The 144,179-nt window shown below is 32.2% G+C and overlaps 11 protein-coding genes, 1 long non-coding RNA gene and 1 pseudogene across 25 annotated transcripts; 9 read left to right on the forward strand and 4 right to left on the reverse strand.

The window, feature by feature from the left end:
* The first annotated feature begins 25,472 nt into the window (after positions 1–25,472).
* LOC107410066 (3-ketoacyl-CoA synthase 17) lies at positions 25,473–27,190 on the forward strand. Its single transcript, XM_016017477.3, has one exon. It carries the CDS (start codon positions 25,573–25,575, stop codon positions 26,992–26,994), a length of 1,422 nt encoding a protein of 473 aa, XP_015872963.3. The 5' UTR covers positions 25,473–25,572; the 3' UTR covers positions 26,995–27,190.
* A 15,455-nt stretch (positions 27,191–42,645) lies between these two features.
* Positions 42,646–48,610, forward strand: LOC125423036 (protein PIGMENT DEFECTIVE 338, chloroplastic). Its single transcript, XM_048476107.2, has 8 exons — positions 42,646–43,838; positions 43,998–44,072; positions 44,146–44,217; positions 45,021–45,101; positions 45,235–45,332; positions 47,164–47,289; positions 47,844–47,892; positions 48,002–48,610. Exons 1-8 carry the CDS (start codon positions 42,915–42,917, stop codon positions 48,176–48,178), a joined length of 1,602 nt encoding a protein of 533 aa, XP_048332064.1. The 5' UTR covers positions 42,646–42,914; the 3' UTR covers positions 48,179–48,610.
* Positions 48,611–55,496: 6,886 nt separating this feature from the next.
* LOC107421572 (LRR receptor-like serine/threonine-protein kinase RGI5) lies at positions 55,497–59,915 on the forward strand. The gene is made up of 2 exons (XM_016030833.4): positions 55,497–59,068; positions 59,320–59,915. Exons 1-2 carry the CDS (start codon positions 56,164–56,166, stop codon positions 59,700–59,702), a joined length of 3,288 nt encoding a protein of 1,095 aa, XP_015886319.3. The 5' UTR covers positions 55,497–56,163; the 3' UTR covers positions 59,703–59,915.
* On the reverse strand, positions 59,505–65,867 carry LOC107421573 (embryogenesis-like protein). Of its 3 annotated transcripts, none has more exons than XM_016030834.4 (2): positions 65,152–65,867; positions 59,505–59,643 (listed from the first exon to the last, which is right to left on the reverse strand). In XM_016030834.4, the coding sequence occupies exon 1, from the start codon at positions 65,741–65,743 to the stop codon at positions 65,156–65,158; it is 588 nt and encodes a 195-aa protein (XP_015886320.2). In that variant the 5' UTR covers positions 65,744–65,867; the 3' UTR covers positions 59,505–59,643; positions 65,152–65,155. The 3 variants fall into 3 exon arrangements, with proteins under 3 accessions (XP_015886320.2, XP_060673766.1, XP_048332539.2); XM_060817783.1 differs by having other exon boundaries at positions 59,580–59,595; XM_048476582.2 differs by lacking the exon at positions 59,505–59,643 and adding an exon at positions 64,820–64,835.
* A 2,140-nt stretch (positions 65,868–68,007) lies between these two features.
* LOC107421518 (uncharacterized) lies at positions 68,008–68,376 on the forward strand. Its single transcript, XM_016030769.3, has one exon. It carries the CDS (start codon positions 68,008–68,010, stop codon positions 68,374–68,376), a length of 369 nt encoding a protein of 122 aa, XP_015886255.3.
* A 161-nt stretch (positions 68,377–68,537) lies between these two features.
* LOC107421530 (DEAD-box ATP-dependent RNA helicase 39) lies at positions 68,538–74,650 on the reverse strand. Its single transcript, XM_016030779.4, has 9 exons — positions 73,998–74,650; positions 73,492–73,587; positions 73,215–73,403; positions 72,866–73,006; positions 72,030–72,170; positions 71,234–71,376; positions 70,176–70,305; positions 69,983–70,031; positions 68,538–69,337 (listed from the first exon to the last, which is right to left on the reverse strand). The coding sequence occupies exons 1-9, from the start codon at positions 74,553–74,555 to the stop codon at positions 68,859–68,861; spliced, it is 1,926 nt and encodes a 641-aa protein (XP_015886265.2). The 5' UTR covers positions 74,556–74,650; the 3' UTR covers positions 68,538–68,858.
* A 1,955-nt stretch (positions 74,651–76,605) lies between these two features.
* LOC107421532 (RHOMBOID-like protein 10, chloroplastic) lies at positions 76,606–80,964 on the reverse strand. Of its 8 annotated transcripts, XM_016030787.4 has the most exons (10): positions 80,765–80,957; positions 79,574–79,984; positions 79,211–79,413; positions 79,071–79,125; positions 78,910–78,990; positions 78,712–78,808; positions 78,561–78,628; positions 77,769–77,867; positions 77,563–77,604; positions 76,606–76,983 (listed from the first exon to the last, which is right to left on the reverse strand). In XM_016030787.4, exons 2-10 carry the CDS (start codon positions 79,739–79,741, stop codon positions 76,840–76,842), a joined length of 957 nt encoding a protein of 318 aa, XP_015886273.2. In that variant the 5' UTR covers positions 79,742–79,984; positions 80,765–80,957; the 3' UTR covers positions 76,606–76,839. The 8 variants fall into 8 exon arrangements, with proteins under 8 accessions (XP_015886273.2, XP_060673405.1, XP_015886270.2 ...); XM_060817422.1 differs by lacking the exon at positions 77,563–77,604 and having other exon boundaries at positions 80,765–80,961; XM_016030784.4 differs by lacking the exon at positions 76,606–76,983 and having other exon boundaries at positions 77,016–77,604; positions 79,574–79,935; positions 80,765–80,964.
* Positions 80,965–81,190: 226 nt separating this feature from the next.
* On the forward strand, positions 81,191–82,565 carry LOC107421554 (uncharacterized). Its single transcript, XM_016030812.4, has 4 exons — positions 81,191–81,358; positions 81,461–81,767; positions 81,884–81,967; positions 82,112–82,565. Exons 1-4 carry the CDS (start codon positions 81,302–81,304, stop codon positions 82,387–82,389), a joined length of 726 nt encoding a protein of 241 aa, XP_015886298.3. The 5' UTR covers positions 81,191–81,301; the 3' UTR covers positions 82,390–82,565.
* A 261-nt stretch (positions 82,566–82,826) lies between these two features.
* On the reverse strand, positions 82,827–87,902 carry LOC107421570 (polyadenylate-binding protein 3). The gene is made up of 7 exons (XM_016030829.4): positions 87,391–87,902; positions 85,575–86,350; positions 85,389–85,466; positions 85,173–85,262; positions 83,998–84,300; positions 83,431–83,655; positions 82,827–83,308 (listed from the first exon to the last, which is right to left on the reverse strand). Exons 1-7 carry the CDS (start codon positions 87,674–87,676, stop codon positions 83,084–83,086), a joined length of 1,983 nt encoding a protein of 660 aa, XP_015886315.2. The 5' UTR covers positions 87,677–87,902; the 3' UTR covers positions 82,827–83,083.
* Positions 87,903–114,436: 26,534 nt separating this feature from the next.
* On the forward strand, positions 114,437–121,503 carry LOC107421571 (uncharacterized). 4 transcript variants are annotated; one of them, XR_007241530.2, is made up of 9 exons: positions 114,437–114,676; positions 114,779–114,830; positions 116,600–116,673; positions 117,555–117,656; positions 118,189–118,332; positions 119,348–119,399; positions 120,028–120,101; positions 120,314–120,398; positions 120,806–120,984. XR_007241530.2 is itself a non-coding variant. In XM_016030830.4 (9 exons), the coding sequence occupies exons 1-9, from the start codon at positions 114,552–114,554 to the stop codon at positions 121,268–121,270; spliced, it is 747 nt and encodes a 248-aa protein (XP_015886316.3). In that variant the 5' UTR covers positions 114,439–114,551; the 3' UTR covers positions 121,271–121,503. The 4 variants fall into 4 exon arrangements, 2 of the variants coding, with proteins under 2 accessions (XP_024930651.3, XP_015886316.3); XR_007241529.2 differs by lacking the exon at positions 120,806–120,984 and adding an exon at positions 120,674–120,769; XM_016030830.4 differs by lacking the exons at positions 120,314–120,398; positions 120,806–120,984 and adding exons at positions 120,674–120,763; positions 121,237–121,503 and having other exon boundaries at positions 114,439–114,676.
* A 1,755-nt stretch (positions 121,504–123,258) lies between these two features.
* LOC107421519 (probable leucine-rich repeat receptor-like protein kinase At1g35710) lies at positions 123,259–126,219 on the forward strand (annotated as a pseudogene).
* Positions 126,220–135,887: 9,668 nt separating this feature from the next.
* On the forward strand, positions 135,888–137,726 carry LOC125423013 (uncharacterized). The gene is made up of 3 exons (XR_007241532.2): positions 135,888–136,006; positions 136,137–136,210; positions 136,790–137,726. It is a non-coding gene; the product is annotated as an uncharacterized LOC125423013 (long non-coding RNA).
* A 1,815-nt stretch (positions 137,727–139,541) lies between these two features.
* LOC132803693 (MDIS1-interacting receptor like kinase 2-like) lies at positions 139,542–142,246 on the forward strand. Of its 2 annotated transcripts, XM_060817057.1 has the most exons (3): positions 139,546–140,062; positions 140,744–141,406; positions 141,690–142,246. In XM_060817057.1, exons 1-3 carry the CDS (start codon positions 139,630–139,632, stop codon positions 142,043–142,045), a joined length of 1,452 nt encoding a protein of 483 aa, XP_060673040.1. In that variant the 5' UTR covers positions 139,546–139,629; the 3' UTR covers positions 142,046–142,246. The 2 variants fall into 2 exon arrangements, with proteins under 2 accessions (XP_060673039.1, XP_060673040.1); XM_060817056.1 differs by having other exon boundaries at positions 139,542–141,406.
* The last annotated feature ends 1,933 nt before the right edge of the window (positions 142,247–144,179 follow it).

Genomic DNA, 144,179 nt, shown 5'->3' on the forward strand with positions numbered 1-144,179 from the left:
AGACGATTATGTGATTCAACCTAGAGGCAAGAGACAACAAGCTGATGACCATGCCATCAAGGAATTGGGTCACAACTTTGCATCATCTTCACCAACTGCAGGTTGGTCGTTGCCACTGGTGGAAGCACGCCGGTCTTCTCCGACGTGGGCTAGAACCTATTCTAAATCGCTGTGCAATGAATTGGTGGTGGCTTCGTTGGTGTGAGCCAAATCCCTCCAAATCTTATTCTCAACCCATAGACTTCTGACTCGCTCTTGGAGAACTCGGTTGAGCTTTTCCATGCTCTATATCTCATCGTCTTTCTCTTTGAGTTTTTTGGTGATCCCTTGTTGAATCGCCAACACCAGCATTCTCGATTGCCTTTTTCTTTGCTCTTCCAGTTTCAATTTTTGTTCCTCACAGAAAAAGAAAAATAAGAACCGAAAAACATTGATTTCAAAACCATTAAAATGGCAATTATTAAAGAAAATAAAAATTTACATGTTGGATGATGAAGCAGTAGATCTCGGATTGCTGAAGTTGGATCTGGGAGACAATGTCGTTGTCAAGCAACGGTAAAAAGCTGCTAGAGAGTTTGGTTTTCTAAGATGGTATGAAATCGGTGTTGAATTCGTGATGATGATGAGGATCACTCATCATCATCATCATCGAATCCCGTTGGCATTTCCGAGGAGCAGCAGAAGAAGGAGGAATGTTGTTGCTGGTGAGACCACTATCGAAATTGTTCCGCAATGAAGGTTTCGGATCCAAGCAAACACGGGAGGAGGATTGATAAAAAGGTAAGAGAGTTTCAGTCAAAGGTGGAGTAGTAGAAGAATCCATCTGGGTAACCAGTGTATTTCCATTTTCTCGATTGATTTTCATGGGAATATCAAGGATAAGATTCTGAGTTTTTTTTTTTTTTCTTTTTTTTAATATTGGAAACACCAAAGTCCACGCTATTAGGCTTTCTCCATCATTTTTTATTTTTTTTGGCCTTTTTCTTTGTAAGAAAAATAAAATTTCTTTTTTTGTGTTTTTTTTTAATAAATTTGAAAGCATCAAAGCCGACACTTTTATTGTTTGAAAGCTTTGGCTTTCCCTATCATTTTTTTTTTTTGTCTTTTTCTTTGTAAGGAAAATGAGTTTTTTTTTTTTTAATTTTTAAACTACATCAAAATTTTAAAAGTTTTATTTTTTTATTTTTTTATTTTTTCTACAAAGAAAAAAACTAAAAAAATGATGGAAAGAAGTCAACACTTTTATGCAATAAAAACGTCGATTTTGATGCTTTCAATATTAAAAAAAAAAAAATCAGAATCTTATCCTTATGTTTTATTTATTTATTTATTTTTTTGGGTTCCTACTGCCAAAATGCTTTATTTTTTTATTTTTTTTATTTATTTTATTTTTTTTGGGAAAATCGAAGAATTTAATTTGATGTTTCCATAAAATAAACTATGGCATTTTTTCGTGAATAATAATAAGCTATGAGCTATAAGAACACATAATAAGCCATGACATTTCCATCTCCACCCCACCCCCCATTTTTTTTTTTTCTTGTGGAGTTCCTTTTCAGTTTCTGTTGTGTCCTAGTCAATCTGGTATTCCTCGGCTATTTCTTTCATGATTTTCAATTTCACTTCGCCACTAGGGGATCTAATAGACAGCTTGTCAATAAGCTATAAGAACAAATAAACACCGAATAATTATTCAAAGAAACTGTAATATGACCAAGAAAATAATAAATTTCGATAAGTTCATGCAGTATATATATTGAGGAGTGATACAGAATGATCTCAAGGAAAGAAGGTCAACTGAATTTTTCAACTCTAGAGGGAAAACCTTCGACAATTACTGATATATCTTACCATACGGTTCACACAACAATTGGGTCTTAGATCAGCAGCTGCAGATACAAAATCTCTTCCGTATTTCTTCTCAAAGATGTCCCTAAGTGCTACTAGTTCTGGAATTTCTGAGCACCTTGGGGCTGCAAATATTAAACTAGAAATCCCTTCTTTTATATCAGTTGGGCATTCTCTGCAACAAATTGGGTAACAAATACACATCAGATTTGTAGCACAAGGTAATGTAATAAAAGCCAACACTTGCCTCTAGCTCCATCTCAGAATTGTGGAGCTTTTGTTTTTTTTTTTTTTTAAATGCTTTACTTTTGCTGGGAATTCTTTAATTGATGGAGTGAGCAGGAGCTGTGGCATGGAACAGGAAGGAAATTTTGATAATTTTTCTCACGTGAGGGAATTTTAAATCTAAACCGTCTGTGTTTATGGTTTTAAATTCAATAGCTGTAATTTTTAGCATATTTTTGGTCTGCATTAGTTTTGATCAGGTTGATCCTGATTATAGAAAAACTCTATATATATATATATATATATTATAAACACAAAAATAGTTTTTTAAAATTATGTATATCTTTATTATATTCCATATATATATATATATATATATTTAATATATATGTAGATATAAACGTCCATCCACTTTTTTTAAAAAGGAAAAAAAAAATAATTACAACAATATTATCCTTGAGCACTGCAATTTTAAATAATAAGGAAAAAAATAAAAGAGGAAAATTCAAAATAAGAAGGAAAATATGTAATTAATTTTTTGGTCAAAAATAAAAATAGTTCATTTCTTTGGAAATTCATATCTAATTTTATATATATATATATATATATATATATAAATTCAAATTCAACTTGTATATAAGTAATATGTATAATTTTTTAATTTTCAGTAATCTTTTTTTACATATATTACATCACATTTAATACTTATCAAATACAATTTACCTTTTTTCGGAAAATATTTTCAAATATTTCATCAAATATGTTTTTAAATTGTAAAATATAAAATTCATTTTACCATTTTTTACATAAATATCGTAACAAAAATGAAAAAATATATATAATAGATATTATTAGACAACATTTATAGTGGAATAAATCAGAAAAATTTGCACGTATTTAGAATTCAAGAGAGTTAATAGAGCATTAAATGCTTCAAAATAACAGCATATATATCATTGATTTTTTAATAAAAAATAGATAATTTTTTAGTAAAAAGCACAAAAATAGATCATTTTTCTGAAATTTCATATATCTATTATACATAAAAGAATTCAAATTAAGTATTATTTATGAAATTCAAATTCAAACATATTTATCTATCTAAAGATAATTAATTCCATATAGACACATTTGAATATGTAGAGATATATAAAAACTTTCAAAAAAAAACAACTTATGTAAAGTTTAAAAAAGAAAAAAATAACAATTGCAACAATAAATAAAGATATAGATAACAAAAAAAAAGGAAAAACCAAAATAAGAAGGGAAAATGTATATTTAAACAATTGGTCAAAATAAAAGTAGTCAATTTTTTTTTTTAATTTCATATTTATACTATACAAGAAAGAATTCAAATTCAATAAATTATCTATTCAAATTCAATAAATTATCTTTTATTTAATTAATATTATAATTTTTTGATTTTTAGTAATTTTTTTCATGGATGAAATTTCATTTAATACCTATCAAATACAAGGGAAAAAACAAATATATATATATATATATATATATATATTTAAATTTTTGGTCAAAAATAGAAATAGTTATTATTATTATTATTTTTGTTTTTTGGAATTTCATATCTATATTATACAAGAAAGAATTCAAATTCAATAATATATCTCTTATTTAACTAATATGTATATTTTTTTCAATCGTTAGTAATATTTTTTTCCCATATATGACATCACATTTAATACTTATCAAACCCAATTTTAATATTTTTTTCTGAATATTATCAAACATTTCGCCAAATATATTTTTAAATTCTAAAATATAAAATTTATTTTACTATTTTTCTTTTATATGAATGTAGTAGCAAATTTTTTTTTTTTTTAAAAAAAGGAGAATAAATAAGGAGAGGCAGAAACACATTTGTTTCATGGATGATTTGTGTTTTTTTTTTTTTTTTTGATGGCTTGGGAAAATGTTTTTTTTTAAAAAAAAAAAAATAGCCACCCTAGTAATCCATTTTTGGAAAATAGCAAATTTTTTTTTTTTAAATCTAGCCAACTGTGGACAGAAAAGCCCTTGGCTAAATTGAAAATTACGAAATAATTTTTTCCTTACTCTTTTCTTTTTCCTACCTTCTCAAACAACCCGTTCATCTAAAAAAGAAAAAAATATTCCCGCATCTCATCTGATCTCACTCTTTTTTTCTTGTATTTTCTCACTTTTGAAGCTGAACTCACGTAAAAAAAATTTATCTTTTTTCTTATTAGATAACACATTCTCACATTTCATCTCATCTCTTTTTTCTTATTAGATGACACATTCTCACATTTCATCTCATCTCTTTTTTCTTATTCTTGAATTTTTTCACTTTTGTATTTTTTAAAAGTTTTTTAATATGGGTATGTAATAAATTGGTTTATGAGCTGTTATATTTGAGTTTAAAGATACTTAGGTGGCATATGATGTGAAAATGGGAGAAAATTTGTGTAGAACTGAAAAATCACGAAAACCAATAAAATGGAGGAAAATTGGCGAAAAAGATGAACTTCCACCATTTTCCGGTCGTTCGTTAGTTCTCGCTAATTCTCCGTTAACTTTTCGCCAGTAGGAAAACATAATATTTGCCCCAAAAAAAAAAATAACAGAAACAGTTTTTGTTGGGACAGTTAATATGTTTTTTCAGTATTATTTATATTTTTATATATTTATTAATTTAGTTTAATGTTATTCATTTAATTTTGTAGTAAAATGGAAGATGATATTGTAATTACGGTTTTATACAATGGAGAAATATTTTTTGTGAGAATTTTTGATAATATACACAGTTGCTTGTTAGATATCGTGCACCAAGAACATAAGTAAGCGAGTAGCCGAGTTATCGGCAATGAATCAAATCTAAATATGAAGATATTGCACATGTTTACAAAACAAAATTGTTGGCAAAAATATAAAATTCATTGCCAAAACATTTGCCAACGAAAATAAATTCATCGTCAACTTCGTCACCTATGCCTCCTCTGTAATAGTTTTTACCGAGGAATTTTTAACTTTTCCCGCCTAAAACTTTTACCTACGAAAATATAATTTTCTCACCAAAAAGTATTTCCCACAAAGCTAAAATTGTTGGTAAAATATTTTGACGACAAAATCAAGCATCTGAAAATTTATTTTTATATTGGTGAAAATTAAATTAGCGCCAAAATAATTTTGTCGGCAATAGTAATTTGCCATCAAACTCAAAATTTGTCGGTAAAGGTTTCTTTTAGCGACGAACGCACTTTTTATCGGTGATGTTATTTTTGCCAAAAAAACTAAACTTTTGTCTCCAAAGATGTTTCCAAATTTTTTTTATTTTTCAAAAATATTGCAAATAATTTATTTTTGTAAATTTTATTTTAGTTTCCCTATAATTTTTTTCAATTGTTTTTACTAACACAAATATTATAAAAATATTCATATTGTATAAGAATAATTAACCAAAAGAGATAGTTTATAGCATTAATAGTAAATATGAACATACATACATGTTACTAAACTTTATAAATCTACTACAATAAAATAAAAATAAATATGTCAACAAGTAGCTGATGGAGGAGGTGGAGGGTGGTGGAGGAAAACAAAACCAACTAAAAGATGTACCATCACCAAAGCAAGAGTTATGTGCCATAAATTGTTGTATAAACATTCTCATTTGGCTTATACCTTCTTCATACTTTGACATCCATTCTTGACTTTGTTGCCTATACGAGTCATATACTTCTTTCAAACTTGACATCTGTTCTTCTGTTTGTTGCTTGTATGAGTCATACTCTTCTTTCAAACTCGACATTCACTCATGCAAAGCAATTGTATCTAGTGCGGTTGTCTTTTATGAGAAGATGAGATGAGAAGATGAGGAAAATAATAATAATACTTGTAAGAACATTAAGCAAGGAGGAAAAATTCTTTAGACTAAGAAGAGGAAAATAATAATCATAATAAAAATAATAACAATAATAATAATAAAGAAGTCAATTCCAGATGGCTTAGAAGAATCAAAGAATGATGTGCATCCAATTACCTAGGCCAACCTAGCTAAAAGATACGAAGCAAGTGTACACCTTTTGTTTGAATCATCCAATGCTAAAATCGACAAACCAACAACTGAACATGCTAAATTTCTGCTTCATCATCCCATTAAAAATGGTCATAAAAAAGGAATATGCTATATCATTTCTCAACAACTTGAAACCATAGAACAGTAGTAAAAAAGAAATGGAACTTCCAATTGGAAACCAAAAGGCAGTGGTAAATGATAATAAAAAACAGCAGCACGCACAAGTGCAAGGACATCAATATAGCATGACTTAATATTAAATGGTGTCTCTTTCTTTCTCAACTTTCTCAACAAGCATCTTAGCGCATGATAAGATCCAGCAAAACCATCAAAAAGTAAACCAATACACAAAATCCAGGAAAGTCCTCTATATACCACATGGTTAGAATAGCAGCATGATCATGCATCCCTCCAAAGACCCACTAAAATCTAAACTGAAGTAAAACAAAGTAATACTACTTTGCTAGCAGTAGAACATAGATACAACAAGTTGATTACATGCTTGTTTACCAAAAATGCAATACGATGTCTAATTTTACCTCTCCCAAAACTTCTTTATCCCCAAAATTTAAATAAGAAAAGAGATTCATTTTGATTGCCTTGATTTTCTATTTAAGATAAAATTCCTAAATCCACCCCAAAATCTTACAAATTTAAACTATTTTCATATTCTTACAAGAAAGTCACATTCCCCAACCCCCCACAGAAATTCATTTATTACTTAATCAACAGTACACTACGGTACAAGCAGCACAATCATACCACTAAATCCAGAATTGCCAATGTTCCAATAAAGAATTTTAAGCTCCAGTATAAGTAATTACATGAACTATAAATTTCTATCCTAAAAATTTATATGGAGCAGTCAACCATAGTACCCTCTTGCTGTCTCCCCCGTTTCTCTATGACAAGAGCATGTGATTGATCATTGGCAATGTCCTTTCTCCTAGCCTCATTAAATAAGGCATCCGTTACCATAATCATGGTAAGTTTTCCATTTAGAGCCGAATTGCTGAGAGAGATGACTAGTGTCTCCTAACTATCTGGAAGAGAGCTAAGAAGTAAAAGTACATGTTCCTAATCCACTAATTGTAACTCCACAGCAGACAATTGGTTTACCAAGTTTTGAAACATACTTGTGTGCTCGGCTATAGAAGTTCCATTCTTCAACTTCAAATTCGCCAAACGCATCATCAATAAGGCTTTATTTTGAGCAGTCTTGGCTTGGTACATCTCCTCTAACTTCTTACAAAGGGTGTATGCATCTGTCTCCTATACAACATGATGGAAGACACTATGGTCGATCCATTGTTGAATTTGACCGATTGTTTTCCTGTTCATTTTCTTCCATTCTGCTTTCTTGGTGAGATCAGGATTCCTTCATTCGGCATCTAAAAGGTCAAACAAGTCCTTGCAATTTAGAACATCTTCCATACGAGGTCTCTAAAGTGCATAGTTGGTGGCAGTAAGCTTCATCATAGCTCTTGAATATGACCCGTCCATTGATATCTAATCCTACAAAAATTAAAGCTAAATTCGAAAAAATAGAGTCCACCAATGCATCTGAAACTGTCAAAAAATTAGGTTTGACTCCTCTCAGGTCAAAATCTAAATCTCCAAAATTTGGGGTCAATGTGCAATTTCCACAAGTTTTGGGCCAAACAGCAAATATCAAACCTTCTAGGAAAACCTGCAAATACCAAAAGTGCGGGGGTATTTCTGCAATTTCAAAATAGTTTGGGACCGGTGCTGATGTGGCAGATGATGTGGTAGGATGATGTGTCATGGCTCAGCTCAATAGCTAGTCTCTCAGCTTGGCTTGCGACTGGCGGCTCGACTCTATGGCCCATGGGTTGGGCATAAAACCTGTAAAAAAAGACTTTGACCGATGAGTGAAAATCTGCAGAAATGTTTGACCGGTGTTTGTGGGCACATGCAGCGTCGGATGGTGGTCGAGTAGGGCTCGTTCTCTTTGTTTCGGCGAGATCTACCTCCTCGTATGCTCAAATCGTTTTTTTTGAGCTTTTGGACTACGAACCCTATATCTGGATTTTGGCTCTGATACCACTTGTTGTGATCTTTTGATCACAAAAAACACACAAAACCAACACAAAAACAAAGAGAGACAAAAAGCATGAAAATTGAAAGGAAAAAGATGTATTATTTACTATGAAATTTATACACAAGAAACTTCTCTAAAACTCTCTCTCAAAACCAGTGTTGTCTCTAAAATATGTTATAATACAAGACAGAAAATAAGCATCTATTTATAATGCTCTCTAGGGTTGAAAACCTTAATAGGCCAGGCTTTAGGAGAAAAGGCTAGAACCCTACAACTAGCAGGCCACCAGGTGTCCATTCCCACATCACTTGAGCATACATTAAGGGATGGTTTAAATGTAATGGCAGTCACTTTCATAACAATGAGGCTTTTTTAGAGCAATTGACTTCAGGGTTCAAAAAAACTACAAAGTTAAGCATACTCATATAAGAGCAATCTTAGGATAGATAAGCTCCTGAGAAACTTTGAACAAAAAACTCCATACTAACTACGATAGTTAAATTGGGGACAATATCGGCAGAAAGCGACCAATCTGCTCATACCGACTGTGGTGGCTAAATTGGAGACAATATCGGTTGAGAGTGACAAGTCCACCAGTGAAAGTGGCATGCTACAAATGGTATCAAAGCTTGTATCAGGTCAGAAGTGTGTGAGAGAGGACATTGGTCCCCAAAGGGGCAAATTGTGACAACTAGTGTGGGTGGGTGTGGCATACTAACAGGCTACTTGGTGTCTAATCCCACATTGTTTAGGTTTAGATCAGGGGATGGTGAAATGTAGTGATAGTTATTCTCATAATGCCGAAAACTTCTTAGAACTTTTAGCTTCAGGTTTAAAAGAACTTTTAACTTAAACGTGTTCAAGCAAGAACAATCATAGGATAGGTGACTTCTTGGAAAACTTTGAACAAAAAAATTCATACTGACCATGATGACTGAATTGAGGATAATATTAGTAGTGAATGATAGGTCCACTAACGAAGGCAGAGTGTGACATTATTGTTTGGAATAAATTAGTTGTCTTTCAATCAATAAAGGAGTAGGTGTGGATGAAATTGTAGCAAAGGAAGGAGAAATTGCATACCCTAGTCTAATAAAGTCTACTACCTAAGCAATTCCACTGTTTACTATGAGTTATAAAGGAGTGGTGTGGAGGTAATTGTAGGGATGGAGGGAGAAATTGCATTCATGAGTCTAATAAAGTCTGCTACCTAAACAATTTCATTGTTTCCTATGAGTTGTTTTAAATTACCCAAACGTTTAGGTTGATGAGCTGAATAGCATGGTGGCACAATTTTGGTAGGGCTCTTCTAGTGACAAAAGGTGTATTTCATGGATGATTTGGATGAAAATGTCTCAACCGAAATCTTTTATTGGCTTGGGTTTTAGATCTCTTGAAGATTTAATATGGCTTTACTTGTTAAACAATGTTGTAAAACACCCTAATAATTTGGCAAGTAAAGTTCTTAAATCTAAATACTATTATATTGTTCTTTTAGGATGCTAAATTTGGCCACAAACCTTCTTATCTTTGGAAGAGTTTGTATTAGGAAGAGGAGTTCTTAACAATTGAGGGATTTGGAAGAATGGTAATGGTCATCGAGTTCGAATTTATCGACATTCATGGCTCCCTTGCATGGGTCACTAAAAACTCTTTCCCCAAGTTTGTTTGGACATGATGATAGATTTCAAAATTTTTTACTGCATCGAAATGGTGGAATACGCCTTTAATTCATTCTGTTTTTACTCCAAAAGAAGCTGCCATTATTGAGCGCAAACTAGTAGGTGGAACAAGGGGTGAAGATCGATTTACATGGCATTTTAATGAGAGTAGAATTTATAATGTAAAATCTGGGCATTGGGTGGTATGTAAAAGCTTGAGGCTGGTGCTTGGATAAGAGGATCAAGTGATCAAAGTGAGTGTGGTTGGTGGCAGAACATTTGGAGATTGAATGTGACAAACAAGATCGAATTTTTTCTTTGGTGTGCTTGTCATTCTGCTTTGCCATGTGCTAGTGAGTTGATCAAAATGCATATTTACATGAATCAAAGCGTGTTCATTGTTCCATAGGTGAAGAAACTGTTTTACATACTCTTTGCGGATGTTGTAGAGCTGAGCTTTTATAGGGAAAAAAAAAAGGATTTTTATATGCTATTGAGAAGAGGATGTTATAATTCCTTTTATGCTTTCTCTTTTTCTTAATGACAGTCAAAAGGATCGTTTTGCAATTCTGGCCTGATTTATATGGAACAGAAGAAACTCAATTGTGCATGGTTCCCTTGTACTGGATGAAAAGTGGATTTTGGATTGTGCAATGAGGATGGATGTTGATTTTACAGAGGCTAATAATCAGACAGATCAAGTTCGAGTGGTGAGGGTTAGTGCTCATTATATTCCATCAACTGCTAATGCTATGAAAATCAATTTTAATGCTGTTGTGAGGAGATGTGGTGGAAAATGTGATAATCGCAGCACTTGCTCGTCCTGTATTATATCGGGGTAATTCATTTGCTGTTGAACTCTAGCAATTCAAGAGGTTATGATTTTTGCATCCATGTGGGTTTCTATAGTGGACAAATAATTTAAGAATCTTAGGTTGCAGTTAAGTTGCTGAATGGCTTTGTTTCTGTTTTACATGCTAACTATTATTTGGTGGAGGAAATTAAGGCGTCATTGTCCATGTATTCAGGTTTCTTTGTTCATTTGCTTGTAGAGAAGCAAATGAAGTTGCTCATCCAATAGTTCAACATATTGTTGATTTTGAAACATACAAAACTTGGATAGAGGAATGTCCTTGACTTATTCGTGCTATTCAGGATGATGTATCTTCTTCTTCTAAGTAATGCAAGTTTTCTGCTCTATTAAAAAAAAAATAAAAAAAATAAAAAAAAACACAAAAACCGAAACAAAACAAAAAACAAAAATCAAAAAATGATAAAATGTATCCACCCACGTGGGCCTTGGTCTATGTTTCAAGCCCAACCATTGTGGGCTCGTAATTTTTTTTAATCCAATTAGTTTTGAAAATTCTATACTCATTGCATTATAATTTTGTTTTTACACTATCAAATTGTTTGTTCGTTTAAGTATATCATCAAAAAAAAAAAAAAAATGTTCATTTGACTATGATCGGTAACTTATGACCAAATATTTTACATATGTTCAATCATAAAGTACATGCTTGGTAGTCTATAGCCAAACATATTTTAAGTTTATTCGATAATATAACTCTGAATAATTTAAAATTGATTGTTCGACCAACCAAAATGGAATAAAAATTTGGTTGTGTAAAGAGACATTTTAGTCATGCAAAGAGAACTACTCATTAGAATTCTTTATAGAAGTTTCTTTCACTCCTAAAAAGTTACAATGAAATACATCCAACAAGAGGAAGGTATGGGGCCCATCAACAGTCATATCACATTAGTTTGGCAATGGTTAAAGATTTATATGTGGACGCTAAATTTAATAAAAAGGTTTAGCGAGCAGAATTTCCTTTCATTTTAGTCCAGTACAGCCTTGGTCTACTTTGTCATCCATTTTTTTTATTTTTTATTTTTTATTTTTGTTGGTAGTATACGGTGTTTTCGATTTGATGCGTCAAGTAGCAACATGAGTTAAATGACATTAATTGTTTGTATTTCTTAACAAACCAATCATGTCTCCGTGTTTGTGGAATTTCTAGATCAGTCAGACTTGGATTTATTAATTAAGATTTTGACTTCCAAGTTTTAGCAGGTGGAATTACTTGGGCTTGATCAAGTACTAGTAGCTTTTTGATATATTTATGCATAACCAATATATATATATATATATATATAGAGAGAGAGAGAGAGAGAACATATACTGATAAATATTTTTATACCTAATGCATAAAATTCAAATAGGGGAGAGAAACCTATAACTATGAAATTTACATGGGACCAACCAATAATTATTATCAGTAGCAATTGAATAAACAATAATTTTCCCCCTATATAGCAACTAATAGCAACTTAAATGTTGATCTAGATTTCGATAAAATAACATATATCATATAAACAGTATGGATATTATTTTAAAAAATTATTTTTAAATAATAATGTAAAGAATGAATGTGAAACTAATGTTACATAAACATTATCAAAGTGAATATTTAGTTTTAAAAATTTTGTGAAGCATTTACGTTTTCCTTATAATTAATATTTTTTCTTTTTAAAATCAATTGTTTCAAAAAAATATAATTAATTAACGGCCTTTTTAGCTTTATTGCATGGTAACAATAGAGAATAAATTTTGAATTGGCTATCACTGCAGTACCATTCTTGTCATGTAGCTATCAAGATTGTTAATTTCTATACCACAGTACTGCAAATTTACACCTTGCATTGGAGACGCTCTCTTAAAGTCTTCACGAAGTTGTCACCGTACATTGATCCAAAAGTGTTATAGTTTTCTCTTTAAAATATAAAGTAGAAAGATTTTTTTTTTTTCTTTTTTTCTGTCAAACACAAAGTATTACAAGCCTCCTCATATATATGATGGTGCAAAATATTCAGGTAAACATAATTCTTGGATATTATCATTGTCAGAAACTCAAGAGATAGGATATATATATATATATATATATAATTCAATGCAGCATGTGACTCAAGTTTGAAATCCGAGTGCTCGATACTACTTTGTGCATGTGAATATATATGGACAGCAAAAAAGATGTTTTTGAAGGAGATTCAAAGGAACATATTGATTGTGGCATTAAATATTCGTCTCCTTGCATAATATGCCATGGAATTACCTTTTTATTGTGCCCAGGGAGGCAAACCCAAGCTGCTGACTGGTTCGCCTAATCATCCAGGATAAGGAAGCTATCCCCCAGCTTGGAAGTAATTAATGTACATGTTTCTTCCTTTAAAAAAAAAATAATAATAATAAAAATAAAAAATAAAAATAAAAAATATAAAAAATAAAAAATAAAAAATTCTCATTTTACTCTTTAAAATGAAGACAGCCCAATTCATTTTCAATTTCAATAACTATTTTTCTTTCATATAACAAAATACCACTTATTAAAAAAAAAAAAAAAACAAAATACCATTTCTGATGCAGTCCCACTAGTTTTTTTTTTTTTTTTTTTTGGATAAATTCCCACAAGTTAAATATACATTTATAATAAGAACAGATGAAGAACATTTTCCTTTTTTGATTTAAAATATTTTTACGAAAGGCTTTTGAATGCTTTCTAAAATACTAATTGGGTTTTAAGGCTCAATACCAATTTTTGAATATATTTTTAAATTTTTCTGAAAACGCCTCAGGCTTTATAAAGAGCTTCCAATTAAAGTTAAAAGAGGGTTTTTTTTTGTTTTTTTTTGTTTTTTTTTTGTTTTTTAAGTTCTCTTTTGAAGAAGCTGAAGTTTTAAAAAGCAAAAGCAAAGTTGTACCAAATAAGAGCTTAAACCATTAATCTTATTAAAGATTTTTGCATTCGAATCATGTACATTAGCATTTATGCAGCATATTGTCTAGGGTTTACTGAAAAAGAAATTAAGAACTAATTAAGGAAATGATTTCTGAACCTTTATTAGCCGTGATATAAAAAAAATAAAAAAAGACTTTATTAGCCGTTTGTAAGTCAACTAATGGCTAATTAATAATTAAGATATCTAGTAATGAATTCCGTAGAGACAGTCAATAGTCAACAAAAGAAAAGCCAAGAAAATTTTAGAAGCATATGCATGCATGGAATTGCTACTTGGGTGGATGGGAAGCGGGTTAGTGGGAAGAGGGTGGGTGGCTGTTATTACTGAGGAAAGAAATTGACTAAAAACAATGTCAACGAGGAAGCAACAAGAAAAATTATTTAATTATCACCAAATTTGATTATAAATTAGAACGTTTCTATTGAAATTAGGGAGAGGAAAGTTAAAATAAAAAATTATCTTAATTTTGATGTAATTCAATGATCATCAAGGGTAAACTTTACTTTATTAAGATATGTCCATATTGAAAATTTTCAAAAATATATATCCATGATATTTGTAAAAATTGGCAACAAGGAATGCTTGTTTTCTGCAATCTTTGCTATACTTATAATAAATTAAGGAAGGAAAAAGAATTAAAGAAAAGAAAAAAAAAATCTCAAAATTTCAAGGTAATAGAAAATTGATATCTAAAAGAGAGTTTGTAGGATTTAAAAACATATTTTTTATTTTATTTTTTAATCTGCCGGTATTTTTAATATTTATTTCACTTTAGAAATTTGTATGACAATTCTCATATAACTATCTATTATCTACATATTTTAAGATTTTCTTCTTAGATTATGACAAAGTTCAGTGAAAATTAAGAAAAACATTTCTCATCTCCAAATGTAATGGAACAACATAACTAAGACACAAACTAAGATAGCAAGATTTATAAATGAAATATATATATATATATATATATATATATAAATATATGTGTACTCTTTTATAATAGTTATATGTCTAATTTCATTAATTTAGTTGATAAAAGCCTCTCTATCTACTTTTATAAGGACATGGTTTTTGAGTGATCATTTTTTAATTATCTAACAAAGATAACAATTTTTAATTGGTTTAAAAGAATAAAAATTATTAAATCATACTTTCTTTCTTTTTTGGGATGAATGCTTTTCTAATCTAATCTTTTCATGACTAGGAAGGATTTCTATTATATATGACCCTTACGATTTGCTCAAGTGAGATAAGTTTTATCTTTTAAAAATTATCATAAAAAGCTTTCAATTTAAAAGTCTTAGGTCCTCCTCAATTGAGACTTGAGAGGCTTACAACTCACTACATCTAAGACAAATAACAAGAAAATCCGCGGCGATTTATGTCTACGTGTGTACTATATCTCCAAGATGGCGTTAACAGTTGCCCATCTATTGGAGTTACAGACACCGACTTCTAGTAGCTAGCTGTCATACTCTGCCATACTCTCACATGCATCCTAAAACGGTTATCATGCTCACGAAAATTATATTTTACTATACATCCACCCAAAACTGTATCACTCGGTTATTTGCTTTTATGTATGTATGCACAATTCTATACTTGCAATCGAGTTATAATCAAGTAGTTTTTTTTAATAAAAAAAAAACAAAAAACAAAAGCAAATATGTTTATACATATATATATATATATATATATATATATATATATTATATATTAGTATGGATGATGAATGTAAGAAGGATGAGAGATGATTAAAAGAAGGAAAAAAAAAAAAACAAAAAAAAAAGTGTACTGTACTTTTTTTTTTTTTTTTAAATGCATTGTACTCATATATATATATATGTATGTATGTATATATGGTAGAAATTGGCGTATTATTGTTTGATTTAATGGTTGACGGGGTATTATGCCTCCTACTTTATATAGTTCTTAGTTCAGTAGGTTGATTCCTTTATTGTTGAACCACTAGATCACGATTTTCGGTGGTCTAAACGAGTAAGATTTTTATCGCTGTCCTATCGTAATATTGTTGATAAGACTTTGTTGTCTTGAAAATTAAAAAAGTCAATGCGTCATTTTCCATGAATAAGTGCCTTGGGCCCATGGTCGTGAGAAACAGTAAAATAAAAAAATAAAAAATAAGAAAAAATAAAAGAAAGAAAGAAATAAAAAAAGAGAGGCATGTTCGTGAGAAATATATATACACACACATATCTATATAGTCCGCATATAGTATATATTTTCAGACGTTTTTATTATATGAACCTCCACAAAAATGATGATTTTTAAAAAATTATCGTTAATAATGTTATACTAAAAAAAGTTATCGTTAATAATGTTATATTAGTATAACATTATTAACGATAATTTTTTAAAAAATCATTATTTTTGTAGATATTCATATCATAGAATATTTATATATATTTATAGAGTGTTTTACGGTGAGGTCGTTTGTATTTTTTTATCGTGTAGACGTTCTCATATATGTATGCATATGAAAATTCTACGATTCGGACGGTTTTCATACGGACACACTAAAGCATACAGCAAAATCGATACTTTCATTTAAAAAATATCTGCTTTGAATGTGTCCATATACGGACCATCCACACCGTAAACATCCTCTATATGCATATATCCATACATGTTCGAACATTTTCAATACAGATGGATTATAAAAATAGATAATTTCATACAAGTAATATGAATAATATTTTTAAAAATTAATTCTTTTATAGCAGTTTTCAAAATAAATATTCAATTGATATTGTGTAGAGATGTTATCAATGTAAATGTTAAACTCTGTTAAATTTTGTGAAAATTTTATTTAAAAACAAAATTTTAATTAAGAAATTAATTTTTTTTAAAAGGGAAAAGTACTTAATAAAATATATATAATTAATTAATTATTATAAATAGTTTTCTATGCATTAGAATTAGACAATAATTTTAAAATTAATTATATATATATATATATATATTATTTAAATTTAGACAATATTAATTTACATACTATATAGAACGCAACCTACATTTACATTTGAAAATGTTCTAAGTAACCCATTATATTTATAATTCAATTAGGAACGAAAGAAATAGTGCAAATTCTTAGAACAAAAATAATAATAATAAATAAAAAGAAAAAGAAATAATGATTGATCAATCATCACAATCAAAAATCTTGATAAAATAATATAGAAATCCTTTACAACAAAGCAACCGGCCCGGCTCAACCTATGTAAGGTTCTAAGGCAATAATTGAGAAGGCCCAATTTTTTAAAATAAATTATATATTCAATTTATATATTTTTTTTCACATGAAAATTACCAGTTAAAATTTTAGAATACCTTTTTTTTTTTTTTTTTGAAAGAAAACTTTTTTATCATATGTAGAAAGAACGATTTATTGTAGGAGTGCCTATTGTATATTATTGAACATGAGAGAATAAAATCAAATTAATTAACTTGGCTATTTACCCAAAAAAACTAATTAGAAATATTTATAGATATAAATACTTTATTGATTCTAATATACAAATTTAGAAAATTAATAAGTCTAAAAAAAGGTTTCTACGTTTCCAAAAAACGAAAGTTACTATATTTTATAAAAATGAATAAAAGAAAAATGCAAACAATAGATAATTTTTGGGGAGGCCTTTCTCTCATCTTAAGTAATAGAGTATTTAAAAGTTTGAGACGAATCCCAAGGAGATTGGTGATTTTAAAAGTAGTTTTTCTATTTAACCAAATGCTATAGATTTTCACCAATTAATTTTATCTAATAAATTAACAACAAAACAATTCAAATTAATAATAAACTAAATTAACAACTAGAAATTATGCAAAATAAAACCAACACTACATAAATTGCAGTTGAATTCTATGAATAAAAAGCTTTAGGACCATGATTTTACTTGAACTAAACAAATGATTTCTTAATTTGGTTATTAATGATTAATTCCATGTCTAACTATCAACAAAGGGTTTCTAAATGTATTCTCTCTCTCTCTCTCTCTCTCTCTCTCTCTCTCTCTCTCTCTCTCTCTCTCTCTCTCTTATGGTAAGTAAAATATATACAAAATTTACTCAAATTGGAATTTTTCCTAATTCTACCAATTAACCATGCATTTAATGTCCCTTCCAATTATCCAAGCTAGTTAGTAAAAACTCAATTAAAGCTAAGATTAAGGTTTCCAAGATCAAAATAGGTTTTTTCAAGCTTAGAATAGCTCTTATATTGTATTTTCTCCTCTCAATCTAACAAACTAGGTTTATCCAACCACTAATTTTTCAATTTAAGCAACATCCGATCAATCTCTCCTTCTAATTAGGTATGATCTTGAATTAAGTCAAAGAAAATACAAAAAGTGGATAAAAATTAACTATTAATAAACGAAATATCCATTCATAATATAAGATCAGTTGGTAAAAAAAAAATTTGCATTGTTTATTTTAGTTTCTTTTTTCTTTTTCTTTTTTTCTTTTTTGGTGGATAAGAGATCTAAATTATTTCACCATTAGATATGCATTATTTTGGCTAGGGAGTATTTTACTCACTAATCTATCTATCTAAGCTTGATTATTTGTTTGACTTCTCAAGCTTTTGGTTGTTTTTTATAATTTTTGTTATGTTTTTTTAAGGAAAGTTTCAATTATGGTTTTTAAAGATTATTTGCAAATTATTAAAGTTTTTGAACTTATTTGAAGTGAATTCTTAATAGTTAAACTAGAGGCATGAAGACATAGCTCTAAAGAAGCTAGCTTGGCATACCCACTCAATTTGAGAAGGTGTACATACCAAAATTAAGCCTCTAAGATGGAAAATTCAACAAGCATGGTGTGCCCACTCATTCTAGTAGGTGTACACGCCATCTTTGTCAAGGAAAGGAGAAGGAAATGGTGTGTCCATTCATTTCATTTGGTGCACACGACAAGTATGGTTGAGGAATAGAAGAATGCATAGTGTGCCAGTCAGGACCCGTATAAAATTTCTCACCGGAACCCTAGACAAGCCCTGATCCCAAGAAAACCCTACCAGACCTTTCAATGGAAAATCCGGCAAAACCTCCCCTAAGGGTTGGACTTACCACAAATTTTCTGCACTGAAAACACACTCCTCTATACATCCCTTATTCCTCCCACATTACTACAATTTAATTCCACAAATTTACAGCACTCCAAAATAATAATAGGGAATTAATGCAGTATTTAATAAAATGTGTCCAATACAGTATACAGAGCATTATACAAATAAATATGGAATTAATTCAATGTCAGATAAAGAAGCAATACAAGATGAAGAGGAAAAAAAAGGAAGGAAATGCTTTTTGGACTTTCAGCAATAAACTGAGACGTCGAGTTCGCTCCCGGATAATTTACGTCGACTAACCTGGACCTAAGGAAACGGAATTTAAAAAAGATACTAATCATCTCGGTGAGTAACCCTATCTATATACACAATTATGGTAATAATAACAATTATAGTATACTTGATTAGTTAAGAATAATCAATGAATAAATAAATAATAATTAATTGAAAAATAATATTTTCCCTCAAAACTCTTACCATTCACTCTATTGGAAAAGTTTTCCTTTTAAAACATTTTTGCAAAATCCAATATTTTATGCCCTAAAAAATCAAGGAATAATTAATTCAATAAAAAATTATAATAATCCAGATTTATAATGAAATAAATTGAAATAAAATAACTTATAACAATTATTAAATAATTAATGCATGTCACAGCAATTAATACCGAAATATTAATAAAACTCACATTAAAACAATTCATAGAATAATTAAGTAATTAAAATAAATCAATTTATTGAACAATTAAGTAAAGGAAAAATTAAATCAAATTAAAACCTCCATTTGAAATAAATAATAAAAATAACATTAAATATATTCTTAATTTAAATATAATTTCAAAATATTTATTTTGAAATCCATGTTCTAAAAACCACTTGATGCACCCACTATATACCAATGGCGCCAACGGTACCCAACGTCCCAAGGTACCGCCAGACAGGAGGTTAAAGAGAGAAATCAGCATACGGTCGCGTGGTGTCCCACCGCGCCGCTGCTAACAGGCGTCCTCGCCATGGAGGGGCAGCCTACCCTCATCTGATTGCAACCACAGGACAACCTCATAATCACCTACGCGCTACTCACACCCACCTACGCACTAATCATATCCATGTGCCCACTAATCACATCCATATACACAGAACACCAGTACGTGTATGATGCATCTAAAAATCATAAAATCAATTTATTTATTTTCAATCTCAAAATCTCATAAATATCATAGGGTTTATTCCATCCAATTAAATCCGTAATTTTTCCACATTCTCTTTTAAATCATCATTATAAATCCATTAAGTTCAAATCCATCAATTGGAATATACAAATTTTTCAATGGCATAAGATCAAGCCATTAATATTTCAATGCATAAATATTTTTGAGACATAATAATTTAAATTCATATTTTTCTCAAAGTCTCAAAAATCAATTTAAATCAATAATATGAAAACCATATAAATTCCATATATAATTAATTCATATAATTGTGCACAATAATTGAATAATAACCATAGCAATAATTAAAATAAATCAAAACCACAATTTCTTTAAATTCCCAAATATATTCTTTTGGCACCAAAACATATATTAAAAACATTATAAATTGGCAATACAATTCTAGATAGAAATTCTCATAATATCGAACACATAAACATATTTTTGAAATATCCAATTATGAAATATTCCAACAAATTAATTTAATAATTAATAATTTCAATTTAAATTTCATAAAATTCTTTAAATCAAAATATTTATAATATTTTGATTCACTCAATTGGGCATCAAATTTCCACATATAAATCCACTAATATTTGACACATAAAAAATAAATTTCAAATATTCAATTCACACAAAATATTCACAAATTAAATTCCTGAAATTAATTTGAAGGTGGGTCACTCATCTCGAGCACGCAATTAACCCAAGATCTTCCATGGGATAAATTCCACGATGCACACGTGCTCCTAGAACAACAATATTGCACAACTCAAATAAATTAATATTTTATTCGGGTAAATAATACCCGGTACCCGGGGGGGTTTAACACAAACGTTAACCAAAATTTACGAGTAATATACCAAATCGAAGGTTCTGGAACGAGGATTACGAATCTGATCTCACTTCTAGGAGATTGAACCCGATGTGGTCGGAATCTAGCCTGAAAGCTCTTGGATTTTAGGCCTTCGATTCTCACAATACGTTAAGAATTAGGAAAATGGACACCGGATTTGGGTTCAGAGGGTCGGAATTAGTAGAAAAAGATGGGGGGTGCAGCTGAAAACTCGCCCAAAAGGCAATTTCCCAGCAAGCCGCCATGGTCACTGGAACCCGTCACCGCCGACGACGCGTCTGGTGGCCACTGGCCGTGATTTTTGGTGAGAAGGTAGATCGGGGGCTGGGTGACTCAACGGGACTGGTGGTAAGGCAAACAAAGGTCAAAATGGAGAGAAATTTGGGTTTGAAGTAATCGGCCCCGCCGCCGGAAAAAGTCTCGATCCGGGTGCATCGGCGGTCGGTTGGCCGTGATTTTTGGCTGGTCGGTCGGCCGGTTTTCAGATGGGCTTCAAGCTAGGGTGGTGCGTGTACTATTCTGGTGGCCGAAAATGGGTGAACGGTGGTTGGCCGGTTGGGTTTCTCTTTCTAGCTCTCTCTCTCTCTCTCTCCCTTCCCCTCTTTCTCTCTCTTCCCCCTCCGGCTCACATGTTTTTGCCAAAATAAAAGCCACCCGTGGGTGACACTGTTCACTCACGAGATTGGCTGAAAATATGACACGTGGCACACACTATTCACTCAAGTCAAAATATATTCAAATATTACGGTATTCGAAAAACTTTGCATGTCCATAACTTTTTAACCAGATGTCCAATTTAAGCGTGCCGCTAGTCTATAAATTCGTATCGACGAGTACTTCACAACCATACATAAGTCAAAACTCAACTTTGCATGAACAAAAAGTCAACTTTGGCACTCCTTGGACAGTTTGGACCTTAACTTGTAACGGTACCTCGGTCAATGTGAAATTCCATCAGGAGAAAAAAGTCAATATTTGACCCCTTCTCGGTCAATGACGGTCAAACCCGATCAACCTTGGTCAAATTTGAAAAATTTTCGATGTACTTTGGGACAGGATGTTACAGTGCCTACGCTAATTCAAGTTGTCTCTCACACAAGGAACCTTTGCAGATTCAATGTTGACTTTGGTCAAGGCTAGATCATTAAGCGATCTTATAACTAATTTTGGAGATAACCTTGTGATAAGAATCAAAGGGTGGATATTTAGCTATTTAAGATAAAAATTAAAGAAAGCTCTTGAGAATTGAATGTTAGTTTGCTTAAAAAGACGAGACTTGATATCTAGAGGAAGGAGGTAGGAAGGGAAAGATAGACACTACAATTTACAGGGAAAAAAATGTTTTTATAGATAGAAAAGCTTTAGGATTTGAAGTATTTGAAGAGCTCAAGGTTTTGGGTTTACTTGGAGAAGTCATCATCAATTAAGAATCTTTTAATCTTTTCTTTAATTTTCTTAATATTTTGTAATCAAATTTTTGTTTTGTGTTGAAACGATGTTTAAATCTATGAAGTTCTATTTTGTTTTTGTTTTTTATTGTAATAAGAAAATGTTCCTAATAGGTCAGCATATATATTTATATATAAAAGAGTACTGTCTTTTGAGAACATATTCTCTATATAAGATAAACCTTGTTGATGTGCCAAGTGCTAATGTTGTAATCCTAAATTGTACAAGTATGATATACGTAAGTATATATTTTTGAAAAAAATTTTCATATTTCGTATCAATTTCAAATATACAAAAAAAGCCACATTTTTTTTGAAGGAAAAAGTTTAGAACTTATATTTAAAGTATTGCCGTGTTATCAAGTGAAAAAAAAAAAATATATATATATATATATTAAAAAAATAGATAATTTTAATTATTTTTTTTCTTTTAAAAAATATAAAATGTGTATAGTTTTTTTTTTTTTAATTTTATTCTTTCATTATTTTAATTATTTACTATTTTTTAATTTTTTTTAGTAGATTAAACTATTGTAATGTTAGTAATAGTCATATTTTTACCACATATATAAAAAAACTATTTTTGATATATAATTAATATCCATATTTTTATCCTATATTTTTATATTTTTTCATTTATAGTGCATTATATGCATATATACTGAATTTAGAATTTATGTTTATATTTTTTGGCCTTTTTTTAATAAATTTTTAAATAAATAAAACGATGTTATATATGTATATATATTGCTTATATATTTTTGTTGTCTTGTATTTACTTAACTATAGTTGTCATCTTAGTTATTAATTTAAAATCCTATATTGGACCATATGGAAAACTCTTAGTGCCTGTTGAATAAGCATATCTCATCTCATATGATAAAATGAGGGATTTACTAAAGAATAAAATGAGGTGTATATATATAGTGCTACTACTATATAAGACTAGTGAATTCTAAAGGATGCGAGGTAAAAAGGGATAAAATCAATGAACAATACTAGATGGATTGTGACGATCAACGATGAGTTGGTGTGAGGCTGCCAAGATAAGTGTGGAGCAAATGTGAGCCACTGACACGTTACCTTATTAGCAAAGACTAATTGGTGTCCAATCCCATATCGTCTGAGTATAGAATGATAATTATTTAATTACTCTCTTAGCAACAAAAATCCTTTCTAAATTGAAAACAATCTCAGTAGACCAAGAGAGCAGTGGGGTGTTACATGGTTCATATAGCTTAAGTTATTAGAAAATAGATCATTATTTCTTTATATTTTTGTTAAGTTTTGAACTTTGAACCTAAAAGACCTTTAATTTTGATACCAAGTTGAACTTCTATTTTTCTAAAAAATGGTGGGAATTATATATAATTCATGGGGTGTGGATTTTTTTTTATAATTATCGATATTACCATCTTGCCGCAATTTCGAACTTGAGCAGGAGAAGATAAAGAAGCATGGTACTTGCCAATTCCGCTGTGACCTCGGCCGCTATGGGGTGTGGACTTGATCCACAAAAGAAGAAACACTTTGAATGTGACAATCGACAAAACTAATATGAAAAGAAAAAATATCCAAATCCATAATTACCTTTAAATGTTTTTGTTATTTTTGGTCAACATTAATTGTATAATGCTAGCTAGGACTTGATTGTTTTCTCACAGAGTATTGTTAGCTTTAGCATGAAAGCAGTAATATTACAATAAATGAATCTGCTAACTGCCTAGTAAGATAGGAGAAGAAAGTTGATGTTTCGGTTTAATACATCCAGCTTTTCTCAACCTGGTTTTTCTTAAAACCCATTTGCTTCTTTCCTGTGGGATAAATGTACGGGAACTACTATCTTTAATTGAGGTAATATAAATACCCTTTTTTTCTTTTCTTTTTTTTCTGTGGATCATAATAATTTTGTTTTCCATTTCTTTTTCTGGTGATCATAATATTTTTGTTTTCCATTTCAATTAATAAATGTCCATACATTTTGCGTGTATAACAGCTTAAATTGAAGAACAAATTAAACATTTTGTCCGTGTAGGTAATATATACCTCATTAATTATAATAATGAGTGAAAAAACATAATATCGTAACTGTTATGAGGTAGTTTAATATACATTATAAGACATGATCAACTAGGCTTATTCATCAAAATAAAAAATAAAAAGTTAACCAGGTTCGTTAATTAAAACACTCGATCAAGTTTACACGTTTATATCATTATTATTTTTATTATCAAATATAGAACAAAATAAGATATATTCGTATCTTAGAGAGAAGTAAAAACAAACAAACCACTTTGAACAAAAAGAGAAAAAAAAAAAATTCTTTTTCTGTGACAGATCATAATTTCTTTTATGATATAATATAGATTAATTGCAAATAGAAAAACACCATCACTTTTTTTTTGGTGGATCAGAAAAACGCACCAACATTGTGTGAATTGTTTGTTGAAACCAACTTTTTTCCAACAAAAACAAACTCCATGCCCAAGAAGGAAGGTTTCCTATCCTGATTTCATTAATACTCAAAAAGTAGTTCTACTTTCACATCATATCTGGCATACTAACAAGGACAAATTCTGAGCCCACAATATTTTTTTTTTCCGCTGCTTATCCAAAACCAGCTCCATTTTCATTTCATCACAGCCTTTACAATTTTGCATTGAAAGTCAGGATTTCGACATTCAAACTTTATACTGTACACATACAGAGGAAAAAATAAATAAATAAAAAAAGATTATGAGAACAGTGACCTTTTAGAAATCTGTGTTCAATACAGGTCATAATAATTCATAAGTTTTTGCTGTCCAGTTGGGCTACTCCTATTTGTGTTGTGTTACGTGTATATCACTTTTGTCAACTTGGGATGCAAAGATATCCAACATTAAAGACTTTATTATAGACAAAAATAAAATAAAATAAAATAGATACGATTGTTTATACAGAATACAGGTAACGTGATGCAACATACATTTATTATCGATCATATACGTTATTTCGGTATTATACATTATAAAAAATAACTGGATTACATACTGAATCATTTATTGATCATTATAGTGGTTTGGAACTTGGTAATTCCAAGTCTTGCAACTTGGTAAGCCTTAGTCTTTATCATGGTATTAAAAGCATAAATAAATATTAAATAAAAAATAGTAACTTTTGCTACTTTTGACAAAAGCCTCTCTCTCAACAACGCCTATATAAAGCCAACACTTTTCATATCATTTCTTAACAAGCTATTGGACTTCCTTAGCCCACAACTAGTCAAATATTCAATAGCCAACTTTGGTTTTTTTAACAAACTAAAAACGAAGCAAAAACATGGAAGCTTCAACATATATTATCCATTTGAAACACTCTTTTGCAATCCTCTTTTCCATTGTCCTCCTCCTCCATACTCTCTTAGCTGGCACCCTTTTCACCCATCTCCTCCGCCTCCTCACCATCAACCCCATCATCTCACTATCATGCGCCTGGTGCGCCCTTATTTCTTTCATTTACTACTACTCCTCTCGTCCCTATCCCATTTTACTCCTAAACTATTCCTGCTACAAACCAGACACTTCTCAGAAAGGAAATTACAAAGCCTCCATCGACTTCGTTCGCCGAACGAAGCGATTCACCCATGAAAGCGAACAATTCATGCACAGAATCTATCTCAACTCCGGTCTTGGAGACGAAACTTATGTTCCCAAATTCGTTTTCGAACCCAAATTCGAACCGAAGCTGGAATCCTCCATGGATGAAGCTCGACACGGCATGTTTTCTGCTGTCGAATCACTTCTTTCCAAAACCAAGATCGACCCGGATCGTATCGACTCGTTGATCATCACCTGCGGTAGCTTCTCCCCTGTTCCTTCCCTGTCATCCTTGGTTGTGAACCGGTTCAAGCTCAAACCCACCATTAAGGCCTATAACTTGAACGGAATGGGATGCAGTTCCGGCGTGCTCGCCATCGACATGGCTTCGAAGCTGCTCAAAAGCAGCAAACAGATTGGTTACGCTCTCGTCGTCATTATAGAGACTATCAGTTCCAGCTGGTACTTCGGGGAAAACCGCTCCATGCTTGTCACCAACTGTATATTCCGCATCGGCTGCGCCGCCGCATTGATCACCAACGACCCCAGCCGCCGGAGATTCGCCAAAATGGAGCTGGTCGACTCCCTCAGAACTCACCACGGTGCCGACGACAGGTCGTACCGAGCCGCATTCCAAGAAGAAGACGAGAAGGGCACCCTTGGGATTTCACTCAACAAAGATTTGGTCAGGGTTGCAGGAGCAAACCTACGTGAGCATATCAGAATTCTGGGGCCCAGAGTTCTTCCGCTGAGTCAACTCGTTTTGTACCTTTACTCGGAGGTGGTTTCTGTGTTGTCCCGGGGCGAGTCGAAGCCGAGAGTTCCGGATTTCACGACGGCTTTCGACCATTTCTGTGTTCATACCGGAGGGAAGGCGGTGATAGAGCAGGTTGGAAAGGTTTTGGGGCTCGGAGATGAGAAGACTGAACCGGCGAAAATGACATTGCACCGGTTTGGGAACACGTCGTCAAGTTTGGTATTCTATGAGTTGGCCTATTTGGAGGCTAAAAGGATGGTTAGAGAAGGGGATAGGATGTGGGTGGTTGCATTTGGAACTGGTTTTAAGATTGGGAGTTTGGTTTGGAAATCACTCACTGATTTGGATCAAGATTTTGATAATCCTTGGAATGATTGTATCCACAGGTACCCATTAAAAACTTGGTAATTGTTTTTACCTTAAAAAATAAAATTTATGGTAGATTAAAATGGCGATTTTGGAAAACTAAGAAAAGTTTATAAATAGATCTTACTTAGTCATAGTGCCATTTATTTGGTCTTGGAAGAGGGCTGGTTTACTTGAGTTTCCGAAATATGGTACTATTAAGTTAGTTATTAAATTTAGAATAATATTGTATCCAATATTCTATATGTGTACAATATTTTATAGAATAAGGCTCGAATAATTAGTAGTAATAACAAAAGTTGAGAATAATATTGTTAAGCGAAAGATTGCCCTAGGGGTTGAATAAGCACTACGCGAAAATTGATATCTAGCGACACTCACTTAACGACGCTACAAAACAAATGCGTCTAAAAAAATAAAACCGCAACTTTGAGTTTAATGCGTCAGTAAAAATTCAATAAATATACGATGCATCAAAAAACTGTCGACCTCAAAAGGTCGCTAAAAACAAAAAACATGCAACACATTTGTTAAGGGTCGCTGAATATGAAGCTAAACAGAGTCGTCATTAATACTACGTGTATATTTTATCTGAATTGTATTGTACGTTTAAATGCTACTCATGAAAAATGAATACTAACCACTAATCTATGTTTACATAATAATAAAATTTAATTATATAAGATTGTTGTTCAATTATATAATTTTTCTTGTATAGCTTATTCTTGCAAATCTCTTAAATAGTATTTTTTTATTTCAACTACAAATAACCAGTAAAAATATTAGAGCAATATAATTGAGCTGATTTTTTTTTTTTTTTGCTTTTTTGTTTTTTTTAATAGAGGTAACAAGCGACGCACTATTTAGATTGTGCGTCACCTGTTACCTTCCCTTTACTTTTTAATTTTTTTAAGTTTTTTTAAACAATCTAATTTTATTTTAACAATAAATAACCAATAAAAATATTAGAGTAACATAACTGGGTTTTTTTTTTTTAATATATACTTAACAGGCGACGCACTATTTAGATTGTGCGTCGCCTGTTCACTCCTATCTTTTTTTTTTTACTTGTTTTAATCAATCAAATTTTATTTTAACAACAAATAAGCAGTAAAAATATTATAGTAACATAACCGAGCTGTTTTTTTATTTATTTTTTATTATATATGTTACAGGAGACGCACTAATTAGATTGTACGTCGCCTGTTCTCTTCCTTTTACTTTCTAATTTTTTTAGTTTTTTTAAACAATCTAATTTTATTTCAACAAAAAATAACCAGTAAAAATATTAGACCGACAAAACGAGCTCTTTTATATATATATATATATAGTTAACAGGCGACGCACTATATAGATTGTGCGTTGCCTGTTCTCTCTTTCCCTTTTTTTATAGTTCTTTTAATTAATCTAATTTTAATTCAACAACAAACAACCCATAAAAATATTAGAGCAATATAACTAAGCTGTTTTTTTTTTTTTTTTTTTTGGTGGTTATGTGTAATAGGCGATGCACCAATAAGATTGTGTGTCGCCTGTTCTCTCTTCATTTTTTTTTTCTTTTAGATCTTTTAATCAATCTAATTTTATTTCAATAATAAATAACCAGTAAAAATATTAGTACACCATAATTGAGCTATTTTTTTTTTAATTTTTTATATATAGTTAACAGGCGATGCACCAATAAAATTGTGCATCATCTATTCTCTCTTCACTTTTTTTTTTTTTTTAGATCTTTTAATCAATCTAATTTTATTTCAATAATAAATAACCAGTAAAAATACTAGTGCACCAAAACTGAGCTGTTTTATATATATATATATATATAGTTAACAGGCGACGCACTATTTAGATTGTGCGTCGTCTGTTCTCTTCTTACTTTTTTTTTTAGTTCTTTTAATAAATCTAATTTTATTTCAACAATAAATAACTAGTAAAAATATTAAAGCACCAAAACTGAGCTTTTTTTTTTTTAATATAGTTAACAGGCACCGCACTATTTAGATTGTGCGTCGCCTGTTCTCTTTTTAAGTTTTTTTTTTAGTTCTTTTTTTTTATATATAGTTAACAGGCGACGTATTATTTAGAATTTGCATCACCTCTTCTCTCCTCACTTTTTTTTTAGTTCTTTTAATAAATCTGATTTTATTTCAACGACAAATAACCAGCAAAAATATTAGAGCACCAAAACTGAGCTTTTTTTTTTTTTATATATAGTTAACAGGCGACACACCATTCTTCAACAAATGCGTCGTCTTTTTTTTTTTTTTTCAATTTTTTTGTTTAAACATTGAGAAGCCCATAAAAAAAATAATATCAAAATAGGGTCATAACAAGAATTTAACCCAGGATCTCCTACACTCTCAAGAAATTACCACACCACCAAGCCAAATGACTTATATGTACTAATACAACAAAAACTAGTTAATATAGTGTTAGGCAACGCATTATTTAAAGAATGCATCGCCAAATAGATGAAAAGGCGATGCATTCTTTAACAAATGCATCACCTTTTCTTTTCTTTTTTTCAATTTTTTTGTTTAAACATTTAGAAACCCATAAATAAAAAAAAATCAAAATAGGACCATGACAAAAATCGAACCCAAGATCTCCTACACAATCAAGAAATCACCACACCACCAGGCCAAATGACTTGCATGTAATAATACAACAAAAACTATCTAATATAGTGTTAGGTGACGCATTATTTTTTTTTTTCAATTTTTTTGTTTAAACATTTAGAAACCCATAAAAAAAATAAAATCAAAATAGGGCTATGACAAGAATTGAACCCGGACATCTACACTGTCAAAAAATCATCATACCACCAGGCCAAATGACTCGTACGTACTAATACAAAAAAAACTAGCTAATATAGTATTAGTCGATACATTATTTAAAGAATGCGTAGCCAAATGGATGAAAAGGCGACACATTCTTCTACAAATGTGTCGCCTTTTCTTTTTCTTTTTTCAATTTTTTTATTTAAACATTTAGAAACCCATAAAAAAAAATAAAATCAAAATAGGGCAATAATAAGAATTGAACCCAAGACCTCCTACACTCTCAAGAAATCACCACACCATCAAGCTAAATTACTTGGATGTAATAATACAATAAGAACTAGCTAATATAGTTTTAGGCGACGCAGTCTTTTAAAAAAAAAAGTCGCTAAATAGACTAAAAGATGACGCATTTGTGTACAACTGCATCGTCTTTTCACCCAACCAATTTGTAACTTCTTTTTTTCAATTTGAAATTTGTTTTTAGTAATTTTTTAATTTTGCAAATATGCTTTTTTTAAAAAAAAAATTTAGATAAGAAATCAACAAAACTAATTAAAGATTAAAAAAAACATGGAATAGGCGATGCATTTTAACGGAATTAGGTCGCCTGTTCCTTCAATTATTTTTTATTTTTATTTTTTTTAAAAAAAAAAGCAATTTAATAGACTTTCAATTTTTAAAAACAAGTAAATTATCATTGACCACAAACACATGAAAGTTAAGCTCATTTAACATACTTATGTAGATAAATTGGTCAATAAATGCTTGTTGAATTAGAATTCTATATTCGATATCCTATTTCAAATTAGGTCTTGAGATATTTTGTGTCTCGTCTATACGCATATATGTGAACATCTGAGAAGAACATTGACAAAACTATTTTCTATTTTTAGATCAATGGAATTTATGTTCATTGGATTGCTACATGAATATATTTGTAGATGAACAATTAAAATTTTTTTTAAAGATTATAAAGAAAATATAAAAAATGAAACAGGCGACGCTTTTCGACCATAATGCGTCGCTTGATCCTAAAATTCAAGAACAGGCGACCCTTCTTGAAGAGAATGCGTCGCGTGTTCTGTCAATTAAAAAAAACAAAATTTTGAAAGACATGCAAATTTTATAAAGAATAAAAGGGTACTTAAAAAATAGAAAAATAAACAGCAATCTTCGATATTTTGTTCGTATTTTTAAGAAATATTTTCAGTTTTTATTTGTAGATGAAAAATAAAAAATTAATCAAAGAAAAAAAAATGCAATTGGGAGAAAAGGCGCATTTTTGCCATTTTTGAAAATTTTTGGCGCATTTTAAAATTTTTACGCGGTCCTTTGAAGCCTTTTTTTTTTTTTTTAAATTACATCAAGTACACTACCTAATAAATATTAGATTTGGAAGCAATCTAAGAGAGACTTGAAGAGTGAGATATTTCGGGTTTGATTTTTCATTTGCCTACGTTGTTGTCGACTGGGAAGCTGGATTTCTCTATGTCACCCTCGTGATTTTCTGAGTTTCTTCTTTCTTTGTCTCCATCATTTAGGTGATTTTTTTTTATTTGTGGTTGACAGACATGAGGTGGGTCGTCTTTTTTGTTTTTTTTTTTTTTTTTTTTTATATTGTAACTATAGGTTAAGTTCATTGGGTTTTATTAATCTTGCTTTTGTAGAAATTTTGTTTGTGATATTGCTTGACATTGTTTTGCTAAGTTCAACAAGTATTTTATGTTGAAAATTAACTTGATTCAAGATGGTCTATTGTTTTAACTTCATCACAACATCGTACTTTTGTTGAAGAAGATGTTCTTGGAGATACTACGATGGCTCACAATCCATTTATCATATAATTGACAAGTAACGATGGAAATGATAATGAGGATGAATGTGAGAGTGACTATATTTTTAATGACTGTGAGGGGAGAAATGTGCTTCGTCAAATCTTAAGAACAATGGTAATATTCTTTAAATTTTCATTTACTAAATTACAAATTTAATAATGATTAATATTTTATTCATTTTGCATAAGTGTTAATAACTTTTTTAATTTTTCCATATGTAGTATAAGGGTGTAATATCGTCAACTTCCATCTCAATGAGTATGCATTCATGGAAGTTTAATTAATATTAAATTTGTTATGAAAAATATAATAGCTTACAAATTATGTAAAAATATGTCAATGAGATGATATTTAATTTATTTGATAATTAATTTGTTATGACAAAATATTTATTTTAAATTTTTGTATTCTAATTATTTTGGATGAAGCTAGTTTTCATTTTTTTGTATTTTAATTATTTTTATATTTTTACTATTTTAATCACTTTTCACAAAATTTAAAAAAATTAAAAAAAAAAAGAGCAACACATCAACAAATAATGCATCGCTAAAAGTGTCGATGCGTCACTAAATAGGCGACTTTATTAATGCGTCGCTAAATAGGCGACTCTATTAATGCGTTGCTAAATAGGCGACTCATTAGCGACTAATATATTTAACGACGCTATATAAAATAGTCGCTAATATATTTTTAGCGACATTGTTGTGAAACTTCGCTAAATAATGCGTCGCTATAAGTGGATTGATAGAATGCGTCGCTAAAAACTAAAAGATAGACGACTCTCATACTGCGTCACTTGTTATCTTATGGATTTAGCGACAGGACATTAAGCGATACCGTGCGATATGTCATTGTTATTTTGTACGACGCATTTATAGCGTCATTTATCAATGTAATTCTAGTAATGAAGGTATATTCAAAACTTTTAGCTTTAATTTTCTAACCCTAAGGTGCCCCAAATTTTGTAAAGTCAGTATGTTTTCTTCTAAAAAGCGTGCTCCAATCATATATATTTTACTTGCTTCTTCTCATTTTTTTTTTTTTTTGGGAAGTTAGTATGTATTTTACTTGGTCTTTCCCTTATGTGATAAACGAATAAAAAATTATGATATGTCAAAATACTATTCCTAAAGAACAATATTAGAAACATTATCTAGTCTACCAATATAAGTACCAAGAATATACGTGTCATTATTTGATTGGTTTATATTGAGTAATACTTATCTTTTCAAGTGTTCACTTAATCATTTTTAAATTATATAATTATGTTAACAAATCAGATATTGACACTTGTATTTTTAATAAATATATTGGTAGACTAATTGATGGCTGTAGCATTTCTCACTCTTAAATTCTAAAGTATTTTTCTGAACAAAGAAAAAAAAATTCTTAAGTATTTTGCTAATTGCTATCTTGTAGGTTTTTCTTTATATGCTACATACCAATTTTCCGCAATTGTGATCATTAAGAGTGATGCTTTTTCTTTGCTTTTCTTTTCTTCTCTCTCTCTCTCTCTCTCTCTCTTGAATGGTTTAAAAGATTTATGTTTATTAATTATATTTCACACTTGTTAATGTAATAATCTAAACCACCACCACATGACAAAGGTGAGACCAAACTTAAGAACCTATAAAACAAAAAGAACATTAATATCTTAGGACACTAGTGTGGTACCGACCAAAGACACTCCAACGCTCAAATTAGATGGTATACTTTAAATGCCAAAGACATGATCAGCTTCTAAGAAAAATATTATGTGTACTTGGTCAACAAAGAGTAAAAGTATATTTATAAAATACTGGCATTGGGTTTCCTTATTCCTCAAGAAAACCTACTTATCAACCCTAATGGGTTGAACTATAAAGCCTAAAATTAAGAAAACAATGTGAGAGAATTATACCTTTAATAACTTGAATTTCACTCTCAAACGTCTACCTCAATCAGTTGAAGGCATAAGCTAAATTGTTATACTTCCAATCTTATCTCATCTCTACCTCCCATTCATCCTTGGATTCAATAAAATTTCCTCTCAGATAGTACTTTTTGTTAGTGTGTGACACCAGCAAAACCATCATATTTCTCGATCTTGCCAAGACGTACCACCTCTAATGTGTCTCATGAAACGCCGTCATTGATATTACTCGAGATGTAATTGAATTGGAGGAGTATTTATTGCTCAAAATAAATCCTACTTACACAGATAGTCCTCCATTCCTTCAGTAACTTAAAGGAGTAAAAGCAGTTTCAATAGAAAATCATACACTATTTTCGAGATAGGAATGAATAATATTTTGATAGGGACAAACCTATGACTTCTCGAATGGTCTTAGGCAAAACTTATCCTTAATCACTCAATGCATACTACAAACTTAAACCTAGACATTGCTCTTTGCATATCTGACACCCACTTAATAGCCATGTCGTTTTGCTATAATTTAGAAGACAAACATAAGGAATTATCAGATACTATCTCATATACTCATCGTCGAAACTTTTTGAGGTATCTTTTTCTTTTTAAAATAAAAATGCTCCTAGTCTGAGATGAAACTTGCACTTCTATCAAGCAAATTGAATCATTTTGATCATGCACATCATTAAAACATTAAATCTAACACATTTGACACATGGTATTTAAAGCATTCCACTCCTCGAGGACAGCCATTAAGTTTAATCTTTCACATCAAAAGTCTCTCACTCTTAACCGTTGATCTGGATTTTTAGATGTAAACCATAGCCAACCATTGCAAAGTACTTAAACCCCATTTTCCTTCTTCTTCACCATTTTCACTCTAGGTTTCAATTTCTTCATCTTTTCTAAAAGACTTAGAAAAACAAAGAAGTTTCTTGAAAATGCTACTTTCACATTCCTAGCAAGAACTTAGTACGAAACTTCTTTTTCATTGCATTCTTTTGTAGTTGATGACTACTGAATGCCTTCTAAAGCATCTGGATTCATCCCAAGAACCCAAAATCGATTCCCATTTATTTGAAACTCAAAAATGCTTGCTTCTAAGCTCCACTGTTGTTGGCATTCTTCATTGATTCCAGGTTAGTTCCCTACCCTTTTCTAGCTAAAATTTTGTTTAAATTCTAAGAGTATTTTTTTTTAAGTCTTTTCATTTCTCGCTTTAGAATTTCTCAAAGCCCTAGAATGAGAAACATTTGAATTTTTAGCTAAGCATTTCTCTTTGATGCAACTTATCCCAGACATAGCTAGTATTAGACTAGCATGTCTTCCATAAATTCACAAGATTTATCTAGGCAAATAGATTAGTACCAAAGGTCTAAAATCAGACATATATATAGGTGATTTTGAATCTGAGATTAATTTCTCAAATTCATTCGTGAATAATACCTTTCCTCCACCTACTCATAATACTAACAATAATGAAACTCAAAATGTTCATTCCAAGGAGGGTGCAACTCATTTCAATGACCAAAGAAATATAGATGTAGTTGAGGATGAAGAGGAAGTAGCCTCAACTTCTCTTGCTTGTTCAAGAAACCTTACTCACTGAAAGAAAGGTGAGCCAAAGCAAAACCTAGCTCGATATAGATCTAAGATATCCGATAAAGACTTGGAATTAATAGAACAAAAATAACAATTAGGTGATTACGACCTCGATCAAGCTTTGAAAGAAGAAAACACCATCTCTCCTCACAGCATATTCGCTTGCTTCTGTGAGGTTGCCTTCAAGTTTGAACTTCAATTACCACTGCAATCTTTCATCCAAGACTTCTTGTCTTACTTTAACTTGGCCCTTGGGCAACTTATGCCAAATTGTGGGTTATTCTAAGAATGGAAGTCTTTGCATGTACGTATTACCTAAAAATTGATCCATGGGTTCTCCTCAAGTACTACACCTTGAAGAAGAGCAATGATGAAAAACATAGATACCAGCTTCACACCAACAAAGGGATGAAGCTACTCCTTGGAACCATTTCATGCAACAAGTATTGGCAAAGCTAGTACTTTTTGGTCGATGGTGATCGAGGCCAGGAAGACCCAACATTGCTCTCCATATCTGTGAGGAGTACTTGGAAACTTAATTTTGGTGAGTGAGCTGAGAGAAAAAAATTGCATTACAATAAATAATTGTTTATTCATGAAGTCACTTATATGTTTTGCTTTCAGGTCGCCACTTAAATAAAGCTCCAGACAGTTTACTTGAAAACCAACATAAAGCAATCAAAAAGCTATGTGAACTTGGAAAGTTAAATCTCAAAGACATCCTTACCAAGGACAATTGATTGCTCGTGGACTTATTCAACAAAAGTCTTCAATTCTTGTAGGTATTCCTCATGGACATTCCCTTGCTTTTAAGGCCCCACCCTTATTTTAGCTAAGGCATTGTGTTTATGACATATTTGGCTCAGTTCCTCCTAATTTAACAAATTTGTGGGCTAATTTATCCCCAAAATTACAAAATATGACAAAAGGAAAAGATGTCATGGCTGCAAAACCAACAACGTCCAAAGCTAGATAAGATGTCAAGCAACTCAAGCTCGCTAAAGATAAAAAGGAAGAAATAAAAAGTAGAGCTAAGCAAATCTGCCCATGTTATCACTCCCACAACCAAGCCAATTGTAGTTTTATCCATCCAACCTTATCCGGACATTGCCCTACTCAAGGCTAAGAAGAAAAATTCCACCTAACCAATTGTCAAGCCTCTAACGAAGAAGAGTTTAGGGGAGGAAGTACCAGAAGGAAATTGAAAAAAGTCGCATTACTTTCCCAAAGGATACCTCCTTCAGGCACTCTCAAAACGACTATAAAAAGATGATCAAGCCTAATCACCGAAAAAAACAAAGAAAATATTAATAAGAAAACTGCAGTTGACCTTTTCCAAGACTTTGTTTCCATGGACTTAATGGTAACCCACTAATCCTCTATCAATGTTAAGTATCATCCTTTATAATTAAACTTGCTTCCTTTCATCATGCAGATTGCCTAAGAGGTTGCCTCAACTGTGGATAGAGAAAAGAACACAGCTGACAAGAAAAAAAAAATGAAGAGAGACTTTTTATCCGCTATTGACAAGTATAAACTATGCACTAGCTCTGTGGAAGAAAACAAAAGATGAAAGGAAGAGACTTCATGATAAAAATAAAAAAATCTTGGTAAAGAAAAAAATAGCTTTATCTTGCCCTTTTGTGATGCCAAAAAGAAGGAAAAATCTTTACCAATTTGATCTTGTTGCTGATCCAGGCAACAAACATGCATAAACCATTTCATGAAGTATGTAAAGTATCCAAAAAGGACCTACAGCAACTAACCAACATAGAGAGGCTCAAAAATCTACTCAAGGCTGCTAAGAAGAAAATATTAAAATCCAAAAAAGCCTCCAAGAAGGACTTCAATCTTGCAATCACAATTGGATACCGTGATGCGAAGAAGAGGCATGTGAAGTATCCAAAAGCCAAGTGGTCTAATGTAATTGAGTTTTAAGAAGAAGAAACCTTTTCTACATCAATTGTATTGTCTGAGGTTGTTGGTCCTGAGCGAACTCTGACGAAATCGAAGCTTGATGATCCTCCACCATACGGAATAGGCAAAGAACTCGCAATGCTACGTGAGAACAACAAAAAACAAAATAGAGTAACCGTCAAGGGCATCGTTATGACTTAGGTCACATGATTTACTTTACTTTATGCTTTTTTCTCAGAAAACGCTCTTTATGAGCATCTCTAGTTTCTTTATATTTTGCCATAGTTATGGGCTTTTAAAATTCATTAGGTTTGTAAATTTTATGCTTTTTTTGAATTTTAGTTTGAGCCGCAAGATCCAAAAATGATACTCAGAATTATCGTGCTTTGAAAACCAGGTTTGATCATCATATATTTTGAAATACTATAGTACTTTTTAGTTAGCTATTAAAACGAAGTGTGTGCTAATCCAAGGGAGAATACTTCGAATTACTTTCAAGAATCAGTTGCTAATTTGTCTACGAGTCTAAGGGGCTGTTTTGAAATTTACTAGCAGAGAGAAATTATGAGATTTTTTCCAAGAAAAGGACTCGATTTAAAGACGTGACAAAGATATTATATGTTTCCAAGAGTATTAATTTGCACATCCCCTCATTGATGAGATAGTTAACTGCAAAATATGTCAAATCTATAGCAATTCCAATGGGAAGCATTTCAAAATCCGATAATTCTATTCATTTTAAAGACATTTTCAAGTAATTCTAAGTAAATACATTTAGAATTTGATGAGATTAAGACGTTATTCATACGACACATAAGAGATTAAGGTGTTATGATTTGAATAGGTGTGGGCGTCAATTCAATTCAGTTCTTTTGTCCCCTGTTTTTTTTTTTTTTTTCTTTTTGGCAAAAGTGAACCATGGAGGAAAACCAAACCAAACCAAAGCAACCATTTTTGATTTGATTCGATTCGATTCGATTTAGTCAGATTGAATATTTTATTATTTTCTTATTTTTAATATATTTTAATATTTTAATAATTTTAAAAATATTATTATTTTTTAATGATTTGAATCCAACAATATTAATATATTTAATTAAATAATCTAAAAACATAAAAATATATTAAAAATATAACTAATTATAATAAACATTAAAAAATTATATAATATTAATGTTTGGTTCAGTTTGGGTTTTCTGAATCAATTATAGGCAAAATATCAAACCAAACAGAACTAGATTCGTGTCCACCCTATTTTTCCAAGCGAAAACATTTAATCATCCATACAGAGGCAGTTTACAAAAGACAATAGTGACTTTGAGAGAACTAATGATGATTGTAAGTCGAATTTAACTTAGTATTTCCTAAAGAAATACTTAGAAGATTTTTACAAAATAATTAAGAGTGAATAGAAAGGTAGAGTGATGGTGGCAAGCATCATATAAGAGTTGTATTTTAGAGGTGTGCAGTGTCCTTTATAAACTTTTGAATATTGAAGGAATTCCAAAGACGTATTTACCAAGGCTAATAAATAATGATTTCGAAAGATATACTTAGGTACTTTCGGTTTACGAGATTCCATATAGAGTTCAAATTCGTTACTGGCTGTTAGTTTTCTCTTTTTATCCACAATCTATTTGTTTTGGTTAAAGCTTATACAAGGTCGTTAGACCAATCAGTCATTGATGACCCTATAAACTACGTGTGGTTCATCACCATTACTAGCCCAATACTAGTTTGCAGCTTTCTCTAGTTGGAAAGGTTTATACCTATCCTCCTGCTCTTAGTTCTTCTAATCTATAACTGGCTTGTAGTTATTTCAATCCAAAAGCTTGTCATTTTACTATACTAAGATGGTTTGTAGCTATATTAGATTAAGCCAGACTAGACTGTGCCATGCTGAATCATTTTTGTTTGAAGGTTATGCATTAAGGTAAATAAGCACATACAAAATATGAAATATATGAATGAAAATAATGATATTTTATTAATTGAAAAATGTGATATAAAGGACTAGTGTCCCTTTATGAAACAACACAAACAACGAAAACAGCAACTTAATATTCATGTCTACGTAATGCTAAAACATTATTTTAAAAAAAATAAAAAAAGAATTGGCATTAGAGATTTAGAGGTTCTCATAGTTCCAACCGCAGGGTACTTCGGGTAACTCCTCTTCCCATTTTCCCTTTGACTACTCAAGGTTTTGCTTGGTCAAGTTCTAGACCTTCCATTTAAGTTGGCAACAATCTTGAGTCGTATGTCTAATATCATAATCAAAAGCACAAAAACAGGTGTTATCTCTCATCCTTAAGTCGGTACACATCTTTGGCGACCATCCCATATAATTCTTGTCTTTCAAATACCTTACCATATGTCCAAGAGTTATGCTAAGAAAACAGTACTTGAAACGATGAATGCTACTCTCTACCATTCGGCCGATTCTACCATAATTACTCAGATAGAGCTGTGGGCCTCCATTGTGCTTGTGGCTTAGAATTTTGTGTCTTAGACACTTCCACAGCTAAGGGAATCCTTATAGCTTCTCGTCCTTTCTCTCTTTGATCTTCCCTCTTATCCTTTTTCAGTTTGATGAACTCATTGTCACGTTTGTTTAATTTAAGGAATAGTGTTTCTTAAAGTTAGGGTGGATAAAAATCTAATGCTTTGGAATGGGAGAACTTTTTTCTTCAAATGGGTCTATGAAGGGTAGACATCATAACGGGGAAAAAAACCAAAAATGCCCATGCCTCTCCCAAAAAAAAAGAAAAATATCCACCTTACTCATGAATTACCACTTATATCCCTCTGAATTAAAAATTAATATCTTTTAATATTTGTTTTTAATTTCACCCCACCCTCCCCATTCTCATTGGTGCAAGAATTCTTTCATTGACTCTTCGAAACCCCTTGATTCCAAGTTGACCTGGTAGGCTTAATTAAAAATGTGATGAGTTTCCGGCTGCATATGTTATTCAAAGGTGTGTTGAAGAAAAGGAGTTCCAATTACATGGGAAACAAGCCACTGCCACCACCTCCTCAGCAAAAACCCTGCTGTTGCATCTAAAGTTGGTGGTCTTTGGGGATGAAGGTTGGTGGTGCGTTGGAGCTGTTAGATAAAAAGGAAATGCTGAGCATAAATAAATATAGTAATTAAAAATATGGCCACAAAAAATAATAAAAATTATTTAGTATTTAATGGTTTTGTTGAGAAAAGAGAGCCCCATAATATGATTTCAAAGCTTGTAACGAAAGGAATTAGTGCAGACAAAAAAAGGGAGGCTAAAGAAAAGAAGCCGAGAACTAAACTCTGTACCCAACAGTTGCTCTTTGATACCGGGTCATAGACTACTGGGCAGGGTACTCTTTTATTTTTTATTGGTACCCCGCTTTAACCCCACTTATATGGGGCAAGGGCTTGACTTTTGGATGGGATGAACACTCATTAATTAAGATACAATAGCATGGATAACTCCTATAATCAAACAATCATGCATATATACGAGTCAAGCATCTAATATTGGAAAATACTTAATATGTTTTGAAGCTTTTCTTTTTTTGAAAATTTTGTACAGCATTTTTACCTTTTATACTTTCTCTAATTCTATATAAATTCTATTATACTTTTTTAAATAAAATATGATATTAAATTGGTGTTTGGCAAAAGTCAACAAACATTTATTGACAAAAAAAAATAATTTTTTTAAATTATTTTAGAGAAGTCCAATTTTTATACTTCTCTAAAAAAATTTTTTTTTTTAATTTATATGAAAACTTAATAAGTATTTAATGTAGCTTTTTTAGTATATATATAGAAATTCATTGAGCATTAAATGCAGTTTTATGATTTACAACCAAACACTTATTAACTTTTTAATAAAAAAAAATTTTAAAAAAATCTATTATATAAATTTTTACATATTAAATCTCTACTTTCATCAGTTATACCAAACAGATCCTAGTCTATAATATATCAAGCTAAACAAGAAAGGTTAAAGGGAATCATCTCTAGCAGGGAGAACTCCTATATCAACCGATCATGCATACAAGTCAAGCACCCAATATTGGAAAATACTTGTAATGTGTTTTAAAGTTTTTTTTTTTTTAAATGAAAATTTCGTACAGCATTATTACCTTTTATACTTCCTCCAATTCTATATAAATTGTATCAAACTCGTTTGAATAAAATCTGGTATCAAGCCAAGATTATCAAATTTTCCATGATGACAAGCAAATCAAGCTAAACAATGAAGGTGCAAAAATACGAATAATATAATTCTTAATAAAACTCGTAGTTTTTTTACCTAATACTATTTTACATGTTATTCATTTATAATTTACTCTCATAGAGATAAATTTGCTTGAATCGATGTTTAACCATGAGATAGAATGACGATCACTTATTTTTTAGAATAAAACAAAAGTGTTTTGTTTATAGTAAACGTTAGAGTATCAATAAATAGAGTCAACGAGCAAGCTACCAGATCTGAAACGCTCACCTCCTTCCTCTCTGCAACAGCAAACCATCATCAATGGCCAACCTCAAAACCCTACCACCGCTCCACCTCTTGTATGATAGTAGGATTGCATATGAATTTCATAAAAAGACTTGCTTTTCACACAACTTAAAACTCTACCTAGAATGCAATTTAATTTAAAATTACCAAAATACCCTTCTACTTTTATATTTTTTCCATCTGAGTTTTTAAAAACAAAAAATTATTTTCGTTTCCATCATTCTCCAATGCCACTCACTTACATGCAACCATCCATGGGAAGACTACTAGACCTACGAATCCATATGGTGGTTTGACGTAGAAACATATTGGGCTTCCGTTTCATGCTATGTGGATAAACGTTTATTTCTTCAGTAGCATCCATGGCTGAAGGATACCACCGGCAACCATCAATGACTGTAGCTTTGATTTTTATTTTTTTTTTCTCTTTTTCTTTTATAGCTTGTGTCTCTCTCTGTCAATGAAGTAAATATTTTGTTGGTAAGTAATTTGACTTAAAGTCACCAGTGTACTCTTATTGTCGGTGGCCAACCGTGAAGGTTGCCCAAGGTCAATGAATCTTAGGGATGTAGTAGCTGTACGAGTATCATTGCTTAAAAAATCCAAAGGAAAAAAAGAAAATCCAAAGGGTTTTTGGTAATTTTATTTATTAATGTCGTGTAAGGAGCAATTTTAACCTAGTAAAAAGCAGCAGTCTCTCATAAAGGATGAATTTTTATGGTTGGAATTAACTCTTTTTAAGAAAGTGATTATGCAAGTTTAAGCCCAATCCATCTGACATAGTAAGCAGTGAAAATAAGGGAAAATGCTAGTTAAATTACTCTTGAAAGTATCGGAGAATCAAGTGGAGAAGCGAATTTCATTCATTCATCAAAGAAGCTTAAGCTTCAAGAAAGTTCTCTAATAACAAAACAATGAGGTCTGCCTTTCTCAGGGAAAGATGACAAGCCTTATACAAAAACAAAAGGACGCTACTATCTAAATAGCACTCAAAATAAATAAATGATAAAATAAAGGACTTGAATGAAACGGTGTGTTTAAGCTCATGGGTGATAGAACTAAACGACACAGCTAAAGAGCTAAACGACACCAAGCAAAGCTTTTTGTCTCCACCACCATCCTATGTTCTTTTCCATTTTTGAAATGAACAGACAACCCAATCCACGCTTTGCTAGGTCCATGAGGCCTTGAGGGCTTAAACCCCCCACGTACTTTGTCCCTCCGGCGAGCAAAACTCCGCGAAATAACGAAGACCAAACGGATAGAAGAACCTGGTAAAGCTCAATAAGCCACTCCAGCAGCCCAAACAAAAAAACCCAGTTCCTAACTTGCCAAAGAGTCTTTGTGATGCAGAGCAGCTGATGAGGTGCTCAACATAAAGAAGAAGAAGAAGAAGAAGATGACTATCCTTCTTCACCCCTGTAAGTCTTTCGGCTTTCCAAACTCATTACTTACGCTTAACAATTTCAATATCGTTCACAACAGACTTCAAAGTTCAACTTTTTCTAGCATCCCCAAACGCTCAGTTTCAAAACCCTCTCCTTTTAGTCCATTTTCCTCTTCTGGGTCGTCTTCAAGCTTCAATTTTGCTTCGAATTTGCCAACTTTGGGAAGTACTCTGTCTACCTTTTGCTCTAGGAACGAGGCTTTTGATGGTTTTTCGAGTGCCCATTTGTCTTATAAGTCTGAAGAGGATGGAATTGTAGAGAATGAAGAGCTTGGATTGCTAAATAAGCCATCTCCCTTACCTTTTGAAAACGGGTCTGTTTCAGAAGTAGATAGTGAAGAACTTGATAAAGACAAGGCTTTGGAGCCTTTTTTGAAGTTTTTTAAGCCTAGAGATTCTGTGGAGGATGTGGAAGAGGAAAAGGAGGAAAGTGAATTAGAAATTCCCGAGGGAAAAAGTGATATGGATGACAAGAACGAGGAAGCTAAGAAGGTTCATGTAGAGTATTATGAGCCGAAACCGGGTGATTTTGTGGTAGGTGTTGTTGTTTCTGGGAATGAGAATAAACTTGATGTGAATGTTGGGGCTGACTTATTGGGTACAATGTTAACTAAGGAGGTTCTACCTTTGTATGGCAAAGAATTGGAATTCATATTATGTGATATGAATAAGAATGCTGAGGAATTTCTGGTTCCGGGAAAAATGGGAATTGTGAAAAATGATGAAGCTCTAACTGGGGTACCATTGCCAGGGAGGCCTGTAGTGGAGACTGGAACCGTTTTATTTGCTGAGGTTCTTGGTAGGACACTTAGTGGCCGACCATTGCTTTCTACAAGACGGCTCTTCCGGAGGATTGCTTGGCATCGAGTGAGGCAGGTTCTTTTCTAGCTTCTATGTTATTTTTCTTTTCTGTGTTTTTTTGCCTTTCTTTTTGTTCCCTTCTAAGTGTAGAAGGTTACTTGATAGTGGTGTTGCCTTATATTAGTTGTGGACAGACTGTTGATTTAATCTGTTGAAGCTTTTCATCTTGGGCAGATAAAACAACTTAATGAACCAATTGAGGTTAGAATTACAGAGTGGAATACTGGGGGCCTTCTCACAAGAATTGAGGTTTGTGCATCTGATCTGAATGTATATACATTCACTTTGTGTGTGCTTACATAGTTTTAATTTGGATTTTCAGGGCTTGCGAGCTTTTCTTCCAAAAGCTGAATTATTGAATAGAGTGAACAACTTTACTGAGTTGAAGGAAAATGTAAGTTATAAGTATTCAGGTAGTTTTGTGTAATACTTTGTACCTTAATGTTTATAAAAGCAGAAGTCTTGTGTAGCTGGATAATAAGTAGAAAGTTCTATACATAACACACACATATATATATATATATATATATATATTGGAGGTATTTGTTCCAAAGTTCTAAACAATTGTGACAAATGCAAGAAATTCTGTTGATATACTGGCAATATAGAACTTGTCTCGATACATTAGAAGATATAATTGACAGAATGTTTGTGATATGGATGATACAACATTCCACATAAAGCCCAGTTTGGTATTGGCTTGGATTTATTTATTTATTATCACTTTTCAACTCATTTACATGTATCTGAGTTCCTAATTTGAAGTGAATTCAATCCATCAAGACAAACACCCTCAAGGCTGCCTTTTATCTTTTAAAACATTGACTGGGTGATGTTATATGGTAATGGCTGTGATTAATTTACCCATTTTAGGAAGTTTGATAGGATAACAGATGTTACACTGAGATGGATATAGAAAATTCCAGCAAAAAAAGAGATGGATATAGAAGAACTGGATTTGCATAATTTGAAAACGTAATTGCTGCCAACTTGCAATTTTGAGAGTTAAGTAGGGAATCCCATGCCAATGACAGGCACCCGACAATGTTTTCATGTCCACAGATCATCAAAATTGTCATCCTACTTATGCCTAGACCACATGACAATTTAGATCAAACTTCTGGCTAATTTCTTTGTGACTTTATATGTGTATGCTTATGTGGTACTGATTTGGGTGTTTCTGTTTTGATGAGACAGGTGGGGCGCAAGATGTATGTGCAGATTACACGAATAGATGAAACTAAGAATGATTTGATACTGAGTGAGAAGGAAGCTTGGGTCAGTTTTCAAATGCAATTATAAATCTCTTTCCGTCTTTTGCTTGCCATATTCTTTTATTGTTTTTCCTGTTTGAATATTCTGTTCCTATTTTTTATGAAAAGACCCCTGAGTTCTTATTTTAACGTTTTAGGAAATGTTACATCTTAGAGAAGGAACACTTTTAGATGGAACGGTTAAGAGAATTTTTCCATATGGAGCACAGATAAGGATAGCTGACACAAACAGAAGGTAAGGAAATTGTAAGATTATTTTCAAATCATATTGGCTACACCTAGATTTCTTACCAATATATTATGTTATTCAAGCCAGTAATTACATTGCTGATAACTTATGTTCCATGAGCTTACAAAGCATAAAGGAGTAGATTGTTTTTCCATACAGAATGTAACTAATGAAAAGTGTAGTAACTCTTATGATCGATGTGAAATCAATTTTGTCAGTAATGATTGTCATGGTTCAGCTTTCAAAGCGGAATTGTTAAATGTTTCCACGCCTTACCCCTTATGAGGGAGAGTGAAAGTGCCATGGGACAATTAGACATTCATAGCCTTTCAATCAGTTCTGCATGCGATTTTATTTGTTATGATTATTATTATTATTATTTTATATGTAACCTGATGGGTAGGCTGTTAGATTGAGTTGAAAGCCTATCACACGTTAAGGTTCCAGTCAGTATAATACTCCCTTGGTTGAGAATAAGACTCTGTAGAGTTAAACTCTCATGGTACAGTTGAAATCATCATCATGAAGCAATAGTAGAAACTTTATAAGAACACTTTCAGGTGTTTCCATTGATGCATGACAAAGAGTCATAAATAAAGCTAGAAGGAAACAAATTGTAAATTGTTCTGCAAAACTTGGAGTCCCCAATACTGCCATCAAACCTGGATTTCTCTGAAGTCAAAACTAATTCATCCTAGCTTCTTGCCATTGGTGAACCAAAATGACTTGCATCTTCTTCATCCAGTCAATAGATAGACTCCACTTCTAGGACATTTGCGCTCCAATTTATCAATCTTTCAACTAATTTCAGCACCAAACCACCTATGAACTCCTCCTTTGAAACTTTACTTTGTTTTTCCTATGCCAATTTTCTCAAAACACTTTAGCTGTAGGTGCAACTCGCTGTAGTTGTATCATGGCAACATGGAACTTGGTCTACATGGCTGAGTTCATTGCTGACTTGATACAGGAAGCATCCACAGAAACTTGCTTTACTCAAGAGTCCAAGTTCCGACTCCTCCTGTTTCGTATGTATATTTCGTCCTCTATCAAAGTTTTACTTCATCCTAGTTAAGTTCTTCTAGCATAGCAGAACAGTGAAGATCAGATGGAAGTATTCAATTAGGTTTTCTTATTCTAGTTTATGTTTTGATATGAGATGTCATATAAGATGCCTAGTAGCTGCACGCTTGTCAGCATCTAAAATATTGGTTGAGAGTATGATGCGGTGAAGTGACAAGCTTGTGCTCATCAAATTACCAAAGCTGTGTCTGGTCATTTAGGGAAGATATCGATTCCCTTCCAACTCCTTGATTTATTTTTAGCCGTTATTTTGGAGTGTAGACCTGGACTTGGATATTGTTAAATAATGTCAAATGGAGGATCAATCCAATTATCCACGTGTTAGATGTGACAGTTTCTCAGAGGCTTTCCATTTATTCTGGGTGCCAGGTGGCTTTGCTGTTACTTGTGTGATCTTTCCATAGACAGATATGGCAGGGATAAGTGAAGACTTCATGTCACGTAGCTTTAGATAACAATGGATCTGGCAATTAAAATATTTGATTCACCTGTATAATAGATAGAAAAGAATAAAGCAAAAATACAAATTCCATACATATAAAATGCATGTGTGCTTTTTCCTGGTTTCTCATCCTTAGTGCCATATTGTTGGTAAAAAGCATAAATATGCTGCAGCTTCTGTGCTCTGTTCTTTTGCTTCATTTTCCTCTGACGATTCCTTGATTGTACGAAATAAGCTATATGCTTGTTTATTGATATCTTCTTCTGTTTATCACTGATTGAGAATTGTCTAAACCATTTTCATATTTCTCAGTGGCCTGGTGCATATTTCAAACATCACACGAGCCCGAATTACTTCTGTCAGTGACATGCTTGCGGTTGATGAGAAGGTTAAGGTTCTAGTTGTGAAGTCAATGTTTCCGGACAAAATCTCTCTCAGGTATAAAGGACTGGACTCTATTTTTTCTGTTTCATGTGTTTTATTATGCATCAATCTCCTTGATAGGTTTGCTTAGCTATATCACACTGAATACTCGCTTTAGATGCTTAAGTATTGCTGTTTTGTGGCCTTGAATTGTATGTGTGTCTGTGTGTGTCTGTGTGTGCTGGACCCAACCTTCTTTCAGCCATCTCCAACTCATACCTGTCACCTCGGACTTGAGGTAAATGTTGGGATGCCTCCTTTGCAACAGTTCTTTGGCCATCAGCACTTGTGCTTGTATTATTTTGTCTTTAGGTTCATAGTTTTGTTTACATTTCTTTTGTAGTTGTCTTGGTCACCAAGGTTTATCTACAACCCCGCAATACATGAACATACATTTAAGTTTTAAAGATTTGATGTAGTTGCACTACCGGAAGGAAGTTTGATTCTTTCTGGTCTGATTCATTATGTATTTTTATTGAGCATTTTGTTGCCTGTGTAAACGAATCCTGTTATATGGAGAAATATCTAGCCTCTAATAATTCCATTTGCAAATTTTCTTTTGTTTGCAGTATTGCAGACCTGGAAAGTGAGCCTGGCCTCTTTATATCAGACAAGGAGGTCTTAATATTATATTTCTGTTATTCATAGTAGTAATAATCATATCTGATTTGTGAATACTTCCATTTTCAAGTTTCAGATTAATTTTAAAATTTCTTTCTCTTTTCAGAGAGTATTTTCTGAGGCTGAAATGATGGCAAAGAAATACAGGCAAAAGCTACCTGCTATTTTAGGCACTCGCAGGTCAGAACCCTCTCCAGGCAATGCTCTAAATTTTGATAATGAGGCAACCATGTATGCAAATTGGAGGTGGTTCAAATTTGAAAGAGAAAGTGAACCAAACTGATCTTGAGGCTGCTATATAGTAAATTTAGGAAAGGGGGGACATAAAGCCTTTGCATCCTCCCCATAGCCACATGCCTTGTGAAGAAAGAGGAAAGGTCATTTCTTTTCATATGTTGCATTTAGTTCATTGGGTCATTTTAAAATCCATAAAAACTGAGAGCATGAGAGAATATAAGATGATCATACACAGAAGAAAACTTGACACCCCTAGTTTTAATATTAAACCGAAATGCAAAACCATATTTTCTTCTTTTAGCAGATTTAACAGTCACATATTTATGATGGAAATGTCCTAATCCTTTAGTTTTGTTTTAGGCTTCTTTTCTCTTCTTGTAATGTTTTGTTTACACCGTTAGCTTGTTGCACATGGACGAAATGGTAGCTATATGACCACCATCTTGATTTTTATTTAAAAACTCAGAATGAATTATCATGATTGAAGTCTTCTTATCTGAGATTTAATTTAATTTCATAGAGAATACTTTTGATGTCATATTGATTTTGCTTTGGAATATATATATATATATATATTTGTTTTTTTTCCTTTTTGCTTTTCTGGGAATATGTTATTTAGCCAAAATGTTAGATAAAGAACCTCTGTGATTCAACTCTTTGCAAAACGGCTCAACCTCTTAAGTTATGGTTGAAATCTGCAAGGCCAGACCAGTTGCTGTGTCCTGAAGACAATATACTATTTTTCCATCAACATTGATAACATAATAGTAGTAATTAACACTATAATTGTATGAGTTGAGGATAGGATGATTTAGAGCATCTCCAATGGAATGCTAAAAGGATGCCAATGCTAAAATCTAGCATTGGCTTGCCTTTTGCATCTCTAGTGGAGGTGCCATTTAATGTACTATATTTGGCACTTTGAAAACAGTCAATTTTGAGGGGAAAAAAATTTCAGATACGCTCGGCTCTCAATTTTGAGATAGAATGAACTATGGTAGCAAAAAAATTGTAATAACAATAATAATAAGGTTTGAAATCTTGGCATTTGCTATTTTTGACATTTCTCATTAGGGTGTTATAATAATAATAATAATAAGTTGAAATAGAGTGATGTCTTGCTTTAAAAAATATTATTTTTTGCTTGGTATTTAAATATGCCATGGGAAAGAATAAAAGCATTTTTTTTCTTTTCTTTTTTTTTGGTTTTTTTGGTGGTGGGAAAATTTTAAGTGTGATTGGAAAAGGCCTCCATCTTGCTGGCCAAAGAAAGCAGCATTTCAGTAAGATTTTTCATGAATTTGAAGCTTTTTGTTTCAGTAGAAAGTCATCTTAATAACTGTAGCCCACATAATCAATTACTTTGCTATAATACTACTTGTGTGTATATATATATATATATGTAATTTATACTTGGATAATAATGAAGCTGTGGGTTATCTTTTGGGACATCTCTTTTTGTCCTCTTCATGTTCTCCACTATTGGATAGAAATGCTCTCTTTTTTTTTTTTTTTCTTTTTTGTTCCTTTATATTTTATAAACTTCTACATATAATATATATAGAAGTCCAATTTAAGTATGCTAGTTTGACAACCTAATTAAATAGGGTTTGGGGCTCCATGAATTAATATTTGATGACCACTAAAAGCCAAAATAGGTAGTACCCTAAAGTCAGCCTGACTGTGGCTAGGTTGTTCACTTCGAACATTAGGAGATACTAGTGTGATAATTTTATATGCTTTCATACATATATTTATTATGATAATAATATAAATTACATGGTCCCTAATCCTTTTTAACTGTTGAAATTTATTTTATTTTCTACTACAAAATTGTTATTATTCAACATACCATTCTAATCATCAGAGACTACTTGGTAGTTGTATATAACTTAGATATTTTTTTTTTTTGGGGAAAAGTATAACAATAAATTTCTACTTATGCAAATTTTCCATAAATGCTTTTGTATTTTTTTGAACTTACACAACTCTCTTACCACTCACTTTTGTGACTTTGTTCCAGTTCCATGTGTTTAGCGGGTAATTCTTTTCGAAATTTTCACATGTGACTCAATAAATCATTATTATTAGCACATGAACATTTAAATAACTTTATCTTTGTCACCAAAAAAACATAATAATGCTACAGTGTCAAGTATAAATATGTTCATCAACTTATTTACTAAATAATATAGTAGAATACCATATTATTGTTTTTTTAAACTAATATTAATATTGATTAGATAGGATAAATAAATTTTTTTAAAAGATAAATGAAATTCAGTACAATCCAATAAAATAGTTATATGTCATTTTACCATATTTATAGTAGATAATTTGATATTAATAATCTTATTGTAAAAATATAGATGTAAGCCATAAATGCTTATTGTCTACATGGATGTATTATTGTATTAAAAATGCAATACATAATAAATCATTCATAATCAAACACAATCAATTATCAAGTTGGAAAGCATTATATAATAATCACATTAAACTTTGAAATCCTACATATGTCAGTGGACTATTTTGACATAAATCAAGTATCCAAAATTCCTCAAAGTTAAGAGTAAGTGGAATCCACTATTAACAACTCAAAGATTTGTTTTAGAGTATGCAATTATATGAAAGATATAACGTAGACTTTAAGCCCCTTTTTATGCGTGTCTTGCTTCTTATTTAGGAGTTTGGACAGGGTAGCTACTTCTTCCTGCCTTCCCTCTCATCGATTTATTTATTTTTTTTAAACCTTAGCTTTTGCAAATATGCAATCAAAACAAGCCGAATTAAAATATATATATGCATGATGTTAATGAGAATTTCTTGCTTGACAATCAAACTTGTTGTCTTTTACATAGCTAAGAAAGTTATTTATTTCGACATTAATGCCATGTTATTGGTACGTCAAATTCAAGAAATGGATTTGCAAATCCATATGCATTTTGCAAAGCCACCCAATAATTTGTATGATTTCCAGATCTATATGATCAAAGTTTAAGTTTACATACATATATATTGTCGCAGAGAGAGAGGGATGCGGATGAATTTTCAATATCCATTAGACCCATAAGGTTTAGATTTGGTTGAAATTTTTTTTTTTTTTAACACCCTACGATAAAGTATTTGGTTGATGTTGAGTAAGAATGTGGGCCTTCAAGTCATTTTTTGAGTAAGCCCGAATGATTGTATAAGATAAAGGATAAAATACACTGTTTTTTTACTTTGTATCATAATCGTTACGCTGTAAATTATTATTTTAATCCTGGTTTGATACAATTGTTTACATCATCCAAAATTTGACTGAAAAAAGCCACATGTGCAAATCACATATCCTTTAATAAGAGACATTTACGAAAGCAAATAAAAATGGACGAGGTTTCCAAATTTTGGATGATGTTTACGATTGAACTAAAGTGGAAATAAAATGTTAGTTTATGGTGCATTATTAGAGTTTTTAAAGATTAAAATGGGTTACAAATTGAAAACTATTATATAATTTAAAGACACAAAGTGTATTTAATCCTAAAATAAAAATAATTAAAATAAGCCAAATAATAAAGGTTTATTCCATCACCCTTTTTTTACTTAATATTTCTAGTTACAATGATCTCGGGTGCATAGTGTCGTTAATCCAAAAAGAAAAACAATATTATTGTTTTAAAAAAATAGAAACTAAAAATAATTAGCATTTGATGAACGAGGTTTTTGAGTGGATTTGATGTATAAAAATGTCATTTATCATTATGAATTATTAATCTTTGAACATGTACGCTTATGTGTTTTGGATTGGCTTATCATTATTTAGATTTTTAGTTTTTAAATTTTCCTGTTCTAAAGAACATCTTAAAGAAATTTTATAAATAAAGAATTGAACTAATAAAATCCACTCAAACAATATGCTTTAAATTTGTTTTTATTTTGTATAGAAAAACACATATAAAAAAAAATTATAATAGTGCATAGAAAAATATAATATAATAAATGAAATTATTAAAATTTTAACTTTAGAAAGTAAAAACCTTTCTAACATATTCTCTAAATCTATCAGGTTATATATTTTAACTTGTTAATATAAAGAGTGAAATTTGATTTTACAATTATAGAGAGTCAAATTTATTCTTTATCTTAATATTATCTCAATTTAATTTAATGTATCACATATTTCAATATCACTATTATAATATTTAATATATAATTTGTAAGAAAAAAAAATTAAAAGTGAAACAATAAATATTTATAGAGAAAATAAAAATAACGAGTAAAGATATAGAGCACTATTCAAGTATATTTCAAAACTTTATTATCTATTTCAATGTTTTTCATTACAAAAAAATATACCTTTTATTTTAAAGGTTTATTTGGAGATATTTTGAGTTTGGCTGGAGTGTCAAACTAATTCTCTATTTTAATTTTTAAATACAAAAAGTTGTGGGAGATTTTAATTTAAATTAATTCTCTATTTTAGTAAAAATGAAATTAATTAAAAACCCATTAGAGATGCTATAAGTTTATCATTATTACTCACGATGAAAGTATTAATACTCTTTCAAATATGATATATCAAAAATTGGAGTTATTGGGTTTGTTTTTTGCTGAAGGAATTACAAAATTACTAATAATAATATTCGAAAATAAAAACTAAAGTTTCAAGAATTTCATAGCAGATGTTTTCGATGGGGTAACTTTTACGGTAGGAAAATTTTGTTTTACATATTTATCTTCTCAACTTCAATATCAATGGCAATATAAAAAATTAAAAAATTAAAAATCAGCTTGAACATTAACAGGTGAGGGATTTAAATTTTTATCTTTCACAAAAAACATAGTAAATTTATCGTTAAACTCTTCCTATAAGTGTTAAGATTATAGCTGAGGGTAATAAAAATTGCAATTAACACTTTATGTTACATATCAATTAAAGAAATAAAAAAAGAAAAACACAAAATTTAAATAGAAATTTCTGACATTAATTGTGTTGGAAAAATTAGTAGGGGTTGTAATGGGTGTTCGAGCTCAATTATTAAGCATTTTGACTTGAGAAACCCAAGCAATATGTACTGCAACTAGGATTTTGCGCACTCAATTAATACCATGGTTATTCACCCCAAAAAAAAAAATTTAATACCATTGTCAATTTCCATAATACATTAAGATTTTTTTTAAGAGCGCTTCATGAACTTAGAGGACAACCATAACTTTTTATGCTAATCGTAATCCAAACTTTTTTAAGGAAAAATTAATGATTATGTAATATATATGTATATATATATATATATAGTAGTTCTATAATGTAGATTGGTCTGTATGTATGTAGACCATATTAAAATTGATATTTTTTGGAAAAAAAAAAATCATTTTTTGTTGTGTATGTGTACATAGCATATACAACAAAACCAATGCTTTTTGATTATTTTTTTAAAAAGTATTGATTTTGGTGTGATGTGCATGTAGACTGTCCACATAATAAAATTTTCCTATATATATAGAGTGCACTTGAATGATGATTTTTCTTTTTAGTGAAACTAGAATGAGAATTTGATTTTGGCAAAAAAAGAAACTAGAATGAGGATTTGATTTCCATATATATATATATATATATATATATATATATATTTTTTGTTGGCTCTCATGTTAAAGTCTAAGATATTTAAATTCAAAATCATTATTTGAAAAACCAGTAATTTGCCACTAATCATTCTTGCAAAGATTAGAATTGAAGATATTGTGTGTATAAAAAAAAAAAAAAAGTAGTGTATGTTGTAACCAATGATTAAAAACAAAGTTCTATTTTGTATAAAAATATACATTGGATGTGACTTCTAATTTTTTGAAACTAGTATTATGGTGTAATTGTTGTATAAAAAGCTTTGAGAACATTTTAAAAGGTAAATATGAATTACTATTTAAATAGTATAAAAATTGACATTTTAAATCTAAGTGATATAAATATATAGTAAATTTTAAAATTGTTTTCCAATAATATACAATGTTATTTATGCTTATTAATTAATTATATCTATATATATATATATATTATACTTTTTTTCTTTTTTTAAAGTAATTAACTTTTTATGAAAAATTTTGCCTTTAAATAAAATTTTACAATGTAACAGTATTTTTTTCTATTAAAATATTTTTATTAATATCTATATTTATCTTTTCAATGCAGTAAAAAAAAAAAAAAGACAAAACTATTAAAATTGCTTTTAAATGTATATACTATTTTTTAAACTTAACAAAATTCAAACGAAAGATTTCATATTTGATCAAAATATGCATGGGCGCCCAAATTTTATTATTCAAACGTAATATTAAAGAGAGTTTACATATGGTGCGGCTAAATTGTTAGAATAAGGTCAAAAGCTAAAGCCCTAATAAAACCCTAAATCGTTAGGCGTGCCATAAATCCCTAATATATTCCAAGACCCCCTCTCTTTCATGTGACTCTCTCTCTACATATATATTTTGTTTAAGCCCCACTCCCAAAGCAAACCCACCACCTCTACCTCGGTAACCAAATCACTCTGCCTTCCCCTTCTAAATATTCACCTTTACCAAGCAGTAATTAAACAGTAAAACATACAATAATTTACTCACTTTTTAATTCCAATTTTATCCTCACAGCCAAGAAACTCCAATACAATATACAAGTTCCTCTATTCCCACGCCACCCTTTAAAACCCTAATAACTCTTTATTATTATTGGTTTTTGTTTTTTTTTTTAATGAAAAACTCTTTATTAATTATAACACATAGAGACCACGTTTTGGGGGTCCATAATTTATGTAAGTAAAAGACATTGAAATTGGTTTGCTTACTCCAACCTACCCCTTTTACCTTTCACAATCTCCCAAGCTTTTAAGCTTGCCTCACTTCCTATATTATCATCAAAGCCTTCCTTTTCCCAAGACAAACCCCTCTCTCTCTCTCTCTCTCTCGCCTTGCCCATGGACTCTGAAACTTTTGATTCTGTCCTGGTTCCATTAATCTATCGCATATAGTGAAATTACCTTAATACCCTCTCGTTGGATGTCGGCAGTTTAACTTTTGTTAAGTTGTTTTTGTCATTTTGAAGGCCAGTCTCTCATGGTGTGCTTTGGAGTTTAAGCCATGATAGATGATATTATATCAATCCACCTTCAAAGTAACCCTGGCCATTGGATTACATATCATGCTAAGCACACGAGTTTCACCATTCAGAATTTGACATTTCGGCATTTGGGTCCTACAATGAAGTGTATCTAATCTGACTAGGCAAATATAGCAGATTTTGCTTCTTTACTTTCTTTAATAGATTATTGGTAGATACTATCATTAAGGGCCAATTTGGGTTAATAAATTCAAGAAGTAGCCGCCCAAAAACCACTGTGCTAAAATGGCATTAATTTAAAATGCTAAAAAAAGAATCATTTTTAAACTTAAAATCTTTGCAAAAACATAACAAACAAAGCAAACCAAATAGCTCTTCTTCTTGCTGCCATTTGCACTTCAACCTCAAAAGCTTTCCACCACTCTTTCTACTTCAACCACATAGATACATCATGACCACCATTAATGGAGCTTAGCTACAGTTCAAATATTTAACTTAAACCTTGTTGTAGAATCTCACATCGCTCACTCACCGACTATCATCGGGCGGCTTGGTACCACCGGTTAGCCGACGGCCGATCATCATCTTATCACACGCACACAATGATGAAGCTGTAAGTTTGACTTGGTTTTCAAAACACTATTTTTACACTAAAAGAAGCATATCTGAAATCCATCTTTTTTGGTGTAGTGGTATCACATGCATGGTTTCAAAACATTGGTGTGAAATTTAAGTATCCTCCACCATTTCCACAGAAACCTCCTTCTTCACATGCATGTTGTCTCCTAGTTTTGGACTTTCACCACCACCACAACAACAAGAACCAGAGAAAGATTCTCCATTTTCAATCCTCATTTCTTAACAACAAACCAGTTTTCACCATCAGCAAAACTCGACATTGACTATTTTTCATTTTTGTTTCCCCATAAACACCAAACATGGAAAAACTCACCCATTTCCATACCACCACCGCTTCTTCTTATTCTTCTCTGTTTAATATCTTTTCCTTGTTCTTGTTCTGTTTAATAACTCTCTGTCTTTCTTCTTCTTCTTCTTCTTCTTCATCTCTGTCTTCTGATGGAGAAGCTCTTCTTTCCCTTCTTTCTTCTGTTGATCCTTCTGTTAAAGAAACCTCCTCTGTTCTTTCCTCATGGAACCCATCAAGCTCAACACCATGTTCATGGCAAGGGATTACTTGCTCTCCACAAAACAGAGTCATTTCCCTTTCTCTGCCAAACATTTTCCTCAACCTTTCCTCTCTTCCTTCTCAGCTCTCTTCCCTCTCATCTCTGCAACTTCTTAACCTCTCATCCACCAATGTCTCTGGTGCTATTCCACCATCTTTTGGCCAACTCACTAATCTTCGTGTTCTCGACCTCTCTTCCAATTCCCTTTTCGGTTCCATTCCTTCAGAGCTCGGGAATCTCGTCTCTCTTCAGTTCCTTTTCTTGGACTCCAACAGATTGTCTGGTAGGATACCTCCGCAGCTCTCAAACCTCACTTCATTGCAAGTTCTTTGTCTGCAAGACAATCTCATAAACGGTTCAATACCATCGCAATTAGGCTCTTTGCTTTCTCTCCAACAGTTTCGTGTCGGTGGCAATCCATATCTAACCGGAGAGATTCCATCACAGTTAGGATCGCTGACTAATCTTACTACATTTGGCGCTGCTGCAACTGGACTTTCCGGTGTGATTCCAGCAACATTTGGGAAGTTGATCAATCTCCAAACATTGGCTCTTTATGATACCGACGTTTTCGGTTCGATACCGCCTGAGCTTGGACTGTGTTTGGAGATGAGGAATTTGTATTTGCATATGAACAAGCTCACTGGTTCAATACCTTCTCAACTGGGTAAGTTGCAGAAATTAACCAGCTTGCTTCTTTGGGGGAATTCATTGTCTGGTAAAATACCTCCAGAGATTTCGAACATTTCTTCACTTGTTGTTCTCGATGTCTCTGCTAATGATCTTTCTGGTGAGATTCCTGGTGATTTGGGAAAGCTAGTTGTTCTTGAACAGCTTCATCTTTCAGACAATTTGCTTACAGGAAGTATTCCATGGCAGTTGAGTAACTGTACAAGCTTGACCGCTCTTCAGCTTGATAAGAATCAATTAACAGGTACAATTCCATGGCAGGTTGGTGAATTGAAGTACCTGCAGAATTTCTTTTTGTGGGGGAATTCTGTTTCTGGTACCATACCATCATCGTTTGGAAACTGCTCTGAGCTCTATGCGCTTGATCTTTCAAGGAACAAGCTTACCGGATCAATCCCGGAAGAGATTTTCGGTTTGAAGAAGCTGAGCAAGCTTCTTCTTCTTGGGAATTCATTATCCGGAGAATTACCAAAAAGTGTCTCAAATTGTCAATCACTAGTCAGGTTGAGGCTAGGAGAGAATCAACTTTCTGGTCAAATCCCAAAAGAGATTGGTCAACTAGAAAATCTTGTTTTCCTTGATTTGTACATGAATCGTTTCTCTGGTGGACTTCCTCCTGAGATTGCCAACATCACAGTTCTTGAGCTATTGGATGTTCATAACAACTATATAAGTGGAGAAATTCCTTCACAGCTTGGAGAGCTTGTGAATTTGGAGCAGCTTGATCTTAGCAGGAACAGCTTCAGTGGTAGCATTCCATGGAGCTTTGGAAATTTCAGTTACTTGAACAAGCTCATCCTCAACAATAACTTACTCACGGGTTCAATACCAAAATCTATTCGAAGCTTGCAGAAGCTTACTCTGCTTGATTTGAGCTTCAATAACCTTTCTGGTGAAATCCCACCTGAGATTGGTTATGTGACAAGCTTGACAATCAGTTTGGATTTGAGCTCAAATGGATTTACTGGTGAAATCCCCGAGACATTTTCTGATTTGAAGCAATTACAGTCCCTTGATCTTTCTCATAACATTTTATTTGGAAGAATCAAGGTTCTTGGTTCCTTAACTAGTCTCACTTCTCTTAATATCTCCTACAACAATTTCTCGGGTCCTATTCCGGTTACACCATTTTTCAGAACCATATCTTCCGATTCATATCTGCAGAACCCAAAACTTTGTCAATCTGTTGATGGTTCTACTTGTTCTTCAAGTCTAACGCAAAAGAATGGATTGAAATCTGCAAAAACCGTGGCAATAATATCTGTGATTCTGACTTCAGTTACCATAGCGGTTCTTGCTTCATGGATTCTTGTTGTGAGGAATCATAGGTATATGGTAGAGAAATCTTCAACAAACGCAGCTTCTTCACCAGGAGCTGAGGATTTCTCTTATCCTTGGACTTTCATACCATTTCAAAAGCTCAGTTTCTCCATTGATAACATCCTGGATTGCTTGAAAGACGAAAACGTGATTGGGAAAGGTTGTTCTGGAGTAGTCTACAAGGCAGAAATGCCTAATGGTGAATTGATTGCTGTTAAAAAGCTGTGGAAGACGAAACAAGATGAAGAACCCATCGATTCATTTACAGCAGAGATTCAAATTCTTGGTCACATCCGCCATAGGAACATTGTTAAGCTCATAGGGTATTGTTCAAATAAAAGCATCAAGCTTCTTCTCTACAACTACATTTCAAATGGTAACCTACAACAGCTATTGCAAGGGAATAGAAACTTGGATTGGGAAACAAGGTATAAAATTGCAGTTGGTTCAGCTCAAGGTCTAGCTTATCTTCATCATGATTGTGTCCCAGCTATTCTTCATAGAGATGTCAAATGCAATAACATACTTCTAGATTCCAAGTATGAAGCTTATCTTGCAGATTTTGGCCTTGCAAAGTTGATGAATTCTCCAAATTACCATCATGCAATGTCCAGAGTAGCTGGCTCCTACGGTTATATTGCCCCAGGTAAAATTCTTTTTTCACATACATATATATATATATATATTTATATAAACATGTATTTCTTTTATAGTTTACATTGGTTATGAAAATTTTATAAAGAAAATGATTGTCAATCATATTTTTTACTCAATGCAGAATATGGCTATATATATATATATATATTTATATAAACATGTATTTCTTTTATAGTTTACATTGTTTATGAAAATTTTATAAAGAAAATGATTGTCAATCATATTTTTTACTCAATGCAGAATATGGCTACACAATGAACATAACAGAGAAGAGTGATGTCTACAGTTATGGTGTGGTGTTGCTGGAGATACTAAGCGGTCGAAGCGCAGTTGAGTCTCAATTAGGAGATGGTCTGCATATTGTTGAATGGGTGAAGAAAAAGATGGGAAGTTTTGAACCAGCTGTATCGATACTCGATACGAAACTCCAAGGTTTGCCTGATCAAATGGTGCAAGAGATGCTTCAGACGCTTGGAATAGCTATGTTTTGTGTAAACTCTTCACCCACCGAACGGCCTACCATGAAGGAAGTTGTGGCATTGTTAATGGAGGTTAAGAGTCCACCTGAGGAATGGGGAAAAACTTCACAACCACTAATAAAACAGTCCTCAAATCAAGGTTGATTTTCTATCATTGAGATAATAAAGAAAAAAAAGAATAGAAAAGAAGACTTTAGTAGTGATTGATTTTCTATCTTTGATAAAAGGGGGAAAAAAATGGTATTATCATGGAAAATGTGGAGAAGTTTTAGTAATTTCTTGAGTTGGGATGATGATGGTGATGGTAGGTTTGTTTGTACAGTTCTAAGCATCAATGTAGTTCATCTTCTTCATGTTCATACTATGATTTTCCCCTTAAATATGAGCAAAACCTTAGCTTTTTAACAACAAGAATGCAATCTAAGAGATTATTAATTAGCCATGAATTAGAAAACCAAAAAATAATAATAATAATAATAATAATAATAATTAGAAAAACAACAAACTATTGAAACCCACAAAATGTACTTTTTAGAACCGGAAAAAAAGTTCATTAGTTTATGGCCAAGCAAGCTCTAAACTTTCATGGTTTTTGTGTTTGTTTCAATTTACTGTCTTTTTTACGCTTCCGCGTGATGCATCACTTTTGAAGACAAGAAAAGAAAGAAGAGAAAACAAATCCAAGCCAATGATAATATTAATGCGAAGCCATGTTGTAAGATAAAAAGCAGACACGCAGAAAGAAGGCCATGCCTTTCCCTCCCACTCCCCCACATGCATTGCCTGACTATAAAATTTGTCTCCCATTTCTCCAAAATCTTTCACATTCTTTTGTCCACACTTCATTTTTTATTTTTTATTTTTCATTTTTTTATATTTATATTTTCAGAAACGGTGCTTAAAGAGAATATCCTCTAGGATACCCCATAACCAACTTCATCATTGTAATTTCTTTACCTATTAAGAAATTGATTAAACAAAACCATAAAAGAAAAATGTGTCTGCATATTTTAGAAATTGCAATATATTGGAGCAATGATTAATTTAATATATGTGTCTGTCTCTGTGTGTGTGTGTGTGTGCGCGCGCGTGTGTGGAGGGGGGGTGGGTTGGTTTGTGGGTGTGCCTTTCTTTTAGTTTTCCCCAATGGTCTCTTGTTAATGTTAGACATCAAGGAAAGGGAATTTACAAGGAAATGCAAAAAAGTAGAAGACAGACCACTTTGCACCAAGAAAATCTGTCTTGTTTTCAGCAATAGTTCTTGTCCTTATTTTCTTGAAAACCCAGTTTGCTTTTTTCGCCGTCTAAAACAAATAAAATAAAATCAAACAGCTGGAGCGTCTTGTTTTAGCTGGCTAAGTTGGTGGGTTGCTCTATTAGGTGTATGGTGGAAACTTGAGTTTCAGAAATTGTACAATCCTAGGGTGTACTAATAGCATCTATTATCTGTTAAAACATCAATCAATCTTTAATGGTTTAGATTATGTTTGATAGGAAGGAAAGAAATTAGGATGAATCGATAAGGTATACGACGGACGGAGAGTGGAAAAGAAGGAAACAAAATATTTAAATCCACATTTTATTTGATATAATGGTAAGGAAAATATAAAGCACATTTCACTTTTGCTTGTTTGGTGAAGGGAATGGATAATATGAAGAAAGCAATGGAGGGAGGTAGATTGGAGAGTGAATTTCTTGTTTGGCAGGAGGACGTGACAATACAAGGTTTGTCCACCATCCAAATTTATTGAAATTAACCTTTCAAAAGGTTTAAAAATATTCACTAAACAAACTATACCTAATTATCAAATAAGCTTGATTCAGGTGGTAAGCATTTACATTTATAATTGTAAAATCACAAATTAAAAACATTTGACAAAAAGGAAAAATTTATTGTAAATAAAGGTGGAATAAAAATACTCATAGTTTCTTTCTTTTCTTTTTTTTAAAAAAAAAAAAAAAACCTTTATCTGTTAGATTAAATTTCATATGATAATTATTTATAAACATTAAGAAATGATAAAATATGATAATTTCTTCATGTGATAATTATTTGTAAGCATTATGAAATGATAAAATATGATAATTTATCAATTAAAAGAATATAATTTGTTATTATTGGTAAACGATCACCTATAAAATCTATATGTCAAATGGCAATTTAAATAGTTATTATTAAAAAAATTAGTTTCAAAAAATAATAAAATTAAACACTCTAATCAAAATTTTCGACATAATCTAATATTTTTTGGTGACAAAAAGCAAGATTCAAAACCCCAAAAAAAAAAAAAAAAATTACTTACTTCCATTTTTACTTTCTCTTTTCCTTTGCTTCATCACCACTGCATTACCCATACTACCCTCCTCTATACCTTTATCCTTCCTATGATATCTCACTCTCATAAGGTATTCTCATGGGCTTCCAATTCCTATTACAAGTAATCACTAAACAGTACCTTATATATATATATATATATATATTGGAAATTATCCCATTAAAAGGCCAAGAGAAACATCCTTGTGCATCTCATTAACCAACTTCCATAAGGATGACCAAGCAGATCACGAGGATGTTTTGTTTTCATGGCAGTTAAAAAACCAAAGCAGTGCATGAACCTTACTTTCCTCATTTAACATAGCATAAGCATAACTACCACCACTTCAGTACATCAGTCTTCAATAAACAGGAATTTATATATGACATCACGTAGAAATGGATCTATGAATTCATCAAAATTCTTATTAAAAAAAAAAAAAGGAAAAAGAAAAAGAAGTTACTTTCTCTAGATTTATAGAGTGATTCTACAAGGGAACTAAAAATTTTTACAAAGTAAAATAATTTTATTCTTGGATCCAAACTTAGCCTTATCATTCATTATTTCTGTATTTCTACCACCAATCAGAGAACTGAGAGAAGAAAAACCTATAAAATGAACATCAAAATAAAATTGAAGCATTCAACAATTTTATTTTTGTAATATTCTGATTCACAAATTCACTAGTGAAACCAGAAGCAGATATAGGATTTCCGATTAGTGGGCATAAATTAACTAAAATTTAAGAAATTAAAAAAAAAAATTGATTTAAACATACAATAATAAAAATTTGGTTTAAATTCAAATTAAATGTAGATAATTGTAATAAAATACCTTTAAACATTTATTTTGAGTGATGAAGCTTTTTTTTTCTCAATTTTTTTTTTTTTTAAAGAAGAAAATTTTATTACTAAGAAACATCACTTTGGATAGACTGGCCCTACCCCGTCCAACTTTCATAAGAAATTTTTTTGTTGCATTTTCTTCCCTTTTAATAAAAAAACAAACAATAAAGAGATTTTTTTTTACTATTTTAACATTAAACATAAAAGAAAAATAACAAAATAAGCGGCCTAGTCTTTTAATAACATCAATTATTTATAGTAAATATTATTATTATTTTTTTTACATTAAATATACGTTGTTCATTGTGAATATGAAATTTGGTTTAAAAACAAAAATTTAAAAAATTTAAAAAATTTAAAAAATTTAAAAAAAAAAAAAAAGAGAGAAATTAATGACTAGATTTTACTTTCCCTAAAAGGACTCATTAATGAAATGATTTAAATTCTTAAAGTTATTGACACTATTACCCCTTTTTTAAACTAGATTACCTTTGTAGTGGGTTTTTGACATAAATATAACTGCTTTTTCGTTGGATAATTAATGGTTATTAACATAAACAAGATTTAACATGGGACAATTGCCCCCACAATCCGCAACTTGAGTGAAACACTGCCTCTACCATCTTAATAAAGAAAAATAAAGAAATAAGTTTCTTTCCTGGATTCCTACTAAGCAACGGTAAGCAAGTACAAGGAATAGATAAGGATTCTCTCCATTTTTCTTGAAATGGATTTCCTATCCATAGCCAATCAATAAAAAAAGGGCACAAAACCAAAGGCTAACCACCTAAGCAACCAAATAACTCTGCCAAAAAAAGTCATGCCCTATAGCTAAGAGTATCATCAATTCAAATGAAGATATAAGGACGAAAGTAGAAAGCAGCCAAAAATCAGTTTTGAGATAATGTTCTATCAGTACAGACCTCTGAATCAACGGTTGGCATAAAAATTTGGAGCACTTCCATCATAATTTATAAGAATAAAGTTTAACCATTTGATTTATGAGCACCCTCTCCCTCAAACCTCAACCTCAATTTTTTCTTTCCCTATTTATACTTTACTTTTTCCTAATAAAACGCATAGCAATATAGTACAATCTTAAAAAAAGCAATGAAACACAATTTTTTTAATAGTACAGTCCTTTACAAAATTTAAGTCAGTCAACCTTTCTATACATAATGGTAGAATGCAATCCAAAAGGAAAAAGGTCTAGGCAGGGTAAATTCATCTTATTCTGGTGTGACCACCATGGGGAAGCCACAAAATGGTAGGTCCACTGAATCATATAAACGACCCATGACAACCATGTAACTAACCATGTCCTATTTACAAACCAACATTTAGACTTTATCCTACTTCTTTGGTCTACTCAAGTTTACACCAGCAGTCTCAATTTCTGAAAGCTAATAATTGCATATTAAAGAAAATTTACTACTTATCCATTATAATCAATTTATTCACTGTTTTTCTTGTGCCCTGGGGCCATTAATGAGGAAGGGGATAAGAAGAGCATAGAAGGGAAAAGAAAAAGGGGAATAGATAACAAGGAAGAGAGGAAGAAGAACAATAGGGAGGTCAGGCTTCTATCAGCATTATGCACGGTCAAGTCTGAAAAACTATTACAACTTAGCCCATGTAGATATATACAGTCCACAAATAATAAGCAGACTATTAACACTTGAATAAATAAGGACGAAGGTTGGATCCATAGATTTGGGACATTATAATAGATCTTTTCCTAAAAATGTACAGTAATCGTATACATAAAGTATCATTAGATGTCATAACAGGGCATCTGGCCATTTAGGGACAAAATTTGTGTAATGACTATTCTCTCTGTTTTGAAACTAAAAGAAAATAGCATTCTTAATTTGTGTCATGATAAGGTATTTAGTTTTCCATCTTTTTTATTTTCTCCTATGTAAGAGGTTAATCTATTCCACAGGTTGCCACAGTTGGTAAAATTAGTTTGACCGGTACTTTATTGCTTATCTGTAGATTACCATCTTCAGGTTTCACTTCACAGATATAAGACACTAAAATTTTTCCAACCATTCCATAAACAACTAGAAACCAGATCCAAGATGTATATCAGCAGTCATCATACTGGGTTTCATCTGCTATAGGAAAATAAGAAATTATAACAAAGTAGAGATCATATTCAGAAACTAAAAATTTGTAAACAATAACAATAATAACCAATTCTATTAGTTTTCAATTTGGGTTGCAATATAGTACCTCAGTTTACACAATAGGAGCATCTAAATTTCCTATTCCTCAAAAACAAACAACAACAATTATTCAAAAAGTCATCTTCGGTTAACTTACCTTCAACTAAAAATTTTTCCTTTAGATTAAATATATAAATACAGCATGAAACTGTAAAAGAACCGGTTCAAAATCAAATTTTGTGAACGACCCAAATCAACCAACCTCATTAATCGTTGAGCTGTTGAAGCTCTGCCTTCAACTGCTCAATCTTGAGCCCCATCGACCTCTGCAATGCCGCTTTATTGCTCTCTGGCAACTTAGCCAATAGCCCCTCAAACATATCCAGCACTTCCTTAACAGCAGCACGGGCACACTCAGCTTCTTCATCAAAGTAGACAGTCTCTTTCGACTCCATAGCCATCTCTATCTCCTCCCTTGCCTCTGCAAACTTGAGGTTGATCATATCCACCTCTTTGTTCTCGTCAAACTCAGCAACTGAATCACCACCCGGTTCGCTACTGTATTCTCTCGTATTAGGGAGAGATACGAACTGGGTCGGTGAAATTGAGATATTTGGGTGAAGAAAACGTTGGTTAATACAGGTTAGAATATCGGAAATCCCGGGTTTGGGCAATGGAGCCGAGTTTGCAAATCGCCGAGTTGAAGTGGTTGTGAGCGAGTTGAGGGTAGAAATGGAAGTGGGTTTTGGGAGTCGATTCAAAGGGTGTCTGAATAACAATTTACGGATCGAAATTTGTGAAAGTTGATGCATATTTTTGGTTGGTTGGCCAATCGAGCAAAGAACGCAGAGCATAGCAGAGCAGTCCTTGTGAAACCACGGCAAGTTTTTGCTATCTTAAGGGTTTTTTTTGGTTTCCACCAATGGCCATGTCCACGCAGACTGTTACTCTGTTTTACCAAATGACATTAAGGAAACCCACGCTTAACTTACCCGTTTTTAGTATTAATTTTTGGACCAAACCTATAATTATATTTTAGGCCAATATTTTTTAAGAATGTTATTTATTAAAACCTTTATATCTTAGATAATAATTTCAATAGTTATAATTAAAAAGTTCATTTTAAAGTTTAAATATAAAAAAATATAAAATGAAATATCTCAACAAAATTTGCCACATAAGCTTATATTCAATATCAAAAATAATAAATAGGAAAGGATCTTTTGCATTTTATAAGCTTGTAAATAGTGCCATTAGTTCAAAATAAAGATTTCTTTTCAATTGAAATAAATAAATATATATATATATATATATTTTTTTTTTGAACTGATGGTTCACTGCTTATAAATTTCATGGTATGTTTGATTTTAATTTGATATTACAAAAGTAAAGTCCAAAAATACTATAGCTAATATAAATAGGATATTAACACCAAATTATATATACTTTGACACTTCAAATCCTAAACCTTTTATTGGCATTATTCATCCTGATTTTTATTTTTACTTTTTTTGCTTCAGCACTTTATTTTTTATTAACTTTTAAAAATATTTATCACATGATTGGCATATGGACAAAAATAACTTTACTTTTTATTAACTTTTAAAATATTTATCACATGATTGGCATATGGACAAAAATAAATATATAAAAGTGCAATTTTATGACTTAAAAAAAAAGTGCATTTTTATGTAGTTTTATGATACAAAATGCAAAAATTTTTAAATGAAAAATTAATAAACTTTTTCATTAAAAAATTATTATTCTTCTAATAAATTAGTAAAATTTTATAGGAATATGAATATAATTTTTGAATAAATAAATAATAATAATAATATGTAAATATTATAGAGATTAAAAAAAGAAAGACTTATAATAAAAGGCAATCTAAATATTATAAAATCTAGAAGAAAACTTTGGAAGATTGCTTTTTTTAAAATATTTTATTTTATTTATTTCATGTATATTTTTATATTTATTTTTTTAAAAATACTTTTAATATGTATTTTTTATTAAATTTTTAGTTTTCCAAAAAAATATTATTATTCTTTATTGTTTTTTTTAGGAAATCTATTATATGTAAAAAGATTTGTATTTTTATTTTGGAAAAATCACATCTTGAATTTTTTTTTTAAAGTTTTTTTTTACAAATTTCTTTAAAATATAATAATATTATTTAATAATTTTTTGTATTTATTTAATTTTCTTATTTGAAAATTTTTACATTTTGCACCCTAAACTATACAGAATTGCACTTTACACTTTTATTTTTTCTTTTTCTCATATGCTACCAATGTAACAAGTCCGTTAAAACGTTGACAGAAAAAAAGTGTGCAAAGTGCACCAAAAAAAAAAAAAAAAAGTGAAGTTCAGGGTACACATAAAAAAAATAAATAAAATTAAACCCAAAGTGCCAATATTCCCAGATAAATATCACATCATTTCACAATAAAATTAATAAATAACTAACATTTTATTGGTTTATATAAATTTTTTTACTAGTCAAATAATATAATGTCATTTTGTCCCATAAGAAGTAAATAACTTGTTGGTAACAACATTACTCTTTGTTTTTATATTTTTAATATATAAGTTTTTAACAAAGAGAGGCTAGAATAGAGTTTTTTTTTTTCTTGTTTTATTTACGAAAGTAATAATTTATTATTATTATTATTCGTTAAATTTGAAATGGGCATGGAGATTTTTTTAGCTAGCTATTTAACCAGAACATGTGGGTCGCGCACTATACTCCAAAAATTGGTACCTTAACATTATTCATAAATTGGTACCTTAACATTATTCATTTATTTGAACAAGTTGTATTATGTCAGGAACAGTTAATGGCAAAGTTCAAACAGAAAATCTAAGTTCAAATTCCCCATCCCAAGGGAAATTGATTATTGAGAAACTAAGATCACCGAATCAAGGAAAAAGGCTAATTGTAATGGAACAGCTACAATGGAGGTCAAACATCACCAAAACCACAACTGTGAACCCATTAATTTTGTAATTTGAACAAATCCTCCAAATTCAACAACTCCATTGGCAAACTTAAGATCTATATAAACTTTGTCACCATATCAAAGCATATCCCAACCTTCATAGCCTAACCATATTCATGGCTCGTCAGCTTCTTCTTTTGGCACACGATCTAGACAGCACATTTCAAGTTGGTCTTGCTGCAATGACCCTCTTCTTGTGTGCTATTGCATTATTCATGTGTGCTTCTCATTCAAGAAAATGGCATAACTGGCGTGCTTGCTATGAACCCGACTATGTCTACGACAATACCACCATACAACACATACAACATGCCAACAATGAAGGAACATGCAGCGAGGAGCAAGAAGTCTCGGTCTGGCAGAAGAACATACTCATGGGAGGGAAATGTCAGCTTCCTGATTTTTCTGGCATCATAATTTACGACTCCGATGGGAACGTAGTCACACCGGCAAAAAAGTCTCGAGCTTTACAAACCTTTAAGTAGCGAGCAAATCCAATAATAATTGCAAGTTCCAAATGTTGCTTTTATTTTTGATGTTGTTTTAGAAGCTTTAGTGTCCTTAAAAAAAGAATTACTATTATTTTCGAAACATTCATACCTGTCACTGTATTATCTTGGAAGTATCCATCTCAGGGAAGTGAAAATGGTTCAAAAGTCCAAATAAATAAAAAGATAATTGGTGTACCTGTTGTACAAAAGATGAACTTAGTATCAAGAGATTGATATCCTGTAAAACTATTGAATAAATGTTTCCCCACTTTACATTCTGCAGCCAAAAACCCCAAAGAGAGTACCAAGCATTGGACTCAGTATTATTGACCCACCTCCAAATTGAATAAAATACTAGTAGGACTTAAACATCGCAAAACTGTAAATATTACAATATAATTTCGCATGCCAAACTTATATGAAAATGAACATTTAGGCATGGCTTTCAAACTTCAAACAACACAAAGTTATTACAATCATCTGGACATCATTTTCTCTTTCTTATCTGACCAAGAACTCCGTCCCCTAAACCCAACAACGTTTAATTTTGAATCAGTTGATTTATCTACACTGAACCTCTTGCCATCTAGTTTCTTCTTCCTGCTTAAAGAAGGTTTTCCTGAGCTGCGTGCACTGGATAGCTTTACTGGTTTTGATGCATGAATACCACCACCCTTGGTGGTTTTTGCTGAAACAGATGATTTTCTAGGCTTCACTCCCACGGCCTTGTGAACTCGAGATGATTTTACTGAATCACCTTTGGTCTTTTTATTATTCTTTGCAACTTTAATTAATTTTGCATCCCTCCCCTTCTGATCTGTTATTTTAGCACGGGCAATGTCTCTCCTGACACTATCCACAGTGAGCGATTCCAAACTCTCATTCTTCCTTATTGCTTCCTCAATTCGAGTGGCTAAAACATGGTCTTTCTTTGCAACCAAACTTGTCACTTTCCCTTAAAAAAAAAAAAAAAACAAAACAAAACAAAAAGAGGTCTTTTGTTTTAAAACTCCTCTGATAAAATGACAAAAGTTACAATTCACACTCGACAATGAAATTAGCCATGTAGGAAAAGAAAAGCAGAAAAAAAAAAGGAAAAAAAAAAAATGAAGCATGTCACCAGATTACAAGAATACTACATAAATGATAAAATCATCCTCACTTATCGTTTGTTCTGTCATGTTTCGCTTATCTTTTGTTCAAAAACAGATAATAAAAACAGTTGGCATACAAGTTATTTTTGTTTGTTCTTCAGAAAACCAAAATTAGTTTTCAGTTTCTAATTTCGATAAACCAAACTAAAAAAGTCACCGAATAAGCACTAAACTAGTAAACTGGCTTGAAACATCATGCAAGAAAACATCCAATTAATTTACAGAGCAATATCTGCAGTCATGTTATTTTCTTGTTTTCTATCTTTTTCTGCAGACAAGGTCAAACTTGACCTTTCTATGGTTACTATCAACACTTCCCACACCTTTTTTAACACATAATTAACATTAAAGAATGCCTTCTTGTCATAATGCCTTTCTTGTAAATTTCAATACACACACAAACACACAATGACAGAAAAGCAAAATAAAAAGAATTTAGTGCACACCTTTTGCACCCATTCGAGCAGTTCTTCCCGTGCGATGAAGGTAATCAATCTGATTAAAGATAAGTAATTTAAGCTTCCAAAGCAGAAATAAAAGAGGAAAACAAAAAGGAGAAAGGAAAAAAACACAACAGCAAAAGCATTAACACATAAAAATACACTAGAAAGCTGAGAATGGATCTGAGCTGATACTTACGGAGTTCAATGGGAAGTCAAACATGATAACGTGATCTACATGCAAGTCCAGTCCCCTTGCAGCCAAGTCTGTGCAAACCAATGTGGGGCAATCTCCATCCTCACTCTTAAACTTGTTGAGGTTCTCAACCCTGAAAGTCAAATAATAGTAGTTGAAGTTTCAATAAAAATACATGAAAAGTAGTTGGGCTTTCGATCAAAATATATAAGTAATAGTTGGGCTTTATGTCAAAATACATCAACAGCAGTTGGATTAAGTAGAAAAGCATTTACCTTGAAATTTTTCACATTTTCAATGACTCAGTTTTGCATGAAACAAGTATGAAATTTTCAGTTTAAATTCAAAACGGACCATTTCATCACGTTAAAAGTAAACCATGCATTGCTTCTCCAAGTGAGTTAGAAAAAGCTTATGCCAAAGAGAAATAGACACATCTTCCACCATCCAAAAACCATTAGAGAATCTATTTGGTCACTTGGGAAAAAATCAAGTGGCAATGCCCTCTTGGTTATATGGTCAGGTCATTGGTTCAACTGAGGACCAGTGCCTTTTTAAAAAAAAAAAATTCCAAAAAATGACTAAAAGATTTAAGGTTTATAGCTCAGACAACATAACATAAGGGACTGTTACAAATAGTCATTAAGAATAATAAGGCTTGGCTGCTTGTATGTCATCTCTTCATGGTAGATGACATTCATAATTATATAAATTACAAACCAAAAAAGACAAAACTGTCATCTCATCTAGCAGATAGGAGAACTAAACAGAATTGGACCGAAAGTGATGATACTGTCATCTAATCTAGCTGTATATTTTCTAATAATAATATCATTTAAAAACACATACAAGCAATCTTTATAAAAGGATGGCTCATAATTTCAAATTCAATAGCATCCCCCACAGAACTTTTAATACATGTTTTGGTGAATTATAGCCATTTTAGCAGCAGAATCAGAGACAAACTAAATTATGGACCACATAAATAGCAAATGTAAATGCATTTAGACTGGGTAGGAAAGCAAGGGGAACAGGGGAAGGGGAGAGAAAGAGTCACTTGCCTTTGTTCTGCTGGTACCTCACCATGATAATTGACTGTAGAGATCTGACTCTCATTGAGAAAGTGATCCACAGCACGGCTGGAATTTAGTGTGTTACAGAATACCATCACTCTGTTTCCCTTTGCCAAACTTGGTTCAAGAACCTGAAAACCACAACAACATGAGTTTCCTTCTTTCAACGTAGACACAATAAAAAGTTATTGTGTTCTTTATAAAGCATGGTTTTATAAAACCACAGAGAACTCATGTTGCCTAAAGCATGGTTTTATAAAGAACAATTTGATAAGCTTAACCAAAATAAGACCAAGCAAATGAAAGCTATTGGCTTCATCACCTACCAAAATTCATAGGAGGTACGTTAAGTCATGGGAATCAAAATATTAACTTGGATAAACTCATAGAAACTTCTATATATATATATATATATATTATTAAAAAAAAAAAAAAAAAAAAAAAAGGGGAAAGAAAGAAAGAAAAGATTCAATGAATCATCCAGAATTCTTTAAAATTTTCATCTCATGAGCATAACTGCACATTTTAATTTCCACTGCATTGTAAAAATCATATAATTGATCCTTCAATTGGAAATTTTCATATCTACCATAGAAAATTTTGTTCACAACTATCTATGCATCAATCTCATAACAAGCAAGGATCTATTTTCAATAAAATTTAACCATTAAATGAAGATGATCTTCATGAGTTTAAGTATAAATTAATTACAGTGACAACCATAAATCAGTAATTTTTAATTAAATGAACAAAAAATAAATCATAGAGCGTTAAACAAGTAGACCTGTAACAATGCTTCCAGCTTGTTTTCAGAACCTGAAAGCTTAATGAAATCATGGCGAGCAGATGCAATTTTTTTATGCAGTGTTGATGTTCGCAAATGTTCTATTCCTTGGAACTCCTCGTCAATTAGCTTTTGCACTGCCTGTAAACCTCCAAAGATCAACTACTCAACTTTGTTGACAAGCTAAAAATGTGCAGAAAACAGTTTATTAAATTATTATTGATATAGGTAGGTGCCATGATTTATATTGTTGTAACTAATGATACATCAGGAATTCCTTATTATTAACTGACCTTTCATTGTAGTATTTTCACATCAAGTGAATAATAATGTAATACCAGTAACCTTTTATATCTAACATTTCCAATCTCTGCTACAACACACTATTAAAGTTGAGATAAGCCTCTTTTGCAAGATTTATCCATGTATTCTAATCTAATTCTAAATGAAGAATAAAAAACCTTTTTATGATTTAAGTACACAGTTGTAAGAGAAATGCTTGAGTAACTTTATTCACTAACTAAGCATAGTACACCAAATAGATGAAAATACCGTCTTCTTTCCATTTAGACTTGCGGTTAATGAAAAAAGGACTATTCCAAAAGATATAAAAAAATTTATTTTTATTGAGAAAATATCATCAATATTTATACACCAATATAGCCACGACGGTTTTAAGTGTGAGGCAACAAGAAAAAAGCTATATGATCCAGGAAACCAGACAGGGCTCATTTTAAGATATCCAAGTTCCATATTTGACAATGGAATGAAAAAAATTTCCTTTATAGAACTAGCTTTTCACATATTTAGGAAGGTGAAGACACAAGTCAACGTACCTTTGTCATTGTTGCACTGACCAAAACAGTCTGGAATCCTTCACCATCAGGCTTTGACGCACGATGTTTTAGGGGGCCGAGAAACTTGCGGATCTCTGGTCCAAAGCCTCGATCAAACATGGTATCTGCCTCATCCAACACCTACGAAATGATTTGCCACAACAATGAAGTACACTTGAGTTGCTGCCCAATGAGTTGCTACAGTACACCACTTTTTGAAGGTTGTAAGGCACAAGAGAGAATATTAATAATTTAAAATAAATAAATAAATAAAGCCAAGAAAAAAATAATGGTATGATTTTATGTACTACCAAAATGTGTGCACAAATTAATATACTAGGAAACTTACCAAATACTTTATGTCACCATAAACCATGTTCCCGTCCTCAATATGCTGAAGAATCCTGCCCGGGGTCCCAACAACCATATCAATTGGGTTATTCAGTGAATCCTCCTGTGGTCTTGAACGACCACCACCACTTACCATAGTTGACCTGAATCGTGCATGATGGCTAATAGACTTGGCAACACGGAACACCTAAAAAGCCCATCTAATGTTAATGACAATCCAAGAGTCAACATATTCTATAATATGATCTCAAAATTATAACGTTATAAAGAAATACCTGCTCAGCTAGCTCCCTTGTGGGGGATAGCACAACAGCACGGGGACGCCTTGGCTTCATTTGCATGCCTAATAATGCCTCATCCCGTCTCAGCAACTAGACAACAAAAAATATCAACAGCATTTCTGTGATTATGAAGACAACCGACGGGTAATTGAGAATTATTTTTGGAGATTCCGATAATTAGAAAAACCATAAGCAAACAGAGAAAGGTCATCTTCAAAATCTACGTAGATAAAGCTGCCAAAATTTGAAGAAATCTATTCTGGTCAATACAAGCAAAGACACAACAGAATAATGGATTTTAAACAAACATAAATAGCAACTAAATGAAGAAACCAAAAAAAGTCTCAGCAATCATAAAGGCTACAAGTTTAAACGAAATTAGAGTCCGAATTATCAAGCAGACACCAATACCCAAAATTATACAAACCCACCTGACAAAAACTATTCTATATCCTCAGAAAGACAGTAATTCGGCAAGAAATTGAAGAAAAAAGAAGTACCTGAACCAGAGGCAGCAAGTAAGCCAGAGTCTTGCCAGACCCAGTATGGGAACCCAAAACCACACTCTTCCCTTCCAACACAGCTGGGATACCAATACATTGAATCTCAGTAGGGACCTCAATATCCATTTCCCTGACAGCCCCCATTACCTCCTCACTCAGACCCAATTCTTCAAACCTCTCAACCAACTTCTTCTTCTTCTTATGGAGCCCATTTTCACTCTCTCTCTCAGCAGAACTAACTGATTGACGTGGGGTGGTTTTGGTTTCAGGGGATTGTTGTGCTGACGAGTCTTTGAGGTGCCTGAGTCTCAGCCTCTCAAGAAGGATTGAATGCTTCAATGGTTGAAGTGGATGGTCTGTTTCAGTATCAGGGGTAGAAGTTGAGGTTGTTGTTGTGGTGGTGGTGCAGAGGGGCCTAAACCCTACAAAAACCCTGGGGGTTTTGGGGAGTTTGAGAAGAGGGAAGCGTGTGGAGGCAGAAAGACGAGAAAGAGAGGAAAGGTTGGAAGACAGAGAGACAGTAAGAAGGGTCTTTGCAGCCCCTGCTCCTCCCATGGCTCTCTACTTTCGCAGTGCAGCGAGAACTGAGAAAGAGTCTTTGCTGCTTCGCTTTTGTGTGTTATGTTTGGTTTTCTTGCAGGGTTTGAAAATGACATGTGGATAACAGGGATGATAAAATGGCTATTTCGTTATTTTGGGCTTTTCTTCAAGTTGTTGTTGTTTGGTTTTTTCTTTTTACAATTCAAAGATATGTCCATGAAGTTTTATAAATATTTAAATTATTAAAATGGCTATATTTGATTTTTTTTTTTTAATTTTCAATTTTCAAAATTGAATTATATTTAAATTTAAGTTTTTTTTATTTTTTAATTATTTTTTAATTTTTCTTAAATTTTCAAGATAGGAATTGACTGAACGCAGATTACACTGTAGAATATATTCAATACAACATCATCCATGCCGACGACATCAACAAGAAGCTCTTCCAGTTGATTGATGTGAGGCACCTCTTCCATCATCCATGCCATGATCCCAAATGCTCCAAAGCTCCGCCATATTTGTCCCGAAGAAGAAAATAATTAAGCCCTTCAAGATATTGTATTGCATTACAAATTTGACAGAGCATTTGTTTGTAACAGATTTATCATCAAAAGAAATTTCTATATTACATATGTTCTTATACAATTTTTTTTTCAATTTAAGTCCATAATAAATAAATATGTGTTTTTTATGTCCTTTCAAATGGCATTGAATCCAAGATATTAGAGTTGTATTCAGAAACTCAATTTAATAATGAATTTATTCCAAAAAGCCAAAACAAAAAAATGTAAATGAGAAACAGAAGTTGATCTTCTAGGGCTTGAATGCATGTATCTTACTGAGACATAAGTTATATTCCTTTACTCAAGTCCAAAGCTTTGAGAAATCAAATCCAAAGAAAATAAAATTACAAAATAAATTTTAAAATTTGACTTTTTAAAAGCAAAAATAAAAAAAAATAAAAATTGAATAGGAGTATTATGGAAATTTAGAATTTTGAAAATATATAAAATTTATTTGAAAGAACAACTAGTACTTTTTTTATTTATTTTTTTGACATTTTTTTTTAATTTTTTCTTTTTAGTGTTTGATGAAAATTTATAATCATATATAATTACAATAAAATAAAAAATCAACCAAATAAGTAATTGGGATTTTTAAGTTTTTTATTTTTCCCGAATACCTAAATTTTGTGACTTAGAATATCACAGTCAAATTTTCTTTTAGGAAAAAAGTAAATAGAGATCTAACGCATTAATATGTTTTTTTATTCTGAAATTGGAACTTGCAAGTGTTTCTTTTCTTTTTTTTTTTTTTTTTTTTTTTTTTTTTTTTTAACATGGAATTGAAAGATTTAAAGTCAGTACTCAGGTTCATTATTTTATACAACAATCTTTCAGTATGAACTGTCCCAAAAAAATACTAGAATTAGCAACGTCAATACATTTTTTTTTTTTTTTTTTTCGTTGGATGTGGATTGAAAATGGTTTATATAATGGGCAAAAGGTGCAAAACCAATGTGAGGTGGAGGAATTTACCTCTTTTTTTTTTTTTTTTTTTTTTTTTTTTTTTTTTTTCTATTTTGGGTGCGAATAATATTTTAACAAAAACAATCATACCAGACAAGAAGGAACCAAGTTATGCTTTGCTATTTGTATTTTTTTATAGCAATGCTTTGATATTGTGTGAGCCTTGCATATAAAAATAAATGCTTAAATTGACTTATTACACTCTACTATTAATTTTAAAGTTGGGCAATTTAAACCCTCTCATTCAAAATCCACCATATTAAACCTTTAATTTTGGATATAGAAGTACAATCAACTTTGAATTTTTAACATGTATTATAATTTCCTTCAAACTTACACTTAAGATGATTTTTTTTTTTTTTAACCCAATTCTTTTCGATCATAAAAATTCATTTCCTTTTCAAACTTAGCATGGACTCGACAATTACTCTAAGCCTATTATGATTTAACTTCCCAATACTACCTCACTTTGGCATTGGTTAAGAAACTTTTTCATTTTATTTATTATATTGAAGAAACAATTACTGACAAAAGGATACAAGACATGTGATATCGCCTACTGATAAATATTGGTTAACCATGTGGAGAAATTCAAACTGTTAATCCATTACATATATAATTTTTTTTCTTAAAAATAAAAAACAAAAAACAAAAAACAAAAGCAAACATGTATGTAACTATCCCCTCCTAGCTAAATTTTTTTCAAAGCTTTGTCATTTCTACTTTCCAGGTAGGTAAACTATGCAGCTGATCCAATATGAAGAAAGTATCTAGGATATCTTTCTTCTGTTGATGACGTAGAAAATAGGAGCTCTATCAACAAAGAATTTTCTACCATCTTTGGAATTAGACTCATACTTCCAGGAGGGTCCAAGAAGCCATGACATAGCAGCGCCACCAAGAAAGCCTCCCAACTGAAAAGTAGATGTCACAACAACGACAATGATGACAACAAATAACCGAGCAGATAATATCATTGACATGCAAATATAATCTTAATCTACTAAAAACTCTACAACGGTTCTTTTGTTTTGATTCCCTCTAATATATCAGAATAGCTATACCAAGGATTCTAATACAGTCCACAGCCATCAATATAAAAGAACTTTGGAACTGCAAATTTACAACGATATTTTGCATCCAACTTTACATTATGGCATATGTTCTATGTATATAACTTCAACATTAACTATGCAAAAGTAACAAACATCAAAGTTTTACCTTGGGACTTCAATTAATCTCAGAAAGTGAATAAAAGAAAAATGTTATGAAAAGTAATAGTAGAAAGAAGGGGAAAAGACGCATTCATTTAGTTCAACAATCTTTGGTTCACATTGTAAGTTATTGCACACTTGCAATTGGCTATTACTCTTCCCCTCCCTCACTCTCTCTTGAAATTTTTTTCGGTGTGATATTCCAGTCAATTTTGTACTTACATATGAACTATGATTGTCCCGTGATAAATGAAAATTTAGTATTGCTTTTATACTTACATGTCCCCAGTTATCAATCCCTCTGGATAATAGCCCAATAACCTGTAAAAGAATACTTATAGCCATTAATGTAGCTGATAGTAGAAATTAGAAAACATATGACCAGGGCATTTTAATTAAGCGCATATTTTAACTGAGCCATTCCTTGCCTTCTGACAATATACTACAAATCTTTAAGCAGCTCTTACACATAGGCGAGGACATACCATGTTTATGGCAACTATACGAACTATGTGCTGTAGCTCTTCTTTCCCACCTCCAACCAAGCCTCTATGCCTAATCACAAAGACAGCAAAAGATCCAACCTGACTCGAAGATTACATGTCAAAGATTGAAAAGCGAGAAAAAGATCAATATCAAAAGGCATCCTCAAAGAAATTTAACTTTCTATATACTAAAAAAATAAATGACAGTATATGGATAGATACAACTTAAGACTCGAACTTAAAATATGATATATTCTTACTTTCCTTAAGGAAGCATACATTGTTAAAGTAATATTTTTATTGTTGTGGTTTTGGCCCTTTGGGGTTCTTTAATGGAAATATATAAGTTCATAAATTTTGGCAAACTGGAAATATATTTAACTTCCCAAGTATCACATTGTGGTCATCCATTTTCTCTGCTTTTATCTCGTTTACAAAGTTTAACACATTCAGACTGGTCAAAATTTAGATTCTGATGAAAAGATAAGATTATGTGACTAGGCAAAAATATTGTAATTTCAAGAGATGATAAAAACCTTAATTTAATCCTTCCAGAAAGGGGAATAATAAAACAAAAAAAGACAAAGAAAATAGTGTTGTTGTGAAATTTGGTTCTAAGTTTCTCAAAGGATAGCAAATCTATAACTTCAAACATATACATATATCATCTCTTTAATGCATTTGTTTCTCTCCAAAACTGTAATTTAATACAAGCTTCTATGGCTAGTGACATTATGCACTAAAACATGCAGAGAAAAATTGTGGCTTATTTACAAAGTACGGGTGACTTACCAATCCAAAAATTGCTCCTGAAGCACCAACGGCAGGTGCCTTGCATAACCAATAACTCATTGCTGAACCTGATTTTCTTGAAATTATTGAATCAGAATACTAGATGGTAAGCAATTACATTTGCTATTGCAGAGAGATCATGAGCTGTTACTTGCAATTGCAGAGGAAATGTATATTCCAAGATATCTCCTAGGACCACTGATCTTTTCCACAGCAGGGCCAATTGAGTTCAAAGAATAACAATTAACCTGTGATTTCATATTTCATTTTCAGAGAAAAATGAAGCAAATCAATTATGATTTGAGAATCATGACATGAAAACTTTAAGCAGTATGATTCAAAAGCAAACCATGAGGTGTCCAATATTTGCATGCAAAAAGGCAGACGTGGCCAGCCTCCAGAGTTGCCCTTTATCCACCAGACTATTTATCTGTATTAAATTGTTTATCAATAGCCCGTTTACCCAAGGGAAATTTTGACAAAAACATTAATTTCATTAACAGCTCTTACCTTGGCTCCCCATAACAGTAGCTTTCCTTGTGTTGCAATCTGTGCCACATAAATTCTGCACATACAAATTACAATTTCAAGTAAACAAATTGATTAATCTGAGTTGCATTACCAAGAAAAGAGAGAGGTAGAAAACTCACACAACATTTAAAGCAAGAAGTATATTGGTCCACGGCCTCCCACTGAAAGGAGTTATAGTATTAGATTTGCTGGCGTAAGACATCCCAAGGTTTCCTGAGTCCTTTCTCTTTCTTCCTCCATCAAAGAAGTCAAACCAATGCCAACGCCATGTTTGTGATAAAGTATCCTTTAATTTATGCACATTATTGAGATCACCCAGTTTCTGTTCAATTTGCAAGACAAGCAACAATAAAGATCCTTAAATGCAGCATATTCACATAAAGTTAAGTTGCCAAAACTGCCTATTCAATCATCACCAGATAAACTTCAGCATCCTTTATCCAGAACATTTATAATTTAATTTTTATAACAAAAGTAAATACCTGAAAGTAGGAAACAACAAGAGGTTCAAGGCGGAAATGAAGCATATGGCCCAAGCGCAGAGAAGTGGCAGAGACGATCAAATTCATGGGACTGGGACCCAACTTCTGAGCCGAAAACCCAAGCCCAAATGGACCAGGTAGCCATGATTGTGACCCAGATACAACCATGCTCTCCCTCTTTACTCCTTTAGTATTACGGTTGTGGGTGAACTTATCCCAACATACCTTCCAAAGGTCAAGTTAGTTCAGCTGTTGGATGGTAATTAGCAGCTATGTGCTGGGTCACCTAATTAACAATACTTAACTTGGATGTAAGTTCATAGGATGATGCGTGCTGCCCTTGTTTTCTGGCTATTTGCCACCTGCTTGAGAAAAGTGACCAACTCCAATCAATCCCTCTCAATCACTTCACTACATCAAGAAGAAAACAGAACAAAATCACAACTTGATGCGCCTCAGATTCCAGTGAAGCAAACATGCACGAGACCATGACCATGCAAAATTAACTTGACAACTATGCTAAACTTAGGATTATTCCAAATAATTGGAATTTATATTAATGTGGAATTCTATTGGCAATAAATTTTATTAGTTGATTTTGTTTAATCATTTGATACTCAAAAGTATATTAAATAAAATAGGTAAATGTATTGTTACTAACTCCAAAACAACCTTATATAGCAATTTAAATATCCCCTTTATCATCAACAGTATACACTATCAAGAAGTCTTAAATGATTCCATAAAGCACTACGAAACTAATATCTAATTACTTATCGATTTATCAAGACCTCGTGGAGAACCACATCTGAAAAAATACCATGTTTCCCCCGATATTTAGTGGAAATACAAATACCAAAACAGCTCAAAAAAATTTAGACGAAGTTAAATCGACCACTTACACAATTCCCAAATCAATTATCAAATTTAAGCTCTACCCCAACATAGGCCCCAACCATAGTCCTAGCTCATAAAAAAAAGCAAAATTCTAACAAATTCAAAAACTCCTCCCCCTGATTTCGCTATTATATTAGGAACACAGCTACCAAACCAAATATGCATAAACTGCAAAACTCAGAAATGAAACCCATAAAATTGCAGTAATTCAAAAAAAAATTTTAAAAAATAGAGAAACTATTTTTTCATGAGAGAGAACTTATCTAAAACAGAAATTACTTGCAAATTGCTCACAGAAAGTTTTAGCGTGGAGTAAGAAATTGAAAGCAACGAGCAAAATGAAAGGAGAGGAAAACCACTCAACCAGCTTCGACCAAGTGTTTTTTTAAGCTTAAGCTTAAGCTTTAAGGGAATTGAAATTATAGCCTTGAGAGTAGATGAATTTTGTGGTGCGCAATAACTGAAACAAGGAATTATAAAAAGCGAAAGAGATTTTCTTTTTTTTACTTTTTTTTTTTTTTTTTCTTTATCCTTTTTATATTATTTAATTATTATAACCTTTTTTTTTTGTCTTTTTGTTTTTGAAATTTTGACTTTTCGGCAAAGCCCATTTTTAGGCCTGGCGCGTAAGAAGGCCCAAAAAGCCTCCAAAATTTTCAAAAGCTTTACCGCCGAAAAACCAAAACTCTGATAAAATTACCAAATCGCCCTCAACATTTTTTGTTTCCCTCCCCCAAATGTTCTTCGGACGAGATTTGAAAGTAAAAGACGAGAGATTAGACGGAGCGAAATGAAGTGAGAAAAAGCAAGCAAAGGAAGGGCAAAAAGAGAATGTCCGCCACCGTCTTCTTCGTTGCCGTCCAGTGCTGCCAATGCTCCACCATGCAGGTACTTTCTCTCCGATCTCAACTTTTTTTTTTTTTTTTTTGGTGGTTATTTTTCAATCTGACACTTTCAATCTCAATCTTCCAATGTTTATTTTTGGTTCAGGTGAAGCAGCGAAGTAAGAAGAGCATCAATAAATGGACATGCGTGGTGTGCAATCAGAAGCAGTCCGTACGGAAGGTGTTCGCTCAGGGTTCCATGGCCAAGCAGCTCCGTCTCTTCGTTCAGTCATTCAACATGTCCCGCCATCACTCTGAGCAAACCATCATCCACCACCACGTCATCGACGAAAACGATGAAAAAGAAGAAGAAAATCCCCTGTCCACGAAGAAGAAGAAACCACGGATCGATTGGAGCGACTACCTTGAAGAGCCGAAAGAAAATTTCCACGCCAAAGAAGGAAACGGCGATGGTGAATTATATATCAATTTCGTTTATGTTCAATCATTTTTTTTATTTTTTATTTTTTTTGAAAAATCGAAGTCGCAGAGAATTATAATCAATCTGATTTGTAAGTGATTCATGTAGTTGGCGGAGATTTGGAGCCGAAGATACTGACAGAGTTGCCAATGGAGTTGTTCGACAAACAACAGGCTCTCCCCAAATCCAAATGTATGATTTTTTCTTTTTTTTCTTTTTTTTGAAATTTTTCTCTGGTGTTAAGAAAATGTACATAAGCGAAATTAAATTGATTTACACTTTCTTTTTTGTTAAAAAAAAAAAATTATTTTTGTTCTCCGTATTATGGAAATGAAGACGAAGAGGAAAGGGGCTGTAAGCGGAGGATGAGTGAAGAAACTTCAAAACGGAGAGATTCAACAAAAGAAGAAGTTGATGTCGACAAGCCAAGAACAAAGAGCAGAGATTCTTCCAAATGGAACAATTACGTAACTGAAGAAGACGGAGATATTCATCAGTTTTCACGTTTTAGCAATGGAAGATTTGCATGTCTTCATAATCATGGAGCCACCACTGTAACCGATCATGATGATGATCAAACAGTAGAAGATGATATCCATCCTGATTTCATGTAAACCCCTCTTTTATCTAAAACCTTTTCTACCCTCTCTGGCCCTTTTTTTTTTTTTTTTTTAGGGGACAGAACGGAAAATATGTATCAAATTTTGGTGGAGTTGTCACTTTCTTGCTTCACGCTTTTGTTCATATTGAAAAATAAAATTTAATCATACGACCTCAATTCATGTTTTAAATCTAAAAACTAATATTTTTTACAATAATTTTCCTCTATTCTAATATCTCATATCTCAAATTCATAACCTCTTAAACATAGATATGTTTAAGCATAGATATGTATTTGCTAACTAATCCAACTTCATTTAATTTGTAATTCATTGTTTTAGTGTATGAATTAAAAAATATTTATAGAAAAGGACAAAAGGAAAGTTATAAACGTCTCCATTTCCTCTTAAGTCAAAATTTTCTGAAGGTAAAAGTAGTATTAGAGAAGATGGAGAAAAATCAGCTCTGGCGCCTAAACTGAATTTGTGTATCAAATAAAAGATTTTAAAGCAACTGTCTACTTATAATAACATGTCAATGAGGAATTCTTTGTCCCTCCGTTCCAAGTCAAAAGCCTAGATAAATAATATTACTCCCGCAGATAGAAAATCAAAAAATTCTCTATAATTCCTCGTTAAAGTTACATTAGAAAAGGGCCTGAAAATCCAAAATGGAAAAGTGTATGCATTACACTTGTGTGGTTAGCTTTCATTCACGGATGGCCAATGCACCTAGCTGATCAGCAACATCGGACTTCGAGGTAGCCTTGTGAAGGACTTCTATTGCCTCACCCACCTTATCCTTCAGATCATCTGGAGACTCGATGAGATGTAGAACCTCTGTTTGATCCATCTCCAGCAGCATCCCAGTGACCTTCGCTGCATGTTCCGGTTCAATGCGCTTGACAAGAGGATATAGCTGCTCTCCAAGCATCTGCAATTTTCAAATACAAGGATGTAACACACATTTCTTGTAGTGCATCTCAATGTCAACTATATACCAATTACTGGTAATACTGCAAGTCCGAGACTAAAGAGAGGGAATGAACAATGTACCAGTCTCTGATTCTCTGGAGTAGCAGAAGCTAATGCAGAAGCAAGTGTTGACATGGGCACAGGTCCTGATCGCTGGATATCAATTGTAGACATAGGCACCCCTGAACCATCAAATGCCAATGGCATCATTGGACCCACAAGACCTTGAGGAACCACAGCTGGATCCATGCTATTCCGTGTGCTAGCCACGTATCTAAGGCCTTGATTGGGGTTCCGATGCAGCAACTGAATTAAAACACACAGAATATTAGAGTTCAGCAACTATAACTTGACTTTTCTAAAATATAAAAATTGACACCTCAACCTAAGCTCAACAAGAGGTGTAAAAAAATTCAAAACCATTTATGTTGTTTAGGCAGGTTTTAGTGTCTTAGTAATATTATTAGTCTTTAAACATGGATAAATGAGCAAGTTGCTCCAAGAACATACGAATGCATTTCACATTCATATTTAACATATATATTTTTTGGGTCAGGCATATTAAATATATTGTTGCTCATTCAAATGATATAGACAACATAACTAGAAAAAAAAAATAAGGAAAAAAGATGAAATCAAATAACGTACCGGCTGTTGCTGCTGCACCTGTTGGAGGTTCCCACCACGACGCACACCCATCCGTTGTCCAGGTTGTCCTTGTCTCTGAAGGTGGTATGGCATAATGAAATTTGGGGCAACACCAGGGCGCATTCCAGGCAAGAGTTGCTGCTGGAAACCATAACCAGCAGGCTGGGGAGGCATTAGACCAGGAGTACCTTGACCAAAATACATCTGTTGAGGGGCAAGTCTAGGTGCCCCAGGACGAAACCCAGGTACCGCAGATGGTAAAGGTGCCATTCCACCTGGTGCTCTAATTTGAGCAAACTGTGCCTAATAAACAAATAAGAAATTGAGGATAAAGTTTCTAAAATTTAACAGATTACATACAACACAAGGCGGTTGACATCTCATGAAAAAGTGAAAGAAGTAAATGTTATCAGGTGAAAATGGTCATAAGCAAAATTAATTTTAGAACAAAATCCTTGCAGTATATCAAGAAAGTGTCGAAGCTTAAGGGAAAAACCTAGTCCGATCTACCATCAAATTTAACTAGAATCTCTTCATTAACAACTCTGCCAACAAATTTTAAGAAGAAAGATACATGCTCCAGCACAATCATATTTCTTTTAAAAGATGTAAACTGCCTAAATTCAGAAGTTCAATTATTCTTTAATAGAAGTCCACCAATGAACTTTCACTCACTGCTGGAAATTCTGAAACTCAAATGAAACATATTTAAAACAATATATTTCTAGGCTCAACAAGTGTCTGTGCTCACATACAGTTGCATACTTGAACATTGTCATTAAACAGTCATGACCAAAATGTCCATAAAGCCTTTCAAGCAAGCATAATATTTACTTACTACACATACATTGATGCACTTTTTTTTATAATAGATAATAGAAAACCCTATAAAATGACTATGTTTTGCAAATACAAATTAGTATTTGAACCAAATAGAGGTCAGAAATCCAAGTTTTGATCAGCACAATCTGGATTCTGCAATCATAGAAGCTCAGAGTGCAAAATAAATTGGTTCATAAAATAGTTGCAACTCTAGAGCATTTTTTTAAAATTACAATTTTTTTTTTTTCATCATTACCAGAATACAAAGATAATACATGTACTTCTATAGAATAAAGAATTTAAGGTCATAACCGATAAACAATGTTTGCTCAAAGGAAATAAAGAATAGTCACCTGCAAGCGAGCCTTCCGCTCTTCCTTGCGTTGAGCCACAGCCACATACAGAGGTTTCCGACCAATCAGCTTCCCATTTAAATCATTCAACTGAAGAGAAAAGAAACATAAAACATCTCAGGCATTCATTTAACAACAATGAGTGAGAAAAAGGAGTTGAACATCAAGATCACAAATTCAACTAACAAAAACAAGAAGACATAATTAGAACTTTACAGCTCTGGCAGCTTCCTCAGGGGTAGAAAAGGCAACAAAGCCAGATCCCTTGCTCAGCCCCTGTGAGTCAACCATGACCTTTACAAAAGGGAAACAAAAATAACTTAGTGGGACTTTTCTTTTAGCTAGTTGTAAGGAGGAAAGAAACAATAAAAACTACTATTTTACTTTAATCAAACTCTGTACCTTGCATGATGTTATTGATCCAAACTCAGCGAATATCTCCTTTAGTTTTTCATCATTTATGCTGTCATCAAGATTTTTCACATAGAGATTAGCACCCTGAAGTTTTTCAAATCTGCTAATTCTTTCCTGTTCAAATTTGGCTTTCAACTCTGCCTCCCTCTCTGCTTTCCTTTGAGCCCTCCCAACATACAATACTTTGTCATCAATGATGCTACCATTCAACTTCTCAACTGCAGCAGCAGCTGCATCTGAGCTCTGAAAGTTAATGAAACCAAAGCATCTGGACTTCCCATTTCCATCCCTGGCAACAACTGCACTTGTGATGGTACCAAAAGTGCCAAAAAGTTTCTTAAGGTCCTCATCCGTAGTTGCCTCTGAAAGATTTTTCACAAAAACATTAGTAAACTTTGGTGAGCCATTTGCTCGGCTCCTTTCATGGCGTCGAATAAAAAGTCCGACAAAAACTTGTTTGTCATTTATTAACATTCCATTCAGTTGTTTGATAGCATTCTGTGCAGATTCATCATTGTCATACTGTACAAACCCATAACCTTTTGATAGACCATTTTTATCAACAGCAACCTTGCAAGAAAGAATAGTTCCAAAGGCAGCAAAAGTGTCATGTAATGCCTTATTATCAAGTGAAGTGTCCAGGTTCTTGATAAAAATATTAGCATATCCACTCTTTCGAATGCTTGGATCCCGGTGAGAGAACATAATCCTGATAGGTTTTCCATTAATAGGTGTATAATTCAATATCTCCATGGAATTAGCAGCTGAAATTTAAAGATAAAAATTGAAGTGAGAACCAAAGAAGGGAAAGAACTATTAATTTAACAAATTTTCACTATTAATTTAACAAATTTGGTTTACTAATTCGGATAAAGTGGACAATGATACAAGTAACACAAACAAATTTGTTAAATGACTTTTTCTTTCGTTCACCCAGTTCATCCACTGTTGGAAGACAAACTGTAATAGACTTTACACCAGAATGGTTCACTCTTCTCGCTTCAATTCCTCCCAGTTATATCTCCCACAAAAATAGCCTTAATGATCAAGTAAACAGTTTCTTTCCTAAAATCTATCTCTCCTATCAAACATAGCTCTTAATAGCTTTCCTTCATGATCAATAAAAATCAATTAAATTCAAGTTTTAAAATTAATGAAAAATAAATAATAAAAAAAATCCTTTAATAAGAAAACTATGTCTTTGAATAATATTCTTCGGCAATGATCTAGAGTAAATTATGATAAATTAGTATACTAAATTAAATAATAAAACAAAAAATTAAAAAACACAAATCCAAACAGAATAGCACAGTAGGAAAAGTTGGGATTTTTAAATAGCAAAAAAGCACACAGCCTCACAAATAAACTAAAACGCAACAATAAACAATAATACATTCATAGAATCTTCCACCCGACAGTCGGGTCAGCGTAAACTCCAAAATCTCAAAGCCAAATATTTTAATTATTTTAATGTAAACAAATAATTAAGAATGGAAAAATCAATGTAGATGGGAAAACGAATTAACAAATAAGAAAACAAACAAGGAAAAGTATTTTTCTAATTTAAAAAACTAACAAAACAAATTGGAATCTAAATTGTCATCTAGTGTTGAATGAAACTATTATTTATCTATTAATAATTAAAAAATATTAATATATTCAAAACAATTACCAAACTTTATTTTTTAGAAGCATACATTGCCAATAATAATAATAATAATTTATTAAAACAAAAATGTCAGAAAAATATTTAAATCAGAAAATAAATAAATAAGAGGCAAAATGGTAATGGAACAGTACGGACCATCTTGAGGGTTGCCGTAATTGACATAGGCATAACCAAGAGATTGCCTCCGAGCCTGATCTCTGCAAACCCTAATGGAAACGACCTGGGCCACCTGATTGAACAGATCGAAAAGCTGTCCTTCATTCACATTCGGGTCCAGATCCCCTACGTACAATGAGGAGTTCCCGAACCCCGTCACCGGAGCCGCATTTGCCGGAACAGGAGCCGCCGCCGCCGCCAGAGGCTGTTGCGCTGCCACATTCGAAGTCTGTACTGCCGGAGAAGAAACAGCCGATGACGCCATTGCAGTGTCAATGAAAGGGAAAAAAAATTTTAAAAATATATAAAATTAATCCCAAAAAAAAAAGATTGGGGTTAGGGTTTGGGATAGATGAACAGAGAACTGAAAGCGAAGATGATTAGGGTTTTGTTGTCTTCTCCAAATATGATAGTTTTGAAAATATTTTCCTTTTTTATTTTTTTTATTTTTTTTTATTTTTATTTTTTTCTTTTTTCCTTTTCTCACTGAAGGCAGAGAAAGAGAACAGAGAGGGAAAGAGAATTGTGGAGGTGCTTATATAAAAGAGAGGAATCGATTGTGATGGGAAGCGGTCTGTTGGAAGTTCGTAGCGTTTGAGGATGCGCACGTGTGTCATTTTGATGACGTGGGATTCGTATGGTAAAGTTTTCCACGTTTTCGGGTTTTTATTTTTTCATTTAGAGGCCCCACTTTTTCAAGAAGGCGTTTAGTGGCGGCGGACTTACCACGTGATTCGTGTGTCTTCCCAACTAGAATAAATCACGTGAAAAAAAAAAAAAAAGTTTTGTGATAATCCATTAGAACTAACAATTTATCGTATAATGTGGTTTCATATTGTGTATCATATTGTATTCATTCTAAAATTGTTTCACCTAAATCTAATTTATAAGTTTTTATATGAAATATTTATTCAAAAAAAAAAAATTTTTATATGAAATATATAAAATCAAACTTGTTCAACTAAACGAATAATTTAAATAGTTGCGTATCTTATTTATATTTTTATAAAAATATAGTTCAAATCACACATCATGATGGATGATTTTAGATAGTTTGTAAATTAAGTGATTTGTAAAAAAAAAAAATTTAAATTTGTTTATTAAATTATTAAATAGTTTATTATATGATATTTTAACACATTAAATTTAATTATAAAATTATTTTTAAAAAAATTAAAAAATATATTTAACTAATAATTCATACTAAAAAAGTTATATTTACAAATTTAAATAAACAATAATAACTATAGTAAATCAGATGCATATATTTAATTATTTATAATTGTTAAAAAAAAAAAAGCACATATACAACAACAATACCTTTTAAAAACACACACATACTTAGTTTTGATATTTAAATCGTTTACAAACCAACCAAAAGTATAATAAAAAATAAAATAAAATAACATCTTTAATATTAACCCTAGTATCGTTCTCACGCAACATGTGGTATATGTAACTGTAATATATGATTTATATAATAATTAATTATATTCAAATTAAATTAAATTAGTTATATTATTTTTACAAATAGCAAAATAATTTACTAAACGTCAATAATATTTATGAATTTTTTTAAAAAAAATTAAAAAAATTCATAAATAGTTTCAAAATTTTCATATAAATTTCACAAATTTACATGAAAATTTTTGAAATTTCAATGAATATTATGGATTTTTTTAACCAAATTGTTAATGATATGATGTATATATTTTGATAGAAATTTCCATGAAAACTTTGACGAATTTTTGAAAATTTTGATAGATAGAATAGAAATTCTACCTATTTTCATTTGGAACCTAAATTTCCTTTCAAACCCTTAAAAAAAATAAAAATTTCGAAAATAATTTCGATATTTAAAACCATGTTTATGCCCTCATTCATTCAAGGAATTTTTATTTATTTATTTCCAGAATAAATAATCAACCTTATTCAAGCTTCATTTTGCTCCAAAAAATAATTATTATTTCAAAAGGGTATTATTTGTGACAAAACAACTCCCGGGGCCATTTCGAGCACCCAAGATGACTTCGCCTAGGAAAATTCCACTAAACTAGTACCAAGATATCAGTGGAACCTCCCCATAAACTAGATATGACTCAACAACATAAAAGAGAAAAATAAGCACTTCTAATAGAAATTTTGAAATCATAATCATATCCATCAAAGGTTCCAATTCAAAAGAAAGAAAAATAGAAAATAAGCATATGTATTAAGACAATCCACCAAAGTATACTAAAAAAATAAATGAGTTCAAAAATAAATAAAACAAAATATAATAGTCTCATAAGAAAGCAGGAAAGAGACAATACATTAGCAATGGAAAAGTATCGAATGTGAAGGTGCAATGATAGGACCCGCCTCGGAAACCCTCTTAGGACCTCTCGAGTGATCCCGCCTAGTAAAGTCCCATTGGACAATCTCTAGAAAATATCCAATGGAACCTCACCTTAAAATATAGATAATCAACACCAGCATTAACATTAATACCTCAAATATATAAATATATATATATATATAAATAAGTCCACAACCGGCCTACTGTACTACAAGCCATAACAACACACATGAGTACTATGGTTTCTACTCAGTTCCATATTTAAAATCAGAGCATTCTAAGAGTGTCAACAAGGTCTATGTGTACAAACAAGTAATAAATAAGTCCAGAAGATAACAATAGATAAAGAAAGGATAAATACGGCTGCTGTAGTGGAAGGAAACAAGCGGTAAGTTGGGCGCGAGGTAGACTGTTACTAGCTGCCTGGGCCTACGGGAACGAATTTAAAACAATAAAACGTGAGATAAAGAAATCTCAGTGAGTGGTATAGTATAATAGAAAAATAATGATTTATTTCTGAAAAATCTTTCTCTCAAGACCTCTCATTCCACTCGTTGAAAAGTTTCCCGTTTAAAAATTATTTCACAAAACCCAAACTTGTACCCCAATTAATATCATAAAAACTGATGCTCAAAAGTATGCATGAACGATCATTGTAATATTATGAAATGTCTCAAATCAAGATATAAACATTTGAGCATACACTATAATAAATACAGTTCTACCAAATAAATATGAAAATGCAGAAATTACCCCAATATTTGTAAATCAACAATATATACAAACATATACAATGTACCATACGATGTACCAATATGTAAACCATGGGATACACCCACCTCACGACCCTCAATATATGAATGGTATCGTGGAAATAATAAATAACCATTAAGATGTACCCAACCTCATGGTCCGTGGTGGTAAACCCAGCGCGCTGTAATATAATATAATATAATACTGATCCAAGGTATTGGCATTACATGGTACATTAATTTAAAAATAACCAATACAGTATACATGAAACAATCTTGTAAGATTATATATATATTTTTCCAAACGATACTGTATCATAAATCATAATTTAACATTTAAACTTCCACCGCTTAATTAAATACTTCAAAATCTCAAAACATCATTTCATATGAAAACCAGAAATACCACAGTGAAATATATTCACCATAAACCAATTTTAAGCACATAAAATTATAAAATATTTGATCGTGCTTAAAATTATATGATTTTCAATCTGGTTTCTCAAACCAAATAGTTTCCAAAATGATTTAAAATCTCAATTTAATTACCAAGATTTTTAAATACCACAAGTTCATTAATGGACCCATTAAAATTGAAAATCACTTAAAATATTATCAAAAGTCATATAAAATGATAACACATATATGTGAAAGCAAATATTTATATATGCATAAACCAACATTTCAATCAAATGATATATACGTAAAATATTTAAACCCCATATATACTATACTATATACCCAAATCATTTAAAAATGATACAACCACTCACAGTACTGTAGATGCTCATGCCTGCTCCTCTACAGGATTTGCCTCCAGGCTCAACTCGAATGCCTGTAATATAATAAAATATTCTTGAGGCTCCAAACAACTAAACCAGAGACACTTGTATAACCCAAATGTCTCAAAATTATTTACAGTACTACAAAATTGCATAAATTGGACACCGGGCAGTCCAATTATACCGAGTGTCCTTAGGACCCGGTACCCAAAATTGGGGACTTTCACCCGAAGCCTAATCTTTCGAAATTGAACCCCCAATTAGGTCGTAATATTATCCAATTGCACTAATCTAACTTCAATCCTAACCAATTTAACCAAAATCGTCCAAACACAGTCCCAATTTCTCCGAAAACTAACCAAATAATCCCAAAAATAGGAAAATTATCAAACGACCTCCAAAATTCACAAATTATATGTCAACGGAAAGCCCAAGAGACAAGAAGTTCACCAGTGGTCTTACCTTGGTCCGGTGACTCCTCCGGTGACTGAAAAATTAACGTAAAGGTTCGGCCGAACTTGAACTTGAGAGATCTCTCAAATGGTGGGGATTTTGGACAATCTAACTACGGAAATGGACTCAGAGGGGTCGAAAATGGTGGGATGGAGGTATGGGTCGAGCTGGGTTGGCCGAAAAACACAAGAAAAGAGGAGAGAGAAAATTTCCGGCCGTCGGGCTTCTCTGGCTTGATGTGGGTGCGTCCGGCTACCGGTGGCCGTAGAATTTTGAAGCCGAGCTCGACTTTGTCCCCCGTTCCTCTGTAGCCAGCACGTGTAGCAAGGTGGTGGCCGGCGATGGGTCAAACGGCGTAAACCTAGTTGGAGATAAAAAGGATCGGTTCGGACCCGTGGGTCTGGGTTGTTTTTCTCGGATTTTGGAGAGGAAATGGGTATTTTTGGGCTTTTCTTCCTGTTTGGCATACTTACCGAGGCTTATATAGAGCTTAAATCACTAACAGACAAAAACTGAGGACTGGCTTGGACACTGATTTAAAACTTATGCTTAAAACTTCTCAGAACCATAACTTTTTATCCGTAACTCAGAATTTGGCGTGCCACCAGTCTGTGAACTCGTATCAACGAGATCTATACAATGGTACCTTAGTCAAACCAAAAATATTGGCTATTAAAAAAGTCAACTTGAACCCATATATTATTCACTTGGTCAAACTTGGTCAAACTTAGTCAATTTGATCAAACTTGTTTAATCATGTATATTTTTTGGTACGGGGTGTTACAACCTACCCCCTTTAAAGAAATTTCGTCCACGAAATTCATACTTTAGTTTTGAAAGAGGTAAGGATACTGACTCCGCATTTGATCCTCTCGCTACCAAGTTGCCTCCTCGACAATTTGGTTTCTCCAAAGAACCTTCACCAAAGCTATAGTCTTGTTGCGAAGCCTTTTCTCTTCCCTTCCTAAAATCTGCACTGGCTGCTCCTCATAAGACAAGTCATCCCTCAATTCAATCTCCGGTGTCTTCAACACATGTGATGGGTCTGAGATATACTTGCGGAGCATGGAGATGTGAAAAACATCATGGACTCGAGAAAGCTCCTCCGGCAAGTCAATCCTGTAAGCCACTGGACCTATCCTCTCTACTATCTCATACGGTCCAATATAGCGAGGACTTATCTTCCCTCGTTTTCCAAAACGTACTACACCTTTCCAAGGAGAGAGCTTCAAGAATACTCGATCGCCAAACTCGAACTCGAGATCCTTCCTATGCACGTCCGCATAGCTCTTTTGTCTGTCTTGTGCTGCTTTCAACTTGGCCCGTATAATATTGACCTTGTCCACTGTCGCCTGTACAATCTCAGGGCCTAGAAGTTTCCTTTCACCCATCTCATTCCAACATAATGGAGTTCGACATTGTCTCTCATACAACGCCTCATAAGGTGACATCTTCAATGTTCGAGTGATAGCTATTGTTGTAGGTGAATTTTGCTAAAGGTAGATACTCATTCCAATTCCCCTAGAATTGTAGCACACATGACCTCAACACGTCCTCTAAGGTCTGAATAGTTCTCTTAGATTGTCCATCGGTCTGAGGGTGAAAAGCGGTATGCAAATCCAACTTGACACCAAGTTCATTCATTAATCTTCGCCAAAATCTCAAAGTGAACCGTGGATCTTTGTAAGATATAATCAATATTGGCACTCCATGCAAGCTCACTATATAATTCATAAAGAGTTCCGCTAACTTTTGAGGAGAAAACTTCTCACAAAAGGGTAGGAAATGTGCAGACTTAGTGAGTCGATCCACGATCACCCAAATGCCGTCATGCCTCTTAATTGTGGGGGGGGGGGGGGGGGGTGGGGAGGGGGAGGGGGGAAGCTTGAATACAGAATCCATCGTGATGTGCTCCCACTTCCATTCTAGGATGGGTAAGGGCTGTAGAAGTCCAAAAGGCTCTTATCTTTCTACTTTCACTTATTGGCAAATGAAACACTTGGATACATAATCAGCAACTTCTCTTTTCATCCCTGCCCACCAATAATGCTTTTTCAAGGTATGGTACATTTTGATGCTACCGGGGTGCATGGTATACGTAGAACTATGCTCTTCATCCAGTACTTTCCTTTTCAGCCCTTCATTTGCGGAAACACAAAGCCTAGAACCAATCACCAATGCTCTATTGCCTCTGATAGTGAAATATGACTTCCCTCTTGTTTAACTTTCCTTCTTATACTCATTAAGTAAGGGACTTCAAATTGAACCTCAAAAACACAATCCATAAGTATTGGTCATAGTCAAAAGCTAGTAAAAAGTCCTCATGAAATATGCATGTACAAATTAACACCCAACTGTGCAACTCGAACATCAAAGAAATAGTGCAATCATACTCTTTGAGCAATCTATCCATTTCCTTTGCCTTAAGTTCAACTCCTTATGAGTAAACAAATACTTAGTGCTCCTATGATCAGTAAGGGTCCGGCAAGCAACTCTATACAAGTAGTGCCTCCAAGCTTGCAATATATAAAAAAAAATCATTGCAGCAAGCTCTAACTCATGAGTCGGATAATTTAGCTCGTGCTTCCTCCACTGTCTAGAAGCATAAGTAACAACTCATAACTTTCAAAAAAAACTCCATCCATCAATTCAAAAAGAAGGTTTAGAACTTAAATCTAATTTCCTCAAACCAAACACTAGTGTCACAAAGTTAAAATGTAAATTATTCTCTTTGCCTCTGATTACACTCCTAGTACTTGCAATTATAAGATCCATGTTCCTCATTGATTATCCAATTTCCTTAACCTCGACAAACATCTTTCTTTTAACCAAATTCATCAAAGTCATAAAACAAAGTTCCTTATATTTATTCCAACGGAGAGCTTTAGATTGCTTATAAAGCCTAAAGAAATCCTCAAGATTGTCACCACCAAGAAATATGAAGCCAAAAGATCAAGTCCGAGTCCTCTCATCATCTCAAATACCATTCTTGAAGATACCTCAAATTCTTCCAATTTCAAACAACCTCCAAGAATACATACCTCGAGCAATAAGGAAATTCAAATCTTAATTCTAATATCACAACCAAATACTATAAACTAGTTACTAGATTCTCAAATCATAAGAAAACATTCATTACTTGCTTATATTCTAGTTATGCCCCAAAAATCATATTCCTTAGGAGATTAAGTTACCATCAAGAATATCAACCACCTTAGATCCATAAAACATCGTCGATATAAAACCCTCAATCTTCAAGAAAACAAAATATCAAAACCAAGATCTAAAATCATCATCCAAAAGCAGATGCTACAAAACCAACTTATGAAATTCACCACTTAATTCTCAGCAAATTGTCCTACACAAGATCATCAAAATGCATAAACAAATTTTACCTATACTAGATTCTAATATTAAGAACCTTAATTTCCATGCAACGAAGATAACTACTCTTAAACACCTGACGAGGTTACAAGAATCCTCCTATGGATGTGGAACATTTCAAGTAACACCCCTAACGAACTTGAGTCATCTCGACTAGTGTAACATATTCATGTAAAACAAAAGAGTGTGTGGTCCTTGAGCCAATAAAATATGTCCGTCACTACCAAGCATAGATAATGCATCTGTCACAACATCAGGGTGATCCTCCTAATTGATCATAGCATATACCTTACCTCTGGTAAGTTGTCATCCCTTCTGACCTCTGCCTTTGGTTGTGGACGAAGACCGTTGTCCAGTGTTGGTAGAATCTCTTGAAGTCTGGCTTGTTTATGTATCATATACTTTGTACCCATCAATCAGTTGAAATTGTACGCCCGTCGTAAAGCTCTAGCATGATCATATTCTCAATAAGGTTAATCATTTTTTAAGTGTTCCAACTGCTTGTAATGAAAGCATGGTCCATCCCATTGGCATTACCCATCATGAAACCTGCCATATAAGCTACCTCGGACTGTAGATCTCTAAAAACAAAAAAACCGTTATCATTGTTCACTGTCCATTGTCCTGAACCCTGAGTGGTATCTCAACTTTAACCTCTTAATCTTAATAAAGGTTGGAGAATAAAGCTCAATGTGAAATGTAGTCTTAAACTATGTTCAAGGGTGATGTCTCCTAGTCCTTTCATACATCCACCAATCCCTCGAGTTTCCTTCTAGCATAAAGCTAACTAATGTGACCTTATCATCATCCGGACATTGCATAGGATCTATGGAGCCATCACAACCAACTGCTCCAAGTCTACAAGCCTACTTAATAGAATACCTAATAAACCCACTCCTCTCGAGTGATCAAGCCAGGTGCTCGACAAGATGCTCCTCATAAATGGACACACCCGTACCTCCAGTTGTAGCATGTTGGCAATCATGTCTACCTCCTCATAACATCAAGGAAAAGTTATATATGATAGAATAAGCCAAAATATACTTAACAACCAACAAAGGTAAGTATGGAAGGTAAAATACAGGATGAGTTGTACAGCAATGTACAACCCCAAGGAAGTTAGAACCTAAATCTCTGATACCAAGCTGACAGGATCCGCCCCGGGGACCCTCTCAGGACCTCCCTGGTGATCCTGCCTAGTGAAGTCCCACTGGACAATCTCTAGAAAATATCCAATGGAACCTCACCTTAAAACGTAGATAATCAACACCAGCATTAACATTAATACCTCAAATATATAAATATATATATAAATAAGTCCACAACCGGCCTACTGTGCTACAGGCCATAACAACACACATGAGTACTATGGTTTCTACTGAGTTCCATATTTAAAATTAGAACATTCTAAGAGTGTCAACAAGGTCTATGAGTACAAATAAGTAATAAATAAGTCCAGAAGATAACAATAGGTAAAGAAAGGATAAATACGGCTTCTGTGGTGGAAGGAAACAAGCAGTAAGGTGACTTGTGTATTAAGTTATTTCATAACAGTTTTTCATGAGAAATGTTTAAATGCAGCTTTGAGTAGAAGGATATTTCACTAATATTATTACCAAAAAAATAATATATATTTCATTGATAGGTTTTGACTTCTGAATAGTAGTTTCTCATAAACGATTTTCAATTGTTGATGACCTTTATCGAGAATGTTATATAATAATAACAATAATAATAACAACAAACAAAATAAATAGTTTCCTTTTTCAATCGATTTTGAAAAAATGTAAAAAAAGAAATAAGTTATTTATTTCAAAGTCTTTGACCTTTACAGAATCTACATTTACATTAGATTCATTCAATACAGAAAAAAATACTAAAGATCATAACTTTTGGGAATCAATTGCCACATGACTTCCAAATTCTCCTCTTGCTTGGTCATATAAATCTAGTTGAAAATAAGTTTTTAACCATGTTTCATGACCCGTCATTCAATCCATGCATTCAAATAGTCCTTGCCTCACAAAATCAACATTAGCAAAATTTTTCTCCTTATGAAATTGTGGATTGAGATAGTAACCTGTAGCATGCAAAGGTCTGCAAAGTTATAGAGTGTATGTTGCATCTATTTTATTCCATACTGGTTTATAATTTTTGGCACTGCCTCAACAATTAAAAGCTATTTTTTCTTTGGCAGTATCCATTAATTTGTAAATATAAACCATAGTAGGTCTTTTTTCTGAAATCAACCTTTCTCAAAATACTTACTAATGGGATTGTAGTCTTAATACAAAATGCAATACATGCAATATGAGGACAAAAACTTGGATCAAACAGCACCATTCCTCTAGCCTTAATACCTTCAGTTTTTTTGGCCCAATTGCTTAAACACCATTTTTCTAATAAAAACATTGACACTAAAGCTTGCTTTTTCTTGTAGAATTTTGAAATGTCAAGAAGGTGGTAGCAAAGCATGTAATAATTGGCCAAAGAAGCCAAGTGTTCTTTGTAAATGTTCTAGTTAAAATAAAAACCCAAGAATGACCAACCATCTGACATGATTGAGCATCCATATTGTTCCCAAGCAACTTTATGTTCATCCATTGTGACATTAATATCATTTATCTTTTTGAAAATCTACTTCTTAACGCATGCGTACTAGGAGGTTTAAATCCAGATCCAAACTTTGCAATAGCATTCACCAGAGGAATCCAGTAAGGATCATTCATTGTATTAAAAGGAAGATACTTTAGAATACATAAATGATAGTTTTTCTACAAACTTCTTTTCTTTCTTCTTACTTTCATTTACTTTTTAGAGTAGCTTGCCTAGGTTTTGAATTGGTAAACCTATCCATTGCTCTTGTAGACTTTGGTTCTAGACTACTATTCCCACTCTTAATTCCACCTACAGGTTTTCCATTTCATCCACTATTTGTATTTGGATTTGGCCTCATACATATTTCTTTAAGCAACTGATTTCTTTTTGATTTTTTATCGTTAAAATCTAATAAAATCATTCTACATTCTAATCTTACATCTTCATTAACCTTAGAATAAGGCCTCATTCCATGATGAGTTCCAGCTAGATGATATTTAAGTTTATTTACTCCTCCACTTCATACTTGGTCACAAAATATGCATCTCATATACTTTTCTCCGTTAACTTTTTTAACATATTTCCAAACAAAATCTTTTTTCGACCCACTTGATTCATATTTATTACTCATTTAGGTGATTAGATATCAACTAAAAAATAAATATGAAGATGCAGAGGCATTGAGGATGCAATGGAGATGCTAAAGTGCAGTTGTTTCATGTAAAGGAGATGCTATTGATGGTTGCCGGCATGAAGATTTGAGGCTTCTAGTGTGCCAATGGTGGGTAAGGTGGCTAAGAAGAGTTCTTGCAAATTTTTTTGTTTCATGCGGCTTTTCGATTCATGGAGTAGAGGAAAAAGAGATCAAGAAGGAAAAAAAGAAGTTGTGTTTGTGCATGACTCTTTAGTTTCCTTGTGTAACAAATGTACACTTAAAAAATAAAGCGTGAAAAATGTATGCTTTTATCACTTGAGATACGCCTCAATCTTCCAAGCGTGTGCATCTCTAGTTCATGTCTTTTTTTATATGCTTCGACGTGCTTTTACATCACTTTACCCAAATGAGCACCTAGAGGCGAGCTCGAAGTGTGCATTTAAAAACATTGATATCAATATCCCAAGATAACTTTAATAACTTTAAAATTTTTAAAATTGGACATCAAATAATCCAATTACACCATGAGCCCTAAATACCCTATACTCAAAATTGGAATTTTTCCACCAAGGGACCAAATTATTAAAATTAAACCTTTTATTAGGTCCCACTAACACCAAATTTTACTAATTTAACTTCAAATTTGTCCAATTATGTCTAAACACAGTCTAAATTTATCCGATATTAAATTAACTAATCCAAAAATAGAAAAATTACCAAGTAACGTATAAAATTTATAAACTTTATATCATGGAAAGCTTGTAATGGATAATAAGAATTTATGCTCACCTTGGTCCAAAAATGTTGGCGGCAGCCGAGAAACTCAATTAAATTTGATGTTAATAGATCTCTCCAATTGTGAAGAATTTCGATAAATGGAGGACGGATTCGAGCTTAAAAGGTGGTCCAAATGTGGTGGATAAGAGGTATAAGTTGGCTTAAAACCATAGGAAAATGCCAAGATCTCTAATAACCCCTCGAACCACCACCGCTAGCTTCGTCGGCTTGATCCAGATGCATCCATTGGCAATTAGGCATGACATTTAAAGGTCGAGGTCACAAGTTGATGGTCAACACCCCTGGCCAGTGCACAGTGGTCAATGGTGGCCATAGAGAAGAAAACCCATGTGATCTGGTTGATCAATAAAATGGGTTGGGTTGACCCGATTTGGGTTCCATGGTTTTGAGAAGGATTTTGAAACTTTTTGGATATTTTTCAATTTGTTTAATGAGGGCACAGTTCCTAAAATATATATAGACTTGGATTCCACTAAAAGATAAAAACCAGACGGGTTTGGACACAGATAAATACTGATATTTAAAAATTTCACAACACTATAACTTTATAACTGTAACCTAGAATTAGGCATGTCTTCAGTCTGTAAACTGATATCGACAAGCCTTACTCAACTATGTACTAGTCAACCTAAAATTATTGACCAATAAAAAGTCAAAATTAGGAATCACTAACAATCCAACTAATCAATCTGAATCAAACCAAATAAAATTTTAAATTCTAATTTTTAATTTTTGGAACGGGATGTCAAATCCTACTTTCCTTAGAGAAATTTCTTTAACAAAATTCATATTTTGGTGATGGAAAAAGTGAGGATATTGACTCCGCATCTGGTCCTCTAACTCCCATATAGCCTCCTCTATTGTATGTTTCCTCCATAAGATTTTGACCAAAGGTATGGTCTAAGTATGAAGCTTTTGATATCTACGATCAAGGATTTGTATTGGCTGCTTCTCATAATATAAGTTCTCCCTCAACTGAATCTATTGGGTCTCTTACACATATGAGTGGTCCGGTCTATACTCGCGAAGTATAGACACATAAAAAACATCATGAATTTGAGAAAGCTCCATTGGTAAAATAAGTCGGTAGGCAACAGGGCCAATCCTCTCAGTGATCTCATATGGTCTAATGTACTTTGCACTCAATTTCTATCACGTCCTAAAACACAATACCCCTATCCAAGGTGACAACTTTAAAAACACTTTATCACCAATCTCGAACTTTAACATATTCTCCAAAGTCTGTATAGTCCTCTATGATTACCCATCTGTTTGTCTATGGAAAGTAGTACTAAAATGTAGTTTAGTACCCAAAGTTACCTGCAAACTCCTTTGAAACCTAGATGTGAACTGCATGTCCCTATCTAAGATAATAGATACAGAAACTCCATGTAAGCTCACAACCTCCTTCATATAAAGCTTGACCAAATCCTCTAATGTATAAGTCTCACGAATAGACAAGAAGTGTTTGAGGGACTCAAAAGGGAGATTCTTTATGAGGCTCATAACTCAGCGTATGTCATGCATCCTAGTGGCACCAAAATATATTGCACTATACGAGAGTATTATTGGTGGTCAAGGATAAAAAAGGAGGTTATTGATTATGTATCCAAATTTTTGGTATATCAGCAAGTGAAGGTGGAAAGGCAAAAGCCATTAGGATTTTTGTAACCTTTGCCTATTCTAGTAATAAAGTGGGAGCATATTACTATAGACTTCTTATTCAAGCTTCCTCGTACTCGGTCAGGCCATGATGGTATTTGGATGATCGTTAATCAACTTACAAAGTAAGGTTCCCATAACCAAATCTCCATCATCTCTTACTGTGAAAGCTGTAGTCGAATCCTCTGCAACAATGCCTCTCAACTTCATCAAAAAGGAATTATGAAGTTGGGCATAATGAATATGATCAATAAGTACGGGTCGAACTTAAAAACTAGCTAAAACAGTCCTATATGGGTCTATCCTCAACAAAACTCTTAACTTCCACAACTCTACCATCAAAGGAAACTACATTATCTTCACGTATGCCAAAGAACCTGTACCATTCCTACTCAATGCATAGACTACTATATTTGTCCTACCAGGATGGTAGTCATTGGTGCAACAATCATAATCTCTAAGTAGCTCCATCCATCTAATTTTCCTTAAATTCAACTCCTTCTATGTAAATAGATACTTAAGGCTCTTATGATCAGTGTAGATATGACAAGTAGCTCCATACGAATAATGTCTCCAAGTCTTTCAAGCAAAATCACAGCTGCAAGCTCCAAGTTATGAGTATGGTAGTTTAACTCATACTTTTTCAACTGCCTAAAAGCATAAACGACTACCATTTTATGTTGCATCAATACACATCTCGACTTTTGGTGAAAAGCATCACTACAAACTTCAAACCCTTTGGAAAAGTCAAAATAGGCGTTGAAGTCAACTTCTTTTTCAATTATTGGAAATTCTGCTCATATCTATCTATCCATTCAAACTTAAATCCTTTCTTAGTCAGATAGTTACGTGGTCCTACTATCTTAAAGAACCCCTCAATAAACCTACAGTAATACCCTGCTAAACCTAGGAAACTTTACACCTTAGTCATCGTAATAGGCTACTCCTAATTCAACATCACTGCATTCTTTTGAGGATCCACATAAACGCCATCAGCAAAAACAACATGCCTGAGGAAACCTCGTTATCACTTGTTAAACCTAGCATACATCTGATGCTCTCTCAAAGTTTGCAAAACCACCTCGGATGATCCTTATACTCCTCCTTACTCTGAGAAAACACCAAGATGTCATCAATAAAAAATATGATAAATTGATCCAAAAACTGGCAGAAAACATAGTTCATAAGATCCATAAAGGCTGCAAGAGCATTAGTCAAACCAAATGATATCACCAAGAATCATAACGTCCATATCGAGTCCTAAAATAATGTTCATATCTTGTTTTGAAAGCGGCCTTAGGAATATAAAATACCTTAATTCTCAACTAGTGATACTCTGACCTCAAGTCAATCTTGGTAAACACCTTAGCATCCTGTAACTGATCAAACAAATCATCAATACGAGGTGAGAGATACCGGTTCCTCATGATAATCTTATTTAGTTGCCTATAACTAATACATAACCACATAGCGCAATCCTTTTTCTTCACAAACAAAACTAATGCACCCCAAGGAGATACACTCGATCTCATAAATCCTTTATCCGCTAACTTCTGCAATTGAGTTTTCAACTTCTTTAGCTCCAATGGGGCCATCTAGTATGGCGATAGTGAGATAGGACCAGTATCAGGAATAAGATTAATAGAAAAATCTCTCTCTCTCTCTCTCTCTCTCTCTCTCTCTCTCTCCAGAGGCAACTTAAGCTCAGAAGACACATCTGAGAAGTTTTGCACTACTTGAATATTGTCAAGCCTCCCTCACTAGCTCGATTATTAATTATGTGTGCCAAAACTTTCTTACACCCTTTTCCGAGGCATGCGACATGCAACCATAATAAAAATCAATCTTGAATGAGGAATCCCATGCTGCCGACGAAATACAACATTAAGTAACTCCAGTTACCTAAAGGTGACCTCCTTAATGAAACAATCCACAGAAATATGATTGGTTGCAAGCTAATCCTACCCCAGAATAGTATCTAACCACTAAAACTTCAACAGAATCAAGTTTGCCTCCATCTCCTAGTCACCAATGGTGATCACAAACCCTTTCGACACCTAAACCAACTACAATGACTTTCCTGTGGGTGTGGAGACCTCTATGATCAATTATAAAAAAACGAGATCTCTACCCACTCGTGCTATACTCATTGTATAATCATCATATTAAAATATTCCTCCATATACCAAAATAAACATGTATGTATATATACTTGTATAACCATAAACTAAAATTTATTTCAGTCAAATGATTATTTTTTATATATTACAATATAATAAATTAAATAATTATTTCATAGCATATGATAAAGCATATAATTCAAATAATTCTAGAAATGATAATAATAAAGCAATTCATACATCACATATAATCAAACACATAATTTCCAAAATTATTTCAGAAAATAAAGTTCACTCACAGATCACAGCTTAAACTTATTTCACTGTCGAATCGCTTTCAACATCAATCCATATGCCTAAAATAATAATAAAATATTTCTTAGGCTTCGAAAATTAAACCTAAGATATTGGATGTTACCAATGTCCCAAAATAACTCTAATAACTCTAAAATTTTTAAAACTGGACATCGAATAGTCTAATTATACTATGAATCCTAAATGCCGATATCCAAAATTGGGGGCTTTACCCGGAGGCAAAATTATTGAAATTAAACCTTCTATTAGGTCCCATTAACACCTAATTTTAGTAATCCAACTTCAATTTTGTCCAATTTGTTCAATTATGTTAAAAAACATTCCAAATTTATTTAGTATTAAATTAATTGATCCAAAAATGGAAAAAATTATTAAACAATGTCCAAAATTTACAAATCTCATATCAATAGAAAGCTTGTGAAATGGGTAATAAGAATCTAAAGTCACCTTGGTCCAAAAACATCATCGGTGGTTTAAAAACATGTTGGAAAACTCAATCAAATTTGATATTGATGAATCTCTCAACCCATGAAGAATTTCGATAAACAAAGGTTAGATTTAAGCTTAAAGGGTCCAAAAATTGTGGATAAAGGATATGAGTTGGCTTAGAATGGTCAAAAAACACCAAAATCTCTAGCGATCCATCGAACTGCCACCATCAGCGTCCAATTTGGGCGCTTTTAACTGCAATCTCTAGCGATTTAGAGGCCCATGTCGCAGTCGATGGGCGACACTCCTGGTTGGTGTGTAGTGGTCAATGATGGTCAAAAAATAAGAAAACCGATGCAACCTTGTGAAGTCCCATATCGGTTGGAAAGGGGAACAAAGCATGCCTTATAAGGTGGTATTGATACCTTTCCCGTATGACGCGTTTTGACAAAACCTTGAGGACTGGGTTGTAAGAGGATTCCCCAGGCCCAAAGAGGACAATATTGGACGCAGGTGGTCTGGGCTGTTACAAATGGTATCAGAGCTAGTACCCGGATCGGTGTGCCAGCGAGGACGCTGGACCCCAAAAGGGAAGGATTGTGAAGTCCCACATTAGTTGGAAAGGGGAACGAAGCACACCTTATAAGGTGGTGTGGATACCTTTCCCGTACCACGTGTTTTGACAAAATCTTGAGGGCTGGGTTGTAAGAGGATTCCCTAGGCCCAAAGAGGACAATATCGGACGCGGATGGTCTGGGCTGTTACAACCTCGTTGAGCTTTGAAATGGGTGGGGTTGACTCGGTTTGGGTTCCATGAGTGTAAGGAAGGCTTTTGGAAATTGTTGCATATTTTTCAATTTGTTTAATAAGAGTATGGTTCCCAAGGTATATATAAAATTTGGGTCCGCTAAAAGATAAAAACTTGGATTGCTTTGGGACAAATAAATATTGATATTTAAAAACTTTACAGAACTATAACTTTTTGATTGTAAATCAAAATTAGGTTTATTGCTAATCTACAAAGTCGTATCGACAAACTTTACGTCATAGTGTACTAGTTAATCTAAAATTATTGGCTAATAAAAGTAAAACTTAATATCCACTAACATTCTAACTAATCAAACCAAATACAATCTAAATTCTTATTTTTAATTTTTGGGATGGGTTATCACAATTTGCCTTACTAAGATATATTTACTACCTCCTGAAAAATAAAATAACTTTATTCAGGCTTTTTTAATTCCATAATTAATTTTCAAATTTATTATTACTATTTGAAAATCATAATTTTGGTTTTTGGGAGGAAAAAAAAAATAATTTGGATGTTTTGGACTAACATACCTTAAATAATTGGCTACCTTTATGTTTATATTTTCCATATTTAAAAACCCAAATGAAATTAAATATAGCGTAATTATTAATTGTAATATTAACCTTACATAAATGGCATTTAACTAATATTTATGAAATAATTGGAATTTTTTAATTTATTAATTGGAGAATATTTGTCTATAATTTATTATCCTAATTTTTACTTGGTTTAAAAAAAAAAAGGATTTTTAAAACTCTAGGATTAATAATATTCATTTTGTGGGCAAAAATTTTTAAATTTTAAATTTTAACATCTCAATATCATAATTGATATTTCAACATAATCTTTGTTAATTGCCTATATTAATTACTTGTTATAATATTATGTACAATTTGAGTTGAATTAAATTATCCATTTTAAACTAATGGACTATTTATCATTAGCAAATATTATCCACAAAGAATTTATGTAAGTCAAATTTTTAAATTTTAGATTTAAAATTTAGAGTTTAAAGAGTCTTATATTAAAAATTTAATGTTTTAAATTAATATACATTCAATATAGACAATTAATTTCATAATTTATGGAAATAAAAAATTTATATAAGGTCGACACTTTCAATTTTAATTTTTTTAATTCTAAATTAATGATTAACTAACTTGTACATGTATAAAATAGTTTATTTAGTAAATTGTATGATGTAATTTTCCTTATCTATTAAAGGATAATATTTGTATAGTTTTTCATAATTTTTTAATATTTTATTTTCTTATATGAAAAGTGTTTTTCCATAATTTATTATCATATTTTTTTACTTAGTTAGAAGATACATTTTTAAAAAGAATGAGACATATAAAAATGTTAATTAATTAATTTTTAGAAAATAATTGTATAGAACATTAGACAAATAAACCTAAACAAATAAATTAATTTTTGATACAAATAACTCATATTTATTTATTTTTTATTTATATTTTATCATATTATTTATAACACTTACCCTAATTTTTAACAAAATTATGAAGATAACTCTTTTATTTTTTTAATATATTCATCATTATTACTTTTACTTAAGTTAAAATTTATTGTCAATATTAAATTCAAGTAAATTAACATATACATAGATTAAAATATCTAGTATTGGTTTTATTAAGAAAAATTATTTATATTAGATATCACTTTTTAAAATTTCAATTTAAATTCTTAAGTTTACAGCTATATGCTTTGAAATATATATATTTTTTTCATATATTACATTACATTTAATACTTAGCAAACACAATTTTACCGTTTTTGGGAATATTTTCAAAACATTTTGCCAAATATGTTTTTAAATTCTAAAATATAAGATTCATTTTACCATATTTATTTTACATAAATATTGTGACAATTTTTTTTTTAAAAAAAAGATAATATATGTTATTAAAAAACATTGGATTATTGGAAATATAAAAAAAGAATAAATAAAAAAACTATTATTTTTATTTCAATCTAAATAAAAATTAAAACATTATTCTTCAAACACAATATATTTTAACCCAAAAAAAAAAATGAAACAATCGTATGAAAAAAAAAATCTAGAATAAACGCTTAATCTACATTTATTGCTTCTTGTTAAATATAATTGTTGCAAATTCAAGGAATTCTAGTATCACATGACTGCCAAAATATCTCAATCCTTTTTACATATCTTCGACCTGAATAATTTCTTATGTTTTCTCATTTTCATATTTTTATCCTTTGTTATTTTAAAAAAATTCGATACATAAAGATGAATTAACAATCAATGAGGAAACTTCCTAAGAAATCTTTTATTTTTTAGGATCAGTTTTTGTAGCATATTTGATTCAGCATTGTAAATTTTGTTATGAGATTTGTCATCTTTGATAAAAATCTATAGCATAGTTCATGTACATACTCATGATTCAAATTATTATAGTTAGGATCCATCCGATAAAAAAAATTAAATTATAATTAAACAATAAAACTTTAATAATCAAAACTGAAATATAAAATAATAAAAAATACCCAAATAAAATAATATAAAATACTATTAGCCAAACTATTGAACTGCCAAAATTTTAAATAAACAAAAAATGACATTTACTAATTTATAACCAAATATAATTGATTTATTTGGTAAATAAAATAAAATCAAATAATATGTTTTGAATAGAAATCCTACTTTGCTTGTTTAATATTTATATTCTGAAAAAAACAAGATGTCTCAATTTTTTCATCAATAAAATAAAATAACGTTATTTATATAAATTTTTTATTGCAGCTTATTAAATTGTCAATATTATCATGCAAAATCCACTGTTGATAAATTATCAATACTAACAAATAGTATTTAAAGAAAAGAAGAAAGAATATTGTATTTGTTATTTGTTAGCTTTTGAACTATATTCATAATTGCACTTTGATTTCTAATTTTTCTTCTTTTTTTTTTTCATTTTGGTTTTTAAATTTTGAGTACATTTTTGGTTCTAAATTATTTTTTATCTACTTTTTAGCAATTTCGAAATATGTAATGTATTTGACGTAACATATAAAGGGCTTTTGGAAATGTCTAATTTTGTAACTTTTTAATTTCTTTGTTCCAACAAGTGCACTGCATGTCGTAAAAATGTTAAAAATTAGATTAAAAAACCATTTAAGGACCAAAATGTACTAAAAAATGAAGTTTAGGAACCAAAGTATTGGACATAATGTAGAAAATAACAGAGCGAATAATCTAAACTATAGGCCCATTTTGAAATTCATTGCTGAAATGACATATCGTAATTGTTTGCATCTAAATTGTTTATTTTATCTTTAAAACTAAAACAAAAATATTAGTTCACCAAAATTTTTAACTAAAATTTGTTTACAAAGTTCTATATCTATATATATATATATATATATATATATATAAATAGCTACAAGGTGATGTGGCATGATACTGTTAGATTCATGTATATTTGGTATTGTTGTATATTATAAAATTAAAAGAATCGCCAAAATTTTGTTGAAATAATAATCAATTTTTTTATCAATTTAGTAAGTATTTGATAAGCTATTATTTCAAACTTAAAAATAACTGCAAAATTAAAATTTGAGTGTTTTTGTAAAATAACCTAGTTGATTGTTGTAATTGTATACAAAATATAAATGAATGCTTATTATTGTTATCATATATATATATATATATATGTATATATATTTTGTTGTCATTAATATATTTGTCTTTTTAATAATAAATTAGTAATATATTTACATCTTTTTTAACCCAACTGCATTTAACATTAAAAGTGTATATATATATATATAATTTATTTAATTGATTAAATACAAAAATTCTATAAACTTATCCCATCAAATTAAATATATGGTCTTCATCAAAATATGTATAAATAAACTCTTGTAAAATAAGATAATCATAGAATATACATGTAAGTATAAGGTAATTTCATCATCAATTGAAGGTTGTCTTAAACGAGAAGAAAAATTTTAAAGCATCTTCAATGATATTGTAGAACCTATGTGGCATGAAGTTTAGAAGGAATTGATGTTTATGTAGAAAAATAGACAGTGTTACGGATGATGTGTATTATATTAAATGGTTTTTTAATTTTAGTTTTTTAATTTTTTTATTCTCAATTTTTAGGTTTTTCTTTATTAAAATACAACCATCATCACTGTTAATCATATATATTCCACCCACCATCGCCATCTAACTCTCTGCATTGCCTTGTACATGTATCATTACCAAAATCAACTATGCAAATTTATCGTCTTTCTCTGTAGCTAAACCCAACCAAACAAAAAAAAAAATTACCAACAAGATATTGCTCGCACATCTCAGAATGATTTCAAGTCAAAAGGTTCTTCATAACTAGGGATGTCAATTTGCCCCACCCATCCCGAAAACCGCGGTGCATCGCCCCTAACGGGGCGGTTTTTCCCCGCAAAAACGGGGTGATGGGGCGGGCTTGGGCTTACTCTCTTAGACCCGAAGCGGGGATGGGCCGGGACCGGGTATTAAAGACCCCGGCCCGAACCCGGCCCGTATATATTACCTTTTTTTTTTTAATATTTTTTTAATATTTTGAAAATTGAAATTAAACTTATTCGATTATTCCTTCCTTTCTCCTAGCCCGAGCCGGCCCTAAACACAAACACTAAAACACATTCCTCTCACTGTCTCACACAAACTCAGCTCGAGCATCCACCACCATCTCCCTCAGCTCTCTCATCTCTCTGCTTAGTTAGTCCAGCTCCAGTAGTTGTAGTGCTGCCGACAGTCCATCTCCGATCTCCCTTAGCAGTCAGCTCCAGCAGTGCCGCCACCACCATCTCCGGTCTCCCTCAGCTCTCTCAGCCGATTCTTCTTCACAGCCGCGACCACCACCAGCGAGCATCACCTCCTCCCTCAGGTTAGTCTTGATTTCCTTTTTTTTTTTTTTTTAATTAAATGATTGAGTCATCTGAATAAGTCTCTGGCAGGGATTACAATGAAAAACACTGGAAACACTAGAATATAGCAATTCGGCAATTCCTGGATAAGTTTAGAAAAAAAAAAAAAAAAAAAGGTCATAGGTTGACTCATACTTTTACTTCAAGGTTGAGCCGCGGCCACCACAGTTAACTCATACTTTTACTTCAAGTTTTTGGTTTTTGTTTTTGTGAATCTGTTTTTTTGTTTTGGTTTTTCTGATGTTGAGTTTGTTGTCTTAATATGATATTTGGTAGAAACTTGTTGTGAATTTGATTAGAGCATAGGTTTTGGTTGGTTTTTTAGGCGCTTATGCAATTGGAACGCCTTATTCAATTTCGCTGCAATTGGTAAAAAGGGCTTGACGAGTTTTTGTATCTGCATTCTATGAGTTTTTGAACTGTTGTTGTTGACTTGGTTGTGCATGTCATCCTTGTCTTGTCTGAATTGCTCTGTTCTTTTTGTTTTCTTGGTCTTGGAATTAAACTTCTCCAAATTATCTCTTGTTTTTTAATTGAAATTTGAGCTTGTTTTTTCTTAGCAACTCTATAATCTTTTATAGTACTTTGTTCGTTTTGTGTTATGATATGTATATATAATAGATTTTATGCACTATCTATATGTGGGTTTGCAGTTTTTTTAATCTGTCAGGTTTTTTATTGTGGTTGTTGAACTTGCTTTCTGGGTTATCGCCCTGGTCTTTTTGCATGTGAGAGTATTATATTTTCTGGTGAAATGCATGTGAGAGTACTATTACATTTGTCAGGATGGTATCAACACATTAATCTAATTGTCTTGTCTTTCAATTTTTGTTTTTTTATACTTTTTTTATTTTTTTTAAGGTAAATTATGGCTGAAGCTAGTGGTTCGACAATTGGAAGCACTCCACATGACAAGGATCAATCATCATCAACACCTTTTAGAGACAATTCGACTCTAATTAGCGACAATTATAAATTTGAACTTTGATATCTTTTATTGTATTTTTATTATATTTTTGGTCATTTTATTTATATTTTGCTTATAGAAGAAATTTTTTTAATATAAATTTATCAAAAAAAATTATATCAATTATATGAAAAAAACCAAATGGGGAAACCGTCCCCGCACCGCCACCGATTGGGGAATCCCCGTCCCCGCCCCGCTTCTAAAAAAAAGGGGAAAATTGCGGGGATGGGATGAAAAATCCCCTACGGGGATGGGGATGGGATTTTAAAAACCGATCCCGCCCGGCCCCGTTGACATCCCTATTCATAACCCTTGCTTTATCATATCAAGGACTTCTCAAATTTACTAAATCAAATTCAAATATCTTTAATTCTTCATGTGGGTCAATGAATCTTTGCAAGCAAAATCATGTCCCATATAAACTATAACCAATTTTATGATTAACTACAAGTATAGTTCTGAAAATACTTCCAGAATCTAATTTTACAGTAATAATAGAACAACTTCATTATAAATCATAAAATTGAAGGAACAGTACAACTCCTCCATTTCAACCATATTCTCACCTTTGGTTTGATCTTTAGAACCACTATCCCAATTGCTTAAATCTATCCAAATATTGCATCATGGGATTTATCTTTCATACTACCCTCTCCTAGATAGATGTGACAATTCCTGTGATACGAACAGAGGACCAACGACCGTGGAGGAATAGTGAGAAAGTTACAAGATCCAATATCATTGCTGCCATCAAACAAGAATCTAACCACCGTTGCTGAAGACCAATACTGCCAAAATCCAAAACCTTTTTCCAACCCCTTAACCCTGTCATCACCCCAGCCCCTTTGTCGTTCGTGGCGACGACGTAGGGCCCAATTACAACGACATGGACGTTGAGGAGGTTGACAACAAGACTACCTTTGCTTCAGCTTCCTGAGGAGACAGTGGCCAAGAGGAAATGCCAAACCTGCAATTGCTAAATAATGTATCTCATATTCCTTTTTAATGCCATATTAGTTTGATAAAACTTTTTTACAGATCCATTGAAGAAGAATTTTTTGTAAATATAGTCTATTTTAGCTGATATGATAAAAAATTTTTAACAACAGACAGAGCAATACACATGCTATTTTGGAGATACTCTAATAAGCTACCTATGATTACTTTCCACATTTTAGCTTGAAATAGGTAATTATTGGAGAATTTGAATTTTATAATTTATCAAACACTTCAATTTGTGGAAAATTTTTCCACAATCCAATTTAGGGTCTACAAGCAATCCTAAATGCACTCACTTTTCATAATTTTAGAATTTATCTTTTTGTCAAAGATTAATTGCCTGCCACAATCACATTAATTGGTAAGCATATTTCATGACCATAACAATATTGGCACTAAAAATTTGGATTTTTTTTTTTTTTTTTTGGTGGGTTGCAAAACTAAAAACTGGGAGTTAAGTTATGACAATGTTATAGACACTACCATGTGAGGTAGCAAAATAAAATATCGTTATTTTCTTACAAATAGTGCTATGGTCACTAAGTTGTCTACTAATGTGACAAAAAAAATGACAAAATGGTTATGCATTATTATTTTATTTGTTTATATTTAATTTTTATTTATTCTTTATACATTCATTTGTTTATATTTAAGTTGTATTTGTATTATCAACCAAAAAAATAAGACCATATTGCTCTTTTTTTTTTTTTTTAAGATATTAATAACATGTTACTTTAATTACAAAACTCGGCAATTTTGTTTTATTGGCTCATACCTAATTTCAATAAAAATGGAGATCAACTACCTTTACTATCGGGGTCTTTAAAATTAAATCTCATGTATCAAAAGCAGGTAGCTTTGAACAACTAGATAAAAATTGGTTACATTTCACCAAAATAAATAAATAAATAAAAATCCGTTAAACTTTCAAGAGCAGTAGCCCAAAAGCAAGCCCTAATCTACGATGGTATAGTCATCATATGTCTTAGGAATAAAAACCAGACCTACATGTAACAGCCTAGACCACCCGCATCAAGATATTGTCCGCTTTGGGCTCGGCCCGCACGGTTTTGCTCTTCCCGACCCCATTACAACGGTGGGTCATAGGAAAAGGCCTCTCGAAGGGAAAGGTATCCACACGCTTATAAGTCATGCTTCGTTCCCCTTTCCAACCGATGTGGGATGTTACAATCCACCCTCCTTAGGGCCCAGCGTCCTCGCTGGCACACCGATCCGGGTCTGGCTCTGATACCACTGTAACAGCCCAGACCACCCGCATCAAGATATTGTCCGCTTTGGGCCCGGCCCGCACGGTTTTGCTCTTCCCGACCCCATTACAACGGTGGGTCACAGGAAAAGGCCTCTCGAAGGGAAAGGTATCCACATGCTTATAAGCCATGCTTCGTTTCCCTTTCCAACCGATGTGAGATGTTACATACATAACAATCTTTTTAAAGATTTATTTATTTATATTTAAATTACATTAATTTTTTAATAAATAAAATAATTACATGTTTATGCTATTATATAATTTGGTAAATAAATTGGTGTTTATAGCACTACAAAAAATGTGAAGCTTTGAACTCTAAAAGATTGCCATAAAAATATAAAATGAGTTAGGGTGGGCATTAATTTGGTTCGGTCAATTTGTTTGCAAACCGTTATTATCCATTTGGTCTGTTGTGACTTAAAATCAGTCCAAAAACTATATTTTTATACTTTTCTTAATATACTATATATATTTGTAATAATTTGAATTTAATATCATTTATAATGTAAATATTAAATTCAAGTTACTTAAAAATACATAAAAAAAAATGAAAAATAATTATATAGGTTTATATGTTTAGTTTGATTTGGGTGAAAATTATAAAAAACTGAACCATTGATACAACTTAAACCCAATGGTTTGTCATTCATATTTTATGCCAACCTCTAAAACGGTTAGCTTTTCCAAATATTTTTATTTTTTATATTCTTAGCCATAAAATGTCCCTATATCCAATTAGATATGGATAAGTATTTCATTTCCAATAAAAATTACTTGAAAAATTTCCAAATTACACCTTGTTGCTCAAATGTTCTTAGCAAGAATGGCGTATTGTACAAGGAAAGGAGCCGTACAAAATAAAAATAAATAGAAAATAGATGAAAGAATGTTTAAATTTTGAAAGGTGCTAAAGCATTTATGCAACACACAGTTAGGAATGGGTATGGATTAGATTGGTTCGGTTTTGGACCGAAATATAATCCAATTTATATTTATTGATTTTTTGATTTAGTTTTGATTGGTTAATCGGTTTAAAACTTACTAATTTATAAATATATAATACAAATAAAAAATTTTTCAAATATAAAATATAAATAATAAATTATAATTATTCAAATATAAAATACAATTAAAATAATACAATATAGTCTACAATGGAAAATAAAGAAAAAAATGTAGTAAATGATATACATCATGCACTTGTCAAGTAGCAAATATTAATGTTATTATCTTACTCCTACAAAATCAAATTAAAATTGTTAGAACAAATAATGTAAAATAATACATTTATCAAAATTCATTCATTCAAGAATCGATTTTGGATTTGGAGATATAAAAATATATATATATATTAAAAATTAATATATAAAAATAAAAATAAAATTAAAATTAATATATAAAAATAAAAAAAATAAAAAAATATATAATTTTTTAATTATATAATATATTATTTAGATTGTATTAGATTGTGTTGGATTTATATTTTCAGTCCATAACCAATTCAATTCGTACAATTTATAATATTTTAAATCTAATTCAATCCAATTGATGTAAAAATTCTATCTAAATCATTAAAAATATATTAGATTGAACGAATTGAACGGATTGGATTGAATTTTATCTACTTTTACACAGAATACAGAAATTCATTGGGGAAAAGAAAAAAAAAGAAAAAAAAGAAAAAAGGCACACAAAATACTTAAGGTGGTGTTATTGTAATTTAAGCATTGATGGTCCTTTATGTAACGAATAAATGGATAATGGTGGCTGGGTTGGTTGGACTTTTCTTCTTCTTCCTCTTCGTTTCAGTTTTTTCCAAGTTAGGAATTTTCTCTGAGTTCGTGGTCAATGGCGAATTCACTGGTTGTAAGCTTGAAAATATGGTTCTCGGTATTGGGTTTTGTTATGGTGCTCACTCTAGTTTACACTCTGTCCGTCGATGGTCTTCCTTTCCGCAAAGAGCTTCTCACTCCGTTCTCTCTCTCTCCCTCTCTTTGTTGTTACTCAATTTGTAGGAATTAATAATTCTTGTATATGTTTATGGGTTTTTTGTTTTTTTGTTGATGGGTTTTCAGGTGGATGACAGCAACCTTGGTTGATTTCTATATCAACGTTGTATTTTTAGCGGTATGACAAGTTCTCAATTCTACTTCGTCTAAATTTATACTAATGAATAAATTGTGTCTTTGTGATTGCTTTTTTGTTTTTTTAATAGTTTTTTTTGATAATTTAGAATTTATCTTTTATAATAAATTTAGTGACTTGTCTAAGCCATGGAATATAGAATTATTTTAATTCGAATCCTTTTGTCTTTCAAGATGAGATCATAATTTAATTTTTAATTTATTTTTTAATTGTGTGTTTTTACTGTTTTGTTGATGGATTGCTTTTGCTTTAGTGGAATTATCATTTTAAGTTGGTGGAGTGGCTTTTTTTGGTTGTTATAAGGGTTTTGGATCATTTGAAGGTGATAAGTTCAGAAGTCAGATTTCTCAATTTGACAATTATTTTTAAGTATGTTATCCCATTTGATTTGTGAACTTTATAAACCCATAATATGTGAGTTCTAGAATGAGGTGCACCCCTCCCTTGGTCCTTTGATAGAATGAAACACCATTTTTTTGTGCATCTATTTGGCTTCAAAATTCTATGCCACCAAGTCAGTTTAATTTTTTTTTTTTTTTAAAGAAAGAAGAACTGTTTTTGGGATAGGAAACCAAGCTTTCATTGCTAAATGATCATCTAATATATGATCTTTAGAGATAGTAATCCTCAAGAAATAAAAAAGGCAGACAAAACAAAGCAAAATAAAGAAACTAGCATTGCTTCAGCTTAAGATCTCCTTGCAACAGAAATTGGGCATATAAGATAATCATTAAATTATTTAGAGAGGATGCCCCAAAAGAATTCAAGAACCTAATTCAATCCCAAAACTAATAAGTATCATGGAAATTTATCTTCAAACACTCTTCCATATTTATTTTTATTTTTTCATGAGAACTCATAAAGCAACTTCACAATCAATGAGAAATAACAATAAAATTAGGATACATCCAACAGACTCTAGCTTCACTGAACAATCCAAAACAAAGGGAAGTTGCCACTTTATAATGTACAAGTAAGTGATCAATTGATTTGATAATCTATTCTACAATTGATGCACCACGGGGTCATAAACACATATGTGGTACCTGAACCCTGCAGAGGACACAAGCTTTCCAAATGGTTCTATATGGTTCAAATACAGGGTAGGAATGATTACCAATTACAAAAGGAAGTGACTGCATGAAAAATTTCTGAAGAAATCAGAGGACAATTATCTCATATTGGTTGTTTCAAGAAACTATAAGCGAGATGGTTTCTATTTTGTTTATTAAACACTGAAATTCCATGCAAGAGAGTTGTTTTAAACATCAATAGAGTCTAAAAAACATATAGGAACTTGTTTGACCTTGATAAACGATACAGCCAAGGAAACATAGAAGAAAGAAATAAACTGAAATTCTAAGAATCTTCTCAAAATTTAAGCAGTAAGAATTATGTGTAACCTTACCTTTAAGTTGGTAGATAGTGTGTTGATCTATTTTTGAAATTTTAATTTTTTCCCTCTACTTTTCATTCCTCTGAGCTGTTTGCTCTTCATGCTAATATTGTGTAGGTGTCACTATTTTTTCTTCTTCCTCTTTGTGATATATATATATATATATATACAGGTATGTGGTAATTGTGCTGTACAGTTTTCATTCTATATGAACCATGTCGGATGGTGATGTGAATTGGATGTGCATGTTATAAATTCATACTTGATAATTGACAGGGAGACAGTGTTGCCAAAGAATGTATGTGCTTCTTAAAGAGAATTTCATGTGAATTTAGAAAGTTTTCTCCCATTCCAGGCTTGGGTTTTATACAAGGAATCAAATTGGATCAGTACAACAATCTGGATAATTCTGCTTGTATGTTTTGGCAGGTATGCTTTCTTTTGCTTGATTGAATCCCTGCATTGCTATCATTAGTTTCTTATCTATGGAATTGAGATTCATTTGAGTGGGCTATGTGCATGAAGGCTGTATTTCTGTCTGTTTCTCACAAAATGATTTTTCCTTAATATGTTTTCTTTCTTATATTCTATGAAGATTTCTTTTAATTTCAATTAAAATCGTACATTTATTTTTGACATAATGCACAGTTATCAGTTAAGGTTTATCTTTTTCCCCTTAAAAACATGAGAGTATTGCTTTTTATGTGTTCTTCTACTCTTGTTGCTTCCGCTATTATTTAAATTTTAAACTTCTCCTCCATGAATTGAAACATATTCTCTCTCTCTCTCTCTCTCTCTCTCTCTTGGTGTTTGTTTACTTTGTACTTGAATTTTGCACTTTAAAGACAGTTTTCTAGTTATTGATTAAAAAATTCAAATAAATTCCCCTTCCTCTAATTTTTCTCTTTTTCTCTCTTTCTTTCCTTCTCTCCCATCTTATTCTTCTCTTTCTCTTTCTCAGGTTCTACATCATTCTATCGATTCTTGGTTTATGAAAATTAGCTTATTTCTATTGCAAGCTTTGCTTTGTGATGTAAACTGTCTGATTTTTATGTTATGGATGTTATTCTAAATTCGTTTAATTTTTTTCAGTTCCCTTAAAGGTTTTACTTAAGGATGAAAAATTGATTCGGGCCTATAAATCTGTTTCTTATTTGAAGATTTTGAAACTGTTCTATGCTTGTCACTATTATTGGAAATGATGGCTAACTGAGGTTTTAAAAAAGTTGTGGCTCCATTACTGCAATGTCAAAGGTGAACATTAATTAGCTCATTGTTGATAAGTTTTTTATTTTTTATTTTTTTTCCAGCATTACTACATGTGCCTACATTGTTGTGCAATTGATGAAGCTACCCACTCAAGAATCAAGGCGAGATCCAATTAATTACATTCTGTTGCGGCATCCATATAAGTATGTAGAGAAAACTTCAGTTGTGCTATGACTTATAATGAAATAATTTCTAAAATAATTTATGATGGAACATCTAAAGAAGTCTGCAAAGAAATTGAGGCATTCTTATCTTGCATCACTTTAAAGTAAAGCTATGTTAGATTGATGGCAGATATGTAGGGAATAGCTCATTAATAGTTGCTGTTTTTATGTATTGAAAATTCTTTTTCTTTGAAGGCAACAAATGCTGCATTAAAATGTCAGTTTTGAAAGCGAATTTGCAATTTTGTTGGTAAATTGAATTACTTTGGATCACATGTGTATGATTCATGTGATCCTTTAACAAATTATAGGTCTTAATGTTCTACTGAAGCTCTGGTACTTTTTATCCATTGCAAGGAATATTTTAATCGCCATCTTTCACTAATTTGCTTCCCGTTCTCTTGATTGGATTGGGGAAGTAGGACTTGAGGAACTTTTACTAAAAGAAAATCTTATGCATATTAGAAAGTAGATATTTCTTGCATTTTCACGTGCAAGTCTTTTCTTGTAGGGATGATGTGGAACAAAAGAGGAAACACTCCCCTGTGGTGATCACAAGAGTCATTTTTATTGTTTTGGGTTGTTTGATGTCAGGAACTCTGGTTTATACTATATTAACTGATGGTTCTCCTTTTCGCAAAGAGCTTTTGACACCGTAAGTTTACCACCTTTGATTTTACCCCTTGTAAATTAAATTATGTGTTAGAGAATGTGTTCTAAAGCAAAGTATTTTTAAATTGAATGCACAATTGTACATGCATAGACAAGCACATGTATTCAATAGAGATCTAACATAGATCTGCTGTTGGGAGGTATATCTCATATATTTTTTGGCATACTCACACAAAAGAACTTGATCCTTTTAGCATGGATGGGTTTAGCCAGCTGGGAATTTTCAATTCATATTGTCCCATGCACATGCACACACACACACACACACACACACTCTGATGTGTGTATGATTTCTCTACAATTTTTTATATATGACTGCCAACAAATTCTTAATGAGGATAATAGGTGTATTAACTACTCATTAAAAAGAAGAAAGAAAAATAATAATAAAAGATCTCATGCTTTCTTTCTTCATGTATCCCACTGTTCCTCCCTCCAATGCACCAAATCAATTATATGGACCAGTTAGCTGGATCGCACTCATCCATTCCTCTCTATAAACTAAGCATGCAAACAAAATAATGGTAGCTCTGGATGTAGAACGAGTCTTTCTACTGCAATCCCACGGGTTTATACGAAGATGAGGACCTATTACATTCTTTCTTCAAATGAGGAAATGGGGAACCCTGGATAGACTGGTTAAAGCTGACATTGTGAAATAAATGCTTTGATAACCTCGACCATGATCTGCTCCTGGGCTTCCTCCAAGCGCACTAAGTACTCAAGAAACACTATGTGATAAAAACAAAAGACACCTCATATTCTCGTGCAACTAGACAGTACGGCAAAGTTCTTCAACTTAACCAAATAAATATATTACGTTTGATATATCTACTTTGTTTTTATATTGCTTCTCTCTTTCTCATAGTAACATATTGTTGTGTTTGATGCTTACTTTATCGATATGTCTAGGCTTGTCTATATTGCTTCTCTGTTGTAATTGTTTTTTGTGCTTGATCATTTGACTTTTGTGTAACGAGTTACTAAAACTTTTGCAGGTGGATGATAGCAACACTTATTGACTTCTATATCAATGTTATTGCTCTATCGGTATGTTTTTTGTGCTTATCTTTATGCCAGAACTAAATTCCTAGTCCTTCTTCCATTATCAATTTTTCCAACAAATATGGAAATTCATATCTAATTTGACATAAAACAGTTATGTACTCCCTTTCGTCCAGTTATCCTCCGTAGTATCTGTTTTCTGTACTTTTTATATATTTTTTAGATCAGTATAAGTTCAATTAAAAATCACATAAGTAGTCAAGATTAAAGTCTTATCCTCAAAGTGAGATTCCTTTTAGTAGTTCATAAGTATAGTTCTTCAAATCATTATATTACAGTAGAAAGTTGCATTTTGTTATCTTGTGCAAAGTAATTTTTCTGTTAATAAATATTTCAAATTTCATTTATTTTAATTAATTGAAACGTTGATGGTTCCTTATATAGGCAGTGAATAGTAAATAGGATTCACATAAGACCAGTTTCTTGGAAGCTTAGGTAATAAGGTATAATGAGTAAGGAATTTAGTTCTGAAATGGGAATTTTGTATCTTCATTCCTTAGATCTACTGAATTATACATATTTGTGAATTCATACATATAACATTTTCAGTTTCATTGATAGTAATATTCCCAAGTTGGATAAGCAATCATATTTTCTTTGTATGCGTAATCAGGTTTGGGTTGCCCATACAAGTTCAACTTTTGTTGCTGCAATCTTTTGGATAGTTTTGTTGATATGTTTTGGCAGGTAATATTTTCTCACTCTGTCTATGACAAGTAGTGCATTTGGTCTGTCCACATCTTTGTTATAATGAAGTTGACATATTTTATGCACATGCACATACATATGGGAGATAAGTTCTGACAATGAGGTTCGTTATGGACAGATGATATGCAATACAAGTGTTTAGTGCTTATACAGATTTGTTATATATTTCTAATACTGCACATTGTCTACAGTCAAAAGTTGTCCATGCAAATTTGCAAATAAATAAGGCATCGTTAGGAACTTTATTGGAATACCCAAGCGGTTGGAGAATGACAAGTAATGTGTTTTATCTTGCCACTGATTTGAAAAATTTTTATAATACATAACAAGTAATTAAAGAGTGTGACTCTTTCCGCATACGGCTCTCATTTGTTGCTTGTGAAATTGTTTACTTCTAGAAATGATAATTTGTGTTTGTTATATTATATTTTGCAAAATTGAATATCTGCGTGGTATCTTTACTCCTGTTGAATCTGTTAAAATTCAACATATAATGTAGCTGTTACAAGGCACCTACTCTGAATCTTATTTCTTTATGCTCTTTTATACAGCATTGCAACATGTATATACATTGTACAGCAACTGTTCCATTTGACAACCCAAGATCCAGTCTACCTTGTTTTATTAAAAAGCGAAGACAGGCAAGTCTAACACTATATTTGTCTTGCACATTTGAACTGTAGGGTAATTTTGTGTTAAATATTTTGAGAAGCAGAGTTGGTTGTTCACCTGTTTATGTGAAGAATTGAATGGAGAACCGACTTTACGTTCCGGTTCTATATATGATGTTTATGGGAAAGGAAAAGAGTAGAACTGTATAAATCATTTCAAATAACTCTTAATTTACTATATTACAACTGAATTTCTTGGTTCTACTAGAGAAACTAAGCTTGTGAAACGTATGTTTGTTCGCCCCATAGTTGAAAAAGCACTGAGCCAGCATTCCAAAAGACAATTTATATCCTCAGCAGAATTATTATGCTTTATAAGAGATTTAAATAATTTACAATTTTTTTCAGGATTTAGATTGGTTTGGGTTTTGATATGGTTTCTAAGTTGTATTAGTTTTGTTTTTTTTTTTTTTTTATTCAAGCTAGTTTATTGTTCATTGTAGGGCAGAAAGCAGGTATGAGGGAACATTGTTGTGAGACAATATGAACTCGGTTTGATGGCAGAGGAAGTTCAAGAGCAATTTGGTTTGTTTTCAAAAATGAAATCTCCATTCTAACCACCATTAAGACTGCATATTACTACATATGAAAGCTTTAAAGGGAAAGCAGAGTTGAAATTATCCTAGGAAATTGGGACCATGAAAATGTGTTTTTTTCTTGTCCACTCCTAAAATAATTTCACTTATATTGATGAAGTTCTAGTTCATTAACCTTGCTTGTTGGCAAATCCAGCACCAAACAACTACTTTAGCCAACTCTTTTACTGGTTCCCCCCCCACAAAAAAAAAAAAAAAAAAAAAGGGGAAAAAAGGGAATGTGTTAATCATTTTCTTTGCATGCCCATTTTTCTTGGTTTAGTGCAAATGAACACTAAGTTGAGTGTATGAAGAAAAGTCATCAAATAATGCTTTTAAAGCATCCCAGTTTTATTGGTAAATGCTTTTAATGCTTTGAAAGCATCCCAGTTTTGACGCAAGAAAACAGTAAGGTAAATGCTGTCACCTTCACTTGGGAATTGGGATGGACTGTGAGTCTGGGCTATTTTTCATATTAATAATTTGTTGGTATTTACAATTTTTTTTTTCTTGGTATAGTCGCTCTCAATGGCGGACTCAGAAAAATTTTTGAGAAAAATTTTTGAGAGGGCACCATGATATATAATAAGATTTTTATATTATATTTTAATTTATGACATGGAAAGAGTATAACTAAAGAAATCATTTCAAATAACTCATAATTTGCCATATTAGAATTGAATTTTTTGATTTTACTAGAGAAACTAAGCTTTTGAAACATATGTTTGTTCGCTCCACAATTGAAATAACTATTTCATATAAGAGAAATTATTCAAAAACAGATATAAGAGAAATGGATATAATATATATATATATATATATAGAGAGAGAGAGAGAGAGAGAGAGAGTAATAAAGACAGAAAAATCTGAGTGGGAGGCCCTGGCCCAACGTTCATGGTCACCCTCACCCCGCTTACTGCTTCCTATTTGTTTCGTTCGCACACATGTGAAAATGAAAGGCGTGCAAAAGAAAATGAATAATATCACATGTTCCATTTTTTTTGATACGAATGATATCACAGTCAGTCCATCCCTAGTCAACACAGCAGCATTTATGTTAATGTTTTCTTGCGTCAAATGCTTTAAAAGCATTTTTATATATTGATATAGCTACAGTTTGAAATGTTTCTATACAAATAAAGAGAGATTTGAAGCTTATCAACTTAAATAATTTTTCCATGTGTCGTTAATAGTAATCAATGTGTCTTTTATTAATTAGGTTTTGCTTTCTTTTTTTTCCCCCACTAAATTGAAAGTAATATGTTTGACTGTTTGTTAATGTTAATTAGTAGTAATTATATATCTTAATGATTTATAAATCTAGAGAATAGAAAAAAAATATATAAACATAAAATGAAACACAGTTTAAAATTATATTGGTTTTTTATTTTTAATTTTTGTTATTATTATTTTTTTTAATATTTGTAGTTGATTGATATGTATGATAAACTTTAAGATTGGTAATTAACATTAACAAACAATTGGAATAAGCACATTATATACAATTTAGTAAAAATAAAAAATAAATAAAACAAAAGAATTAAAAATTAAACACACAAACAAACAACGCTTAGTTGTTTAATTATTCTAGTTCCTAAATCTAGTATCCTGTATACACAAGGGTCTTCCTCCAATCGCTTTTGAGAGAATACGAACAAGAACAAAACAAAGGGATAAGGAAAGTGAGGGAAGGACTGATTGGGCCCATATCATTAAATACTGTATTCAAAGTTTGAATAATATTATTCACACTTACAATGCAATCAAAGTTCAAAAGGATTATAAGTAAAAATTAAAAAAGAAAATGAAAAAGGCATAAGAGAGCCTACTATATATAATGCTTCTAAGAAAATTGCTTTCAAGTCAAGTAGATAGTTATCAGAGAGCATGATGGTATCCTCCATTTCCAATATTTCCAATTCCATATCCAATGTTGCTGCAGTAGCAGTACAATTAATCTCCTATGCTTCCCTTGTTTTGGGCTCTGTTAAATATTCTCCTGAACAAGAAGCAAAGGCTTTGCTTGAATCTGGATGGTGGAGTCGCGAATATCTCAACTCCACTACCACAACTCCTTGCAAGTTGCCTGGTATTACTTGCAATCCTGTTGGAAGCATTACACATATTTCTCTACAAGGCTATCCTCCTCCATATGAAAGCGAACTTGGGAGATTTCTTAATGGCTCTTCGTTTCCGAATTTAGTCCACCTGGATCTTGCTGAAGCTGGACTCAATGGGAGCATCCCGCAAGAGATAGGCACTCTTTTGAAGCTCACCCACCTCAACCTCTCTCATAATTCTCTTTCAGGTGAGTTATCTCTTTCATTAAGAAACCCCTCCCTGTTAGAGTCGATGATCCGAATTCTTATTAATCTGATCCGAAAAGCTCGCTGTGCGACCTGTTTGATGAAATCTATTTTGAGAAAAAAAAAATGGGGCTCTATCCTTTCCAATTTTTTAGTTTATTCCGTCCGTACAATATATATATATTTTTCGGGGGGGTTTTTTTTTCTTTGGTCGTATTTTATTTTGAGGGTTTTAATCGCTCTATTTTGCTCACCTTTTGTACCAATCTTCATTAATAAAAATTTACTTCTCTTTGCCTGTGGTTTTTTTCCGTCAAGGGTTTTCCATGTAAATCTGTGTGTTCTATTTTATTCTTCTATTGCTATTGTTTTATTCTATTTTTCGTAACACTCCCAATTGGTGATACGTGACATTTCTTTTAATTATACTCAAGGTTCCATTCCACTAGGGTTAGGCAATCTAAACACGCTTGTTACATTAAACTTGGGCTTCAACAAGTTGTACGGACCAATCCCTTCATCACTTGGTCTTTTAACCAACCTCACTCATTTGGATATTTCTACCAATCAAATCTATGGCCGGTTGCCTTTTTCAATCGCAAGCCTCACTCATTTAATAGAGTTTGACGTTTCTTATAATGCAATTAATGGTTCCATTCCAATCCACATAGGGAATCTAAAAAGTCTGGAAACATTGGGACTCGATGAGAACCAACTAACTGGTGCAATACCTTCTGCTATATGTGATTTAACTAGCTTACAACACTTAAGCCTCAGTCGGAACCAACTAAGTGGTTCATTGCCTTCCCGAATAGGGAATTTAAAGAATCTGACAAGATTGGAACTCAATTCAAACCAACTCAGGGGTCCTATTACCCCATCTTTAGGTGGTCTTCGAAGTATACAAGATATTGACTTGTCATACAACCACTTCAACGAAAGCATACCAATTGAGATATGTTACCTTTCTAGACTCACTTCTTTGGACCTCAGTAGCAACTCGATTGTTGGACAAATACTGTTTCAACTTGCCCACCTCTCAAACTTAATCACCTTAAACCTTGCCGGTAACCATCTCAACTGTTGCATCCCCTGTTCTATTCAGTATCATATGATAACAAATGCAGATTCATATTTATATAATTACTCATGTTTTGAACCTTCGTTTCAACCGAGCCCACCAAGCATCATCAACAAAGTTAAACTGATTATTTTTTTCCATCTTTATTATGCTTGCATTGTCATTTCTTATGCTTATTATATGGGCAATGTTCTACAAATGCGGGTGCAAAACTAAAAAGGTTGAATCACTTGACGAGATAATTGCAACAAAGAATGGAGATATATTTTCAATATGAAATTATGATGGGAATTTAGCATACAAAGACATCATACAGGCAGCAGAGCATTTCGATATGAGGTATTGCATTGGCACGGGTGGTTATGGAAGTGTCTACAGAGCACAGATGCCTAATGGAAAAGTGGTTGCTTTGAAAATACTGTACACTTCAGAGGCCGAAGAGCTTGTTTTGATCAAGAGTCTCGAGAACGAGGTAAAAATGTTGACAGAATTGAAACACCGAAATATTGTGAGACTCTATGGATTTTGTTTCCATAAAAGGTGCATGTTTTTAATTTACCAATACATGGAAAAGGGGAGCTTGTTCTGTGTCCTGAACAATGATGTGGAGGCCATGGAATCAGATTGGAAGAAAAGGGTGGACATTATCAAAGGCATAGTGAATGCATTGTGTTATTTGCATAATGATTGCACTCCACCAATTGTACATCGTGATTTAACCACTAACAATGTCCTACTCAACTCAGAACTAGAAGCTGTCGTTGCTGATTTTGGCACTGCAAAACTCCTCGATCCTAATTCCACCACTCAATCTACCATATTGGCTGGTACTTATGGTTATATTGCTCCAGGTAAAGCTTTACGCTCTTCCTACACAGTTTTCTATCTGATGTTCAATCATTTAATTGTCAAATATTCAGGGCACACAAAAAAAGAAGGCTATTTGTATCACCAATATTATTAATAAATCTACATACATGATAAATGGAACACACTTCATGGTCAAACTAATTTAATTTTAAGGAGAGCTTCAAATTTTCTTTCAATATTATATTTTGAACTCTCTTTCACATTTTTTTTTTAACAAAACAATTAATAAATTAATATTTAAGTTGTTTTGTGTTCTTGTGAATTGTAGAACTTGCCTATACTATAGTTGTAACCTTAAAATACGATGTTTATAGCTTTGGAGTGGTGGCAATTGAAACGCTGATGGGATAACATCCAAAAGAAATTTTGTCATCGTTATCATCATCTTCAACACAAAATCTAAAACTAATTGAAGTATTAGACCAACGTTTAGCACCCCCGAGAAGTCGGTTGGCTGTACATAATGTTGCTCTTTTTGCTTCAATTGCATTTGCATGCTTAAATGCTGACCCGAAGCATCGACCAACAATGGATAATGTTTCCAAACAAATTGTTGATCGCAGTAGACAATTAGCAGAATTATTGTTTCCATGAAATTACAATAGGACACCTCATGAACCCACTTCTACTCGGCATAGATGGGTAAGATTTATTGAGGGGTTAGAAATCAGTTCAGTTCAGTTCATTTTTGTTACTTTGCATTTTGTGTTGTCCTCCCTGAAATATAATTTTTGTTTGTGTTATAATGCATGAATTTTGACCATCCTTTAGTTTTCAACGTTTTACTATTTAAGGGATTATGTTATATGAAATGGTAAACAATATTTATATTTATGATGTAATTGTCTTGGAATGGTGAAAGTCCCAACCAAAAGAGCTAACTTCTCGAATCCTACTAGTAATTGTATACTGTCACCCAGTATTTTTGTATTTTTTGGTCTAGGATTAAAGCCGCAAACGACCTATCCAAGCTATAGATAAAGTTCTCTCAATGTTGGAGACACGGGCTGCTACTCCTTTAGAAATTGGAAATCCCCAAGAATGATAGAAAATAGAATAAGAACCTAAAGTTGTTCTCAGATGAGACCAAGAACCAAAAGATGTCTTTTAGCGAGTGAGACTGACTATAGTACTGCAATCAACCGGTTAAACCGTAACATGTGACATGCAAACAGGGACGAAAATGCCTAGGTTTTGAAATAACAAGAAAACGAAAATGCCTAGGTTTTGAAATAACAAGATAATTAAATAGTGTAGGATTTTTAGAACAAAAAACATAGCAAAAACGAAAGAGAAAGAAAAAAAGCTTAAACTGGTGTGGTGAGCACACATTGTTCATTTTTGGACAGAATATATAAACACAAGTTTTCAGAAACATTAAACCACCTAATTTTCACCTACTACTGCAATAATCATATTGCCAAAAAGAAAAGCCATACTTTGGCTACCTAATATAACAGTGTTTTTACTGCAAAGCTGAAAGTACAGTAACTAATCATTACAAAGCAACTTATGACAGCAACAAAAGTGACATTACACTAACACTCCTCCTTGGCAGTTTTGCTAGAAACACTAAGATCATTTCTTAATGTTTCAAATCAGTTTCTTAGCAAAGCTTTTATCAAAATATCTGCAAGCTGGACCTCAGAACTACAATGAACCAGCTTCACTTCACTATTTCTTTCAGCTTCTCTCATAGCATGATATTTGACAGGAATATGCTTTGTTATTCGATGTTGACCTGGATTTTCAGCAATGGAAATTGCAGACTTGTTGTCACAATATATAATGGTAGCTTCTCCTTGCCTCTTATTTAAATCAACAAGCAGCTTCCTTAGCCATAAAGCTTGATTTGAAGCAACTGCAATAGCAATATATTCAGCTTCAGCTGTGAATTGAGCAACTGAACCTTGTTTTTGTGAGCTCCATGAAAATGGATCTGAACCAAGAGAAAATAAGTACCCTGAAGTACTTTTTGAATCCTCCATGCTGGAAGCCCAATCACTATCAACATAGCCCATCAACTTGCATTTTTCTTGCTTCAAAAACTAAACACCATAGTCTATGGTGCCTCTAATGTGCCTTAGCACTCTTTTAGCTGCAGAATAATGCATATGTGATGGAGCATGTATAAATCTAGAAAGCAAACTCATAGAAAATATAATGTTAGGTCTAGAAGCACATAAATACTGCAAACTTCTAATAAGACTTCTACAGGCTGAAACTTCAATCTTGGCAGCACCATCTTCGAGTTCAAATTTTTGATTGTAAATCATTGGAGTGTCAACTGGATTACACTTCTCCATGTCAAATTTTTGAGTAGTTCCACAGCATACTTCTTTTGGGATAAGAAAATACCATGACTAGATTGATATATCTCCATGCCAAGAAAGTAGTTCATCACTCCTAAATCTGTCATTTCAAACACCTTTTACATTTCAAATTTGAACTCTAACACACTTTGTGAATCTCCTCCTGTAACAAACAAGTCATCAACATATAGAGAAACAATCAATTTTTCATCATTTGAACTTGACTTCACGTACAAAGTAGGCTCATTCTCACTCTTTTTAAATCCTTTTCCAACAAGGTGTGAGTCAATTCTACTATACCAAGCTCTAGGAGCTTATTTCAAGCCATAAAGATCCTTATGCAGTTTATAAACTTTGTGTTCCTTTCCTTGAACAACAAAACCTTCAGGTTGTTCAAGATATACTTCTTCCTACAGGTAACCATTTAGAAATGAAGATTTCACATCTAAATGGTAAACTTTCCAGCCTTTTTGAGCAGCAAGTGCTGGTAGAAATCTGATTGTCTCATATCTTGCAACTGGTGCAAACGTATCTCCATAGTCAATACCAGGTTGCTGCACATAACCTTTAACTACCAATCTTGCTTTATGCTTGTTTATTGTACCATCTGCATTGAGCTTGGTCCTAAAGATTCATTTCACTCCAATGGCCTTTTTGCCTTGAGGTTTGTTCACCAATTCCCAAGTTTTGTTTTTGTTTATCATACTGATTTCAGTCTTCATGGCCTTTATCCATGTCTCGAGTTATTTGCCTCATAGAAAGTAATTGGATCACACAATGCTAGGTTGCATCTCTCATATACATCAGTCAAGAGTATTGTATCTCAAACATCAGACAGGAGTCTTGTATCTTGGATATCGGATACGGGTCTTGTATCTCAGACAACAGACATGAGTTTTGTATCTCGGACATCGGACATGGGTCTTGTATCTCGGACATGGGACAGGGGTCTTGTAGCTTGGACATCGAACAGGAAGGGTCTTGTATCTCGCATATCAGATAGGAATCTTGTAGCTCAGACACTTATCTCGGATGCATCAATGAAAGGTCTGGTACCTCGGATGCTTATCCCGGATGCATCAGTGAAGGGTTTTATACCACGGATGCTTCTCTCAGATGCATCAGTCAACGGTCTTGTACCTCAGATGCTTTTCTCATATACATCAGTTAAAGATCTTGTACCTCGGATTCCAACAACATCTTCATCATTTGAATCGGTCTCCTCCTGAATTTCATTATGTTCTTGGATAAAATTCTTTTCTGAGGCTCGAACTTCACTCTTTTTCCAATTCCAAATAACAGCTTCATCAACTTTAACATTCCTACTAACAATTAGCTTGTTAGTCTTCAAATGATATATTCTGTACCCTTTTGTGTTGCTGCTGTAACCAACAAAAATTCTCATGTAAGCTTTTTGATCCAACTTGTCTCTTTTAATTTCAGGAACATGTGTATAACAAATGCTTCAAAATATCTTTAAATGCTCCACAGTAGGTTGATTCCATACCACACCTCATATGGAGTTTTAAACTCCAATGCTTTAGTTGGCAATCTATTTAGCAAATACACCGAGGTATTCACTGCTTCAGCCCAAAACTTCTTTAGTAATTGCTTCTCAAACAACAAGCATCTACACATCTCTATAATAGTCCTGTTCTTCCTCTCACTAACCCCATTTTACTGAGAAGTATAGGGAGAGGTCAGCTGATGTTGAATTCTTACTTCTTTGCATTGCAACTTAAACTTTTGAGCTGTATATTCAGTCCCATTATCTGATCGTATCACCTTGATGCTACATTTTGCTTGATTTTCAACCATGGCTTTAAAGCTGGTGAATATCACAGCAACTTCATATTTGTGTTTAAGAAAATATACCCAACACATTCTAGAGAAATCGTCTATGAAAGTGAGAAAATATCTACTGCCATTGATAGAATGCTCACTTATAGGTCCACATACATCACTATGAATCAACTGAAGCTTTTCACAAGCTCTCCAAATGCCTTTCGAAGGGAATGGCAGCCTTTGTTGCTTATCAAGCTGACACACTTCACACACTTCCAGATCTTTGCTAACAGCAGGCATATTCTTCACCAATTTCTTTTCATGCATTAGATTCAAGGAGTCATAGTTAAAATGACCAAGTCTTTTATGCCACAACTTAGATTCATCATTAGTTTTGGTATAAAAAACATTATTTCCCTTATTGTTCCACTCTACCACAAAGCTTTTATCTTTCATTCTAACATTTAGAATTTCACTTCCATGTTGATCATATATTATGCAAGACTTATCTTGAAAATTCAAGGAATATCCATTTTCAAGCATTTGTCCTACACTTAATAAGTTTTGATTAATTTCGGGTACATATAACACATTTGAAAGGAGTTTAGTACCTGTTGAAGTTTCCACAGCCAAATCTCCTTTGCCTTGAACTTGAATAAAATCTCCATTTCCTATTTGGACTTTGGAAACAAAGCTTCTATCCAAGGTTTTGAAGAGATCAGCATCATGAGTCATATGTTGAGTGCAACCACTATCCACCAACCAAGCTTCTTTGCTGCCGTTTTCTGCATAACATGTAGCAACAAACAGCCTTTCCTCACTTTGTCGTGCTTCATCAGCAACTTGTACTTGGTGTGCTTGTTGCACTGGTCCTCCTTTGTTTTTGCAAACTTTTTCAATATGTCTAAGTTGTTTGCAAGCTCTATATTGAACATTAGTTGTCCTTTTTGCAATGAGAGCACTTCATAAACTTCTTTCTTTCACCCTCTTTGCTTTTACCAGCACCATGTTTTCCTTTAATGTTACTTCCACCACTTTGCTGCTTCCTTTGATTATTGTTGGCTGGAGCCTTACCTTTTTGTAATGCAAGAAAAGCACTTTCTGAGGTTTCTTCTTGTCTTATAGATCTTTTTTGTTCAGTTGCTTGTAAAGCATTAACAAGCTCTGACAAAGAAATTTGATTCAGGTCTCTTGACTCCTCCAAGGATGAGATCTTTGCTTCAAACTTTTTTGGCAAGCTGACCAGCACTTTCTCCACCACTCGTCTGTCACTCAGCTCCTCTCCAAGAATTCTAATCTGGTTTACTACCTTCATGAGTCTATCTATGAAGTCTTTTACCAACTCAGAATCCTTCATTCTTAAAGTTTCGAACTCCCTCCTTAAGTTCAATACCTGCATTTGTCTTGTTCTTGCACTTCCCTGGAACTCTTCTTTCAGCTTGACCCAAACCTCTTTAGCTGTAGTGCAAGCCATAATTCTGGTGAACATCACTTCTGAAACACCAGCATGTAAGGCAGATAAAGCCTTAAACTTTTTAGCAACCTCCTCACTATGTTGCTTTATTTGAGCGATAGTGGGATCTGTTGTCAAAGGGGGAGGATTTCTTTTGGTCTCTACTACTTCCCACAAGTCAAAAGCTTGAAGGTAAGCTTTCATTTTTATAGACCACATAGCATAATTTTCTCCAGAAAATATAGGAGGTGCTTGAGCAGAAAAATAAGTTAAAGCCATTTAAAAAAGGAAGGAAAGGTAGAAGGAAGGTTTCTGTATTTTTTGCTATTTCACTCACAGCTCCTCTAAGATCATAAGAGCTCTGATACCATTTGTAGGATTTTTATAACAAAAAACACAACAAAAATGAAAGAGAAAGAAAAAAAAGCTTGAACTGATGTGGTGAATACACATCGTTCATTTTTGGACAGAACATATGAACACAAGTTTTCAGAAACATTAAACCATCTAATTTTCACCTACTACTGCAGTAATCATATTGTCAAAAAGACAAGCCATACTTTGGCTACCTAATACAACAGTGTTTTTATTGAAAAGCTAAAAGTATAGTAACTAATCATCACAAAACAACTTATGACATCAACAAAAGTGACATTACACTAATAAATACATTAAACTTCTAAATAGCAAATTGATAGATGAAAAGAAATCTTAAAATAAGTGTGCATAAACAAGACTTCCCATTTTGATATTTCTCATCCTGATCCTCCCTTTTTATTTTATTCTTTCATACCACACGTACAAGAAAGGAAATGGTCTTTTCTTCGCCCACAAAACAATCTCATACAAACCCTTGTTGGAACTAAACAAAGAAAGATAGGAGATAGAGATACTTCACAAAATAGATTGGTACCAAAGCAAGTATTCTACCTTCTGGGAAAAAAAAAAAAAAAAAGCTCTTTTCCAACCTTCATGGCATTTGAAAACATTTGAAAATGTACCATAAGATCCCAAAAGAAGAATCCCCTCCCATTGAGATACTTAAAAAATCTCATATATATTGGTCATTACTCCACAACGCACCCCTTCCAAGAAGCTATGATTTGAAAATAATTAATAGAGCAGTTTCAAGTTTTAACTCTGGATGCTATACTTCTTGACATGTTAATTTTACTCCATAAGACATACTAAGAATATCCAGCAAACCAAATTTTTTTCTTCTCCCAAAAATGAAAGCAGTGTATCATCAACAAACTGTAAATAGGACACTTCTAATTTTATATTTTCCTATGATAAAACCTTCAATGGATTTCCAATGTGATTTGTTATGTTCCATCTACCTGATTTTCATCGATGGTTAAAAGAATATAAGTATCTTAAAAGACCATGTTTGAGGGCGAGTGGATATTGAAGTGTCTAGTGAACCCATTATTTTTTTAAAAATTTTTTTTTTCTATGTTTTCGAAGACTATAACTATTGTTACTCTATCTGAGATAGCAGTCTTCGCTATGCACAAGAATGCAGCATCCACACCGTTGTCCTTTTTTGCTGCCGTCTTAAAGTAAAGTAAGGTATGCTTCCCCTTTGAAGCACACCATTCCTTTGCCTATTTTTTTTTTTTAATTTTTTTTTTCCCTTCCTTCTCTAGAAACCTGTACACAGGTAATAGTTAGACTGATTTTTCCATAGGGACAACAAAAGAAAGATTACAACTCCATATCCTTTCCATTCTACTATTGCCACCATCAATGTCAATCTTTGTTTGCAAACAATATAAAGGAAAATGTACAGGGACCTAAAGGCTTACTTGGGAGATGATAAGAGTAGAACAATGTGAAAACTCAGAATAAAAAGATTAGCATTTTCAGTCAAATATGAATTACAACTTAACTGCAAGATTACATTAAACAAGAAGAAGAAGAAGAAGAAGAAGAAGAAGAAGAAGAAAAGAAGAAGGTTGCATGTAACTGTTACAAAGCTGTTAAAATTGTATACTGAACTAGTATATCAGCTTTATATCACTGATTACGATGCATGAAAAATTTACATTTCAAGAAAGGGGAAAAAGGAAGCAGATATAAAAAATGTCAAACACTACAATATAACAAGTTGATCATAAGAAATTCTGCACCACAAAGTGTCAATCGAATTCTTCAATAGAATACTACCTATTCCCTTCACATTATCAGAACTGGGAAAAAAATGGTAAAGATTCAGTCAACAAAAGACTTCCTCAACTCATTTATACCTTAGTTACTTTCATCAAGCTACCAAGATTTATTTATTAATGATAAATGAAGGAATACACTATGACATGCAAAAGAAAAGAAGAGGAAAAAATATAAAGAGGAATTTAGTATAAGCCAAAAGTCTTGAGTACTATTACGCCAGCTAATTCTAATAGCTACTAATAGGTGTCGATTGTTTGCTCAAAACTACTTTAGATAGGCAATTTCATTACTTGTGCAAAATTCTCTAATTAGGTATTTAACAAAGACATTCAAGAGTAAGTAGAAACAGCGACAACAACATTTGGTAACTGGAATGTTCTTTTAATGCATCATGACAGGCAAGTCTAATACTGTATTTGTCTTTTACATCTGAACTGTAAGGGTAATATTGTGTTAAATATTTCAAGAAACAGAATTGGTTGTTTCACTTGTTTTTATGAAGAATTGAATGGATATATAAGATGTTTATGGGAAAGTAGAAGAGTAGAACTACAGAAATTATGTTGAATAAACACATAATTTACCAGATTACAACTGAATTTATTGGTTCCGTTAGAGAAAAGAAGCTTGTGAAACGTACATTCATTCTCTTTATTAGTAAAAAACCACTGAGACAACATTCCAAAAGACAGAGTATACCCTAAGCAGAATTATTATGCTTGATAAGAGATTTGAATAATTTTGGAAATTTTTTTTTTCACGATTTAAAATGGTTTGGGCTTGACATAGTTTTTAAGTTGTGCTAGTTTTCTTATTTTTTAGGAATTTTTTTCAAGCTAGTTTATTGTTCATTGTATGGCAGAAAGCAGGCATAAGGGATCATTGTTGTGAGAGAATATGAACTCGTGTTGATGGCGGAGGAAGTTCAAGAGCAATTTGGTTTGTTTTCAAAAATGAAATGTGAATTCTAGTCATGAAGACTGCATATTACTACAAATGAAAACTTAAAAGGAAAAGCAGAGTTGATATTATCCTAAGAAATTGGCACCATCAAAATGTGTTTTTATTTTTCTCCCTTGAAAAAATTTCACTTATATTGGTGAAGTTCAAGTATATTAACCTTGCTTGTTGGCAAATGAAGCATCAAGGAACTGTTTTAGCCAACTCTTTTTCTTAGTCCAATATGTTTCTCATTTTATTTTGCATGCCGTTTTTTATTGGTTTAGTGCAAATGAAACGGCAAGCGAAGACCAAAGTCATCAAAAAATGCTTTTAATGCATCCCAGTTTTGATTTAAGAAAACAGTAAGGTAAACGCTGCCGACCTGACTTGGGAATTGGGATGGACTATGACTCTGGATATTATTCATATCAATAACTGCTTGGTATTTACATTTCTTTTATTTTTTATTTTTTTATTTTTTTTGGCCTTCATATAGTCACTTTAGTCTTCGCTTGCTGCTTCCTAGTTATTTCGTTCGCACCAAAGTAAAAAAGAAAGGCATGCAAAAGAAAATGAAATGCATATTCCATTTATTGATATGAATAATATATGACATACGCGCAGTCCATCCCAAGTCAACACGTCAGCATTTACATTATTTTTCTTGTGTCTAAACTGGGATGCCTTAAAAGCATTTTTTTGATATTGATAAAGCAATAGTTTGAAAGGTTTCTATGCAAATAAAGAGAAATTTGAAGCTTATCAACTTATTTAATTTCTCCACGTATAGTTATTTGCAATCAAGCTGCCTTTTGTTAACATATTTAGTGTCTTTTTTTTTTTTTCATTTTTTTCCCTAATTGAGTGTAGTTTATTTACCTAATTGTTTGTTAGTGTTAATTTATTGCAATTATATATCTCAATAATCTATAAAGGAAAAAAAAAAAAAAAAGATAAACATCAAATGAAACACAATTTAAAATTATATTCATTTTTAATTTTTGTTTTTAGTTTTTTTTTCTGTTTTATATTTGTAGTTAATTGATATATATTATAAATTCTTAACGGTTATTAATTAACATTAACGAACAATTGAAATAAGCCGACTATACACAATTTAGTAAAAAAATAAAAAATACAAAATAAAATTAAACACACAAACAAAAAGCACTTCATTGTTTAATTATTCTAGTTCCAACATCAAGTATCCTGTATACACAACGGTCTTCCTCCAATGGCTTTTGAGAGAATACAAACAAGAACAGAATAACGGGAGAAGGAAATTGAGGGAAGAAGTAATTGGGCCCATATTATTAAATAATTATTCAAAGTTTGAATAATATCATTCTCACTTCAATGCAATTAAAGTTCATAAGGATTATACGTAAAAATTAAAAAGAAACTGAAAAAGGCATAAGAGAGCCTATCATATTGCTTCTTAGAAAATTGCTTTCAAGTAGATGGTTATCATGAGCATGATGGTGTCCTCTATAAAAGTGATTATGCCAATTAGTAGCCGATTCACTTTGATAGAAAAGTTTAAATTAGAACACTTTATTAGTATTCATAAAAGGGAACTAATGAGATCCAAATAAAATTGCGGATGAGATTCATAAATTATTAAATTTCAATTCTTTAGTTACTCATCGATCAGGTCATTAATGATCTTCTAGTGAAGAAATGAGAATTACTCATTGTTGATGGCGTTCAAAAATTTGTACCTTTATTCCTTAGATCTATTAAATTATACATATTTATGAATTCATACATATAACATTTTCAGTTTCATTGATAGTAATATTCCCAAGTTGGATAAGCAATCATATTTTCTCTGTATGCATAATCAGGTTTGGGATGCCCATACAAGTTCAACTTTTGTTGCTGCAATCTTTTGGATAGTTCTGTTGATAGGTCTTGGTAGGTAATATATATTATCTCATACTATCTATGACAATTAGTGCATTTGGTCTGTACACATCTTTGCTATAACTAAGTTGACATATTTTACGCACATGCACATACATATGGGAGATAAGTTCTGACAATGAGGTTCCTTACGGAAAGATGATATGCAATACAAGTGTTTAATGGTTACACAGATTTGTTATTTATCCCTAATACTGCACATTGTATACAGTCAAAAGTTGTCTATGCAAATTTACAAATAAATAAGGCATCGTTAGGAACATTATTGGAATACTCGAGAGGTTGGAGAATGACAAGTAATGTGTTTTATCTTGCCACTGATTGGAAAAATTTTTATAATACATAACAAGTAATTAAAGAGTGTGACTCTCTCCGCATACGGCTCTCATTTGTTGCTTGTGAAATTGTTTACTTCTAGAAATGATAATTTGTGTTTGTTATATTATATTTTGCAAAATTGAATTTCCGTTTGGTATCTTTACTCCTGTTGAATCTGTTAAAATTCAACATATAATAATGTAGCTGTTACGAGGCACCTACTCTGAATCTTATTTCTTTATGGTCTTTTATACAGCATTGCAACATGTATATCCATTGTACAGCGACTGTTCCATTTGACAACCCAAGATCCAGTTTACCTTGTTTTATTAAAAAGCGAAGACAGGCAAGTCTAACACTATATTTGTCTTTCACATTTGAACTGTAGGGTAATTTTGTGTTAAATTTTTTGAGAACAGAATTGGTTGTTATTATGATTGATAAGAGATTTGAATAATTTACAATTTTTTTTGGGGATTTAGATTGGTTTGGGTTTTGATATGGTTTCTTAGTTGTATTAGTTTTCTTATTTTTATGAATTTTTTTATTCAAGCTAGTTTATTGTTCATTGTAGGGCTGAAAGCAGGTATGAGGGAACATTGTTGTGAGACAATATGAACTCGGGTTGATGGCAGAGGAAGTTCAAGAGCAATTTGGTTTGTTTTCAAAAATGAAATCTCCATTCTAACCATTAAGACTGCATATAGTAGAAATGAAAACTTTAAAGGGGAAGCAGAGTTGAAATTATCCTAGGAAATTGGGACCATGAAAATGTGTTTTTCTTTTCCACCCTTAGAAAAATTTCACTTGTATTGATGAAGTTCTAGTTCATTAACCTTGTTTGTTGGCAAATCCAGTACCAAACAACTACTTTAGCCAACTCTTTTACTCGTTCCCAAAAAAAAAAAAAAAAAAAAAGGAATATGTATTACATTTTCTTTTGCATGCCTTTTTCCTTGGTTTACTGCAAATGAAGACTAGAGTGAGTATATTAAAAAAAAGTCATCAAAAAATGCTTTTAAAGCATCCCAGTTTTGACGCAAGAAAACAATAAGGTAGATGCTGTCATCTTAACTTGGGAATTGGGATAGGCTGTGAGCCTGGGATATTATTCATATCAATAATTGGTTGGTATTTACAATTTTTTTTTTTTTCCCTTGCTATGGTCGCTCTCAATGGCGGACTCAGAAAATTTTTCAGAGGGTACCGTGATATATAATAAGATTTATATTATATTTTAATTTATGGCATGAAAAGAAACAAAAGTATACAAAAATAAAACTATTACTATGTTATAAAAATAAAACTTTACTATGTTGTAATCCAACTAATGATATCGTATACTAGATGTTAATTTTTAATTTTTTCTGAATTTCTTTTAGAGAAATTGAATCTCAATGTTCAGACAAAATTTATAAAAATAAAATAAGCATACTTCTTAAGGTAAAATACAAATAAAAATTTGATTTTGTTATGTTTAAGCAACTAAAGTAATTGAAAGCCATAAAAAAAAAAAAAGTTAACAACAAAAATATTATGTAATAGAGCAAAAAAAAAAAAAAAATTGCAGCTTAGATTCAATATAATTAAAAAAAAGAAGAAGTTAAGTTCTTGTATTATATCTTTATGTTATTAACTAAATTAATTGTGTTGAATTATTATTCTAGTGTATAAATATTGTATTAAAAATGTTAATTAAGTATGTTGATTCAATAACTATGTTGTTAAAATATGTTGTTAAAATATCATAGATAAAGCGTAAATATTATACTTATTTTAAATAAGTTTTAGATATACCAGAAATGATTCAAAAACAAATATAAGAGAAATGGATATGTAATATATATATATATATATATATATAGAGAGAGAGAGAGAGAGAGAGAGAGAGAGATGAGAAAAACTGTATATAAACGAAGAAACGAAGAAGGGAACAAATCGAAAGTGAACCTTACGTGTGTTTTTGTTTTGGGGGTAGGTTTAAATATATTAGGGAGAAAACAGTAAATGGAAAAAAATAATAATAATAATAATAAAAACAGAAAAATCAAAGGGGGAGGCACTGGCCCAACGTGGGTCCGGCCCTGGTCACCCTCACCCACACTAAGTCTTCGCTTACGGCTTCCTATTTAAAAACGAATGGCGTGCAAAAGAAAATGAATATGATATTACATATTCCAATTTTTTGATATGAATAATATATGACATGCTCACAGTCAGTCCATCCCGAGTCGTCAACACGGCAGCATTGATGTTATTGTTTTCTTGCGTAAAAATTGGGATGCTTTAAAAGCCTTTTTTTGATATTTGATAAACCAATAATTTGAAATGTTTCTATACAAATAAAGAGAGATTTGAAGCTTATCAATTTAATTCATTTTTCCATGTATCATTAATAGTAATCAAGGTATCTTTTATTAATTAGGTTTTGCTTTTTTTTGGCGATTAAATTGAATGTAACATGTTTACTTGACTGTTTGTTAACGTTTATTAGTAGTGATTATATATCTTAATTATTTATAAGTCTAAAGAGTAGAAAATATATATATATATATATATAAACATCAAATGGAGCACAATTTAAAATTATATTAGTTTTTAATTTTTAATTTTTGTTATATATTTTTTTTTATGTTTATAGTTGATTGATATGTATAATAAACTCTAAAATTAGTAATTAACATTAACATAAAATCGAAATAAGCACGTTATATACAATTTCGTAAAAAAATAAATAAATAAAACAAAAGAATTAAAAATTAAACATACAAGCAAACAGCACTTAATTATTTAATTATTCTAGTTCCAAAATCCAGTTTTCCACGTCCAATCGCTTTCGAGAGAATACAAACAAGAACAGAATAAAGGGCGAAGGAAATTGAGGGGAGGACTAATTGGGCCCATAACCTTAAACGATGTATTCAAAGTTTGAATAATATTATTCTCACTTCAATGCAATTAATGTTAACAAGGATTATAAGTAAAAATTACAAAAAAAAAAAAAAAAAAAAAAATGAAAAAGGCATAAGAGAGCCTACTATATATAATGCTTCTTAGAAAATTCCTTTCAAGTCAAGTAGATAGTTATCAGAGAACATGATGGTATCCTCCATTTCCAATATTTCCAATTTCATATCCGGTGTTGCTGCAGTAGCGGTAGCAGCAGCAGTAGTATTAACCCATTGTGCTTCCCTTGTTGTGGGCTCTGTTGAATATTCTCCTAAGCAAGAAGCAAAGGCTTTGCTTGAATCTGGATGGTGGAGTCATGAATATCTCAACTCCACTACCACAACTCCTTGCAAGTTGCCTGGTATTACTTGCAATCCTGCTGGAAGCATTACACATGTTTCTCTACAAGGGTATCCTCCTCTATATGGACGCAAACTTGGGAGATTTCTTAATGGCTCTTCGTTTCCGAATTTAGTCCACTTGGATCTTGCTAAAGCTAGACTCATTGGGAGCATCCCGCCAGAGATCAGCACTCTTTCGAAGCTCACCCACCTCAACCTCTCTCATAATTATCTTTCAGGTGAGTTACCTCTTTCATTAAGAAACCTCTCCCAATTGGTGATGCTTGACATTTCTTTTAACAGTATCAGTGGTTCCATTCTGCCAGAATTAGGGAATTTAAACACACTTGTTCAATTAAACTTGAGCGATAACCGATTAACTGGTGCGATACCTTCTACTATATGTGATTTAACCAACTTACAATACTTGAGCCTCAGTCGGAACCAGCTAAGTGGTTCATTGCCTTCCCGAATAGGGAATTTGAAGAACCTGACAAGTTTGAAACTCAGTTCGAACAACCTCATGGGTACCATTACTCCATCTTTAGGTAGCCTTAAGAGTATACAGTACATTGACTTGTCATCCAACCACTTCAACGGAAGCATACCGATTGAGATATGTTCCCTTTCTACACTTCTTTCTTTGGACCTCAGTAACAACTCACTTGTTGGCGAAATACCGTCTCGATTTGCCGACCTAGAAGACTTGACCACCTTAAACCTTGCCTTTAACAATTTCAACTGTTGCATCCCCTGTTCTTTTATGTATCACCGGACAACACTTCATGCAGATACTTATTTATATGATTACGTCCGATGTTCCAAAATCTGGTCTGGCGGCATCGTCAAAGACGGGCTGATTATTGTTTGCATCTCTTTTATTCTTGCATCATCATTTCTCGTGCTTATTATATGGGCAGTGTTCTACAAATGTGGGTGCAAAAATAAAAAGATCAAATCACTTGACGAGACAATTGCAACAAAGAATGGAGATATATTTTCAGTATGGAATTATGATGGGAATTTAGCATACAAAGACATCATCCAAGCAACGGAGGATTTCGATATAAGGTATTGCATTGGCACAGGTGGTTATGGAAGTGTTTACAGAGCACAGTTGCCTAATGGCAAAGTGGTTGCTTTGAAAAAACTGCACACTTCAGAGGCCGAAGAGCCTGCTTTGAGAATGAGTTTCGAGACCGAGGTGAAAACATTGACAGAATTGAAGCACCGAAACATTGTGAGACTATATGGATTTTGTTTGCATAAAAGGTGTATGTTTTTAATTTATCAATACATGGAAAGAGGGAGCTTGTTCTGTGTCCTGAACAATGATGTGGAGGCTATGGAATTAGATTGGAAGAAAAGGGTGAACATTATCAAAGGCATAGTGAATGCATTGTGTTATTTGCACAATGATTGCACTCCACCAATTGTACATCGTGACGTAACCACCAACAATGTCCTACTCAACTCAGAACTAGAAGCTGTTGTAGCTGATTTTGGCACTGCAAAACTCCTCGATCCTAATTCCACCACTCAAACCACCATACTGGCCGGTACTTATGGTTATATTGCTCCAGGTAAAGCTTTACACTCTTCCTATATAGTTTTCTCTCTGATATTCAATATTAAATTGTCACATTTCAGGGCAGGCAAAAAAAGGCTATTTATATCATCAATATTATTGATAAATGCGCATAATAAATGGAACACACTTCATGGTCAAACTAATTATTTTTAAAGAGAACTTCAAATTTTCTTTCAATGTTATATATTGAACTCTCTTTCACATAATTTTTTTTTGTATTACAAAACAATTAATAAATTAATATTTAAGTTGTTTTGTGTTCTTGTGAATTGTAGAGCTTACCTACACCATAGCTGTAACTGTAAAATGCGATGTTTATAGCTTTGGAGTGGTGACACTTGAAACGCTGATGGGAAAGCATCCAAAGGAAATTTTGTCATCATTATCATCATCTTCAACACAAAATCTAAAGCTAATTGAAATATTAGACCAACGCTTAGCACCCCCGAGAAGTCGGTTGGCTGTACATAACGTTGCTCTTGTTGACTCAATTGCATTTGCATGCTTAAATGCTGACCCAAAGCTTCGACCAACAATGGATAGTGTTTCCAAACAAATTGTTGAGCGCAGGACACCACTAGCAGATCATTGTTTCCATGAAATTACGATAGGACACCTCATGAACCCATAGATGGCTAAAATTTATTGAGGAGTCAGAAATCAGTTCAGTTCAGCTTTGTTACTTTGCATTTTGTGTTGTCCTCCCTGAAAATTTTCGTTTGTGTTAAAATGCATGAATTTTGACTATCCTTTAGTTTTCAACATGTTACTATTGAAGGGTTTATGCTATGCTATTTGAAATGGTAAACATTATTTATATTTGTTATGTAAACATTATTTATATTTATTATGTAATTGTCTTGGAATGGTGAAACTCCTAACCAAAAGAGCAAACTTTTCGGATCCTACTAGTAATTGTATACTGCGATCTAGTATTTTTGTATATGTAAAGCCACAAAAGTCCTATTCAAGCTATAGGCAAAGTTCTCTGAAAATTGGAGACATAGGTTGCTACTCCTTTAGAAATTGGAAATCCAAAACAATGATAGAAAACAGAATAAGGACCTAAAGTTGTTTCTCGGATGAGACCGAGAAACAAAAGATGTCATTTAGCGAGATGAACTTACTAGACTGACGTCAACCAGCTAAGCCTTAACAGAACATGTGACATTCAAACAAGTACGAAAATGGCAAGGTTTGGAAATCACAAGAAAATTAAATGCTTTAAACTTCTAACTGCCAAACTTATACATATATAAAAAGCGATCTTTAAATAGCTGTGCATAAAAACGATTTCCCATTTTGATATTTCTCATTTCTGATCCTCCCTTTTATTTAATTCTTACATACTGCTGTCCAAGAAAGGAAATGGCCTTTTCTCCTCCCAAAAAACAATCTCATACAAATCCTTGTTGGAACTAAACAAAGAAGATAGTGGAAAGGGATACCTGACAAAATAGATTGGTACCAAAGCAAGTCTTCTGCCCTTAGGAGGGGGGGGGGGGGGGGGGGGGGGGGGGGCGGGAATCTCTTTTCCAACCTTCATGGCGTTTGAAAACCTTTGAAAATTGTACCATTAGATCCCAAAAGAAGAATTCCCTCCCATTGGGATACTTAAAAAGTCTCATATACAGGTCATACAAATCCTTGTTGAAACTAAACAAAGAAGATAGTGGAAAGGGATACCTGACAAAATAGATTGGTACCAAAGCAAGTCTTCTGCCCTTAGGGGGGGGTGGTGGAATCTCTTTTCCAACCTTCATGGCGTTTGAAAACCTTTGAAAATTGTACCATTAGATCCCAAAAGAAGAATTCCCTCCCGTTGGGATACTTAAAAAATCTCATATACAGGTCATTCCTCTACAACACACCCCTCCCAAGAAGCTATGATTTGAAAATCATTAATAGAGCAGTTTCAGGTTTCAACTCTGGATGCTATACTTTTTGACATGTTAATTTTTACTCCACAAGACACACTAAGAATCTGCAGCAAACCAAATTATTTTCTTCTCCCAAAAATGAAAGCGGTGTATCATCAATAAACTGTAAATAGGACACTTCTAATTTTATATTTTCCCATAATAAAACCTTCAATGGACTTTCAATGTGATTGATTATGTTCCTTGTACATAATTTTCATCGATGGTTAATAGAATATAAGTATCTTAAAAGACCATGTTTGAGGGTGAGTGGATATTGAAGTGTCTAGTGAACCCATCATTTTTATTTTTCTTTTTCTATATTTTCGAAGACTAGTTACTCTATCTGAGATAACAGTCTTTGCTATGCACAAGAAGAAGAAGAAGAAGAAGAAGGTTGCATGAAACTGTTGCAAAGCTGTTAAAATTGTACACTGAACTAGTATATCAGCTCTAAATCACTGATTATGATGCATGAAAAATTTACATTTCAAGAAAAGGGGAAATCAAAAGAAGCAGATATAATAAATGTCAAACACTACAATAAAACAAGTTGTTCATAAGAATTTCTACACCACAAAGTGTCAATCGAATCCTTCAATAGAAGAATGCTACTTATTCCCTTCACATTATCAGGACTGGGATAAAATGGTAAAGATGCACTCAACAAAAGACTTACGCAACTCATTTATACCTTAACTACTTTCATCAAGCTACCATGATTTGTTTATTAAGGATAAATAAAGGAATATACTATGACATGCAAAAGAAAAGAAAGGGAAAAAATATAAAGACGAATTTAGTATAAGCCAAAACTCGTGAGTACTATTACGCCAGCTAATTCTA

The sequence above is a fragment of the Ziziphus jujuba genome, chromosome 5, assembly GCF_031755915.1.
Source record: "Ziziphus jujuba cultivar Dongzao chromosome 5, ASM3175591v1".
NCBI lineage: Eukaryota > Viridiplantae > Streptophyta > Magnoliopsida > Rosales > Rhamnaceae > Ziziphus > Ziziphus jujuba.

What these genes read in the sequence shown, in the direction of transcription:
- LOC132803693 (XM_060817056.1), top strand. Translation starts at nt 139,630, where the DNA reads ATGATGGTATCCTCCATTTCCAATATTTCCAATTTCATATCCGGTGTT. An exon ending in TTATGGTTATATTGCTCCAG is followed by an intron (nt 141,407 to 141,689) that starts GTAAAGCTTTAC and finishes TGTGAATTGTAG; the next exon opens with AGCTTACCTACACCATAGCT.
- LOC107421570 (XM_016030829.4), bottom strand. Translation starts at nt 87,676, where the DNA reads ATGGCGTCATCGGCTGTTTCTTCTCCGGCAGTACAGACTTCGAATGTG. An exon ending in CTGAGGAAGCTGCCAGAGCT is followed by an intron (nt 85,263 to 85,388) that starts GTAAAGTTCTAA and finishes TTTTCTCTTCAG; the next exon opens with TTGAATGATTTAAATGGGAA. An exon ending in CTCCAGAGAATCAGAGACTG is followed by an intron (nt 83,309 to 83,430) that starts GTACATTGTTCA and finishes TGAAAATTGCAG; the next exon opens with ATGCTTGGAGAGCAGCTATA.
- LOC107421554 (XM_016030812.4), top strand. Translation starts at nt 81,302, where the DNA reads ATGTCCGCCACCGTCTTCTTCGTTGCCGTCCAGTGCTGCCAATGCTCC. An exon ending in CAAAGAAGGAAACGGCGATG is followed by an intron (nt 81,768 to 81,883) that starts GTGAATTATATA and finishes TGATTCATGTAG; the next exon opens with TTGGCGGAGATTTGGAGCCG. An exon ending in GGCTCTCCCCAAATCCAAAT is followed by an intron (nt 81,968 to 82,111) that starts GTATGATTTTTT and finishes ATGGAAATGAAG; the next exon opens with ACGAAGAGGAAAGGGGCTGT.
- LOC107421573 (XM_016030834.4), bottom strand. Translation starts at nt 65,743, where the DNA reads ATGCTCTGCGTTCTTTGCTCGATTGGCCAACCAACCAAAAATATGCAT.
- LOC107421530 (XM_016030779.4), bottom strand. Translation starts at nt 74,555, where the DNA reads ATGGGAGGAGCAGGGGCTGCAAAGACCCTTCTTACTGTCTCTCTGTCT. An exon ending in ACTTGCTGCCTCTGGTTCAG is followed by an intron (nt 73,588 to 73,997) that starts GTACTTCTTTTT and finishes TTTGTTGTCTAG; the next exon opens with TTGCTGAGACGGGATGAGGC. An exon ending in ATGGTGACATAAAGTATTTG is followed by an intron (nt 73,007 to 73,214) that starts GTAAGTTTCCTA and finishes ATCATTTCGTAG; the next exon opens with GTGTTGGATGAGGCAGATAC.
- LOC107421532 (XM_016030784.4), bottom strand. Translation starts at nt 79,741, where the DNA reads ATGGTTGTATCTGGGTCACAATCATGGCTACCTGGTCCATTTGGGCTT. An exon ending in CTTCTTGCTTTAAATGTTGT is followed by an intron (nt 79,126 to 79,210) that starts GTGAGTTTTCTA and finishes TTGTATGTGCAG; the next exon opens with AATTTATGTGGCACAGATTG. An exon ending in GTATAGTTGCCATAAACATG is followed by an intron (nt 77,605 to 77,768) that starts GTATGTCCTCGC and finishes ATTCTTTTACAG; the next exon opens with GTTATTGGGCTATTATCCAG.
- LOC107421571 (XM_016030830.4), top strand. Translation starts at nt 114,552, where the DNA reads ATGGCGAATTCACTGGTTGTAAGCTTGAAAATATGGTTCTCGGTATTG. An exon ending in CTGCTTGTATGTTTTGGCAG is followed by an intron (nt 116,674 to 117,554) that starts GTATGCTTTCTT and finishes TTTTTTTTCCAG; the next exon opens with CATTACTACATGTGCCTACA. An exon ending in CTGTTGCGGCATCCATATAA is followed by an intron (nt 117,657 to 118,188) that starts GTATGTAGAGAA and finishes CTTTTCTTGTAG; the next exon opens with GGATGATGTGGAACAAAAGA.
- LOC107410066 (XM_016017477.3), top strand. Translation starts at nt 25,573, where the DNA reads ATGGAAGCTTCAACATATATTATCCATTTGAAACACTCTTTTGCAATC.
- LOC125423036 (XM_048476107.2), top strand. Translation starts at nt 42,915, where the DNA reads ATGACTATCCTTCTTCACCCCTGTAAGTCTTTCGGCTTTCCAAACTCA. An exon ending in GCCTTCTCACAAGAATTGAG is followed by an intron (nt 44,073 to 44,145) that starts GTTTGTGCATCT and finishes TTGGATTTTCAG; the next exon opens with GGCTTGCGAGCTTTTCTTCC. An exon ending in TCTTTATATCAGACAAGGAG is followed by an intron (nt 47,893 to 48,001) that starts GTCTTAATATTA and finishes TTCTCTTTTCAG; the next exon opens with AGAGTATTTTCTGAGGCTGA.
- LOC107421518 (XM_016030769.3), top strand. Translation starts at nt 68,008, where the DNA reads ATGGCTCGTCAGCTTCTTCTTTTGGCACACGATCTAGACAGCACATTT.
- LOC107421572 (XM_016030833.4), top strand. Translation starts at nt 56,164, where the DNA reads ATGGAAAAACTCACCCATTTCCATACCACCACCGCTTCTTCTTATTCT. An exon ending in CTACGGTTATATTGCCCCAG is followed by an intron (nt 59,069 to 59,319) that starts GTAAAATTCTTT and finishes TACTCAATGCAG; the next exon opens with AATATGGCTACACAATGAAC.